This window comes from Idiotropiscis lumnitzeri, chromosome 7, assembly GCF_059441095.1.
Source record: "Idiotropiscis lumnitzeri isolate Australia: NSW breed Sydney's pygmy pipehorse chromosome 7, RoL_Ilum_1.0, whole genome shotgun sequence".
NCBI lineage: Eukaryota > Metazoa > Chordata > Actinopteri > Syngnathiformes > Syngnathidae > Idiotropiscis > Idiotropiscis lumnitzeri.
Window position 1 is genome coordinate 23888254 of NC_142397.1, and position 143852 is coordinate 24032105.

Sequence of the window (143852 nt, forward strand, 5' to 3'; positions counted from 1 at the left end):
CGGCCCCCGCAGCCATAGACTTTTTATGTGACTCGGGGGTCATCGCCTAGAGGCCCACACACACTTTATGGAACCCAAAACATTTCCAAACGACAGATGTCAAATTTATTTTCAGATCAAGCGCAATCCGAACAACTTCAACTAACGTTACTATATCTTCTCTCAATTTTTCTTAACACAATGGGTTTTTGTAGTATCCCTTAACCCTGCTGTCCTTTAACTTTCCTGTACACTCGTTTCTTTCACTTTTTCTTTAAGCAATTCGATTTGCCCAAATTTCTGTTCACTCATTTCTTTCACTTTTTCTTTATGTAATATGTTATGCCGATATATCTGTACGCTCATTTCTTTCACTTTTTCTTTATGCAATATGTTTTGCCAAAATTTCTGTATACTAATTTCTCTAACCTTTTGTTTCTGCAATGCCTTTTGAAAATATATTTTTAAACTAATTTCGTTGAGTTTTTCTTTATACAATGAATTTTGGTGGTATCTCTTTATACTATTGTTCAGGATGTTTCTATCAAAACAAGCCTGAACAAATGAATCAACCAGCCAAGATTGTCTGTCATTTACGCGCGGGGCAGCCCTCGAACTCCGAGGCGAAGCCAGCGTGTTCGACTGCACACATGGTTTTTATTTGCATCAGCATAAGCAATTTGAATATGCAATACAGAATGGGAAACTTGACATTTGACTCCATCACACTCTTCCAGCCTATTCTAATGGTTTCAGATTACAAGACATCTTTTGGTGTATGGTGTATTTTCACAAGGCCTGACACATACAAGTTATCTTTCTGGCCATGACGATATTGTTGCTCCAGAGATACCAAGCCTTGTGCCGAACCTCCCCAATTCATAAGTTACGGCCTTAGAAGCGAGTGAGTCTCACTTTATCTGCTAAGGGTCAGCCATTTGAACAGGGGTCATCAACGCCCCAAGGGAGGCGCTCACAGAAAAGGGTTCTGGCGTTGGGGAGTCACATTTGCGAGGAGGCCGTACCTGGCACCCGTAGCTGTCCAATTTGAGGCCAGAAAGACACGAATGCATGTGCAACAAAGGGGGCCTGTAAGATTAGTGATAGTTTGAAACTTGACAAGATGACAAACTAAACAACAAAACTAACAGATGAACATACAAACTTAAATTTCTTTAACAACTATTTTAACTGTTTCCATATACAACGGACTTTGGCGATACCTCATCAGATTAACTTCTCTAACTTTTTGTCTGTACAACGATTTTTGGCGATATCTCTTTAAATTATCTTCTCTAAATTTTTCCCAGCACAATGGATTTTTGTAGTATCCCTTGACCCTGTTGTTCTTAACTTCGTCCCGGTGCAACATGTTACCCTGATATTTCATTTTATGTTTATCTGTATTTCTCAATCAAGCACTTGGAATAATGATTATTGCTATTTGAATAAGTTTGTTGAGCTGTAACATTATCCTTAATTTACACTATTTCTTCATTGTCAATTCCTATTGTTGTACCTGTATTCACATTGGCAGTACAGGTTGCAGGTGAAAGACTTTTACATGAAATTTGAATTGTTTTTTGTCTTCGAAAATTGTATGACGTGGAGTTGGACAGATTGACTTTACAGAGACCATAACAGCTCTGCAGTTGAGGCTGATGTACACAAATAACTGTTTGATAATTATTATCTTTGCAATTTTCCAGATAAATACCGTTTTGATTTTGGGTAGACTGCAACCTGAATGCGGCGCCTTAGAGCGCTCTTCCATCCTGACTACTGGTAGTGCTCTCTTGAATTTGTTTGCTTGGTTTTTGTCTGGTACTTTCAATGGGATTTTTCAGAATTGGGATTTTTACCCACCTCTCCTTGGGAGATTGCGACCTGAACGCAGCGCCTTTTGACCGCTCTGCAATCCTGACAACTGGTAATGCCCTCTTGACTGTGTTTGCTTGGTTCTTGGTTAGTACTTTCAATGGGATGTTTCAGAAGTGAGATTTGAACAAACGCATCTTGTGGAGGCTGCGACCTGAATGCAGCGCCTTTGACCCATCTGCAATCCTGACAACTGGTAATGCCCTCCTGACTGTTTTTGCTTGGTTCTTGTTTGGTGTTACAATCGGCTCTGCTAGGGAAGAAGGGAAGTAACATAGACCAAGCTGTTAAATGGTGTGGAGAGAGGTTACAATTTATTTTTAGTAAAGAAAAGGGGTAGGTTTTAAACAAATGATCTTAACCAAAAGGTATTAACCCAAGTTCACAAATGTGTATGAATAACAAAAGCAAGTGTCTCCAAAATTTCCAAAAGTCCAAACAAGAGACACAACGAGCGCAAGCGAGGCGAACTGACTCTAAAGTCCCAGCCGCCCCGAGCAGCAGAACCGAGGTACTTTTATTGGTCTCAGCTGCACAGGTGGAGCTCGTTGATCGGGCGGTCCATTACTAACGAGCAGGAATCCAGTCCACCAATGAAGAACGAGCGTGAAAGCAGTCCACCAACGACGATCGAGCAGGAAAGCAGGCCAACGATGAGGCACAAGTCCATTGACTTGACAACGAAAGAGTGGAAGAGTTAACTGCATTACACAAAGGGCGTGGCCTTGTAGGTGGGCCCTAGCCAAGGGCCGTCACAGTTGGTACTTCCAATGGGAATTTTCAGGAGTGGGATTCGAACCCACGCCTCCTGGGGAGACTGCGACCTGAACGCAGCGCCTTCGACCGCTCTGACATCGTGGCAGCTGGTAATGCTCTCTTGACTGTGTTTGGTTTGTTATTGCTTGGTACTTTCGATGGGCACTGTCTGAGGCGGGATTCGAACCCACGCCTCCTGGGGTTACTGCGACCTGAACGCAACGCCTTAGACCACTCTGCCATCCTGGCACCTGGTAATGGCCTCTTTACTGTGTTTCCTTTGTTCTTGCTTGGTACTTTCGATGGGCTCTGTCTGAGGCGGGATTCGAACCCACGTCTCCTGGGGAGACTGCGACCTGAACGCAACGCCTTAGACCGCTCTGCCATCCTGGCACCTGGTAATGCTCTCTTGACTGTGTTTGCTTTGTTCTTGCTTGGTACTTTCGATGGGCTCTGTCTGAGGCGGGATTCGAACCCACGCCTCCTGGGGAGACTGCGACCTGAACGCAACGCCTTAGACCGCTCTGCCATCCTGGCAACTGGTAATGCTCTCTTGACTTTGTTTGCTATGTTCTTGCTTAGTACATTCGATGGGCTTTGTCTGAGGCGGGATTCGAACCCACGCCTCCTGGGGAGACTGCGACCTGAACGAATGGGCTCTGTCTGAGGCGGGATTCGAACCCACGCCTCCTGGGGAGACTGCGACCTGAACGCAACGCCTTTGACCGCTCTGCCATCCTGGCAACTGGTAATGCTCTCGTGACTGTGTTTGCTTTGTTATTGCTTGGTACTTTCAATGGGCTCTTTCCGAGGCGGGATTCGAACCCACGCCTCCTGGGGAGACGGCGACCTGAAAGCAACGCCTTAGACCGCTCTGCAATCCTGGTAACTGGTAATGCTCTCTTGACTGTGTTTGCTTTGTTCTTGCTCGGTACTTTCAATTGGCTCTGTCTGAGGCGGAATTCGAACCCACGCCTCCTGGGGTGACTGCGACCTGAATGCAACGCCTTTGACCGCTCTGCCATCCTGGCAACTGGTAATGCTCTCTTGACTGTGTTTGCTTTGTTATTGCTTGGTACTTTCAATGGGCTCTGTCTGAGGTGGGATTCGAACCCACGCCTCCTGGGGTGACTGCGACCTGAACGCAACGCCTTAGAACGCTCTGCCATCCTGGTAACTGGTAATGCTCTCTTGACTGTGTTTGCTTTGTTATTGCTTGGTACTTTCAATAGGCTCTGCCTGAGGTGGGATTCGAACCCACGCCTCCTGGGGAGACTGCGACCTGAACGCAGCGCCTTTGACCACTTTGCCATCCTGGCACCTGGTAATGCTCTCTTGAATGTGTTTGCTTTGTTCTTGCTTGGTACTTTCAATGGGCTCGGTCTGAGGTGGGATTCGAACCCACGCCTCCTGGGGAGACTGCGACCTGAACACAACGCCTTAGACCGCTCTGCCATCCTGGCACCTCGTAATGCTCTCATGACTGTGTTTGCTTTGTTCTTGCTTGGTACTTTCAATGGGCTCTGTCTGAGGTGGGATTCGCACCCACGCATCCTGGGGTTACTGCGAGCTGAACGCAACGCCTTAGACCGCTCTGCCATCCTGGCAACTGGTAATCCTCTCATGACTGTGTTTGCTTTGTTCTTGCTTGGTACTTTCAATGGGCTCTGTCTGAGGTGGGATTCGCACCCACGCCTCCTGGGGTTACTGCGACCTGAACGCAACGCTTTAGACCGCTCTGCCATCCTGGCAACTGGTAATGCTCTCTTTACTGTGTTTGCTTTGTTCTTGCTTGGTACTTTCAATGGGCTCTGTCTGAGGCCTGATTCGAACCCACGCCTCCTGGGGAGACTGCGACCTGAACGCAACGCCTTAGACCGCTCTGCCATCCTGGCACCTGGTAATGCTCTCTTGACTGTGTTTATTTTGTTCTTGCTTGGTACTTTCAATGGGCTCTGTCTGAGGGGGGATTCGAACCCACGCCTGCTGGGGTGACTGCGACCTGAACGCAACGCCTTAGACCGCTCTGCCATCCTGGCAACTGGTAATGCTCTCTTGACTGTGTTTGCTTTGTTCTTGCTTGGTACTTTCAATTGGCTCTGTCTGAGGCGGGATTCGAACCCACGCCTCCTGGGGAGACTGCGACCTGAACGCAACGCCTTAGACCGCTCTGCCATCCTGGCAGCTGGTAATGCTCTCTTGACTGTGTTTGCTTTGTTTTTGCTTGGTACTTTCAATGGGCTCTGTCTGAGGCGGGATTCGAACCCACGCCTGCTGGGGAGACTGCGACCTGAACGCAGCGCCTTTGACCGCTCTGCCATCCTGGCACCTGGTAATGCTCTCTTGAATGTGTTTGCTTTGTTCTTGCTTGGTACGTTCAATGGGCTCTGTCTGAGGCGGGATTCGAACCCACGCCTGCTGGGGTGACTGCGACCTGAACGCAACGCCTTAGACCGCTCTGCCATCCTGGCAGCTGGTAATGCTCTCTTGACTGTGTTTGCTTTGTTCTTGCTTGGTACTTTCGATGGGCTCTGTCTGAGGCGGGATTCGAACCCACGCCTCCTGGGGAGACTGCGACCTGAACGCAACGCCTTAGACCGCTCTGCCATCCTGGCAGCTGGTAATGCTCTCTTGACTGTGTTTGCTTTGTTCTTGCTTGGTACTTTCGATGGGCTCTGTCTGAGGCGGGATTCGAACCCACGCCTCCTGGGGAGACTGCGACCTGAACGCAACGCCTTAGACCGCTCTGCCATCCTAGCAACTGGTAATGCTCTCTTGACTTTGTTTGCTATGTTCTTGCTTAGTACATTCGATGGGCTTTGTCTGAGGCGGGATTCGAACCCACGCCTCCTGGGGAGACTGCGACCTGAACGAATGGGCTCTGTCTGAGGCGGGATTCGAACCCACGCCTCCTGGGGAGACTGCGACCTGAACGCAACGCCTTTGACCGCTCTGCCATCCTGGCAACTGGTAATGCTCTCGTGACTGTGTTTGCTTTGTTATTGCTTGGTACTTTCAATGGGCTCTTTCTGAGGCGGGATTCGAACCCACGCCTCCTGGGGAGACGGCGACCTGAAAGCAACGCCTTTGACCGCTCTGCCATCCTGGCAACTGGTAATGCTCTATTGACTGTGTTTGCTTTGTTATTGCTTGGTACTTTCAATGGGCTCTCTCTGAGGCGGGATTCGAACCCACGCCTCCTTGGGTGACTGCGACCTGAATGCAACGCCTTTGACCGCTCTGCCATCCTGGTAACTGGTAATGCTCTCTTGACTGTGTTTGCTTTGTTATTGCTTGGTACTTTCAATGGGCTCTGTCTGAGGTGGGATTCGAACCCACGCCTCCTGGGGAGACTGCGACCTGAACGCAGCGCCTTTGACCACTTTGCCATCCTGGCACCTGGTAATGCTCTCTTGAATGTGTTTGCTTTGTTCTTGCTTGGTACTTTCAATGGGCTCGGTCTGAGGTGGGATTCGAACCCACGCCTCCTGGGGAGACTGCGACCTGAACGCAACGCCTTAGACCGCTCTGCCATCCTGGCAACTGGTAATCTTCTCATGACTGTGTTTGCTTTGTTCTTGCTTGGTACTTTCAATGGGCTCTGTCTGAGGTGGGATTCGCACCCACGCCTCCTGGGGTTACTGCGACCTGAACGCAACGCTTTAGACCGCTCTGCCATCCTGGCAACTGGTAATCCTCTCATGACTGTGTTTGCTTTGTTCTTGCTTGGTACTTTCAATGGGCTCTGTCTGAGGGGGGATTCGAACCCACGCCTCCTGGGGAGACTGCGACCTGAACGCAACGCCTTAGACCGCTCTTCCATCCTGGCAGCTGGTTATGCTCTCTTGACTGTGTTTGCTTTGTTTTTGCTTGGTACTTTCAATGGGCTCTGTCTGAGGCGGGATTCGAACCCACGCCTGCTGGGGAGACTGCGACCTGAACGCAGCGCCTTTGACCGCTCTGCCATCCTGGCACCTGGTAATGCTCTCTTGAATGTGTTTGCTTTGTTCTTGCTTGGTACTTTCAATGGGCTCGGTCTGAGGTGGGATTCGAACCCACGCCTCCTGGGGAGACTGCGACCTGAACGCAACGCCTTAGACCGCTCTGCCATCCTGGCAACTGGTAATCTTCTCATGACTGTGTTTGCTTTGTTCTTGCTTGGTACTTTCAATGGGCTCTGTCTGAGGTGGGATTCGCACCCACGCCTCCTGGGGTTACTGCGACCTGAACGCAACGCTTTAGACCGCTCTGCCATCCTGGCAACTGGTAATCCTCTCATGACTGTGTTTGCTTTGTTCTTGCTTGGTACTTTCAATGGGCTCTGTCTGAGGGGGGATTCGAACCCACGCCTCCTGGGGAGACTGCGACCTGAACGCAACGCCTTAGACCGCTCTTCCATCCTGGCAGCTGGTTATGCTCTCTTGACTGTGTTTGCTTTGTTTTTGCTTGGTACTTTCAATGGGCTCTGTCTGAGGCGGGATTCGAACCCACGCCTGCTGGGGAGACTGCGACCTGAACGCAGCGCCTTTGACCGCTCTGCCATCCTGGCACCTGGTAATGCTCTCTTGAATGTGTTTGCTTTGTTATTGCTTGGTACTTTCAATGGGCTCTGTCTGAGGTGGGATTCGAACCCACGCCTCCTGGGGAGACTGTGACCTGAACGCAACGCTTTAGACAGCTCTGCCATCCTGGCAACTGGTATTGCTCTCTTGAATGTGTTTGCTTTGTTCTTGCTTGGTACTTTCAATTGGCTCTGTCTGAGGCGGAATTCGAACCCACGCCTCCTGGGGTGACTGCGACCTGAATGCAACGCCTTTGACCGCTCTGCCATCCTGGCAACTGGTAATGCTCTCTTGACTGTGTTTGCTTTGTTCTTGCTTGGTACTTTCAATGGGCTCGGTCTGAAGTGGGATTCGAACCCACGCCTCCTGGGGAGACTGCGACCTGAAAGCAACGCTTTAGACCGCTCTGCCATCCTGGCAGCTGGTAATGCTCTCTTGACTGTGTTTGCTTTGTTTTTGCTTGGTACTTTCAATGGGCTCTGTCTGAGGCGGGATTCGAACCCACGCCTGCTGGGGAGACTGCGACCTGAACGCAGCGCCTTTGACCGCTCTGCCATCCTGGCACCTGGTAATGCTCTCTTGAATGTGTTTGCTTTGTTCTTGCTTGGTACGTTCAATGGGCTCTGTCTGAGGCGGGATTCGAACCCACGCCTGCTGGGGTGACTGCGACCTGAACGCAACGCCTTAGACCGCTCTGCCATCCTGGCAGCTGGTAATGCTCTCTTGACTGTGTTTGCTTTGTTCTTGCTTGGTACTTTCGATGGGCTCTGTCTGAGGCGGGATTCGAACCCACGCCTCCTGGGGAGACTGCGACCTGAACGCAACGCCTTAGACCGCTCTGCCATCCTGGCAGCTGGTAATGCTCTCTTGACTGTGTTTGCTTTGTTCTTGCTTGGTACTTTCGATGGGCTCTGTCTGAGGCGGGATTCGAACCCACGCCTCCTGGGGAGACTGCGACCTGAACGCAACGCCTTAGACCGCTCTGCCATCCTAGCAACTGGTAATGCTCTCTTGACTTTGTTTGCTATGTTCTTGCTTAGTACATTCGATGGGCTTTGTCTGAGGCGGGATTCGAACCCACGCCTCCTGGGGAGACTGCGACCTGAACGAATGGGCTCTGTCTGAGGCGGGATTCGAACCCACGCCTCCTGGGGAGACTGCGACCTGAACGCAACGCCTTTGACCGCTCTGCCATCCTGGCAACTGGTAATGCTCTCGTGACTGTGTTTGCTTTGTTATTGCTTGGTACTTTCAATGGGCTCTTTCTGAGGCGGGATTCGAACCCACGCCTCCTGGGGAGACGGCGACCTGAAAGCAACGCCTTTGACCGCTCTGCCATCCTGGCAACTGGTAATGCTCTATTGACTGTGTTTGCTTTGTTATTGCTTGGTACTTTCAATGGGCTCTCTCTGAGGCGGGATTCGAACCCACGCCTCCTTGGGTGACTGCGACCTGAATGCAACGCCTTTGACCGCTCTGCCATCCTGGTAACTGGTAATGCTCTCTTGACTGTGTTTGCTTTGTTATTGCTTTGTACTTTCAATGGGCTCTGTCTGAGGTGGGATTCGAACCCACGCCTCCTGGGGAGACTGCGACCTGAACGCAGCGCCTTTGACCACTTTGCCATCCTGGCACCTGGTAATGCTCTCTTGAATGTGTTTGCTTTGTTCTTGCTTGGTACTTTCAATGGGCTCGGTCTGAGGTGGGATTCGAACCCACGCCTCCTGGGGAGACTGCGACCTGAACGCAACGCCTTAGACCGCTCTGCCATCCTGGCAACTGGTAATCTTCTCATGACTGTGTTTGCTTTGTTCTTGCTTGGTACTTTCAATGGGCTCTGTCTGAGGTGGGATTCGCACCCACGCCTCCTGGGGTTACTGCGACCTGAACGCAACGCTTTAGACCGCTCTGCCATCCTGGCAACTGGTAATCCTCTCATGACTGTGTTTGCTTTGTTCTTGCTTGGTACTTTCAATGGGCTCTGTCTGAGGGGGGATTCGAACCCACGCCTCCTGGGGAGACTGCGACCTGAACGCAACGCCTTAGACCGCTCTTCCATCCTGGCAGCTGGTTATGCTCTCTTGACTGTGTTTGCTTTGTTTTTGCTTGGTACTTTCAATGGGCTCTGTCTGAGGCGGGATTCGAACCCACGCCTGCTGGGGAGACTGCGACCTGAACGCAGCGCCTTTGACCGCTCTGCCATCCTGGCACCTGGTAATGCTCTCTTGAATGTGTTTGCTTTGTTATTGCTTGGTACTTTCAATGGGCTCTGTCTGAGGTGGGATTCGAACCCACGCCTCCTGGGGAGACTGTGACCTGAACGCAACGCTTTAGACAGCTCTGCCATCCTGGCAACTGGTATTGCTCTCTTGAATGTGTTTGCTTTGTTCTTGCTTGGTACTTTCAATTGGCTCTGTCTGAGGCGGAATTCGAACCCACGCCTCCTGGGGTGACTGCGACCTGAATGCAACGCCTTTGACCGCTCTGCCATCCTGGCAACTGGTAATGCTCTCTTGACTGTGTTTGCTTTGTTCTTGCTTGGTACTTTCAATGGGCTCTGTCTGAGGTGGGATTCGAACCCACGCCTCCTGGGGTGACTGCGACCTGAACGCAACGCCTTAGACCGCTCTGCCATCCTGGTAACTGGTATTGCTCTCTTGACTGTGTTTGCTTTGTTATTGCTTGGTACTTTCAATAGGCTCTGTCTGAGGTGGGATTCGAACCCACGCCTCCTGGGGAGACTGCGACCTGAACGCAGCGCCTTTGACCACTTTGCCATCCTGGCACCTGGTAATGCTCTCTTGAATGTGTTTGCTTTGTTCTTGCTTAGTACTTTCAATGTGCTCGGTCTGAGGTGGGATTCGAACCCACGCCTCCTGGGGAGACTGCGACCTGAACGAATGGGCTCTGTCTGAGGCGGGATTCGAACCCACGCCTCCTGGGGTTACTGCCACCTGAACGCAACGCCTTAGACCGCTCTGCCATCCTGGCACCTGGTAATGGCCTCTTTACTGTGTTTGCTTTGTTCTTGCTTGGTACTTTCGATGGGCTCTGTCTGAGGCGGGATTCGAACCCACGTCTCCTGGGGAGACTGCGACCTGAACGCAACGCCTTAGACCGCTCTGCCATCCTGGCAACTGGTAATGCTCTCTTGACTGTGTTTGCTTTGTTCTTGCTTGGTACTTTCGATGGGCTCTGTCTGAGGCGGGATTCGAACCCACGCCTGCTGGGGTGACTGCGACCTGAACGCAACGCCTTAGACCGCTCTGCCATCCTGGCAGCTGGTAATGCTCTCTTGACTGTGTTTGCTTTGTTCTTGCTTGGTACTTTCGATGGGCTCTGTCTGAGGCGGGATTCGAACCCACGCCTCCTGGGGAGACCGCGACCTGAACGCAACGCCTTAGACCGCTCTGCCATCCTGGCAGCTGGTAATGCTCTCTTGACTGTGTTTGCTTTGTTCTTGCTTGGTACTTTCGATGGGCTCTGTCTGAGGCGGGATTCGAACCCACGCCTCCTGGGGAGACTGCGACCTGAACGCAACGCCTTAGACCGCTCTGCCATCCTGGCAACTGGTAATGCTCTCTTGACTTTGTTTGCTATGTTCTTGCTTAGTACATTCGATGGGCTTTGTCTGAGGCGGGATTTGAACCCACGCCTCCTGGGGAGACTGCGACCTGAACGAATGGGCTCTGTCTGAGGCGGGATTCGAACCCACGCCTCCTGGGGAGACTGTGACCTGAACGCAACGCCTTAGACCGCTCTGCCATCCTGGCAACTGGTAATGCTCTCGTGACTGTGTTTGCTTTGTTATTGCTTGGTACTTTCAATGGGCTCTTTCTGAGGCGGGATTCGAACCCACGCCTCCTGGGGAGACTGCGACCTGAACGCAACGCCTTAGACCGCTCTGCCATCCTGGTAACTGGTAATGCTCTCTTGACTGTGTTTGCTTTGTTATTGCTTGGTACTTTCAATGGGCTCTGTCTGAGGTGGGATTCGAACCCACGCCTCCTGGGGAGACTGCGACCTGAACGCAACGCCTTAGACCGCTCTGCCATCCTGGCAACTGGTAATGCTCTCTTGACTTTGTTTGCTATGTTCTTGCTTAGTACATTCGATGGGCTTTGTCTGAGGCGGGATTTGAACCCACGCCTCCTGGGGAGACTGCGACCTGAACGAATGGGCTCTGTCTGAGGCGGGATTCGAACCCACGCCTCCTGGGGAGACTGTGACCTGAAAGCAACGCCTTTGACCGCTCTGCCATCCTGGCAACTGGTAATGCTCTATTGACTGTGTTTGCTTTGTTATTGCTTGATACTTTCAATGGGCTCTGTCTGAGGCGGGATTCGAACCCACGCCTCCTGGGGTGACTGCGACCTGAACGCAACGCCTTAGACCGCTCTGCCATCCTGGCAACTGGTAATGCTCTCTTGACTGTGTTTGCTTTGTTATTGCTTGGTACTTTCAATGGGCTCTGTCTGAGGTGGGATTCGAACCCACGCCTCCTGGGGAGACTGCGACCTGAACGCAGCGCCTTTGACCACTTTGCCATCCTGGCACCTGGTAATGCTCTCTTGAATGTGTTTGCTTTGTTCTTGCTTGGTACTTTCAATGGGCTCGGTCAGAGGTGGGATTCGAACCCACGCCTCCTGGGGAGACTGCGACCTGAACGCAACGCCTTAGACCGCTCTGCCATCCTGGCAACTGGTAATCTTCTCATGACTGTGTTTGCTTTGTTCTTTCTTGGTACTTTCAATGGGCTCTGTCTGAGGTGGGATTCACACCCACGCCTCCTGGGGTTACTGCGACCTGAACGCAACGCTTTAGACCGCTCTGCCATCCTGGCAACTGGTAATCCTCATGACTGTGTTTGCTTTGTTCTTGCTTGGTACTTTCAATGGGCTCTGTCTGAGGCCTGATTCGAACCCACGCCTCCTGGGGAGACTGCGACCTGAACGCAACGCCTTAGACCGCTCTGCCATCCTGGCACCGGGTAATGCACTCTTGACTGTGTTTATTTTGTTCTTACTTGGTACTTTCAATTGGCTCTGTCTGAGGCGGAATTCGAATCCACGCCTCCTGGGGTGACTGCGACCTGAATGCAACGCCTTTGACCGCTCTGCCATCCTGGTAACTGGTAATGCTCTCTTGACTGTGTTTGCTTTGTTATTGCTTGGTACTTTCAATAGGCTCCGTCTGAGGTGGGATTCGAACCCACGCCTCCTGGGGAGAGTGCGACCTGAACGCAGCGCCTTTGACCACTTTGCCATCCTGGCACCTGGTAATGCTCTCTTGAATGTGTTTGCTTTGTTCTTGCTTGGTACTTTCAATGGGCTCTGTCTGAGGCGGGATTCGAACCCACGCCTCCTGGGGTTACTGCGACCTGAACGCAACGCCTTAGACCGCTCTGCCATCCTGGCACCTGGTAATGGCCTCTTGACTGTGTTTGCTTTGTTCTTGCTTGGTACTTTCGATGGGCTCTGTCTGAGGCGGGATTCGAACCCACGCCTCCTGGGGAGACTGCGACCTGAACGCAACGCCTTAGACCGCTCTGCCATCCTGGCAACTGGTAATGCTCTCTTGACTTTGTTTGCTATGTTCTTGCTTAGTACATTCGATGGGCTTTGTCTGAGGCGGGATTCGAACCCACGCCTCCTGGGGAGACTGCGACCTGAACGAATGGGCTCTGTCTGAGGCGGGATTCGAACCCACGCCTCCTGGGGAGACTGCGACCTGAACGCAGCGCCTTTGACCACTTTGCCATCCTGGCACCTGGTAATGCTCTCTTGAATGTGTTTGCTTTGTTCTTGCTTGGTACTTTCAATGGGCTCGGTCTGAGGTGGGATTCGAACCCACGCCTCCTGGGGAGACTGCGACCTGAACGCAACGCCTTAGACCGCTCTGCCATCCTGGCAACTGGTAATCTTCTCATGACTGTGTTTGCTTTGTTCTTGCTTGGTACTTTCAATGGGCTCTGTCTGAGGCGGGATTCGAACCCACGCCTCCTGGGGAGACTGCGACCTGAACGCAACGCCTTAGACCGCTCTGCCATCCTGGCAACTGGTAATCTTCTCATGACTGTGTTTGCTTTGTTCTTGCTTGGTACTTTCAATGGGCTCTGTCTGAGGCGGGATTCGAACCCACGCCTCCTGGGGAGACTGCGACCTGAACGCAGCGCCTTTGACCACTTTGCCATCCTGGCACCTGGTAATGCTCTCTTGAATGTGTTTGCTTTGTTCTTGCTTGGTACTTTCAATGGGCTCGGTCTGAGGTGGGATTCGAACCCACGCCTCCTGGGGAGACTGCGACCTGAACGCAACGCCTTAGACCGCTCTGCCATCCTGGCAACTGGTAATCTTCTCATGACTGTGTTTGCTTTGTTCTTGCTTGGTACTTTCAATGGGCTCTGTCTGAGGCGGGATTCGAACCCACGCCTCCTGGGGAGACTGCGACCTGAACGCAACGCCTTAGACCGCTCTGCCATCCTGGCAACTGGTAATCTTCTCATGACTGTGTTTGCTTTGTTCTTGCTTGGTACTTTCAATGGGCTCTGTCTGAGGCGGGATTCGAACCCACGCCTCCTGGGGAGACTGCGACCTGAACGCAGCGCCTTTGACCACTTTGCCATCCTGGCACCTGGTAATGCTCTCTTGAATGTGTTTGCTTTGTTCTTGCTTGGTACTTTCAATGGGCTCTGTCTGAGGTGGGATTCGCACCCACGCCTCCTGGGGTTACTGCGACCTGAACGCAACGCTTTAGACCGCTCTGCCATCCTGGCAACTGGTAATCCTCTCATGACTGTGTTTGCTTTGTTCTTGCTTGGTACTTTCAATGGGCTCTGTCTGAGGCCTGATTCGAACCCACGCCTCCTGGGGAGACTGCGACCTGAACGCAACGCCTTAGACCGCTCTGCCATCCTGGCACCTGGTAATGCACTCTTGACTGTGTTTATTTTGTTCTTGCTTGGTACTTTCAATGGGCTCTGTCTGAGGCCTGATTCGAACCCACGCCTCCTGGGGAGACTGCGACCTGAACGCAACGCCTTAGACCGCTCTGCCATCCTGGCTCCTGGTAATGCTCTCTTGACTGTGTTTATTTTGTTCTTGCTTGGTACTTTCAATGGGCTCTGTCTGAGGGGGGATTCGAACCCACGCCTCCTGGGGAGACTGCGACCTGAACGCAACGCCTTAGACCGCTCTTCCATCCTGGCAGCTGGTTATGCTCTCTTGACTGTGTTTGCTTTGTTTTTGCTTGGTACTTTCAATGGGCTCTGTCTGAGGCGGGATTCGAACCCACGCCTGCTGGGGAGACTGCGACCTGAACGCAGCGCCTTTGACCGCTCTGCCATCCTGGCACCTGGTAATGCTCTCTTGAATGTGTTTGCTTTGTTCTTGCTTGGTACTTTCAATGGGCTCGGTCTGAGGTGGGATTCGAACCCACGCCTCCTGGGGAGACTGCGACCTGAACGCAACGCCTTAGACCGCTCTGCCATCCTGGCAACTGGTAATCTTCTCATGACTGTGTTTGCTTTGTTCTTGCTTGGTACTTTCAATGGGCTCTGTCTGAGGTGGGATTCGCACCCACGCCTCCTGGGGTTACTGCGACCTGAACGCAACGCTTTAGACCGCTCTGCCATCCTGGCAACTGGTAATCCTCTCATGACTGTGTTTGCTTTGTTCTTGCTTGGTACTTTCAATGGGCTCTGTCTGAGGGGGGATTCGAACCCACGCCTCCTGGGGAGACTGCGACCTGAACGCAACGCCTTAGACCGCTCTTCCATCCTGGCAGCTGGTTATGCTCTCTTGACTGTGTTTGCTTTGTTTTTGCTTGGTACTTTCAATGGGCTCTGTCTGAGGCGGGATTCGAACCCACGCCTGCTGGGGAGACTGCGACCTGAACGCAGCGCCTTTGACCGCTCTGCCATCCTGGCACCTGGTAATGCTCTCTTGAATGTGTTTGCTTTGTTCTTGCTTGGTACTTTCAATGGGCTCGGTCTGAGGTGGGATTCGAACCCACGCCTCCTGGGGAGACTGCGACCTGAACGCAACGCCTTAGACCGCTCTGCCATCCTGGCAACTGGTAATCTTCTCATGACTGTGTTTGCTTTGTTCTTGCTTGGTACTTTCAATGGGCTCTGTCTGAGGCGGGATTCGAACCCACGCCTCCTGGGGAGACTGCGACCTGAACGCAACGCCTTAGACCGCTCTGCCATCCTGGCAACTGGTAATCTTCTCATGACTGTGTTTGCTTTGTTCTTGCTTGGTACTTTCAATGGGCTCTGTCTGAGGCGGGATTCGAACCCACGCCTCCTGGGGAGACTGCGACCTGAACGCAGCGCCTTTGACCACTTTGCCATCCTGGCACCTGGTAATGCTCTCTTGAATGTGTTTGCTTTGTTCTTGCTTGGTACTTTCAATGGGCTCGGTCTGAGGTGGGATTCGAACCCACGCCTCCTGGGGAGACTGCGACCTGAACGCAACGCCTTTGACCGCTCTGCCATCCTGGCAACTGGTAATGCTCTCGTGACTGTGTTTGCTTTGTTATTGCTTGGTACTTTCAATGGGCTCTTTCTGAGGCGGGATTCGAACCCACGCCTCCTGGGGAGACGGCGACCTGAAAGCAACGCCTTTGACCGCTCTGCCATCCTGGCAACTGGTAATGCTCTATTGACTGTGTTTGCTTTGTTATTGCTTGGTACTTTCAATGGGCTCTCTCTGAGGCGGGATTCGAACCCACGCCTCCTTGGGTGACTGCGACCTGAATGCAACGCCTTTGACCGCTCTGCCATCCTGGTAACTGGTAATGCTCTCTTGACTGTGTTTGCTTTGTTATTGCTTGGTACTTTCAATGGGCTCTGTCTGAGGTGGGATTCGAACCCACGCCTCCTGGGGAGACTGCGACCTGAACGCAGCGCCTTTGACCACTTTGCCATCCTGGCACCTGGTAATGCTCTCTTGAATGTGTTTGCTTTGTTCTTGCTTGGTACTTTCAATGGGCTCGGTCTGAGGTGGGATTCGAACCCACGCCTCCTGGGGAGACTGCGACCTGAACGCAACGCCTTAGACCGCTCTGCCATCCTGGCAACTGGTAATCTTCTCATGACTGTGTTTGCTTTGTTCTTGCTTGGTACTTTCAATGGGCTCTGTCTGAGGTGGGATTCGCACCCACGCCTCCTGGGGTTACTGCGACCTGAACGCAACGCTTTAGACCGCTCTGCCATCCTGGCAACTGGTAATCCTCTCATGACTGTGTTTGCTTTGTTCTTGCTTGGTACTTTCAATGGGCTCTGTCTGAGGGGGGATTCGAACCCACGCCTCCTGGGGAGACTGCGACCTGAACGCAACGCCTTAGACCGCTCTTCCATCCTGGCAGCTGGTTATGCTCTCTTGACTGTGTTTGCTTTGTTTTTGCTTGGTACTTTCAATGGGCTCTGTCTGAGGCGGGATTCGAACCCACGCCTGCTGGGGAGACTGCGACCTGAACGCAGCGCCTTTGACCGCTCTGCCATCCTGGCACCTGGTAATGCTCTCTTGAATGTGTTTGCTTTGTTATTGCTTGGTACTTTCAATGGGCTCTGTCTGAGGTGGGATTCGAACCCACGCCTCCTGGGGAGACTGTGACCTGAACGCAACGCTTTAGACAGCTCTGCCATCCTGGCAACTGGTATTGCTCTCTTGAATGTGTTTGCTTTGTTCTTGCTTGGTACTTTCAATTGGCTCTGTCTGAGGCGGAATTCGAACCCACGCCTCCTGGGGTGACTGCGACCTGAATGCAACGCCTTTGACCGCTCTGCCATCCTGGCAACTGGTAATGCTCTCTTGACTGTGTTTGCTTTGTTCTTGCTTGGTACTTTCAATGGGCTCTGTCTGAGGTGGGATTCGAACCCACGCCTCCTGGGGTGACTGCGACCTGAACGCAACGCCTTAGACCGCTCTGCCATCCTGGTAACTGGTATTGCTCTCTTGACTGTGTTTGCTTTGTTATTGCTTGGTACTTTCAATAGGCTCTGTCTGAGGTGGGATTCGAACCCACGCCTCCTGGGGAGACTGCGACCTGAACGCAGCGCCTTTGACCACTTTGCCATCCTGGCACCTGGTAATGCTCTCTTGAATGTGTTTGCTTTGTTCTTGCTTAGTACTTTCAATGTGCTCGGTCTGAGGTGGGATTCGAACCCACGCCTCCTGGGGAGACTGCGACCTGAACGAATGGGCTCTGTCTGAGGCGGGATTCGAACCCACGCCTCCTGGGGTTACTGCCACCTGAACGCAACGCCTTAGACCGCTCTGCCATCCTGGCACCTGGTAATGGCCTCTTTACTGTGTTTGCTTTGTTCTTGCTTGGTACTTTCGATGGGCTCTGTCTGAGGCGGGATTCGAACCCACGTCTCCTGGGGAGACTGCGACCTGAACGCAACGCCTTAGACCGCTCTGCCATCCTGGCAACTGGTAATGCTCTCTTGACTGTGTTTGCTTTGTTCTTGCTTGGTACTTTCGATGGGCTCTGTCTGAGGCGGGATTCGAACCCACGCCTGCTGGGGTGACTGCGACCTGAACGCAACGCCTTAGACCGCTCTGCCATCCTGGCAGCTGGTAATGCTCTCTTGACTGTGTTTGCTTTGTTCTTGCTTGGTACTTTCGATGGGCTCTGTCTGAGGCGGGATTCGAACCCACGCCTCCTGGGGAGACCGCGACCTGAACGCAACGCCTTAGACCGCTCTGCCATCCTGGCAGCTGGTAATGCTCTCTTGACTGTGTTTGCTTTGTTCTTGCTTGGTACTTTCGATGGGCTCTGTCTGAGGCGGGATTCGAACCCACGCCTCCTGGGGAGACTGCGACCTGAACGCAACGCCTTAGACCGCTCTGCCATCCTGGCAACTGGTAATGCTCTCTTGACTTTGTTTGCTATGTTCTTGCTTAGTACATTCGATGGGCTTTGTCTGAGGCGGGATTTGAACCCACGCCTCCTGGGGAGACTGCGACCTGAACGAATGGGCTCTGTCTGAGGCGGGATTCGAACCCACGCCTCCTGGGGAGACTGTGACCTGAACGCAACGCCTTAGACCGCTCTGCCATCCTGGCAACTGGTAATGCTCTCGTGACTGTGTTTGCTTTGTTATTGCTTGGTACTTTCAATGGGCTCTTTCTGAGGCGGGATTCGAACCCACGCCTCCTGGGGAGACTGCGACCTGAACGCAACGCCTTAGACCGCTCTGCCATCCTGGTAACTGGTAATGCTCTCTTGACTGTGTTTGCTTTGTTATTGCTTGGTACTTTCAATGGGCTCTGTCTGAGGTGGGATTCGAACCCACGCCTCCTGGGGAGACTGCGACCTGAACGCAACGCCTTAGACCGCTCTGCCATCCTGGCAACTGGTAATGCTCTCTTGACTTTGTTTGCTATGTTCTTGCTTAGTACATTCGATGGGCTTTGTCTGAGGCGGGATTTGAACCCACGCCTCCTGGGGAGACTGCGACCTGAACGAATGGGCTCTGTCTGAGGCGGGATTCGAACCCACGCCTCCTGGGGAGACTGTGACCTGAAAGCAACGCCTTTGACCGCTCTGCCATCCTGGCAACTGGTAATGCTCTATTGACTGTGTTTGCTTTGTTATTGCTTGATACTTTCAATGGGCTCTGTCTGAGGCGGGATTCGAACCCACGCCTCCTGGGGTGACTGCGACCTGAACGCAACGCCTTAGACCGCTCTGCCATCCTGGCAACTGGTAATGCTCTCTTGACTGTGTTTGCTTTGTTATTGCTTGGTACTTTCAATGGGCTCTGTCTGAGGTGGGATTCGAACCCACGCCTCCTGGGGAGACTGCGACCTGAACGCAGCGCCTTTGACCACTTTGCCATCCTGGCACCTGGTAATGCTCTCTTGAATGTGTTTGCTTTGTTCTTGCTTGGTACTTTCAATGGGCTCGGTCAGAGGTGGGATTCGAACCCACGCCTCCTGGGGAGACTGCGACCTGAACGCAACGCCTTAGACCGCTCTGCCATCCTGGCAACTGGTAATCTTCTCATGACTGTGTTTGCTTTGTTCTTTCTTGGTACTTTCAATGGGCTCTGTCTGAGGTGGGATTCACACCCACGCCTCCTGGGGTTACTGCGACCTGAACGCAACGCTTTAGACCGCTCTGCCATCCTGGCAACTGGTAATCCTCATGACTGTGTTTGCTTTGTTCTTGCTTGGTACTTTCAATGGGCTCTGTCTGAGGCCTGATTCGAACCCACGCCTCCTGGGGAGACTGCGACCTGAACGCAACGCCTTAGACCGCTCTGCCATCCTGGCACCGGGTAATGCACTCTTGACTGTGTTTATTTTGTTCTTACTTGGTACTTTCAATTGGCTCTGTCTGAGGCGGAATTCGAATCCACGCCTCCTGGGGTGACTGCGACCTGAATGCAACGCCTTTGACCGCTCTGCCATCATGGTAACTGGTAATGCTCTCTTGACTGTGTTTGCTTTGTTATTGCTTGGTACTTTCAATAGGCTCCGTCTGAGGTGGGATTCGAACCCACGCCTCCTGGGGAGAGTGCGACCTGAACGCAGCGCCTTTGACCACTTTGCCATCCTGGCACCTGGTAATGCTCTCTTGAATGTGTTTGCTTTGTTCTTGCTTGGTACTTTCAATGGGCTCGGTCTGAGGTGGGATTCGAACCCACGCCTCCTGGGGAGACTGCGACCTGAACGCAACGCCTTTGACCGCTCTGCCATCCTGGCAACTGGTAATGCTCTCGTGACTGTGTTTGCTTTGTTCTTGCTTGGTACTTTCAATGGGCTCTGTCTGAGGCCTGATTCGAACCCACGCCTCCTGGGGAGACTGCGACCTGAACGCAACGCCTTAGACCGCTCTGCCATCCTGGCACCGGGTAATGCACTCTTGACTGTGTTTATTTTGTTCTTACTTGGTACTTTCAATTGGCTCTGTCTGAGGCGGAATTCGAATCCACGCCTCCTGGGGTGACTGCGACCTGAATGCAACGCCTTTGACCGCTCTGCCATCCTGGTAACTGGTAATGCTCTCTTGACTGTGTTTGCTTTGTTATTGCTTGGTACTTTCAATAGGCTCCGTCTGAGGTGGGATTCGAACCCACGCCTCCTGGGGAGAGTGCGACCTGAACGCAGCGCCTTTGACCACTTTGCCATCCTGGCACCTGGTAATGCTCTCTTGAATGTGTTTGCTTTGTTCTTGCTTGGTACTTTCAATGGGCTCTGTCTGAGGCGGGATTCGAACCCACGCCTCCTGGGGTTACTGCGACCTGAACGCAACGCCTTAGACCGCTCTGCCATCCTGGCACCTGGTAATGGCCTCTTGACTGTGTTTGCTTTGTTCTTGCTTGGTACTTTCGATGGGCTCTGTCTGAGGCGGGATTCGAACCCACGCCTCCTGGGGAGACTGCGACCTGAACGCAACGCCTTAGACCGCTCTGCCATCCTGGCAACTGGTAATGCTCTCTTGACTTTGTTTGCTATGTTCTTGCTTAGTACATTCGATGGGCTTTGTCTGAGGCGGGATTCGAACCCACGCCTCCTGGGGAGACTGCGACCTGAACGAATGGGCTCTGTCTGAGGCGGGATTCGAACCCACGCCTCCTGGGGAGACTGCGACCTGAACGCAGCGCCTTTGACCACTTTGCCATCCTGGCACCTGGTAATGCTCTCTTGAATGTGTTTGCTTTGTTCTTGCTTGGTACTTTCAATGGGCTCGGTCTGAGGTGGGATTCGAACCCACGCCTCCTGGGGAGACTGCGACCTGAACGCAACGCCTTAGACCGCTCTGCCATCCTGGCAACTGGTAATCTTCTCATGACTGTGTTTGCTTTGTTCTTGCTTGGTACTTTCAATGGGCTCTGTCTGAGGCGGGATTCGAACCCACGCCTCCTGGGGAGACTGCGACCTGAACGCAACGCCTTAGACCGCTCTGCCATCCTGGCAACTGGTAATCTTCTCATGACTGTGTTTGCTTTGTTCTTGCTTGGTACTTTCAATGGGCTCTGTCTGAGGCGGGATTCGAACCCACGCCTCCTGGGGAGACTGCGACCTGAACGCAGCGCCTTTGACCACTTTGCCATCCTGGCACCTGGTAATGCTCTCTTGAATGTGTTTGCTTTGTTCTTGCTTGGTACTTTCAATGGGCTCGGTCTGAGGTGGGATTCGAACCCACGCCTCCTGGGGAGACTGCGACCTGAACGCAACGCCTTTGACCGCTCTGCCATCCTGGCAACTGGTAATGCTCTCGTGACTGTGTTTGCTTTGTTATTGCTTGGTACTTTCAATGGGCTCTTTCTGAGGCGGGATTCGAACCCACGCCTCCTGGGGAGACGGCGACCTGAAAGCAACGCCTTTGACCGCTCTGCCATCCTGGCAACTGGTAATGCTCTATTGACTGTGTTTGCTTTGTTATTGCTTGGTACTTTCAATGGGCTCTCTCTGAGGCGGGATTCGAACCCACGCCTCCTTGGGTGACTGCGACCTGAATGCAACGCCTTTGACCGCTCTGCCATCCTGGTAACTGGTAATGCTCTCTTGACTGTGTTTGCTTTGTTATTGCTTGGTACTTTCAATGGGCTCTGTCTGAGGTGGGATTCGAACCCACGCCTCCTGGGGAGACTGCGACCTGAACGCAGCGCCTTTGACCACTTTGCCATCCTGGCACCTGGTAATGCTCTCTTGAATGTGTTTGCTTTGTTCTTGCTTGGTACTTTCAATGGGCTCGGTCTGAGGTGGGATTCGAACCCACGCCTCCTGGGGAGACTGCGACCTGAACGCAACGCCTTAGACCGCTCTGCCATCCTGGCAACTGGTAATCTTCTCATGACTGTGTTTGCTTTGTTCTTGCTTGGTACTTTCAATGGGCTCTGTCTGAGGTGGGATTCGCACCCACGCCTCCTGGGGTTACTGCGACCTGAACGCAACGCTTTAGACCGCTCTGCCATCCTGGCAACTGGTAATCCTCTCATGACTGTGTTTGCTTTGTTCTTGCTTGGTACTTTCAATGGGCTCTGTCTGAGGGGGGATTCGAACCCACGCCTCCTGGGGAGACTGCGACCTGAACGCAACGCCTTAGACCGCTCTTCCATCCTGGCAGCTGGTTATGCTCTCTTGACTGTGTTTGCTTTGTTTTTGCTTGGTACTTTCAATGGGCTCTGTCTGAGGCGGGATTCGAACCCACGCCTGCTGGGGAGACTGCGACCTGAACGCAGCGCCTTTGACCGCTCTGCCATCCTGGCACCTGGTAATGCTCTCTTGAATGTGTTTGCTTTGTTATTGCTTGGTACTTTCAATGGGCTCTGTCTGAGGTGGGATTCGAACCCACGCCTCCTGGGGAGACTGTGACCTGAACGCAACGCTTTAGACAGCTCTGCCATCCTGGCAACTGGTATTGCTCTCTTGAATGTGTTTGCTTTGTTCTTGCTTGGTACTTTCAATTGGCTCTGTCTGAGGCGGAATTCGAACCCACGCCTCCTGGGGTGACTGCGACCTGAATGCAACGCCTTTGACCGCTCTGCCATCCTGGCAACTGGTAATGCTCTCTTGACTGTGTTTGCTTTGTTCTTGCTTGGTACTTTCAATGGGCTCTGTCTGAGGTGGGATTCGAACCCACGCCTCCTGGGGTGACTGCGACCTGAACGCAACGCCTTAGACCGCTCTGCCATCCTGGTAACTGGTATTGCTCTCTTGACTGTGTTTGCTTTGTTATTGCTTGGTACTTTCAATAGGCTCTGTCTGAGGTGGGATTCGAACCCACGCCTCCTGGGGAGACTGCGACCTGAACGCAGCGCCTTTGACCACTTTGCCATCCTGGCACCTGGTAATGCTCTCTTGAATGTGTTTGCTTTGTTCTTGCTTTGTACTTTCAATGTGCTCGGTCTGAGGTGGGATTCGAACCCACGCCTCCTGGGGAGACTGCGACCTGAACGAATGGGCTCTGTCTGAGGCGGGATTCGAACCCACGCCTCCTGGGGTTACTGCCACCTGAACGCAACGCCTTAGACCGCTCTGCCATCCTGGCACCTGGTAATGGCCTCTTTACTGTGTTTGCTTTGTTCTTGCTTGGTACTTTCGATGGGCTCTGTCTGAGGCGGGATTCGAACCCACGTCTCCTGGGGAGACTGCGACCTGAACGCAACGCCTTAGACCGCTCTGCCATCCTGGCAACTGGTAATGCTCTCTTGACTGTGTTTGCTTTGTTCTTGCTTGGTACTTTCGATGGGCTCTGTCTGAGGCGGGATTCGAACCCACGCCTGCTGGGGTGACTGCGACCTGAACGCAACGCCTTAGACCGCTCTGCCATCCTGGCAGCTGGTAATGCTCTCTTGACTGTGTTTGCTTTGTTCTTGCTTGGTACTTTCGATGGGCTCTGTCTGAGGCGGGATTCGAACCCACGCCTCCTGGGGAGACCGCGACCTGAACGCAACGCCTTAGACCGCTCTGCCATCCTGGCAGCTGGTAATGCTCTCTTGACTGTGTTTGCTTTGTTCTTGCTTGGTACTTTCGATGGGCTCTGTCTGAGGCGGGATTCGAACCCACGCCTCCTGGGGAGACTGCGACCTGAACGCAACGCCTTAGACCGCTCTGCCATCCTGGCAACTGGTAATGCTCTCTTGACTTTGTTTGCTATGTTCTTGCTTAGTACATTCGATGGGCTTTGTCTGAGGCGGGATTTGAACCCACGCCTCCTGGGGAGACTGCGACCTGAACGAATGGGCTCTGTCTGAGGCGGGATTCGAACCCACGCCTCCTGGGGAGACTGTGACCTGAACGCAACGCCTTAGACCGCTCTGCCATCCTGGCAACTGGTAATGCTCTCGTGACTGTGTTTGCTTTGTTATTGCTTGGTACTTTCAATGGGCTCTTTCTGAGGCGGGATTCGAACCCACGCCTCCTGGGGAGACTGCGACCTGAACGCAACGCCTTAGACCGCTCTGCCATCCTGGTAACTGGTAATGCTCTCTTGACTGTGTTTGCTTTGTTATTGCTTGGTACTTTCAATGGGCTCTGTCTGAGGTGGGATTCGAACCCACGCCTCCTGGGGAGACTGCGACCTGAACGCAACGCCTTAGACCGCTCTGCCATCCTGGCAACTGGTAATGCTCTCTTGACTTTGTTTGCTATGTTCTTGCTTAGTACATTCGATGGGCTTTGTCTGAGGCGGGATTTGAACCCACGCCTCCTGGGGAGACTGCGACCTGAACGAATGGGCTCTGTCTGAGGCGGGATTCGAACCCACGCCTCCTGGGGAGACTGTGACCTGAAAGCAACGCCTTTGACCGCTCTGCCATCCTGGCAACTGGTAATGCTCTATTGACTGTGTTTGCTTTGTTATTGCTTGATACTTTCAATGGGCTCTGTCTGAGGCGGGATTCGAACCCACGCCTCCTGGGGTGACTGCGACCTGAACGCAACGCCTTAGACCGCTCTGCCATCCTGGCAACTGGTAATGCTCTCTTGACTGTGTTTGCTTTGTTATTGCTTGGTACTTTCAATGGGCTCTGTCTGAGGTGGGATTCGAACCCACGCCTCCTGGGGAGACTGCGACCTGAACGCAGCGCCTTTGACCACTTTGCCATCCTGGCACCTGGTAATGCTCTCTTGAATGTGTTTGCTTTGTTCTTGCTTGGTACTTTCAATGGGCTCGGTCAGAGGTGGGATTCGAACCCACGCCTCCTGGGGAGACTGCGACCTGAACGCAACGCCTTAGACCGCTCTGCCATCCTGGCAACTGGTAATCTTCTCATGACTGTGTTTGCTTTGTTCTTTCTTGGTACTTTCAATGGGCTCTGTCTGAGGTGGGATTCACACCCACGCCTCCTGGGGTTACTGCGACCTGAACGCAACGCTTTAGACCGCTCTGCCATCCTGGCAACTGGTAATCCTCATGACTGTGTTTGCTTTGTTCTTGCTTGGTACTTTCAATGGGCTCTGTCTGAGGCCTGATTCGAACCCACGCCTCCTGGGGAGACTGCGACCTGAACGCAACGCCTTAGACCGCTCTGCCATCCTGGCACCGGGTAATGCACTCTTGACTGTGTTTATTTTGTTCTTACTTGGTACTTTCAATTGGCTCTGTCTGAGGCGGAATTCGAATCCACGCCTCCTGGGGTGACTGCGACCTGAATGCAACGCCTTTGACCGCTCTGCCATCCTGGTAACTGGTAATGCTCTCTTGACTGTGTTTGCTTTGTTATTGCTTGGTACTTTCAATAGGCTCCGTCTGAGGTGGGATTCGAACCCACGCCTCCTGGGGAGAGTGCGACCTGAACGCAGCGCCTTTGACCACTTTGCCATCCTGGCACCTGGTAATGCTCTCTTGAATGTGTTTGCTTTGTTCTTGCTTGGTACTTTCAATGGGCTCGGTCTGAGGTGGGATTCGAACCCACGCCTCCTGGGGAGACTGCGACCTGAACGCAACGCCTTTGACCGCTCTGCCATCCTGGCAACTGGTAATGCTCTCGTGACTGTGTTTGCTTTGTTATTGCTTGGTACTTTCAATGGGCTCTTTCTGAGGCGGGATTCGAACCCACGCCTCCTGGGGAGACGGCGACCTGAAAGCAACGCCTTTGACCGCTCTGCCATCCTGGCAACTGGTAATGCTCTATTGACTGTGTTTGCTTTGTTATTGCTTGGTACTTTCAATGGGCTCTCTCTGAGGCGGGATTCGAACCCACGCCTCCTTGGGTGACTGCGACCTGAATGCAACGCCTTTGACCGCTCTGCCATCCTGGTAACTGGTAATGCTCTCTTGACTGTGTTTGCTTTGTTATTGCTTGGTACTTTCAATGGGCTCTGTCTGAGGTGGGATTCGAACCCACGCCTCCTGGGGAGACTGCGACCTGAACGCAGCGCCTTTGACCACTTTGCCATCCTGGCACCTGGTAATGCTCTCTTGAATGTGTTTGCTTTGTTCTTGCTTGGTACTTTCAATGGGCTCGGTCTGAGGTGGGATTCGAACCCACGCCTCCTGGGGAGACTGCGACCTGAACGCAACGCCTTAGACCGCTCTGCCATCCTGGCAACTGGTAATCTTCTCATGACTGTGTTTGCTTTGTTCTTGCTTGGTACTTTCAATGGGCTCTGTCTGAGGTGGGATTCGCACCCACGCCTCCTGGGGTTACTGCGACCTGAACGCAACGCTTTAGACCGCTCTGCCATCCTGGCAACTGGTAATCCTCTCATGACTGTGTTTGCTTTGTTCTTGCTTGGTACTTTCAATGGGCTCTGTCTGAGGGGGGATTCGAACCCACGCCTCCTGGGGAGACTGCGACCTGAACGCAACGCCTTAGACCGCTCTTCCATCCTGGCAGCTGGTTATGCTCTCTTGACTGTGTTTGCTTTGTTTTTGCTTGGTACTTTCAATGGGCTCTGTCTGAGGCGGGATTCGAACCCACGCCTGCTGGGGAGACTGCGACCTGAACGCAGCGCCTTTGACCGCTCTGCCATCCTGGCACCTGGTAATGCTCTCTTGAATGTGTTTGCTTTGTTATTGCTTGGTACTTTCAATGGGCTCTGTCTGAGGTGGGATTCGAACCCACGCCTCCTGGGGAGACTGTGACCTGAACGCAACGCTTTAGACAGCTCTGCCATCCTGGCAACTGGTATTGCTCTCTTGAATGTGTTTGCTTTGTTCTTGCTTGGTACTTTCAATTGGCTCTGTCTGAGGCGGAATTCGAACCCACGCCTCCTGGGGTGACTGCGACCTGAATGCAACGCCTTTGACCGCTCTGCCATCCTGGCAACTGGTAATGCTCTCTTGACTGTGTTTGCTTTGTTCTTGCTTGGTACTTTCAATGGGCTCTGTCTGAGGTGGGATTCGAACCCACGCCTCCTGGGGTGACTGCGACCTGAACGCAACGCCTTAGACCGCTCTGCCATCCTGGTAACTGGTATTGCTCTCTTGACTGTGTTTGCTTTGTTATTGCTTGGTACTTTCAATAGGCTCTGTCTGAGGTGGGATTCGAACCCACGCCTCCTGGGGAGACTGCGACCTGAACGCAGCGCCTTTGACCACTTTGCCATCCTGGCACCTGGTAATGCTCTCTTGAATGTGTTTGCTTTGTTCTTGCTTAGTACTTTCAATGTGCTCGGTCTGAGGTGGGATTCGAACCCACGCCTCCTGGGGAGACTGCGACCTGAACGAATGGGCTCTGTCTGAGGCGGGATTCGAACCCACGCCTCCTGGGGTTACTGCCACCTGAACGCAACGCCTTAGACCGCTCTGCCATCCTGGCACCTGGTAATGGCCTCTTTACTGTGTTTGCTTTGTTCTTGCTTGGTACTTTCGATGGGCTCTGTCTGAGGCGGGATTCGAACCCACGTCTCCTGGGGAGACTGCGACCTGAACGCAACGCCTTAGACCGCTCTGCCATCCTGGCAACTGGTAATGCTCTCTTGACTGTGTTTGCTTTGTTCTTGCTTGGTACTTTCGATGGGCTCTGTCTGAGGCGGGATTCGAACCCACGCCTGCTGGGGTGACTGCGACCTGAACGCAACGCCTTAGACCGCTCTGCCATCCTGGCAGCTGGTAATGCTCTCTTGACTGTGTTTGCTTTGTTCTTGCTTGGTACTTTCGATGGGCTCTGTCTGAGGCGGGATTCGAACCCACGCCTCCTGGGGAGACCGCGACCTGAACGCAACGCCTTAGACCGCTCTGCCATCCTGGCAGCTGGTAATGCTCTCTTGACTGTGTTTGCTTTGTTCTTGCTTGGTACTTTCGATGGGCTCTGTCTGAGGCGGGATTCGAACCCACGCCTCCTGGGGAGACTGCGACCTGAACGCAACGCCTTAGACCGCTCTGCCATCCTGGCAACTGGTAATGCTCTCTTGACTTTGTTTGCTATGTTCTTGCTTAGTACATTCGATGGGCTTTGTCTGAGGCGGGATTTGAACCCACGCCTCCTGGGGAGACTGCGACCTGAACGAATGGGCTCTGTCTGAGGCGGGATTCGAACCCACGCCTCCTGGGGAGACTGTGACCTGAACGCAACGCCTTAGACCGCTCTGCCATCCTGGCAACTGGTAATGCTCTCGTGACTGTGTTTGCTTTGTTATTGCTTGGTACTTTCAATGGGCTCTTTCTGAGGCGGGATTCGAACCCACGCCTCCTGGGGAGACTGCGACCTGAACGCAACGCCTTAGACCGCTCTGCCATCCTGGTAACTGGTAATGCTCTCTTGACTGTGTTTGCTTTGTTATTGCTTGGTACTTTCAATGGGCTCTGTCTGAGGTGGGATTCGAACCCACGCCTCCTGGGGAGACTGCGACCTGAACGCAACGCCTTAGACCGCTCTGCCATCCTGGCAACTGGTAATGCTCTCTTGACTTTGTTTGCTATGTTCTTGCTTAGTACATTCGATGGGCTTTGTCTGAGGCGGGATTTGAACCCACGCCTCCTGGGGAGACTGCGACCTGAACGAATGGGCTCTGTCTGAGGCGGGATTCGAACCCACGCCTCCTGGGGAGACTGTGACCTGAAAGCAACGCCTTTGACCGCTCTGCCATCCTGGCAACTGGTAATGCTCTATTGACTGTGTTTGCTTTGTTATTGCTTGATACTTTCAATGGGCTCTGTCTGAGGCGGGATTCGAACCCACGCCTCCTGGGGTGACTGCGACCTGAACGCAACGCCTTAGACCGCTCTGCCATCCTGGCAACTGGTAATGCTCTCTTGACTGTGTTTGCTTTGTTATTGCTTGGTACTTTCAATGGGCTCTGTCTGAGGTGGGATTCGAACCCACGCCTCCTGGGGAGACTGCGACCTGAACGCAGCGCCTTTGACCACTTTGCCATCCTGGCACCTGGTAATGCTCTCTTGAATGTGTTTGCTTTGTTCTTGCTTGGTACTTTCAATGGGCTCGGTCAGAGGTGGGATTCGAACCCACGCCTCCTGGGGAGACTGCGACCTGAACGCAACGCCTTAGACCGCTCTGCCATCCTGGCAACTGGTAATCTTCTCATGACTGTGTTTGCTTTGTTCTTTCTTGGTACTTTCAATGGGCTCTGTCTGAGGTGGGATTCACACCCACGCCTCCTGGGGTTACTGCGACCTGAACGCAACGCTTTAGACCGCTCTGCCATCCTGGCAACTGGTAATCCTCATGACTGTGTTTGCTTTGTTCTTGCTTGGTACTTTCAATGGGCTCTGTCTGAGGCCTGATTCGAACCCACGCCTCCTGGGGAGACTGCGACCTGAACGCAACGCCTTAGACCGCTCTGCCATCCTGGCACCGGGTAATGCACTCTTGACTGTGTTTATTTTGTTCTTACTTGGTACTTTCAATTGGCTCTGTCTGAGGCGGAATTCGAATCCACGCCTCCTGGGGTGACTGCGACCTGAATGCAACGCCTTTGACCGCTCTGCCATCCTGGTAACTGGTAATGCTCTCTTGACTCTGTTTGCTTTGTTATTGCTTGGTACTTTCAATAGGCTCCGTCTGAGGTGGGATTCGAACCCACGCCTCCTGGGGAGAGTGCGACCTGAACGCAGCGCCTTTGACCACTTTGCCATCCTGGCACCTGGTAATGCTCTCTTGAATGTGTTTGCTTTGTTCTTGCTTGGTACTTTCAATGGGCTCTGTCTGAGGCGGGATTCGAACCCACGCCTCCTGGGGTTACTGCGACCTGAACGCAACGCCTTAGACCGCTCTGCCATCCTGGCACCTGGTAATGGCCTCTTGACTGTGTTTGCTTTGTTCTTGCTTGGTACTTTCGATGGGCTCTGTCTGAGGCGGGATTCGAACCCACGCCTCCTGGGGAGACTGCGACCTGAACGCAACGCCTTAGACCGCTCTGCCATCCTGGCAACTGGTAATGCTCTCTTGACTTTGTTTGCTATGTTCTTGCTTAGTACATTCGATGGGCTTTGTCTGAGGCGGGATTCGAACCCACGCCTCCTGGGGAGACTGCGACCTGAACGAATGGGCTCTGTCTGAGGCGGGATTCGAACCCACGCCTCCTGGGGAGACTGCGACCTGAACGCAGCGCCTTTGACCACTTTGCCATCCTGGCACCTGGTAATGCTCTCTTGAATGTGTTTGCTTTGTTCTTGCTTGGTACTTTCAATGGGCTCGGTCTGAGGTGGGATTCGAACCCACGCCTCCTGGGGAGACTGCGACCTGAACGCAACGCCTTAGACCGCTCTGCCATCCTGGCAACTGGTAATCTTCTCATGACTGTGTTTGCTTTGTTCTTGCTTGGTACTTTCAATGGGCTCTGTCTGAGGTGGGATTCGCACCCACGCCTCCTGGGGTTACTGCGACCTGAACGCAACGCTTTAGACCGCTCTGCCATCCTGGCAACTGGTAATCCTCTCATGACTGTGTTTGCTTTGTTCTTGCTTGGTACTTTCAATGGGCTCTGTCTGAGGCCTGATTCGAACCCACGCCTCCTGGGGAGACTGCGACCTGAACGCAACGCCTTAGACCGCTCTGCCATCCTGGCACCTGGTAATGCACTCTTGACTGTGTTTATTTTGTTCTTGCTTGGTACTTTCAATGGGCTCTGTCTGAGGCCTGATTCGAACCCACGCCTCCTGGGGAGACTGCGACCTGAACGCAACGCCTTAGACCGCTCTGCCATCCTGGCTCCTGGTAATGCTCTCTTGACTGTGTTTATTTTGTTCTTGCTTGGTACTTTCAATGGGCTCTGTCTGAGGGGGGATTCGAACCCACGCCTGCTGGGGTGACTGCGACCTGAACGCAACGCCTTAGACCGCTCTGCCATCCTGGCAGCTGGTAATGCTCTCTTGACTGTGTTTGCTTTGTTCTTGTTGGTACTTTCAATGGGCTCTGTCTGAGGCGGGATTCGAACCCACGCCTCCTGGGGAGACTGCGACCTGAACGCAACGCCTTAGACCGCTCTTCCATCCTGGCAGCTGGTAATGCTCTCTTGACTGTGTTTGCTTTGTTTTTGCTTGGTACTTTCAATGGGCTCTGTCTGAGGCGGGATTCGAACCCACGCCTGCTGGGGAGACTGCGACCTGAACGCAGCGCCTTTGACCGCTCTGCCATCCTGGCACCTGGTAATGCTCTCTTGAATGTGTTTGCTTTGTTATTGCTTGGTACTTTCAATGGGCTCTGTCTGAGGTGGGATTCGAACCCACGCCTCCTGGGGAGACTGCGACCTTAACGCAACGCTTTAGACAGCTCTGCCATCCTGGCAACTGGTAATGCTCTCTTGAATGTGTTTGCTTTGTTCTTGCTTGGTACTTTCAATTGGCTCTGTCTGAGGCGGAATTCGAACCCACGCCTCCTGGGGTGACTGCGACCTGAATGCAACGCCTTTGACCGCTCTGCCATCCTGGCAACTGGTAATGCTCTCTTGACTGTGTTTGCTTTGTTATTGCTTGGTACTTTCAATGGGCTATTTCTGAGGTGGGATTCGAACCCACGCCTCCTGGGGTGACTGCGACCTGAACGCAACGCCTTAGACCGCTCTGCCATCCTGGTAACTGGTAATGCTCTCTTGACTGTGTTTGCTTTGTTATTGCTTGGTACTTTCAATAGGCTCTGTCTGAGGTGGGATTCGAACCCACGCCTCCTGGGGAGACTGCGACCTGAACGCAGCGCCTTTGACCACTTTGCCATCCTGGCACCTGGTAATGCTCTCTTGAATGTGTTTGCTTTGTTCTTGCTTGGTACTTTCAATGGGCTCGGTCTGAGGTGGGATTCGAACCCACGCCTCCTGGGGAGACTGCGACCTGAACGAATGGGCTCTGTCTGAGGCGGGATTCGAACCCACGCCTCCTGGGGTTACTGCGACCTGAACGCAACGCCTTAGACCGCTCTGCCATCCTGGCACCTGGTAATGGCCTCTTTACTGTGTTTGCTTTGTTCTTGCTTGGTACTTTCGATGGGCTCTGTCTGAGGCGGGATTCAAACCCACGTCTCCTGGGGAGACTGCGACCTGAACGCAACGCCTTAGACCGCTCTGCCATCCTGGCACCTGGTAATGCTCTCTTGACTGTGTTTGCTTTGTTCTTGCTTGGTTCTTTCGATGGGCTCTGTCTGAGGCGGGATTCGAACCCACGCCTCCTGGGGAGACTGCGACCTGAACGCAATGCCTTAGACCGCTCTGCCATCCTGGCAACTGGTAATGCTCTCTTGACTTTGTTTGCTATGTTCTTGCTTAATACATTGGATGGGCTTTGTCTGAGGCGGGATTCGAACCCACGCCTCCTGGGGAGACTGCGACCTGAACGAATGGGCTCTGTCTGAGGCGGGATTCGAAATCCACGCCTCCTGGGGAGACTGTGACCTGAACGCAACGCCTTTGACCGCTCTGCCATCCTGGCAACTGGTAATGCTCTCGTGACTGTGTTTGCTTTGTTATTGCTTGGTACTTTCAATGGGCTCATTCTGAGGCAGGATTCGAACCCACGCCTCCTGGGGAGACGGCGACCTGAAAGCAACGCCTTAGACCGCTCTGCCAAACTGGCAGCTGGTAATGCTCTCTTGACTGTGTTTGCTTTGTTATTGCTTGGTACTTTCAATGGGCTCTGTCTGAGGTGGGATTCGAACCCACGCCTCCTGGGGAGACTGCGACCTGAACGCAACGCTTTAGACAGCTCTGCCATCCTGGCAACTGGTAATGCTCTCTTGACTGTGTTTGCTTTGTTCTTGCTTGGTACTTTCAATTGGCTCTGTCTGAGGCGGGATTCGAAACCACGCCTCCTGGGGAGACTGCGACCTGAACGCAACGCCTTAGACCGCTCTTCCATCCTGGCAGCTGGTAATGCTCTCTTGACTGTGTTTGCTTTGTTTTTGCTTGGTACTTTCAATGGGCTCTGTCTGAGGCGGGATTCGAACCCACGCCTGCTGGGGAGACTGCGACCTGAACGCAGCGCCTTTGACCGCTCTGCCATCCTGGCACCTGGTAATGCTCTCTTGAATGTGTTTGCTTTGTTATTGCTTGGTACTTTCAATGGGCTCTGTCTGAGGTGGGATTCGAACCCACGCCTCCTGGGGAGACTGCGACCTTAACGCAACGCTTTAGACAGCTCTGCCATCCTGGCAACTGGTAATGCTCTCTTGAATGTGTTTGCTTTGTTCTTGCTTGGTACTTTCAATTGGCTCTGTCTGAGGCGGAATTCGAACCCACGCCTCCTGGGGTGACTGCGACCTGAATGCAACGCCTTTGACCGCTCTGCCATCCTGGCAACTGGTAATGCTCTCTTGACTGTGTTTGCTTTGTTATTGCTTGGTACTTTCAATGGGCTATTTCTGAGGTGGGATTCGAACCCACGCCTCCTGGGGTGACTGCGACCTGAACGCAACGCCTTAGACCGCTCTGCCATCCTGGTAACTGGTAATGCTCTCTTGACTGTGTTTGCTTTGTTATTGCTTGGTACTTTCAATAGGCTCTGTCTGAGGTGGGATTCGAACCCACGCCTCCTGGGGAGACTGCGACCTGAACGCAGCGCCTTTGACCACTTTGCCATCCTGGCACCTGGTAATGCTCTCTTGAATGTGTTTGCTTTGTTCTTGCTTTGTACTTTCAATGGGCTCGGTCTGAGGTGGGATTCGAACCCACGCCTCCTGGGGAGACTGCGACCTGAACGAATGGGCTCTGTCTGAGGCGGGATTCGAACCCACGCCTCCTGGGGTTACTGCGACCTGAACGCAACGCCTTAGACCGCTCTGCCATCCTGGCACCTGGTAATGGCCTCTTTACTGTGTTTGCTTTGTTCTTGCTTGGTACTTTCGATGGGCTCTGTCTGAGGCGGGATTCAAACCCACGTCTCCTGGGGAGACTGCGACCTGAACGCAACGCCTTAGACCGCTCTGCCATCCTGGCACCTGGTAATGCTCTCTTGACTGTGTTTGCTTTGTTCTTGCTTGGTTCTTTCGATGGGCTCTGTCTGAGGCGGGATTCGAACCCACGCCTCCTGGGGAGACTGCGACCTGAACGCAATGCCTTAGACCGCTCTGCCATCCTGGCAACTGGTAATGCTCTCTTGACTTTGTTTGCTATGTTCTTGCTTAATACATTGGATGGGCTTTGTCTGAGGCGGGATTCGAACCCACGCCTCCTGGGGAGACTGCGACCTGAACGAATGGGCTCTGTCTGAGGCGGGATTCGAAATCCACGCCTCCTGGGGAGACTGTGACCTGAACGCAACGCCTTTGACCGCTCTGCCATCCTGGCAACTGGTAATGCTCTCGTGACTGTGTTTGCTTTGTTATTGCTTGGTACTTTCAATGGGCTCATTCTGAGGCAGGATTCGAACCCACGCCTCCTGGGGAGACGGCGACCTGAAAGCAACGCCTTAGACCGCTCTGCCAAACTGGCAGCTGGTAATGCTCTCTTGACTGTGTTTGCTTTGTTATTGCTTGGTACTTTCAATGGGCTCTGTCTGAGGTGGGATTCGAACCCACGCCTCCTGGGGAGACTGCGACCTGAACGCAACGCTTTAGACAGCTCTGCCATCCTGGCAACTGGTAATGCTCTCTTGACTGTGTTTGCTTTGTTCTTGCTTGGTACTTTCAATTGGCTCTGTCTGAGGCGGGATTCGAAACCACGCCTCCTGGGGAGACTGCGACCTGAACGCAACGCCTTAGACCGCTCTTCCATCCTGGCAGCTGGTAATGCTCTCTTGACTGTGTTTGCTTTGTTTTTGCTTGGTACTTTCAATGGGCTCTGTCTGAGGCGGGATTCGAACCCACGCCTGCTGGGGAGACTGCGACCTGAACGCAGCGCCTTTGACCGCTCTGCCATCCTGGCACCTGGTAATGCTCTCTTGAATGTGTTTGCTTTGTTATTGCTTGGTACTTTCAATGGGCTCTGTCTGAGGTGGGATTCGAACCCACGCCTCCTGGGGAGACTGCGACCTTAACGCAACGCTTTAGACAGCTCTGCCATCCTGGCAACTGGTAATGCTCTCTTGAATGTGTTTGCTTTGTTCTTGCTTGGTACTTTCAATTGGCTCTGTCTGAGGCGGAATTCGAACCCACGCCTCCTGGGGTGACTGCGACCTGAATGCAACGCCTTTGACCGCTCTGCCATCCTGGCAACTGGTAATGCTCTCTTGACTGTGTTTGCTTTGTTATTGCTTGGTACTTTCAATGGGCTATTTCTGAGGTGGGATTCGAACCCACGCCTCCTGGGGTGACTGCGACCTGAACGCAACGCCTTAGACCGCTCTGCCATCCTGGTAACTGGTAATGCTCTCTTGACTGTGTTTGCTTTGTTATTGCTTGGTACTTTCAATAGGCTCTGTCTGAGGTGGGATTCGAACCCACGCCTCCTGGGGAGACTGCGACCTGAACGCAGCGCCTTTGACCACTTTGCCATCCTGGCACCTGGTAATGCTCTCTTGAATGTGTTTGCTTTGTTCTTGCTTTGTACTTTCAATGGGCTCGGTCTGAGGTGGGATTCGAACCCACGCCTCCTGGGGAGACTGCGACCTGAACGAATGGGCTCTGTCTGAGGCGGGATTCGAACCCACGCCTCCTGGGGTTACTGCGACCTGAACGCAACGCCTTAGACCGCTCTGCCATCCTGGCACCTGGTAATGGCCTCTTTACTGTGTTTGCTTTGTTCTTGCTTGGTACTTTCGATGGGCTCTGTCTGAGGCGGGATTCAAACCCACGTCTCCTGGGGAGACTGCGACCTGAACGCAACGCCTTAGACCGCTCTGCCATCCTGGCACCTGGTAATGCTCTCTTGACTGTGTTTGCTTTGTTCTTGCTTGGTTCTTTCGATGGGCTCTGTCTGAGGCGGGATTCGAACCCACGCCTCCTGGGGAGACTGCGACCTGAACGCAATGCCTTAGACCGCTCTGCCATCCTGGCAACTGGTAATGCTCTCTTGACTTTGTTTGCTATGTTCTTGCTTAGTACATTGGATGGGCTTTGTCTGAGGCGGGATTCGAACCCACGCCTCCTGGGGAGACTGCGACCTGAACGAATGGGCTCTGTCTGAGGCGGGATTCGAAATCCACGCCTCCTGGGGAGACTGTGACCTGAACGCAACGCCTTTGACCGCTCTGCCATCCTGGCAACTGGTAATGCTCTCGTGACTGTGTTTGCTTTGTTATTGCTTGGTACTTTCAATGGGCTCATTCTGAGGCAGGATTCAAACCCACGCCTCCTGGGGAGACGGCGACCTGAAAGCAACGCCTTAGACCGCTCTGCCAAACTGGCAGCTGGTAATGCTCTCTTGACTGTGTTTGCTTTGTTATTGCTTGGTACTTTCAATGGGCTCTGTCTGAGGTGGGATTCGAACCCACGCCTCCTGGGGAGACTGCGACCTGAACGCAACGCTTTAGACAGCTCTGCCATCCTGGCAACTGGTAATGCTCTCTTGAATGTGTTTGCTTTGTTCTTGCTTGGTACTTTCAATTGGCTCTGTCTGAGGCGGAATTCGAACCCACGCCTCCTGGGGTGACTGCGACCTGAATGCAACGCCTTTGACCGCTCTGCCATCCTGGCAACTGGTAATGCTCTCTTGACTGTGTTTGCTTTGTTATTGCTTGGTACTTTCAATGGGCTATTTCTGAGGTGGGATTCGAACCCACGCCTCCTGGGGTGACTGCGACCTGAACGCAACGCCTGAGACCGCTCTGCCATCCTGGTAACTGGTAATGCTCTCTTGACTGTGTTTGCTTTGTTATTGCTTGGTACTTTCAATAGGCTCTGTCTGAGGTGGGATTCGAACCCACGCCTCCTGGGGAGACTGCGACCTGAACGCAGCGCCTTTGACCACTTTGCCATCCTGGCTCCTGGTAATGCTCTCTTGAATGTGTTTGCTTTGTTCTTGCTTGGTACTTTCAATGGGCTCGGTCTGAGGTGGGATTCGAACCCACGCCTCCTGGGGAGACTGCGACCTGAACGAATGGGCTCTGTCTGAGGCGGGATTCGAACCCACGCCTCCTGGGGTTACTGCGACCTGAACGCAACGCCTTAGACCGCTCTGCCATCCTGGCACCTGGTAATGGCCTCTTTACTGTGTTTGCTTTGTTCTTGCTTGGTACTTTCGATGGGCTCTGTCTGAGGCGGGATTCAAACCCACGTCTCCTGGGGAGACTGCGACCTGAACGCAACGCCTTAGACCGCTCTGCCATCCTGGCACCTGGTAATGCTCTCTTGACTGTGTTTGCTTTGTTCTTGCTTGGTTCTTTCGATGGGCTCTGTCTGAGGCGGGATTCGAACCCACGCCTCCTGGGGAGACTGCGACCTGAACGAATGGGCTCTGTCTGAGGCGGGATTCGAACCCACGCCTCCTGGGGTTACTGCGACCTGAACGCAATGCCTTCGACCGCTCTGCCATCCTGGCAACTGGTAATGCTCTCTTGACTTTGTTTGCTATGTTCTTGCCTAGTACATTCGATGGGCTTTGTCTGAGGCGGGATTCGAACCCACGCCTCCTGGGGAGACTGCGACCTGAACGAATGGGCTCTGTCTGAGGCGGGATTCGAACCCACGCCTCCTGGGGAGACTGCGACCTGAACGCAACGCCTTTGACCGCTCTGCCATCCTGGCAACTGGTAATGCTCTCGTGACTGTGTTTGCTTTGTTATTGCTTGGTACTTTCAATGGGCTCATTCTGAGGCAGGATTCGAACCCACGCCTCCTGGGGAGACGGCGACCTGAAAGCAACGCCTTTGACCGCTCTGCCATCCTGGCAACTGGTAATGCTCTATTGACTGTGTTTGCTTTGTTATTGCTTGATACTTTCAATGGGCTCTGTCTGAGGCGGGATTCGAACCCACGCCTCCTGGGGTGACTGCGACCTGAACGCAACGCCTTAGACCGCTCTGCAATCCTGGTAACTGGTAATGCTCTCTTGACTGTGTTTGCTTTGTTATTGCTTGGTACTTTCAATTGGCTCTGTCTGAGGCGGAATTCGAACCCACGCCTCCTGGGGAGACTGCGACCTGAATGCAACGCCTTTGACCGCTCTGCCATCCTGGCAACTGGTAATGCTCTATTGACTGTGTTTGCTTTGTTATTGCTTGGTACTTTCAATGGGCTCTCTCTGAGGCGGGATTCGAACCCACGCCTCCTTGGGTGACTGCGACCTGAATGCAACGCCTTTGACTGCTCTGCCATCCTGGCAACTGGTAATGCTCTCTTGACTGTGTTTGCTTTGTTATTGCTTGGTACTTTCAATGGGCTCTGTCTGAGGTGGGATTCGAACCCACACCTCCTGGGGTGACTGCGACCTGAACGCAACGCCTTAGACCGCTCTGCCATCCTGGTAACTGGTAATGCTCTCTTGACTGTGTTTGCTTTGTTATTGCTTGGTACTTTCAATGGGCTCTGTCTGAGGTGGGATTCGAACCCACGCCTCCTGGGGAGACTGCGACCTGAACGCAACGCCTTTGACCACTTTGCCATCCTGGCACCTGGTAATGCTCTCTTGAATGTGTTTGCTTTGTTCTTGCTTGGTACTTTCAATGGGCTCGGTCTGAGGTGGGATTCGAACCCACGCCTCCTGGGGAGACTGCGACCTGAACGAATGGGCTCTGTCTGAGGCGGGATTCGAACCCACGCCTCCTGGGGTTACTGCGACCTGAACGCAACGCCTTAGACCGCTCTGCCATCCTGGCACCTGGTAATGGCCTCTTTACTGTGTTTGCTTTGTTCTTGCTTGGTACTTTCGATGGGCTCTGTCTGAGGCGGGATTCGAACCCACGTCTCCTGGGGAGACTGCGACCTGAACGCAACGCCTTAGACCGCTCTGCCATCCTGGCACCTGGTAATGCTCTCTTGACTGTGTTTGCTTTGTTCTTGCTTGGTACTTTCGATGGGCTCTGTCTGAGGCGGGATTCGAACCCACGCCTCCTGGGGAGACTGCGACCTGAACGCAACGCCTTAGACCGCTCTGCCATCCTGGCAACTGGTAATGCTCTCTTGACTTTGTTTGCTATGTTCTTGCTTAGTACATTCGATGGGCTTTGTCTGAGTCGGGATTCGAACCCACGCCTCCTGGGGAGACTGCGACCTGAACGAATGGGCTCTGTCTGAGGCGGGATTCGAACCCACGCCTCCTGGGGAGACTGCGACCTGAACGCAGCGCCTTTGACCACTTTGCCATCCTGGCACCTGGTAATGCTCTCTTGAATGTGTTTGCTTTGTTCTTGCTTGGTACTTTCAATGGGCTCGGTCTGAGGTGGGATTCGAACCCACGCCTCCTGGGGAGACTGCGACCTGAACGCAACGCCTTAGACCGCTCTGCCATCCTGGCAACTGGTAATCTTCTCATGACTGTGTTTGCTTTGTTCTTGCTTGGTACTTTCAATGGGCTCTGTCTGAGGTGGGATTCGCACCCACGCCTCCTGGGGTTACTGCGACCTGAACGAAACGCTTTAGACCGCTCTGCCATCCTGGCAACTGGTAATCCTCTCATGACTGTGTTTGCTTTGTTCTTGCTTGGTACTTTCAATGGGCTCTGTCTGAGGCCTGATTCGAACCCACGCCTCCTGGGGAGACTGCGACCTGAACGCAACGCCTTAGACCGCTCTGCCATCCTGGCACCTGGTAATGCACTCTTGACTGTGTTTATTTTGTTCTTGCTTGGTACTTTCAATGGGCTCTGTCTGAGGCCTGATTCGAACCCACGCCTCCTGGGGAGACTGCGACCTGAACGCAACGCCTTAGACCGCTCTGCCATCCTGGCTCCTGGTAATGCTCTCTTGACTGTGTTTATTTTGTTCTTGCTTGGTACTTTCAATGGGCTCTGTCTGAGGGGGGATTCGAACCCACGCCTGCTGGGGTGACTGCGACCTGAACGCAACGCCTTAGACCGCTCTGCCATCCTGGCAGCTGGTAATGCTCTCTTGACTGTGTTTGCTTTGTTCTTGCTTGGTACTTTCAATTGGCTCTGTCTGAGGCGGGATTCGAACCCACGCCTCCTGGGGAGACTGCGACCTGAACGCAACGCCTTAGACCGCTCTTCCATCCTGGCACCTGGTAATGCTCTCTTGAATGTGTTTGCTTTGTTATTGCTTGGTACTTTCAATGGGCTCTGTCTGAGGTGGGATTCGAACCCACGCCTCCTGGGGAGACTGCGACCTGAACGCAACGCTTTAGACAGCTCTGCCATCCTGGCAACTGGTAATGCTCTCTTGAATGTGTTTGCTTTGTTCTTGCTTGGTACTTTCAATTGGCTCTGTCTGAGGCGGAATTCGAACCCACGCCTCCTGGGGTGACTGCGACCTGAATGCAACGCCTTTGACCGCTCTGCCATCCTGGCAACTGGTAATGCTCTCTTGACTGTGTTTGCTTTGTTATTGCTTGGTACTTTCAATGGGCTCTGTCTGAGGTGGGATTCGAACCCACGCCTCCTGGGGTGACTGCGACCTGAACGCAACGCCTTAGACCGCTCTGCCATCCTGGTAACTGGTAATGCTCTCTTGACTGTGTTTGCTTTGTTATTGCTTGGTACTTTCAATAGGCTCTGTCTGAGGTGGGATTCGAACCCACGCCTCCTGGGGAGACTGCGACCTGAACGCAGCGCCTTTGACCACTTTGCCATCCTGGCACCTGGTAATGCTCTCTTGAATGTGTTTGCTTTGTTCTTGCTTGGTACTTTCAATGGGCTCGGTCTGAGGTGGGATTCGAACCCACGCCTCCTGGGGAGACTGCGACCTGAACGAATGGGCTCTGTCTGAGGCGGGATTCGAACCCACGCCTCCTGGGGTTACTGCGACCTGAACGCAACGCCTTAGACCGCTCTGCCATCCTGGCACCTGGTAATGGCCTCTTTACTGTGTTTGCTTTGTTCTTGCTTGGTACTTTCGATGGGCTCTGTCTGAGGCGGGATTCGAACCCACGTCTCCTGGGGAGACTGCGACCTGAACGCAACGCCTTAGACCGCTCTGCCATCCTGGCACCTGGTAATGCTCTCTTGACTGTGTTTGCTTTGTTCTTGCTTGGTTCTTTCGATGGGCTCTGTCTGAGGCGGGATTCGAACCCACGCCTCCTGGGGAGACTGCGACCTGAACGCAACGCCTTAGACCGCTCTGCCATCCTGGCAACTGGTAATGCTCTCTTGACTTTGTTTGCTATGTTCTTGCTTAGTACATTCGATGGGCTTTGTCTGAGGCGGGATTCGAACCCACGCCTCCTAGGGAGACTGCGACCTGAACGAATGGGCTCTGTCTGAGGCGGGATTCGAACCCACGCCTCCTGGGGAGACTGCGACCTGAACGCAACGCCTTTGACCGCTCTGCCATCCTGGCAACTGGTAATGCTCTTGTGACTGTGTTTGCTTTGTTATTGCTTGGTACTTTCAATGGGCTCATTCTGAGGCAGGATTCGAACCCACGCCTCCTGGGGAGACGGCGACCTGAAAGCAACGCCTTTGACCGCTCTGCCATCCTGGACACTGGTAATGCTCTATTGACTGTGTTTGCTTTGTTATTGCTTGATACTTTCAATGGGCTCTGTCTGAGGCGGGATTCGAACCCACGCCTCCTGGGGAGACTGCGACCTGAACGCAGCGCCTTTGACCACTTTGCCATCCTGGCACCTGGTAATGCTCTCTTGAATGTGTTTGCTTTGTTCTTGCTTGGTACTTTCAATGGGCTCGGTCTGAGGTGGGATTCGAACCCACGCCTCCTGGGGAGACTGCGACCTGAACGAATGGGCTCTGTCTGAGGCGGGATTCGAACCCACGCCTCCTGGGGTTACTGCGACCTGAACGCAACGCCTTAGACCGCTCTGCCATCCTGGCACCTGGTAATGGCCTCTTTACTGTGTTTGCTTTGTTCTTGCTTGGTACTTTCGATGGGCTCTGTCTGAGGCGGGATTCGAACCCACGTCTCCTGGGGAGACTGCGACCTGAACGCAACGCCTTAGACCGCTCTGCCATCCTGGCACCTGGTAATGCTCTCTTGACTGTGTTTGCTTTGTTCTTGCTTGGTACTTTCGATGGGCTCTGTCTGAGGCGGGATTCGAACCCACGCCTCCTGGGGAGACTGCGACCTGAACGCAACGCCTTAGACCGCTCTGCCATCCTGGCAACTGGTAATGCTCTCTTGACTTTGTTTGCTATGTTCTTGCTTAGTACATTCGATGGGCTTTGTCTGAGGCGGGATTCGAACCCACGCCTCCTGGGGAGACTGCGACCTGAACGAATGGGCTCTGTCTGAGGCGGGATTCGAACCCACGCCTCCTGGGGAGACTGCGACCTGAACGCAGCGCCTTTGACCACTTTGCCATCCTGGCACCTGGTAATGCTCTCTTGAATGTGTTTGCTTTGTTCTTGCTTGGTACTTTCAATGGGCTCGGTCTGAGGTGGGATTCGAACCCACGCCTCCTGGGGAGACTGCGACCTGAACGCAACGCCTTAGACCGCTCTGCCATCCTGGCAACTGGTAATCTTCTCATGACTGTGTTTGCTTTGTTCTTGCTTGGTACTTTCAATGGGCTCTGTCTGAGGTGGGATTCGCACCCACGCCTCCTGGGGTTACTGCGACCTGAACGAAACGCTTTAGACCGCTCTGCCATCCTGGCAACTGGTAATCCTCTCATGACTGTGTTTGCTTTGTTATTGCTTGGTACTTTCAATGGGCTCTGTCTGAGGTGGGATTCGAACCCACGCCTCCTGGGGTGACTGCGACCTGAACGCAACGCCTTAGACCGCTCTGCCATCCTGGTAACTGGTAATGCTCTCTTGACTGTGTTTGCTTTGTTATTGCTTGGTACTTTCAATAGGCTCTGTCTGAGGTGGGATTCGAACCCACGCCTCCTGGGGAGACTGCGACCTGAACGCAGCGCCTTTGACCACTTTGCCATCCTGGCACCTGGTAATGCTCTCTTGAATGTGTTTGCTTTGTTCTTGCTTGGTACTTTCAATGGGCTCGGTCTGAGGTGGGATTCGAACCCACGCCTCCTGGGGAGACTGCGACCTGAACGAATGGGCTCTGTCTGAGGCGGGATTCGAACCCACGCCTCCTGGGGTTACTGCGACCTGAACGCAACGCCTTAGACCGCTCTGCCATCCTGGCACCTGGTAATGGCCTCTTTACTGTGTTTGCTTTGTTCTTGCTTGGTACTTTCGATGGGCTCTGTCTGAGGCGGGATTCGAACCCACGTCTCCTGGGGAGACTGCGACCTGAACGCAACGCCTTAGACCGCTCTGCCATCCTGGCACCTGGTAATGCTCTCTTGACTGTGTTTGCTTTGTTCTTGCTTGGTTCTTTCGATGGGCTCTGTCTGAGGCGGGATTCGAACCCACGCCTCCTGGGGAGACTGCGACCTGAACGCAACGCCTTAGACCGCTCTGCCATCCTGGCAACTGGTAATGCTCTCTTGACTTTGTTTGCTATGTTCTTGCTTAGTACATTCGATGGGCTTTGTCTGAGGCGGGATTCGAACCCACGCCTCCTGGGGAGACTGCGACCTGAACGAATGGGCTCTGTCTGAGGCGGGATTCGAACCCACGCCTCCTGGGGAGACTGCGACCTGAACGCAACGCCTTTGACCGCTCTGCCATCCTGGCAACTGGTAATGCTCTCGTGACTGTGTTTGCTTTGTTATTGCTTGGTACTTTCAATGGGCTCATTCTGAGGCAGGATTCGAACCCACGCCTCCTGGGGAGACGGCAACCTGAAAGCAACGCCTTTGACCGCTCTGCCATCCTGGACACTGGTAATGCTCTATTGACTGTGTTTGCTTTGTTATTGCTTGATACTTTCAATGGGCTCTGTCTGAGGCGGGATTCGAACCCACGCCTCCTGGGGTGACTGTGACCTGAACGCAACGCCTTAGACCGCTCTGCAATCCTGGTAACTGGTAATGCTCTCTTGACTGTGTTTGCTTTGTTATTGCTTGGTACTTTCAATTGGCTCTGTCTGAGGCGGAATTCGAACCCACGCCTCCTGGGGAGACTGCGACCTGAACGAATGGGCTCTGTCTGAGGCGGGATTCGAACCCACGCCTCCTGGGGTGACTGCGACCTGAACGCAACGCCTTAGACCGCTCTGCAATCCTGGTAACTGGTAATGCTCTCTTGACTGTGTTTACTTTGTTCTTGCTTGGTTCTTTCGATGGGCTCTGTCTGAGGCGGGATTCGAACCCACGCCTCCTGGGGAGACTGCGACCTGAACGCAACGCCTTAGACCGCTCTGCCATCCTGGCAACTGGTAATGCTCTCTTGACTTTGTTTGCTATGTTCTTGCTTAGTACATTCGATGGGCTTTGTCTGAGGCGGGATTCGAACCCACGCCTCCTGGGGAGACTGCGACCTGAACGAATGGGCTCTGTCTGAGGCGGGATTCGAACCCACGCCTCCTGGGGAGACTGCGACCTGAACGCAACGCCTTTGACCGCTCTGCCATCCTGGCAACTGGTAATGCTCTCGTGACTGTGTTTGCTTTGTTATTGCTTGGTACTTTCAATGGGCTCATTCTGAGGCAGGATTCGAACCCACGCCTCCTGGGGAGACGGCGACCTGAAAGCAACGCCTTTGACCGCTCTGCCATCCTGGACACTGGTAATGCTCTATTGACTGTGTTTGCTTTGTTATTGCTTGATACTTTCAATGGGCTCTGTCTGAGGCGGGATTCGAACCCACGCCTCCTGGGGTGACTGTGACCTGAACGCAACGCCTTAGACCGCTCTGCAATCCTGGTAACTGGTAATGCTCTCTTGACTGTGTTTGCTTTGTTATTGCTTGGTACTTTCAATTGGCTCTGTCTGAGGCGGAATTCGAACCCACGCCTCCTGGGGAGACTGCGACCTGAACGAATGGGCTCTGTCTGAGGCGGGATTCGAACCCACGCCTCCTGGGGTGACTGCGACCTGAACGCAACGCCTTAGACCGCTCTGCAATCCTGGTAACTGGTAATGCTCTCTTGACTTTGTTTGCTATGTTCTTGCTTAGTACATTCGATGGGCTTTGTCTGAGGAGGGATTCGAACCCACGCCTCCTGGGGAGACTGCGACCTGAACGAATGGGCTCTGTCTGAGGCGGGATTCGAACCCACGCCTCCTTGGGTGACTGCGACCTGAATGCAACGCCTTAGACCGCTCTGCCATCCTGGCAGCTGGTAATGGCCTCTTTACTGTGTTTGCTTTTTTCTTGCTTGGTACTTTCGATGGGCTCTGTCTGAGGCGGGATTCGAACCCACGTCTCCTGGGGAGACTGCGACCTGAACGCAACGCCTTAGACCGCTCTGCCATCCTGGCACCTGGTAATGCTCTCTTGACTGTGTTTGCTTTGTTCTTGCTCGGTACTTTCAATGGGCTCGGTCTGAGGTGGGATTCGAACCCACGCCTCCTGGGGTTACAGCGACCTGAACGCAACGCCTTAGACCGCTCTGCCATCCTGGCACCTGGTAATGGCCTCTTTAATGTGTTTGCTTTGTTATTGCTTGGTACTTTCAATGGCCTCTGTCTGAGGTGGGATTCGAACCCACGCCTCCTGGGGTGACTGCGATCTGAACGCAACGCCTTAGACCGCTCTGCCATCCTGGTAACTGGTAATGCTCTCTTGACTGTGTTTGCTTTGTTATTGCTTGGTACTTTCAATAGGCTCTGTCTGAGGTGGGATTCGAACCCACGCCTCCTGGGGAGACTGCGACCTGAACGCAGCGCCTTTGACCACATTGCCATCCTGGCACCTGGTAATGCTCTCTTGAATGTGTTTGCTTTGTTCTTGCTTGGTACTTTCGATGGGCTGTGTCTGAGGCGGGATTCGAACCCACGTCTCCTGGGGAGACTGCGACCTGAACGCAACGCCTTAGACCGCTCTGCCATCCTGGCACCTGGTAATGCTCTCTTGACTGTGTTTGCTATGTTCTTGCTTAGTACATTCGATGGGCTTTGTCTGAGGCGGGATTCGAACCCACGCCTCCTGGGGAGACTGCGACCTGAACGAATGGGCTCTGTCTGAGGCGGGATTCGAACCCACGCCTCCTGGGGAGACTGCGACCTGAACGCAACGCCTTTGACCGCTCTGCCATCCTGGCAACTGGTAATGCTCTCTTGACTGTGTTTGCTTTGTTATTGCTTGGTACTTTCAATTGGCTCTGTCTGAGGCGGAATTCGAACCCACGCCTCCTGGGGAGACTGCGACCTGAATGCAACGCCTTTGACCGCTCTGCCATCCTGGCAACTGGTAATGCTCTATTGACTGTGTTTGCTTTGTTATTGTTTGGTACTTTCAATGGGCTCTGTCTGAGGCGGGATTCGAACCCACGCCTCCTTGGGTGACTGCGACCTGAATGCAACGCCTTTGACCGCTCTGCCATCCTGGCAACTGGTAATGCTCTCTTGACTGTGTTTGCTTTGTTATTGCTTGGTACTTTCAATGGGCTCTGTCTGAGGTGGGATTCAAACCCACGCCTCCTGGGGTGACTGCGACCTGAACGCAACGCCTTAGACCGCTCTGCCATCCTGGTAACTGGTAATGCTCTCTTGACTGTGTTTGCTTTGTTATTGCTTGGTACTTTCAATGGGCTCTGTCTGAGGTGGGATTCGAACCCACGCCTCCTGGGGAGACTGCGACCGGAACGCAGCGCCTTTGACCACTTTGCCATCCTGGCACCTGGTAATGCTCTCTTGAATGTGTTTGCTTTGTTCTTGCTTGGTACTTTCAATGGGCTCTGTCTGAGGTGGGATTCGCACCCACGCCTCCTGGGGTTACTGCGATCTGAACGCAACGCTTTAGACCGCTCTGCCATTCTGGCAACTGGTAATCCTCTCATGACTGTGTTTGCTTTGTTCTTGCTTGGTACTTTCAATGGGCTCTGTCTGAGGCCTGATTCGAACCCACTCCTCCTGGGGAGACTGCGACCAGAACGCAACGCCATAGACCGCTCTGCCATCCTGGCACCTGGTAATGCACTCTTGACTGTGTTTATTTTGTTCTTGCTTGGTACTTTCAATGGGCTCTGTCTGAGGTGGGATTCAAACCCACGCCTCCTGGGGTGACTGCGACCTGAACGCAACGCCTTAGACCGCTCTGCAATCCTGGTAACTGGTAATGCTCTCTTGACTGTGTTTGCTTTGTTATTGCTTGGTACTTTCAATTGGCTCTGTCTGAGGCGGAATTCGAACCCACGCCTCCTGGGGAGACTGCGACCTGAACGAATGGGCTCTGTCTGAGGCGGGATTCGAACCCACGCCTCCTGGGGTGACTGCGACCTGAACGCAACGCCTTAGACCGCTCTGCAATCCTGGTAACTGGTAATGCTCTCTTGACTTTGTTTGCTATGTTCTTGCTTAGTACATTCGATGGGCTTTGTCTGAGGCGGGATTCGAACCCACGCCTCCTGGGGAGACTGCGACCTGAACGAATGGGCTCTGTCTGAGGCGGGATTCGAACCCACGCCTCCTGGGGAGACTGCGACCTGAACGCAACGCCTTTGACCGCTCTGCCATCCTGGCAACTGGTAATGCTCTCGTGACTGTGTTTGCTTTGTTATTGCTTGGTACTTTCAATGGGCTCTCTCTGAGGCGGGATTCGAACCCACGCCTCCTTGGGTGACTGCGACCTGAATGCAACGCCTTAGACCGCTCTGCCATCCTGGCAGCTGGTAATGGCCTCTTTACTGTGTTTGCTTTTTTCTTGCTTGGTACTTTCGATGGGCTCTGTCTGAGGCGGGATTCGAACCCACGTCTCCTGGGGAGACTGCGACCTGAACGCAACGCCTTAGACCGCTCTGCCATCCTGGCACCTGGTAATGCTCTCTTGACTGTGTTTGCTTTGTTCTTGCTCGGTACTTTCAATGGGCTCGGTCTGAGGTGGGATTCGAACCCACGCCTCCTGGGGTTACAGCGACCTGAACGCAACGCCTTAGACCGCTCTGCCATCCTGGCACCTGGTAATGGCCTCTTTAATGTGTTTGCTTTGTTATTGCTTGGTACTTTCAATGGCCTCTGTCTGAGGTGGGATTCGAACCCACGCCTCCTGGGGTGACTGCGATCTGAACGCAACGCCTTAGACCGCTCTGCCATCCTGGTAACTGGTAATGCTCTCTTGACTGTGTTTGCTTTGTTATTGCTTGGTACTTTCAATAGGCTCTGTCTGAGGTGGGATTCGAACTCACGCCTCCTGGGGAGACTGCGACCTGAACGCAGCGCCTTTGACCACATTGCCATCCTGGCAACTGGTAATGCTCTCTTGAATGTGTTTGCTTTGTTCTTGCTTGGTACTTTCGATGGGCACTGTCTGAGGCGGGATTCGAACCCACGTCTCCTGGGGTTACAGCGACCTGAACGCAACGCCTTAGACCGCTCTGCCATCCTGGCACCTGGTAATGGCCTCTTTAATGTGTTTGCTTTTTTCTTGCTTGGTACTTTCGATGGGCTGTGTCTGAGGCGGGATTCGAACCCACGTCTCCTGGGGAGACTGCGACCTGAACGCAACGCCTTAGACCGCTCTGCCATCCTGGCACCTGGTAATGCTCTCTTGACTGTGTTTGCTATGTTCTTGCTTAGTACATTCGATGGGCTTTGTCTGAGGCGGGATTCGAACCCACACCTCCTGGGGAGACTGCGACCTGAACGAATGGGCTCTGTCTGAGGCGGGATTCGAACCCACGCCTCCTGGGGAGACTGCGACCTGAACGCAACGCCTTTGACCGCTCTGCCATCCTGGCAACTGGTAATGCTCTCTTGACTGTGTTTGCTTTGTTATTGCTTGGTACTTTCAATTGGCTCTGTCTGAGGCGGAATTCGAACCCACGCCTCCTGGGGAGACTGCGACCTGAATGCAACGCCTTTGACCGCTCTGCCATCCTGGCAACTGGTAATGCTCTATTGACTGTGTTTGCTTTGTTATTGCTTGGTACTTTCAATGGGCTCTGTCTGAGGCGGGATTCGAACCCACGCCTGCTTGGGTGACTGCGACCTGAATGCAACGCCTTTGACCGCTCTGCCATCCTGGCAACTGGTAATGCTCTCTTGACTGTGTTTGCTTTGTTATTGCTTGGTACTTTCAATGGGCTCTGTCTGAGGTGGGATTCAAACCCACGCCTCCTGGGGTGACTGCGACCTGAACGCAACGCCTTAGACCGCTCTGCCATCCTGGTAACTGGTAATGCTCTCTTGACTGTGTTTGCTTTGTTATTGCTTGGTACTTTCAATGGGCTCTGTCTGAGGTGGGATTCGAACCCACGCCTCCTGGGGAGACTGCGACCGGAACGCAGCGCCTTTGACCACTTTGCCATCCTGGCACCTGGTAATGCTCTCTTGAATGTGTTTGCTTTGTTCTTGCTTGGTACTTTATATGGGCTCGGTCTGAGGTAGGATTCGAACCCACGCCTCCTGGGGAGACTGCGACCTGAACGCAACGCCTTAGACCGCTCTGCCATCCTGGCACCTGGTAATGGCCTCTTTACTGTGTTTGCTTTGTTCTTGCTTGGTACTTTCGATGGGCTCTGTCTGAGGCGGGATTCGAACCCACGCCTCCTGGGGAGACTGCGACCTGAACGCAACGCCTTAGACCGCTCTGCCATCCTGGCAACTGGTAATGCTCTCTTGACTTTGTTTGCTATGTTCTTGCTTAGTACATTCGATGGGCTTTGTCTGAGGCGGGATTCGAACCCACGCCTCCTGGGGAGACTGCGACCTGAACGAATGGGCTCTGTCTGAGGCGGGATTCGAACCCACGCCTCCTGGGGAGACTGCGACCTGAACGCAACGCCTTTGACCGCTCTGCCATCCTGGCAACTGGTAATGCTCTCGTGACTGTGTTTGCTTTGTTATTGCTTGGTACTTTCAATGGGCTCATTCTGAGGCAGGATTCGAACCCACGCCTCCTGGGGAGACGGCGACCTGAAAGCAACGCCTTTGACCGCTCTGCCATCCTGGCAACTGGTAATGCTCTATTGACTGTGTTTGCTTTGTTATTGCTTGATACTTTCAATGGGCTCTGTCTGAGGCGGGATTCGAACCCACAGCTCCTGGGGTGACTGTGACCTGAACGCAACGCCTTAGACCGCTCTGCAATCCTGGTAACTGGTAATGCTCTCTTGACTGTGTTTGCTTTGTTATTGCTTGGTACTTTCAATTGGCTCTGTCTGAGGCGGAATTCGAACCCACGCCTCCTGGGGAGACTGCGACCTGAACGAATGGGCTCTGTCTGAGGCGGGATTCGAACCCACGCCTCCTGGGGTGACTGCGACCTGAACGCAACACCTTAAACCGCTCTGCAATCCTGGTAACTGGTAATGCTCTCTTGACTTTGTTTGCTATGTTCTTGCTTAGTACATTCGATGGGCTTTGTCTGAGGCGGGATTCGAACCCACGCCTCCTGGGGAGACTGCGACCTGAACGAATGGGCTCTGTCTGAGGCGGGATTCGAACCCACGCCTCCTGGGGAGACTGCGACCTGAACGCAACGCCTTTGACCGCTCTGCCATCCTGGCAACTGGTAATGCTCTCGTGACTGTGTTTGCTTTGTTATTGCTTGGTACTTTCAATGGGCTCTCTCTGAGGCGGGTTTCGAACCCACGCCTCCTTGGGTGACTGCGACCTGAATGCAACGCCTTAGACCGCTCTGCCATCCTGGCACCTGGTAATGGCCTCTTTACTGTGTTTGCTTTTTTCTTGCTTGGTACTTTCGATGGGCTCTGTCTGAGGCGGGATTCGAACCCACGTCTCCTGGGGAGACTGCGACCTGAACGCAACGCCTTAGACCGCTCTGCCATCCTGGCACCTGGTAATGCTCTCTTGACTGTGTTTGCTTTGTTCTTGCTTGGTACTTTCAATGGGCTCGGTCTGAGGTGGGATTCGAACCCACGCCTCCTGGGGTTACAGCGACCTGAACGCAACGCCTTAGACCGCTCTGCCATCCTGGCACCTGGTAATGGCCTCTTTAATGTGTTTGCTTTGTTATTGCTTGGTACTTTCAATGGCCTCTGTCTGAGGTGGGAGTCGAACCCACGCCTCCTGGGGTGACTGCGATCTGAACGCAACGCCTTAGACCGCTCTGCCATCCTGGTAACTGGTAATGCTCTCTTGACTGTGTTTGCTTTGTTATTGCTTGGTACTTTCAATAGGCTCTGTCTGAGGTGGGATTCGAACCCACGCCTCCTGGGGAGACTGCGACCTGAACGCAGCGCCTTTGACCACATTGCCATCCTGGCACCTGGTAATGCTCTCTTGAATGTGTTTGCTTTGTTCTTGCTTGGTACTTTCGATGGGCTGTGTCTGAGGCGGGATTCGAACCCACGTCTCCTGGGGAGACTGCGACCTGAACGCAACGCCTTAGACCGCTCTGCCATCCTGGCACCTGGTAATGCTCTCTTGACTGTGTTTGCTATGTTCTTGCTTAGTACATTCGATGGGCTTTGTCTGAGGCGGGATTCGAACCCACGCCTCCTGGGGAGACTGCGACCTGAACGAATGGGCTCTGTCTGAGGCGGGATTCGAACCCACGCCTCCTGGGGAGACTGCGACCTGAACGCAACGCCTTTGACCGCTCTGCCATCCTGGCAACAGGTAATGCTCTCTTGACTGTGTTTGCTTTGTTATTGCTTGGTACTTTCAATTGGCTCTGTCTGAGGCGGAATTCGAACCCACGCCTCCTGGGGAGACTGCGACCTGAATGCAACGCCTTTGACCGCTCTGCCATCCTGGCAACTGGTAATGCTCTATTGACTGTGTTTGCTTTGTTATTGCTTGGTACTTTCAATGGGCTCTGTCTGAGGCGGGATTCGAACCCACGCCTCCTTGGGTGACTGCGACCTGAATGCAACGCCTTTGACCGCTCTGCCATCCTGGCAACTGGTAATGCTCTCTTGACTGTGTTTGCTTTGTTATTGCTTGGTACTTTCAATGGGCTCTGTCTGAGGTGGGATTCAAACCCACGCCTCCTGGGGTGACTGCGACCTGAACGCAACGCCTTAGACCGCTCTGCCATCCTGGTAACTGGTAATGCTCTCTTGACTGTGTTTGCTTTGTTATTGCTTGGTACTTTCAATGGGCTCTGTCTGAGGTGGGATTCGAACCCACGCCTCCTGGGGAGACTGCGACCGGAACGCAGCGCCTTTGACCACTTTGCCATCCTGGCACCTGGTAATGCTCTCTTGAATGTGTTTGCTTTGTTCTTGCTTGGTACTTTCAATGGGCTCTGTCTGAGGTGGGATTCGCACCCACGCCTCCTGGGGTTACTGCGATCTGAACGCAACGCTTTAGACCGCTCTGCCATTCTGGCAACTGGTAATCCTCTCATGACTGTGTTTGCTTTGTTCTTGCTTGGTACTTTCAATGGGCTCTGTCTGAGGCCTGATTCGAACCCACTCCTCCTGGGGAGACTGCGACCAGAACGCAACGCCATAGACCGCTCTGCCATCCTGGCACCTGGTAATGCACTCTTGACTGTGTTTATTTTGTTCTTGCTTGGTACTTTCAATGGGCTCTGTCTGAGGCCTGATTCGAACCCACGCCTCCTGGGGAGACTGCGACCTGAACGCAACGCCTTAGACCGCTCTGCCATCCTGGCAGCTGGTAATGCTCTCTTGACTGTGTTTGCTTTGTTCTTGCTTGGTACTTTCAATTGGCTCTGTCTGAGGCGGGATTCGAACCCACACCTCCTGGGGAGACTGCGACCTGAACGCAACGCCTTAGACCGCTCTTCCATCCTGGCAGCTGGTAATGCTCTCTTGACTGTGTTTGCTTTGTTTTTGCTTGGTACTTTCAATGGGCTCTGTCTGAGGCGGGATTCGAACCCACGCCTGCTGGGGAGACTGCGACCTGAACGCAGCGCCTTTGACCGCTCTGCCATCCTGGCACCTGATAATGCTCTCTTGAATGTGTTTGCTTTGTTATTGCTTGGTACTTTCAATGGGCTCTGTCTGAGGTGGGATTCGAACCCACGCCTCCTGGGGAGACTGCGACCTGAACGCAACGCTTTAAAAAGCTCTGCCATCCTGGCAACTGGTAATGCTCTCTTGAATGTGTTTGCTTTGTTCTTGCTTGGTACTTTCAATTGGTTCTGTCTGAGGCGGAATTCGAACCCACGCCTCCTGGGGTGACTGCGACCTGAATGCAACGCCTTTGACCGCTCTGCCATCCTGGCAAATGGTAATGCTCTCTTGACTGTGTTTGCTTTGTTATTGCTTGGTACTTTCAATGGGCTCTGTCTGAGGTGGGATTCGAACCCACGCCTCCTGGGGTGACTGCGACCTGAACGCAACGCCTTAGACCGCTCTGCCATCCTGGTAACTGGTAATGCTCTCTTGACTGTGTTTGCTTTGTTATTGCTTGGTACTTTCAATAGGCTCTGTCTGAGGTGGGATTCGAACCCACGCCTCCTGGGGAGACTGCGACCTGAACGCAGCGCCTTTGACCACTTTGCCATCCTGGCACCTGGTAATGCTCTCTTGAATGTGTTTGCTTTGTTCTTGCTTGGTACGTTCAATGGGCTCTGTCTGAGGCGGGATTCTAACCCACGCCTGCTGGGGTGACTGCGACCTGAACGCAACGCCTTAGACCGCTCTGCCATCGTGGCAACTGGTAATGCTCTCTTGACTGTGTTTGCTTTGTTCTTGCTTGGTACTTTCAATTGGCTATGTCTGGGGCGGGATTCGAACCCACGCCTCCTGGGGAGACTGCGACCTGAACGCAACGCCATAGACCGCTCTGCCATCCTGGCAGCTGGTAATGCTCTCTTGACTGTGTTTGCTTTGTTTTTGCTTGGTACTTTCAATGGGCTCTGTCTGAGGCGGGATTCGAACCCACGCCTGCTGGGCAGACTGCGACCTGAACGCAGCGCCTTTGACCGCTCTGCCATCCTGGCACCTGGTAATGCTCTCTTGAATGTGTTTGCTTTGTTCTTGCTTGGTACGTTCAATGGGCTCTGTATGAGGCGGGATTCGAACCCACGCCTCCTGGGGAGACTGCGACCTGAACGCAACGCCTTAGACCGCTCTGCCATCCTGGCACCTCGTAATGCTCTCATGACTGTGTTTGCTTTGTTCTTGCTTGGTACTTTCAATGGGCTCTGTCTGAGGTGGGATTCGCACCCACGCCTCCTGGGGTTACTGCGACCTGAACGCAACGCCTTAGACCGCTCTGCCATCCTGGAAACTGGTAATCCTCTCATGACTGTGTTTGCTTTGTTCTTGCTTGGTACTTTCAATGGGCGCTGTCTGAGGTGGGATTCGCACCCACGCCTCCTGGGGTTACTGCGACCTGAACGCAACGCTTTAGACCGCTCTGCCATCCTGGCAACTGGTAATGCTCTCTTTACTGTGTTTGCTTTGTTCTTGCTTCGTACTTTCAATGGGCTCTGTCTGAGGCGTGATTCGAACCCACGCCTCCTGGGGAGACTGCGACCTGAACGCAACGCCTTAGACCGCTCTGCCATCCTGGCACCTGGTAATGCTCTCTTGACTGTGTTTGCTTTGTTCTTGCTTGGTACTTTCAATTGGCTCTGTCTGAGGCGGGATTCGAACCCACGCCTCCTCGGGTTACTGCGACCTGAACGCAGCGCCTTCGACCGCTCTGCCATCGTGGCACCTGGTAATGCTCTATTGACTGTGTTTGCTTTGTTCTTGCTTGGTACTTTCGATGGGCTCTGTCTGAGGCGGGATTCGAACCCACGCCTCCTGGGGAGACTGCGACCTGAACGCAGCGCCTTTGACCGCTCTGCCATCCTGGCACCTGGTAATGCTCTCTTGAATGTGTTTGCTTTTTTCTTGCTTGGTACTTTCAATGGGCTCGGTCTGAGGCGGGATTCGAACCCACGCCTCCTGGGGAGACTGCGACCTGAACGCAGCGCCTTTGACTGCTCTGCCATCCTGGCACCTGGTAATGCTCTCTTGAATGTGTTTGCTTTGTTCTTGCTTGGTACTTTCAATGGGCTCTGTCTGAGGCGGGATTCGAACCCACGCCTCCTGGGGAGACTGCGACCTGAACGCAACGCCTTAGACCGCTCTGCCATCCTGGCAACTGGTAATGCTCTCTTGACTGTGTTTGCTTTGTTCTTGCTTGGTACTTTCAATGGGCTCTGTCTGAGGCGGGATTCGAACCCACGCCTGCTGGGGTGACTGCGACCTGAACGCAACGCCTTAGACCGCTCTGCCATCCTGGCAGCTGGTAATGCTCTCTTGACTGTGTTTGCTTTGTTCTTGCTTGGTACTTTCGATGGGCACTGTCTGAGGCGGGATTCGAACCCACGCCTCCTGGGGTTACTGCGACCTGAACGCAACGCCTTAGACCGCTCTGCCATCCTGGCACCTGGTAATGGCCTCTTTACTGTGTTTGCTTTGTTCTTGCTTGGTACTTTCGATGGGCTCTGTCTGAGGCGGGATTCGAACCCACGTCTCCTGGGGAGACTGCGACCTGAACGCAACGCCTTAGACCGCTCTGCCATCCTGGCAACTGGTAATGCTCTCTTGACTTTGTTTGCTATGTTCTTGCTTAGTACATTCGATGGGCTTTGTCTGAGGCGGGATTCGAACCCACGCCTCCTGGGGAGACTGCGACCTGAACGAATGGGCTCTGTCTGAGGCGGGATTCGAACCCACGCCTCCTGGGGAGACTGCGACCTGAACGCAGCGCCTTTGACCGCTCTGCCATCCTGGCACCTGGTAATGCTCTCTTGACTGTGTTTGCTTTGTTATTGCTTGATACTTTCAATGGGCTCTGTCTGAGGCGGGATTCGAACCCACGCCTCCTGGGGTGACTGCGACCTGAACGCAACGCCTTAGACCGCTCTGCAATCCTGGTAACTGGTAATGCTCTCTTGACTGTGTTTGCTTTGTTATTGCTTGGTACTTTCAATGGGCTCTGTCTGAGGTGGGATTCGAACCCACGCCTCCTGGGGAGACTGCGACCTGAACGAAACGCTTTAGACAGCTCTGCCATCCTGGTAACTGGTAATGCTCTCTTGAATGTGTTTGCTTTGTTCTTGCTTGGTACTTTCAATTGGCTCTGTCTGAGGCGGAATTCGAACCCACGCCTCCTGGGGAGACTGCGACCTGAATGCAACGCCTTTGACCACTCTGCCATCCTGGCAACTGGTAATGCTCTCTTGACTGTGTTTGCTTTGTTATTGCTTGGTACTTTCAATGGGCTCTGTCTGAGGCGGGATTCGATCCCACGCCTCCTGGGGTGACTGCGACCTGAACGCAACGCCTTAGACCGCTCTGCCATCCTGGTAACTGGTAATGCTCTCTTGACTGTGTTTGCTTTGTTATTGCTTGGTACTTTCAATGGGCTCTGTCTGAGGCGGGATTCGAACCCACGCCTCCTGGGGTGACCGCGACCTGAACGCAACGCCTTAGACCGCTCTGCCATCCTGGCAGCTGGTAATGCTCTCTTGACTGTGTTTGCTTTGTTATTGCTTGGTACTTTCAATGGGCTCGGTCTGAGGTGGGATTCGATCCCACGCCTCCTGGGGTGACTGCGACCTGAACGCAACGCCTTAGACCGCTCTGCCATCCTGGTAACTGGTAATGCTCTCTTGACTGTGTTTGCTTTGTTATTGCTTGGTACTTTCAATGGGCTCTGTCTGAGGTGGGATTCGAACCCACGCCTCCTGGGGAGACTGCGACCGGAACGCAGCGCCTTTGACCACTTTGCCATCCTGGCACCTGGTAATGCTCTCTTGAATGTGTTTGCTTTGTTTTTGCTTGGTACTTTCAATGGGCTCTGTCTGAGGTGGGATTCGCACCCACGCCTCCTGGGGTTACTGCGATCTGAACGCAACGCTTTAGACCGCTCTGCCATTCTGGCAACTGGTAATCCTCTCATGACTGTGTTTGCTTTGTTCTTGCTTGGTACTTTCAATGGGCTCTGTCTGAGGCCTGATTCGAACCCACTCCTCCTGGGGAGACTGCGACCAGAACGCAACGCCATAGACCGCTCTGCCATCCTGGCACCTGGTAATGCACTCTTGACTGTGTTTATTTTGTTCTTGTTTGGTACTTTCAATGGGCTCTGTCTGAGGCCTGATTCGAACCCACGCCTCCTGGGGAGACTGCGACCTGAACGCAACGCCTTAGACCGCTCTGCCATCCTGGCAGCTGGTAATGCTCTCTTGACTGTGTTTGCTTTGTTCTTGCTTGGTACTTTCAATTGGCTCTGTCTGAGGCGGGATTCGAACCCACACCTCCTGGGGAGACTGCGACCTGAACGCAACGCCTTAGACCGCTCTTCCATCCTGGCAGCTGGTAATGCTCTCTTGACTGTGTTTGCTTTGTTTTTGCTTGGTACTTTCAATGGGCTCTGTCTGAGGCGGGATTCGAACCCACGCCTGCTGGGGAGACTGCGACCTGAACGCAGCGCCTTTGACCGCTCTGCCATCCTGGCACCTGATAATGCTCTCTTGAATGTGTTTGCTTTGTTATTGCTTGGTACTTTCAATGGGCTCTGTCTGAGGTGGGATTCGAACCCACGCCTCCTGGGGAGACTGCGACCTGAACGCAACGCTTTAAAAAGCTCTGCCATCCTGGCAACTGGTAATGCTCTCTTGAATGTGTTTGCTTTGTTCTTGCTTGGTACTTTCAATTGGTTCTGTCTGAGGCGGAATTCGAACCCACGCCTCCTGGGGTGACTGCGACCTGAATGCAACGCCTTTGACCGCTCTGCCATCCTGGCAAATGGTAATGCTCTCTTGACTGTGTTTGCTTTGTTATTGCTTGGTACTTTCAATGGGCTCTGTCTGAGGTGGGATTCGAACCCACGCCTCCTGGGGTGACTGCGACCTGAACGCAACGCCTTAGACCGCTCTGCCATCCTGGTAACTGGTAATGCTCTCTTGACTGTGTTTGCTTTGTTATTGCTTGGTACTTTCAATAGGCTCTGTCTGAGGTGGGATTCGAACCCACGCCTCCTGGGGAGACTGCGACCTGAACGCAGCGCCTTTGACCACTTTGCCATACTGGCACCTGGTAATGCTCTCTTGAATGTGTTTGCTTTGTTCTTGCTTGGTACGTTCAATGGGCTCTGTCTGAGGCGGAATTCTAACCCACGCCTGCTGGGGTGACTGCGACCTGAACGCAACGCCTTAGACCGCTCTGCCATCGTGGCAACTGGTAATGCTCTCTTGACTGTGTTTGCTTTGTTCTTGCTTGGTACTTTCAATTGGCTATGTCTGGGGCGGGATTCGAACCCACGCCTCCTGGGGAGACTGCGACCTGAACGCAACGCCTTAGACCGCTCTGCCATCCTGGCACCTCGTAATGCTCTCATGACTGTGTTTGCTTTGTTCTTGCTTGGTACTTTCAATGGGCTCTGTCTGAGGTGGGATTCGAACCCACGCCTGCTGGGCAGACTGCGACCTGAACGCAGCGCCTTTGACCGCTCTGCCATCCTGGCACCTGGTAATGCTCTCTTGAATGTGTTTGCTTTGTTCTTGCTTGGTACGTTCAATGGGCTCTGTATGAGGCGGGATTCGAACCCACGCCTCCTGGGGAGACTGCGACCTGAACGCAACGCCTTAGACCGCTCTGCCATCCTGGCAACTGGTAATGCTCTCTTGACTTTGTTTGCTATGTTCTTGCTTAGTACATTCGATGGGCTTTGTCTGAGGCGGGATTCGAACCCACGCCTCCTGGGGAGACTGCGACCTGAACGAATGGGCTCTGTCTGAGGTGGGATTCAAACCCACGCCTGCTGGGGTGACTGCGACCTGAACGCAACGCCTTAGACCGCTCTGCCATCCTGGCAGCTGGTAATGCTCTCTTGACTGTGTTTGCTTTGTTCTTGCTTGGTACTTTCGATGGGCACTGTCTGAGGCGGGATTCGAACCCACGCCTCCTGGGGTTACTGCGACCTGAACGCAACGCCTTAGACCGCTCTGCCATCCTGGCACCTGGTAATGGCCTCTTTACTGTGTTTGCTTTGTTCTTGCTTGGTACTTTCGATGGGCTCTGTCTGAGGCGGGATTCGAACCCACGTCTCCTGGGGAGACTGCGACCTGAACGCAACGCCTTAGACCGCTCTGCCATCCTGGCAACTGGTAATGCTCTCTTGACTTTGTTTGCTATGTTCTTGCTTAGTACATTCGATGGGCTTTGTCTGAGGCGGGATTCGAACCCACGCCTCCTGGGGAGACTGCGACCTGAACGAATGGGCTCTGTCTGAGGTGGGATTCAAACCCACGCCTCCTGGGGTGACTGCGACCTGAACGCAACGCCTTAGACCGCTCTGCCATCCTGGTAACTGGTAATGCTCTCTTGACTGTGTTTGCTTTGTTATTGCTTGGTACTTTCAATGGGCTCTTTCTGAGGCGGGATTCCAACCCACGCCTCCTGGGGAGACGGCGACCTGAAAGCAACGCCTTTGACCGCTCTGCCATCCTGGCAACTGGTAATGCTCTCTTGACTGTGTTTGCTTTGTTATTGCTTGATACTTTCAATGGGCTCTGTCTGAGGCGGGATTCGAACCCACGCCTCCTGGGGTGACTGCGACCTGAACGCAACGCCTTAGACCGCTCTGCAATCCTGGTAACTGGTAATGCTCTCTTGACTGTGTTTGCTTTGTTATTGCTTGGTACTTTCAATGGGCTCTGTCTGAGGTGGGATTCGAACCCACGCCTCCTGGGGAGACTGCGACCTGAACGAAACGCTTTAGACAGCTCTGCCATCCTGGTAACTGGTAATGCTCTCTTCAATGTGTTTGCTTTGTTCTTGCTTGGTACTTTCAATTGGCTCTGTCTGAGGCGGAATTCGAACCCACGCCTCCTGGGGAGACTGCGACCTGAATGCAACGCCTTTGACCACTCTGCCATCCTGGCAACTGGTAATGCTCTCTTGACTGTGTTTGCTTTGTTATTGCTTGGTACTTTCAATGGGCTCTGTCTGAGGCGGGATTCGATCCCACGCCTCCTGGGGTGACTGCGACCTGAACGCAACGCCTTAGACCGCTCTGCCATCCTGGTAACTGGTAATGCTCTCTTGACTGTGTTTGCTTTGTTATTGCTTGGTACTTTCAATGGGCTCTGTCTGAGGTGGGATTCGAACCCACGCCTCCTGGGGAGACTGCGACCTGAACGCAGCGCCTTTGACCACTTTGCCATCCTGGCACCTGGTAATGCTCTCTTGAATGTGTTTGCTTTGTTCTTGCTTGGTACTTTCAATGGGCTCTGTCTGAGGCGGGATTCGATCCCACGCCTCCTGGGGTGACTGCGACCTGAACGCAACGCCTTAGACCGCTCTGCCATCCTGGCAACTGGTAATCCTCTCATGACTGTGTTTGCTTTGTTCTTGCTTGGTACTTTCAATGGGCTCTGTCTGAGGTGGGATTCGCACCCACGCCTCCTGGGGTTACTGCGACCTGAAAGCAACGCTTTAGACCGCTCTGCCATCCTGGCAACTGGTAATCCTCTCATGACTGTGTTTGCTTTTTTCTTGCTTGGTACTTTCAATGGGCTCTGTCTGAGGCCTGATTCGAACCCACGCCTCCTGGGGAGACTGCGACCTGAACGCAACGCCTTAGACCGCTCTGCCATCCTGGCACCTGGTAATGCACTCTTGACTGTGTTTATTTTGTTCTTGCTTGGTACTTTCAATGGGCTCTGTCTGAGGCCTGATTCGAACCCACGCCTCCTGGGGAGACTGCGACCTGAACGCAACGCCTTAGACCGCTCTGCCATCCTGGCAGCTGGTAATGCTCTCTTGACTGTGTTTATTTTGTTCTTGCTTGGTACTTTCAATTGGCTCTGTCTGAGGCGGGATTCGAACCCACGCCTCCTGGGGAGACTGCGACCTGAACGCAACGCCTTAGACCGCTCTTCCATCCTGGCAGCTGGTAATGCTCTCTTGACTGTGTTTGCTTTGTTTTTGCTTGGTACTTTCAATGGGCTCTGTCTGAGGCGGGATTCGAACCCACGCCTGCTGGGGAGACTGCGACCTGAACGCAACGCCTTAGACCGCTCTGCCATCCTGGTAACTGGTAATGCTCTCTTGACTGTGTTTGCTTTGTTATTGCTTGGTACTTTCAATGGGCTCTGTCTGAGGTGGGATTCGAACCCACGCCTCCTGGGGAGACTGCGACCTGAACGCAACGCCTTAGACCGCTCTGCCATCCTGGTAACTGGTAATGCTCTCTTGACTGTGTTTGCTTTGTTATTGCTTGGTACTTTCAATAGGCTCTGTCTGAGGTGGGATTCGAACCCACGCCTCCTGGGGAGACTGCGACCTGAACGCAGCGCCTTTGACCACTTTCCCATCCTGGCACCTGGTAATGCTCTCTTTAATGTGTTTGCTTTGTTCTTGCTTGGTACGTTCAATGGGCTCTGTCTGATGCGGGATTCTAACCCACGCCTCCTGGGGAGACTGCGACCTGAACGCAACGCCTTAGACCGCTCTGCCATCCTGGCACCTGGTAATGCTCTCTTGACTGTGTTTGCTTTGTTCTTGCTTGGTACTTTCAATTTGCTCTGTTTGAGGCGGGATTCGAACCCACGCCTCCTGGGGTTACTGCGACCTGAACGCAACGCTTTAGACCGCTCTGCCATCCTGGTAACTGGTAATGCTCTCTTGACTGTGTTTGCTTTGTTATTGCTTGGTACTTTCAATAGGCTCTGTCTGAGGTGGGATTCGAACCCACGCCTCCTGGGGAGACTGCGACCTGAACGCAGCGCCTTTGACCACTTTGCCATCCTGGCACCTGGTAATGCTCTCTTGAATGTGTTTGCTTTGTTCTTGCTTGGTACGTTCAATGGGCTCTGTCTGAGGCGGGATTCGATCCCACGCCTCCTGGGGTGACTGCGACCTGAACGCAACGCCTTAGACCGCTCTGCCATCCTGGTAACTGGTAATGCTCTCTTGACTGTGTTTGCTTTGTTATTGCTTGGTACTTTCAATGGGCTCTGTCTGAGGTGGGATTCGAACCCACGCCTCCTGGGGAGACTGCGACCTGAACGCAGCGCCTTTGACCACTTTGCCATCCTGGCACCTGGTAATGCTCTCTTGAATGTGTTTGCTTTGTTCTTGCTTGGTACTTTCAATGGGCTCTGTCTGAGGCGGGATTCGATCCCACGCCTCCTGGGGTGACTGCGACCTGAACGCAACGCCTTAGACTGCTCTGCCATCCTGGCAACTGGTAATCCTCTCATGACTGTGTTTGCTTTGTTCTTGCTTGGTACTTTCAATGGGCTCTGTCTGAGGTGGGATTCGCACCCACGCCTCCTGGGGTTACTGCGACCTGAACGCAACGCTTTAGACCGCTCTGCCATCCTGGCAACTGGTAATCCTCTCATGACTGTGTTTGCTTTTTTCTTGCTTGGTACTTTCAATGGGCTCTGTCTGAGGCCTGATTCGAACCCACGCCTCCTGGGGAGACTGCGACCTGAACGCAACGCCTTAGACCGCTCTGCCATCCTGGCACCTGGTAATGCACTCTTGACTGTGTTTATTTTGTTCTTGCTTGGTACTTTCAATGGGCTCTGTCTGAGGCCTGATTCGAACCCACGCCTCCTGGGGAGACTGCGACCTGAACGCAACGCCTTAGACCGCTCTGCCATCCTGGCAGCTGGTAATGCTCTCTTGACTGTGTTTGCTTTGTTCTTGCTTGGTACTTTCAATTGGCTCTGTCTGAGGCGGGATTCGAACCCACGCCTCCTGGGGAGACTGCGACCTGAACGCAACGCCTTAGACCGCTCTTCCATCCTGGCAGCTGGTAATGCTCTCTTGACTGTGTTTGCTTTGTTTTTGCTTGGTACTTTCAATGGGCTCTGTCTGAGGCGGGATTCGAACCCACGCCTGCTGGGGAGACTGCGACCTGAACGCAACGCCTTAGACCGCTCTGCCATCCTGGTAACTGGTAATGCTCTCTTGACTGTGTTTGCTTTGTTATTGCTTGGTACTTTCAATGGGCTCTGTCTGAGGTGGGATTCGAACCCACGCCTCCTGGGGAGACTGCGACCTGAACGCAACGCCTTAGACCGCTCTGCCATCCTGGTAACTGGTAATGCTCTCTTGACTGTGTTTGCTTTGTTATTGCTTGGTACTTTCAATAGGCTCTGTCTGAGGTGGGATTCGAACCCACGCCTCCTGGGGAGACTGCGACCTGAACGCAGCGCCTTTGACCACTTTCCCATCCTGGCACCTGGTAATGCTCTCTTTAATGTGTTTGCTTTGTTCTTGCTTGGTACGTTCAATGGGCTCTGTCTGATGCGGGATTCTAACCCACGCCTCCTGGGGAGACTGCGACCTGAACGCAACGCCTTAGACCGCTCTGCCATCCTGGCACCTGGTAATGCTCTCTTGACTGTGTTTGCTTTGTTCTTGCTTGGTACTTTCAATTTGCTCTGTTTGAGGCGGGATTCGAACCCACGCCTCCTGGGGTTACTGCGACCTGAACGCAACGCTTTAGACCGCTCTGCCATCCTGGTAACTGGTAATGCTCTCTTGACTGTGTTTGCTTTGTTATTGCTTGGTACTTTCAATAGGCTCTGTCTGAGGTGGGATTCGAACCCACGCCTCCTGGGGAGACTGCGACCTGAACGCAGCGCCTTTGACCACTTTGCCATCCTGGCACCTGGTAATGCTCTCTTGAATGTGTTTGCTTTGTTCTTGCTTGGTACGTTCAATGGGCTCTGTCTGAGGCGGGATTCTAACCCACGCCTCCTGGGGAGACTGCGACCTGAACGCAACGCCTTAGACCGCTCTGCCATCCTGGCACCTGGTAATGCTCTCTTGACTGTGTTTGCTTTGTTCTTGCTTGGTACTTTCAATTGGCTCTGTCTGAGGCGGGATTCGAACCCACGCCTCCTGGGGTTACTGCGACCTGAACGCAGCGCCTTCGACCGCTCTGCCATCGTGGCACCTGGTAATGCTCTATTGACTGTGTTTGCTTTGTTCTTGCTTGGTACTTTCGATGGGCTCTGTCTGAGGCGGGATTCGAACCCACGCCTCCTGGGGAGACTGCGACCTGAACGCAGCGCCTTTGACCGCTCTGCCATCCTGGCACCTGGTAATGCTCTCTTGAATGTGCTTGCTTTTTTCTTGCTTGGTACTTTCAATGGGCTCGGTCTGAGGCGGGATTCGAACCCACGCCTCCTGGGGAGACTGCGACCTGAACGCAGCGCCTTTGACTGCTCTGCCATCCTGGCACCTGGTAATGCTCTCTTGAATGTGTTTGCTTTGTTCTTGCTTGGTACTTTCAATGGGCTCTGTCTGAGGCGGGATTCGAACCCACGCCTCCTGGGGAGACTGCGACCTGAACGCAACGCCTTAGACCGCTCTGCCATCCTGGCAACTGGTAATGCTCTCTTGACTGTGTTTGCTTTGTTCTTGCTTGGTACTTTCAATGGGCTCTGTCTGAGGCGGGATTCGAACCCACGCCTGCTGGGGTGACTGCGACCTGAACGCAACGCCTTAGACCGCTCTGCCATCCTGGCAGCTGGTAATGCTCTCTTGACTGTGTTTGCTTTATTCTTGCTTGGTACTTTCGATGGGCACTGTCTGAGGCGGGATTCGAACCCACGCCTCCTGGGGTTACTGCGACCTGAACGCAACGCCTTAGACCGCTCTGCCATCCTGGTAACTGGTAATGCTCTCTTGACTGTGTTTGCTTTGTTATTGCTTGGTACTTTCAATAGGCTCTGTCTGAGGTGGGATTCGAACCCACGCCTCCTGGGGAGACTGCGACCTGAACGCAGCGCCTTTGACCACTTTCCCATCCTGGCACCTGGTAATGCTCTCTTTAATGTGTTTGCTTTGTTCTTGCTTGGTACGTTCAATGGGCTCTGTCTGATGCGGGATTCTAACCCACGCCTCCTGGGGAGACTGCGACCTGAACGCAACGCCTTAGACCGCTCTGCCATCCTGGCACCTGGTAATGCTCTCTTGACTGTGTTTGCTTTGTTCTTGCTTGGTACTTTCAATTTGCTCTGTTTGAGGCGGGATTCGAACCCACGCCTCCTGGGGTTACTGCGACCTGAACGCAACGCTTTAGACCGCTCTGCCATCCTGGTAACTGGTAATGCTCTCTTGACTGTGTTTGCTTTGTTATTGCTTGGTACTTTCAATAGGCTCTGTCTGAGGTGGGATTCGAACCCACGCCTCCTGGGGAGACTGCGACCTGAACGCAGCGCCTTTGACCACTTTGCCATCCTGGCACCTGGTAATGCTCTCTTGAATGTGTTTGCTTTGTTCTTGCTTGGTACGTTCAATGGGCTCTGTCTGAGGCGGGATTCTAACCCACGCCTCCTGGGGAGACTGCGACCTGAACGCAACGCCTTAGACCGCTCTGCCATCCTGGCACCTGGTAATGCTCTCTTGACTGTGTTTGCTTTGTTCTTGCTTGGTACTTTCAATTGGCTCTGTCTGAGGCGGGATTCGAACCCACGCCTCCTGGGGTTACTGCGACCTGAACGCAGCGCCTTCGACCGCTCTGCCATCGTGGCACCTGGTAATGCTCTATTGACTGTGTTTGCTTTGTTCTTGCTTGGTACTTTCGATGGGCTCTGTCTGAGGCGGGATTCGAACCCACGCCTCCTGGGGAGACTGCGACCTGAACGCAGCGCCTTTGACCGCTCTGCCATCCTGGCACCTGGTAATGCTCTCTTGAATGTGCTTGCTTTTTTCTTGCTTGGTACTTTCAATGGGCTCGGTCTGAGGCGGGATTCGAACCCACGCCTCCTGGGGAGACTGCGACCTGAACGCAGCGCCTTTGACTGCTCTGCCATCCTGGCACCTGGTAATGCTCTCTTGAATGTGTTTGCTTTGTTCTTGCTTGGTACTTTCAATGGGCTCTGTCTGAGGCGGGATTCGAACCCACGCCTCCTGGGGAGACTGCGACCTGAACGCAACGCCTTAGACCGCTCTGCCATCCTGGCAACTGGTAATGCTCTCTTGACTGTGTTTGCTTTGTTCTTGCTTGGTACTTTCAATGGGCTCTGTCTGAGGCGGGATTCGAACCCACGCCTGCTGGGGTGACTGCGACCTGAACGCAACGCCTTAGACCGCTCTGCCATCCTGGCAGCTGGTAATGCTCTCTTGACTGTGTTTGCTTTGTTCTTGCTTGGTACTTTCGATGGGCACTGTCTGAGGCGGGATTCGAACCCACGCCTCCTGGGGTTACTGCGACCTGAACGCAACGCCTTAGACCGCTCTGCCATCCTGGCACCTGGTAATGGCCTCTTTACTGTGTTTGCTTTGTTCTTGCTTGGTACTTTCGATGGGCTCTGTCTGAGGCGGGATTCGAACCCACGTCTCCTGGGGAGACTGCGACCTGAACGCAACGCCTTAGACCGCTCTGCCATCCTGGCAACTGGTAATGCTCTCTTGACTTTGTTTGCTATGTTCTTGCTTAGTACATTCGATGGGCTTTGTCTGAGGCGGGATTCGAACCCACGCCTCCTGGGGAGACTGCGACCTGAACGAATGGGCTCTGTCTGAGGTGGGATTCAAACCCACGCCTCCTGGGGTGACTGCGACCTGAACGCAACGCCTTAGACCGCTCTGCCATCCTGGTAACTGGTAATGCTCTCTTGACTGTGTTTGCTTTGTTATTGCTTGGTACTTTCAATGGGCTCTTTCTGAGGCGGGATTCCAACCCACGCCTCCTGGGGAGACGGCGACCTGAAAGCAACGCCTTTGACCGCTCTGCCATCCTGGCAACTGGTAATGCTCTCTTGACTGTGTTTGCTTTGTTATTGCTTGATACTTTCAATGGGCTCTGTCTGAGGCGGGATTCGAACCCACGCCTCCTGGGGTGACTGCGACCAGAACGCAACGCCTTAGACCGCTCTGCAATCCTGGTAACTGGTAATGCTCTCTTGACTGTGTTTGCTTTGTTATTGCTTGGTACTTTCAATGGGCTCTGTCTGAGGTGGGATTCGAACCCACGCCTCCTGGGGAGACTGCGACCTGAACGAAACGCTTTAGACAGCTCTGCCATCCTGGTAACTGGTAATGCTCTCTTCAATGTGTTTGCTTTGTTCTTGCTTGGTACTTTCAATTGGCTCTGTCTGAGGCGGAATTCGAACCCACGCCTCCTGGGGAGACTGCGACCTGAATGCAACGCCTTTGACCACTCTGCCATCCTGGCAACTGGTAATGCTCTCTTGACTGTGTTTGCTTTGTTATTGCTTGGTACTTTCAATGGGCTCTGTCTGAGGCGGGATTCGATCCCACGCCTCCTGGGGTGACTGCGACCTGAACGCAACGCCTTAGACCGCTCTGCCATCCTGGTAACTGGTAATGCTCTCTTGACTGTGTTTGCTTTGTTATTGCTTGGTACTTTCAATGGGCTCTGTCTGAGGTGGGATTCGAACCCACGCCTCCTGGGGAGACTGCGACCTGAACGCAGCGCCTTTGACCACTTTGCCATCCTGGCACCTGGTAATGCTCTCTTGAATGTGTTTGCTTTGTTCTTGCTTGGTACTTTCAATGGGCTCTGTCTGAGGCGGGATTCGATCCCACGCCTCCTGGGGTGACTGCGACCTGAACGCAACGCCTTAGACCGCTCTGCCATCCTGGCAACTGGTAATCCTCTCATGACTGTGTTTGCTTTGTTCTTGCTTGGTACTTTCAATGGGCTCTGTCTGAGGTGGGATTCGCACCCACGCCTCCTGGGGTTACTGCGACCTGAACGCAACGCTTTAGACCGCTCTGCCATCCTGGCAACTGGTAATCCTCTCATGACTGTGTTTGCTTTTTTCTTGCTTGGTACTTTCAATGGGCTCTGTCTGAGGCCTGATTCGAACCCACGCCTCCTGGGGAGACTGCGACCTGAACGCAACGCCTTAGACCGCTCTGCCATCCTGGCACCTGGTAATGCACTCTTGACTGTGTTTATTTTGTTCTTGCTTGGTACTTTCAATGGGCTCTGTCTGAGGCCTGATTCGAACCCACGCCTCCTGGGGAGACTGCGACCTGAACGCAACGCCTTAGACCGCTCTGCCATCCTGGCAGCTGGTAATGCTCTCTTGACTGTGTTTATTTTGTTCTTGCTTGGTACTTTCAATTGGCTCTGTCTGAGGCGGGATTCGAACCCACGCCTCCTGGGGAGACTGCGACCTGAACGCAACGCCTTAGACCGCTCTTCCATCCTGGCAGCTGGTAATGCTCTCTTGACTGTGTTTGCTTTGTTTTTGCTTGGTACTTTCAATGGGCTCTGTCTGAGGCGGGATTCGAACCCACGCCTGCTGGGGAGACTGCGACCTGAACGCAACGCCTTAGACCGCTCTGCCATCCTGGTAACTGGTAATGCTCTCTTGACTGTGTTTGCTTTGTTATTGCTTGGTACTTTCAATGGGCTCTGTCTGAGGTGGGATTCGAACCCACGCCTCCTGGGGAGACTGCGACCTGAACGCAACGCCTTAGACCGCTCTGCCATCCTGGTAACTGGTAATGCTCTCTTGACTGTGTTTGCTTTGTTATTGCTTGGTACTTTCAATAGGCTCTGTCTGAGGTGGGATTCGAACCCACGCCTCCTGGGGAGACTGCGACCTGAACGCAGCGCCTTTGACCACTTTCCCATCCTGGCACCTGGTAATGCTCTCTTTAATGTGTTTGCTTTGTTCTTGCTTGGTACGTTCAATGGGCTCTGTCTGAGGCGGGATTCTAACCCACGCCTCCTGGGGAGACTGCGACCTGAACGCAACGCCTTAGACCGCTCTGCCATCCTGGCACCTGGTAATGCTCTCTTGACTGTGTTTGCTTTGTTCTTGCTTGGTACTTTCAATTTGCTCTGTTTGAGGCGGGATTCGAACCCACGCCTCCTGGGGTTACTGCGACCTGAACGCAACGCTTTAGACCGCTCTGCCATCCTGGTAACTGGTAATGCTCTCTTGACTGTGTTTGCTTTGTTATTGCTTGGTACTTTCAATAGGCTCTGTCTGAGGTGGGATTCGAACCCACGCCTCCTGGGGAGACTGCGACCTGAACGCAGCGCCTTTGACCACTTTGCCATCCTGGCACCTGGTAATGCTCTCTTGAATGTGTTTGCTTTGTTCTTGCTTGGTACGTTCAATGGGCTCTGTCTGAGGCGGGATTCTAACCCACGCCTCCTGGGGAGACTGCGACCTGAACCCAACGCCTTAGACCGCTCTGCCATCCTGGCACCTGGTAATGCTCTCTTGACTGTGTTTGCTTTGTTCTTGCTTGGTACTTTCAATTTGCTCTGTTTGAGGCGGGATTCGAACCCACGCCTCCTGGGGTTACTGCGACCTGAACGCAACGCTTTAGACCGCTCTGCCATCCTGGCAACTGTTAATGCTCTCTTGAATGTGTTTTCTTTGTTCTTGCTTGGTACTTTCAATTGGCTCTGTCTGAGGCGGGATTCGAACCCACGCCTCCTGGGGTTACTGCGACCTGAACGCAACGCTTTAGACCGCTCTGCCATCATGGCAACTGGTAATGCTCTCTTTACTATGTTTGCTTTGTTCTTGCTTCGTACTTTCAATGGGCTCTGTCTGAGGCGTGATTCGAACCCACGCCTCCTGGGGAGACTGCGACCTGAACGTAACGCTTTAGACCGCTCTGCCATCCTGGTAACTGGTAATGCTCCCTTGACTGTGTTTGCTTTGTTATTGCTTGGTACTTTCAATGGGCTCTGTCTGAGGTGGGATTCGAACCCACGCCTCCTGGGGAGACTGCGACCTGAACGCAGCGCCTTTGACCACTTTGCCATCCTGGCACCTGGTAATGCTCTCTTGACTGTGTTTGCTTTGTTCTTGCTTGGTACTTTCAATGGGCTCTGTCTGAGGTGGGATTCGAACCCACGCCTCCTGGGGTGACCGCGACCTGAACGCAACACCTTAGACCGCTCTGCCATCCTGGCATCTGGTAATGGTCTCTTGACTGTGTTCGCTTTGTTCTTGCTTGGTACTTTCAATGGGCACTGTCTGAGGTGGGATTCGAACCCACGCCTCCTGGGGAGACTGCGACTTGAACGCAACGCCTTAGACCGCTCTGCCATCCTGGCAGCTGGTAATGCTCTCTTGACTGTGTTTGCTTTGTTCTTGCTTGGTACTTTCAATGGGCACTGTCCGAGGTGGGATTCGAACCCACGCCTCCTGGGGAGACTGCGACCTGAACGCAACGCCTTAGACCGCTCCGCCATCCTGGCACCTGGTAATGCTCTCTTGAATGTGTTTGCTTTGTTCTTGCTTGGTACGTTCAATGGGCTCTGTCTGAGGCGTGATTCGAACCCACGCCTCCTGGGGAGACTGCGACCTGAACGTAACGCTTTAGACCGCTCTGCCATCCTGGTAACTGGTAATGCTCCCTTGACTGTGTTTGCTTTGTTATTGCTTGGTACTTTCAATGGGCTCTGTCTGAGGTGGGATTCGAACCCACGCCTCCTGGGGAGACTGCGACCTGAACGCAGCGCCTTTGACCACTTTGCCATCCTGGCACCTGGTAATGCTCTCTTGACTGTGTTTGCTTTGTTCTTGCTTGGTACTTTCAATGGGCTCTGTCTGAGGTGGGATTCGAACCCACGCCTCCTGGGGTGACCGCGACCTGAACGCAACACCTTAGACCGCTCTGCCATCCTGGCATCTGGTAATGGTCTCTTGACTGTGTTCGCTTTGTTCTTGCTTGGTACTTTCAATGGGCACTGTCTGAGGTGGGATTCGAACCCACGCCTCCTGGGGAGACTGCGACTTGAACGCAACGCCTTAGACCGCTCTGCCATCCTGGCAGCTGGTAATGCTCTCTTGACTGTGTTTGCTTTGTTCTTGCTTGGTACTTTCAATGGGCACTGTCCGAGGTGGGATTCGAACCCACGCCTCCTGGGGAGACTGCGACCTGAACGCAACGCCTTAGACCGCTCTGCCATCCTGGCACCTGGTAATGCTCTCTTGACTGTGTTTGCTTTGTTCTTGCTTGGTACTTTCAATTTGCTCTGTTTGAGGCGGGATTTGAACCCACGCCTCCTGGGGTTACTGCGACCTGAACGCAACGCTTTAGACCGCTCTGCCATCCTGGCAACTGTTAATGCTCTCTTGAATGTGTTTTCTTTGTTCTTGCTTGGTACTTTCAATTGGCTCTGTCTGAGGCGGGATTCGAACCCACGCCTCCTGGGGTTACTGCGACCTGAACGCAACGCTTTAGACCGCTCTGCCATCATGGCAACTGGTAATGCTCTCTTTACTGTGTTTGCTTTGTTCTTGCTTCGTACTTTCAATGGGCTCTGTCTGAGGCGTGATTCGAACCCACGCCTCCTGGGGAGACTGCGACCTGAACGCAACGCTTTAGACCGCTCTGCCATCCTGGTAACTGGTAATGCTCTCTTGACTGTGTTTGCTTTGTTCTTGCTTGGTACTTTCAATGGGCTCGGTCTGAGGCGGGATTCGAACCCACGCCTCCTGGGGAGACTGCGACCTGAACGCAGCGCCTTTGACTGCTCTGCCATCCTGGCACCTGGTAATGCTCTCTTGAATGTGTTTGCTTTGTTCTTGCTTGGTACTTTCAATGGGCTCTGTCTGAGGCGGGATTCGAACCCACGCCTCCTGGGGAGACTGCGACCTGAACGCAACGCCTTAGACCGCTCTGCCATCCTGGCAACTGGTAATGCTCTCTTGACTGTGTTTGCTTTGTTCTTGCTTGGTACTTTCAATGGGCTCTGTCTGAGGCGGGATTCGAACCCACGCCTGCTGGGGTGACTGCGACCTGAACGCAACGCCTTAGACCGCTCTGCCATCCTGGCAGCTGGTAATGCTCTCTTGACTGTGTTTGCTTTGTTCTTGCTTGGTACTTTCGATGGGCACTGTCTGAGGCGGGATTCGAACCCACGCCTCCTGGGGTTACTGCGACCTGAACGCAACGCCTTAGACCGCTCTGCCATCCTGGCACCTGGTAATGGCCTCTTTACTGTGTTTGCTTTGTTCTTGCTTGGTACTTTCGATGGGCTCTGTCTGAGGCGGGATTCAAACCCACGTCTCCTGGGGAGACTGCGACCTGAACGCAACGCCTTAGACCGCTCTGCCATCCTGGCAACTGGTAATGCTCTCTTGACTTTGTTTGCTATGTTCTTGCTTAGTACATTCGATGGGCTTTGTCTGAGGCGGGATTCGAACCCACGCCTCCTGGGGAGACTGCGACCTGAACGAATGGGCTCTGTCTGAGGTGGGATTCAAACCCACGCCTCCTGGGGTGACTGCGACCTGAACGCAACGCCTTAGACCGCTCTGCCATCCTGGTAACTGGTAATGCTCTCTTGACTGTGTTTGCTTTGTTATTGCTTGGTACTTTCAATGGGCTCTTTCTGAGGCGGGATTCCAACCCACGCCTCCTGGGGTTACTGCGACCTGAACGCAACGCCTTAGACCGCTCTGCCATCCTGGCACCTGGTAATGGCCTCTTTACTGTGTTTGCTTTGTTCTTGCTTGGTACTTTCGATGGGCTCTGTCTGAGGCGGGATTCGAACCCACGTCTCCTGGGGAGACTGCGACCTGAACGCAACGCCTTAGACCGCTCTGCCATCCTGGCAACTGGTAATGCTCTCTTGACTTTGTTTGCTATGTTCTTGCTTAGTACATTCGATGGGCTTTGTCTGAGGCGGGATTCAAACCAACGCCTCCTGGGGAGACTGCGACCTGAACGAATGGGCTCTGTCTGAGGTGGGATTCAAACCCACGCCTCCTGGGGTGACTGCGACCTGAACGCAACGCCTTAGACCGCTCTGCCATCCTGGTAACTGGTAATGCTCTCTTGACTGTGTTTGCTTTGTTATTGCTTGGTACTTTCAATGGGCTCTTTCTGAGGCGGGATTCCAACCCACGCCTCCTGGGGAGACGGCGACCTGAAAGCAACGCCTTTGACCGCTCTGCCATCCTGGCAACTGGTAATGCTCTCTTGACTGTGTTTGCTTTGTTATTGCTTGATACTTTCAATGGGCTCTGTCTGAGGCGGGATTCGAACCCACGCCTCCTGGGGTGACTGCGACCTGAACGCAACGCCTTAGACCGCTCTGCAATCCTGGTAACTGGTAATGCTCTCTTGACTGTGTTTGCTTTGTTATTGCTTGGTACTTTCAATGGGCTCTGTCTGAGGTGGGATTCGAACCCACGCCTCCTGGGGAGACTGCGACCTGAACGAAACGCTTTAGACAGCTCTGCCATCCTGGTAACTGGTAATGCTCTCTTCAATGTGTTTGCTTTGTTCTTGCTTGGTACTTTCAATTGGCTCTGTCTGAGGCGGAATTCGAACCCACGCCTCCTGGGGAGACTGCGACCTGAATGCAACGCCTTTGACCACTCTGCCATCCTGGCAACTGGTAATGCTCTCTTGACTGTGTTTGCTTTGTTATTGCTTGGTACTTTCAATGGGCTCTGTCTGAGGCGGGATTCGATCCCACGCCTCCTGGGGTGACTGCGACCTGAACGCAACGCCTTAGACCGCTCTGCCATCCTGGTAACTGGTAATGCTCTCTTGACTGTGTTTGCTTTGTTATTGCTTGGTACTTTCAATGGGCTCTGTCTGAGGTGGGATTCGAACCCACGCCTCCTGGGGAGACTGCGACCTGAACGCAGCGCCTTTGACCACTTTGCCATCCTGGCACCTGGTAATGCTCTCTTGAATGTGTTTGCTTTGTTCTTGCTTGGTACTTTCAATGGGCTCGGTCTGAGGTGGGATTCGAACCCACGCCTCCTGGGGAGACTGCGACCTGAACGAATGGGCTCTGTCTGAGGTGGGATTCAAACCCACGCCTCCTGGGGTGACTGCGACCTGAACGCAACGCCTTAGACCGCTCTGCCATCCTGGTAACTGGTAATGCTCTCTTGACTGTGTTTGCTTTGTTATTGCTTGGTACTTTCAATGGGCTCTTTCTGAGGCGGGATTCCAACCCACGCCTCCTGGGGAGACGGCGACCTGAAAGCAACGCCTTTGACCGCTCTGCCATCCTGGCAACTGGTAATGCTCTCTTGACTGTGTTTGCTTTGTTATTGCTTGATACTTTCAATGGGCTCTGTCTGAGGCGGGATTCGAACCCACGCCTCCTGGGGTGACTGCGACCTGAACGCAACGCCTTAGACCGCTCTGCAATCCTGGTAACTGGTAATGCTCTCTTGACTGTGTTTGCTTTGTTATTGCTTGGTACTTTCAATGGGCTCTGTCTGAGGTGGGATTCGAACCCACGCCTCCTGGGGAGACTGCGACCTGAACGAAACGCTTTAGACAGCTCTGCCATCCTGGTAACTGGTAATGCTCTCTTCAATGTGTTTGCTTTGTTCTTGCTTGGTACTTTCAATTGGCTCTGTCTGAGGCGGAATTCGAACCCACGCCTCCTGGGGAGACTGCGACCTGAATGCAACGCCTTTGACCACTCTGCCATCCTGGCAACTGGTAATGCTCTCTTGACTGTGTTTGCTTTGTTATTGCTTGGTACTTTCAATGGGCTCTGTCTGAGGCGGGATTCGATCCCACGCCTCCTGGGGTGACTGCGACCTGAACGCAACGCCTTAGACCGCTCTGCCATCCTGGTAACTGGTAATGCTCTCTTGACTGTGTTTGCTTTGTTATTGCTTGGTACTTTCAATGGGCTCTGTCTGAGGTGGGATTCGAACCCACGCCTCCTGGGGAGACTGCGACCTGAACGCAGCGCCTTTGACCACTTTGCCATCCTGGCACCTGGTAATGCTCTCTTGAATGTGTTTGCTTTGTTCTTGCTTGGTACTTTCAATGGGCTCGGTCTGAGGTGGGATTCGAACCCACGCCTCCTGGGGAGACTGCGACCTGAACGCAACGCCTTAGACCGCTCTGCCATCCTGGCAACTGGTAATCCTCTCATGACTGTGTTTGCTTTGTTCTTGCTTGGTACTTTCAATGGGCTCTGTCTGAGGTGGGATTCGCACCCACGCCTCCTGGGGTTACTGCGACCTGAACGCAACGCTTTAGACCGCTCTGCCATCCTGGCAACTGGTAATCCTCTCATGACTGTGTTTGCTTTTTTCTTGCTTGGTACTTTCAATGGGCTCTGTCTGAGGCCTGATTCGAACCCACGCCTCCTGGGGAGACTGCGACCTGAACGCAACGCCTTAGACCGCTCTGCCATCCTGGCACCTGGTAATGCACTCTTGACTGTGTTTATTTTGTTCTTGCTTGGTACTTTCAATGGGCTCTGTCTGAGGCCTGATTCGAACCCACGCCTCCTGGGGAGACTGCGACCTGAACGCAACGCCTTAGACCGCTCTGCGATCCTGGCAGCTGGTAATGCTCTCTTGACTGTGTTTATTTTGTTCTTGCTTGGTACTTTCAATTGGCTCTGTCTGAGGCGGGATTCGAACCCACGCCTCCTGGGGTTACTGCGACCTGAACGCAACGCCTTAGACCGCTCTGCCATCCTGGCACCTGGTAATGGCCTCTTTACTGTGTTTGCTTTGTTCTTGCTTGGTACTTTCGATGGGCTCTGTCTGAGGCGGGATTCGAACCCACGTCTCCTGGGGAGACTGCGACCTGAACGCAACGCCTTAGACCGCTCTGCCATCCTGGCAACTGGTAATGCTCTCTTGACTTTGTTTGCTATGTTCTTGCTTAGTACATTCGATGGGCTTTGTCTGAGGCGGGATTCAAACCAACGCCTCCTGGGGAGACTGCGACCTGAACGAATGGGCTCTGTCTGAGGTGGGATTCAAACCCACGCCTCCTGGGGTGACTGCGACCTGAACGCAACGCCTTAGACCGCTCTGCCATCCTGGTAACTGGTAATGCTCTCTTGACTGTGTTTGCTTTGTTATTGCTTGGTACTTTCAATGGGCTCTTTCTGAGGCGGGATTCCAACCCACGCCTCCTGGGGAGACGGCGACCTGAAAGCAACGCCTTTGACCGCTCTGCCATCCTGGCAACTGGTAATGCTCTCTTGACTGTGTTTGCTTTGTTATTGCTTGATACTTTCAATGGGCTCTGTCTGAGGCGGGATTCGAACCCACGCCTCCTGGGGTGACTGCGACCTGAACGCAACGCCTTAGACCGCTCTGCCATCCTGGTAACTGGTAATGCTCTCTTGACTGTGTTTGCTTTGTTATTGCTTGGTACTTTCAATGGGCTCTTTCTGAGGCGGGATTCCAACCCACGCCTCCTGGGGTTACTGCGACCTGAACGCAACGCCTTAGACCGCTCTGCCATCCTGGCACCTGGTAATGGCCTCTTTACTGTGTTTGCTTTGTTCTTGCTTGGTACTTTCGATGGGCTCTGTCTGAGGCGGGATTCGAACCCACGTCTCCTGGGGAGACTGCGACCTGAACGCAACGCCTTAGACCGCTCTGCCATCCTGGCAACTGGTAATGCTCTCTTGACTTTGTTTGCTATGTTCTTGCTTAGTACATTCGATGGGCTTTGTCTGAGGCGGGATTCAAACCAACGCCTCCTGGGGAGACTGCGACCTGAACGAATGGGCTCTGTCTGAGGTGGGATTCAAACCCACGCCTCCTGGGGTGACTGCGACCTGAACGCAACGCCTTAGACCGCTCTGCCATCCTGGTAACTGGTAATGCTCTCTTGACTGTGTTTGCTTTGTTATTGCTTGGTACTTTCAATGGGCTCTTTCTGAGGCGGGATTCCAACCCACGCCTCCTGGGGAGACGGCGACCTGAAAGCAACGCCTTTGACCGCTCTGCCATCCTGGCAACTGGTAATGCTCTCTTGACTGTGTTTGCTTTGTTATTGCTTGATACTTTCAATGGGCTCTGTCTGAGGCGGGATTCGAACCCACGCCTCCTGGGGTGACTGCGACCTGAACGCAACGCCTTAGACCGCTCTGCAATCCTGGTAACTGGTAATGCTCTCTTGACTGTGTTTGCTTTGTTATTGCTTGGTACTTTCAATGGGCTCTGTCTGAGGTGGGATTCGAACCCACGCCTCCTGGGGAGACTGCGACCTGAACGAAACGCTTTAGACAGCTCTGCCATCCTGGTAACTGGTAATGCTCTCTTCAATGTGTTTGCTTTGTTCTTGCTTGGTACTTTCAATTGGCTCTGTCTGAGGCGGAATTCGAACCCACGCCTCCTGGGGAGACTGCGACCTGAATGCAACGCCTTTGACCACTCTGCCATCCTGGCAACTGGTAATGCTCTCTTGACTGTGTTTGCTTTGTTATTGCTTGGTACTTTCAATGGGCTCTGTCTGAGGCGGGATTCGATCCCACGCCTCCTGGGGTGACTGCGACCTGAACGCAACGCCTTAGACCGCTCTGCCATCCTGGTAACTGGTAATGCTCTCTTGACTGTGTTTGCTTTGTTATTGCTTGGTACTTTCAATGGGCTCTGTCTGAGGTGGGATTCGAACCCACGCCTCCTGGGGAGACTGCGACCTGAACGCAGCGCCTTTGACCACTTTGCCATCCTGGCACCTGGTAATGCTCTCTTGAATGTGTTTGCTTTGTTCTTGCTTGGTACTTTCAATGGGCTCGGTCTGAGGTGGGATTCGAACCCACGCCTCCTGGGGAGACTGCGACCTGAACGCAACGCCTTAGACCGCTCTGCCATCCTGGCAACTGGTAATCCTCTCATGACTGTGTTTGCTTTGTTCTTGCTTGGTACTTTCAATGGGCTCTGTCTGAGGTGGGATTCGCACCCACGCCTCCTGGGGTTACTGCGACCTGAACGCAACGCTTTAGACCGCTCTGCCATCCTGGCAACTGGTAATCCTCTCATGACTGTGTTTGCTTTTTTCTTGCTTGGTACTTTCAATGGGCTCTGTCTGAGGCCTGATTCGAACCCACGCCTCCTGGGGAGACTGCGACCTGAACGCAACGCCTTAGACCGCTCTGCCATCCTGGCACCTGGTAATGCACTCTTGACTGTGTTTATTTTGTTCTTGCTTGGTACTTTCAATGGGCTCTGTCTGAGGCCTGATTCGAACCCACGCCTCCTGGGGAGACTGCGACCTGAACGCAACGCCTTAGACCGCTCTGCGATCCTGGCAGCTGGTAATGCTCTCTTGACTGTGTTTATTTTGTTCTTGCTTGGTACTTTCAATTGGCTCTGTCTGAGGCGGGATTCGAACCCACGCCTCCTGGGGTGACTGCGACCTGAACGCAACGCCTTAGACCGCTCTGCAATCCTGGTAACTGGTAATGCTCTCTTGACTGTGTTTGCTTTGTTATTGCTTGGTACTTTCAATGGGCTCTGTCTGAGGTGGGATTCGAACCCACGCCTCCTGGGGAGACTGCGACCTGAACGAAACGCTTTAGACAGCTCTGCCATCCTGGTAACTGGTAATGCTCTCTTCAATGTGTTTGCTTTGTTCTTGCTTGGTACTTTCAATTGGCTCTGTCTGAGGCGGAATTCGAACCCACGCCTCCTGGGGAGACTGCGACCTGAACGCAACGCCTTAGACCGCTCTGCCATCCTGGCACCTGGTAATGCTCTCTTGACTGTGTTTGCTTTGTTCTTGCTTGGTACTTTCAATTTGCTCTGTTTGAGGCGGGATTCGAACCCACGCCTCCTGGGGTTACTGCGACCTGAACGCAACGCTTTAGACCGCTCTGCCATCCTGGCAACTGGTAATGCTCTCTTGACTGTGTTTGCTTTGTTATTGCTTGATACTTTCAATGGGCTCTGTCTGAGGCGGGATTCAAACCCACGCCTCCTGGGGTGACTGCGACCTGAACGCAACGCCTTAGACCGCTCTGCCATCCTGGTAACTGGTAATGCTCTCTTGACTGTGTTTGCTTTGTTATTGCTTGGTACTTTCAATGGGCTCTTTCTGAGGCGGGATTCCAACCCACGCCTCCTGGGGAGACGGCGACCTGAAAGCAACGCCTTTGACCGCTCTGCCATCCTGGCAACTGGTAATGCTCTCTTGACTGTGTTTGCTTTGTTATTGCTTGATACTTTCAATGGGCTCTGTCTGAGGCGGGATTCGAACCCACGCCTCCTGGGGTGACTGCGACCTGAACGCAACGCCTTAGACCGCTCTGCAATCCTGGTAACTGGTAATGCTCTCTTGACTGTGTTTGCTTTGTTATTGCTTGGTACTTTCAATGGGCTCTGTCTGAGGTGGGATTCGAACCCACGCCTCCTGGGGAGACTGCGACCTGAACGAAACGCTTTAGACAGCTCTGCCATCCTGGTAACTGGTAATGCTCTCTTCAATGTGTTTGCTTTGTTCTTGCTTGGTACTTTCAATTGGCTCTGTCTGAGGCGGAATTCGAACCCACGCCTCCTGGGGAGACTGCGACCTGAATGCAACGCCTTTGACCACTCTGCCATCCTGGCAACTGGTAATGCTCTCTTGACTGTGTTTGCTTTGTTATTGCTTGGTACTTTCAATGGGCTCTGTCTGAGGCGGGATTCGATCCCACGCCTCCTGGGGTGACTGCGACCTGAACGCAACGCCTTAGACCGCTCTGCCATCCTGGTAACTGGTAATGCTCTCTTGACTGTGTTTGCTTTGTTATTGCTTGGTACTTTCAATGGGCTCTGTCTGAGGTGGGATTCGAACCCACGCCTCCTGGGGAGACTGCGACCTGAACGCAGCGCCTTTGACCACTTTGCCATCCTGGCACCTGGTAATGCTCTCTTGAATGTGTTTGCTTTGTTCTTGCTTGGTACTTTCAATGGGCTCGGTCTGAGGTGGGATTCGAACCCACGCCTCCTGGGGAGACTGCGACCTGAACGAATGGGCTCTGTCTGAGGTGGGATTCAAACCCACGCCTCCTGGGGTGACTGCGACCTGAACGCAACGCCTTAGACCGCTCTGCCATCCTGGTAACTGGTAATGCTCTCTTGACTGTGTTTGCTTTGTTATTGCTTGGTACTTTCAATGGGCTCTTTCTGAGGCGGGATTCCAACCCACGCCTCCTGGGGTTACTGCGACCTGAACGCAACGCCTTAGACCGCTCTGCCATCCTGGCACCTGGTAATGGCCTCTTTACTGTGTTTGCTTTGTTCTTGCTTGGTACTTTCGATGGGCTCTGTCTGAGGCGGGATTCGAACCCACGTCTCCTGGGGAGACTGCGACCTGAACGCAACGCCTTAGACCGCTCTGCCATCCTGGCAACTGGTAATGCTCTCTTGACTTTGTTTGCTATGTTCTTGCTTAGTACATTCGATGGGCTTTGTCTGAGGCGGGATTCAAACCAACGCCTCCTGGGGAGACTGCGACCTGAACGAATGGGCTCTGTCTGAGGTGGGATTCAAACCCACGCCTCCTGGGGTGACTGCGACCTGAACGCAACGCCTTAGACCGCTCTGCCATCCTGGTAACTGGTAATGCTCTCTTGACTGTGTTTGCTTTGTTATTGCTTGGTACTTTCAATGGGCTCTTTCTGAGGCGGGATTCCAACCCACGCCTCCTGGGGAGACGGCGACCTGAAAGCAACGCCTTTGACCGCTCTGCCATCCTGGCAACTGGTAATGCTCTCTTGACTGTGTTTGCTTTGTTATTGCTTGATACTTTCAATGGGCTCTGTCTGAGGCGGGATTCGAACCCACGCCTCCTGGGGTGACTGCGACCTGAACGCAACGCCTTAGACCGCTCTGCAATCCTGGTAACTGGTAATGCTCTCTTGACTGTGTTTGCTTTGTTATTGCTTGGTACTTTCAATGGGCTCTGTCTGAGGTGGGATTCGAACCCACGCCTCCTGGGGAGACTGCGACCTGAACGAAACGCTTTAGACAGCTCTGCCATCCTGGTAACTGGTAATGCTCTCTTCAATGTGTTTGCTTTGTTCTTGCTTGGTACTTTCAATTGGCTCTGTCTGAGGCGGAATTCGAACCCACGCCTCCTGGGGAGACTGCGACCTGAATGCAACGCCTTTGACCACTCTGCCATCCTGGCAACTGGTAATGCTCTCTTGACTGTGTTTGCTTTGTTATTGCTTGGTACTTTCAATGGGCTCTGTCTGAGGCGGGATTCGATCCCACGCCTCCTGGGGTGACTGCGACCTGAACGCAACGCCTTAGACCGCTCTGCCATCCTGGTAACTGGTAATGCTCTCTTGACTGTGTTTGCTTTGTTATTGCTTGGTACTTTCAATGGGCTCTGTCTGAGGTGGGATTCGAACCCACGCCTCCTGGGGAGACTGCGACCTGAACGCAGCGCCTTTGACCACTTTGCCATCCTGGCACCTGGTAATGCTCTCTTGAATGTGTTTGCTTTGTTCTTGCTTGGTACTTTCAATGGGCTCGGTCTGAGGTGGGATTCGAACCCACGCCTCCTGGGGAGACTGCGACCTGAACGCAACGCCTTAGACCGCTCTGCCATCCTGGCAACTGGTAATCCTCTCATGACTGTGTTTGCTTTGTTCTTGCTTGGTACTTTCAATGGGCTCTGTCTGAGGTGGGATTCGCACCCACGCCTCCTGGGGTTACTGCGACCTGAACGCAACGCTTTAGACCGCTCTGCCATCCTGGCAACTGGTAATCCTCTCATGACTGTGTTTGCTTTTTTCTTGCTTGGTACTTTCAATGGGCTCTGTCTGAGGCCTGATTCGAACCCACGCCTCCTGGGGAGACTGCGACCTGAACGCAACGCCTTAGACCGCTCTGCCATCCTGGCACCTGGTAATGCACTCTTGACTGTGTTTATTTTGTTCTTGCTTGGTACTTTCAATGGGCTCTGTCTGAGGCCTGATTCGAACCCACGCCTCCTGGGGAGACTGCGACCTGAACGCAACGCCTTAGACCGCTCTGCGATCCTGGCAGCTGGTAATGCTCTCTTGACTGTGTTTATTTTGTTCTTGCTTGGTACTTTCAATTGGCTCTGTCTGAGGCGGGATTCGAACCCACGCCTCCTGGGGTGACTGCGACCTGAACGCAACGCCTTAGACCGCTCTGCAATCCTGGTAACTGGTAATGCTCTCTTGACTGTGTTTGCTTTGTTATTGCTTGGTACTTTCAATGGGCTCTGTCTGAGGTGGGATTCGAACCCACGCCTCCTGGGGAGACTGCGACCTGAACGAAACGCTTTAGACAGCTCTGCCATCCTGGTAACTGGTAATGCTCTCTTCAATGTGTTTGCTTTGTTCTTGCTTGGTACTTTCAATTGGCTCTGTCTGAGGCGGAATTCGAACCCACGCCTCCTGGGGAGACTGCGACCTGAACGCAACGCCTTAGACCGCTCTGCCATCCTGGCACCTGGTAATGCTCTCTTGACTGTGTTTGCTTTGTTCTTGCTTGGTACTTTCAATTTGCTCTGTTTGAGGCGGGATTCGAACCCACGCCTCCTGGGGTTACTGCGACCTGAACGCAACGCTTTAGACCGCTCTGCCATCCTGGTAACTGGTAATGCTCTCTTGACTGTGTTTGCTTTGTTATTGCTTGGTACTTTCAATAGGCTCTGTCTGAGGTGGGATTCGAACCCACGCCTCCTGGGGAGACTGCGACCTGAACGCAGCGCCTTTGACCACTTTGCCATCCTGGCACCTGGTAATGCTCTCTTGAATGTGTTTGCTTTGTTCTTGCTTGGTACGTTCAATGGGCTCTGTCTGAGGCGGGATTCTAACCCACGCCTCCTGGGGAGACTGCGACCTGAACCCAACGCCTTAGACCGCTCTGCCATCCTGGCACCTGGTAATGCTCTCTTGACTGTGTTTGCTTTGTTCTTGCTTGGTACTTTCAATTTGCTCTGTTTGAGGCGGGATTCGAACCCACGCCTCCTGGGGTTACTGCGACCTGAACGCAACGCTTTAGACCGCTCTGCCATCCTGGCAACTGTTAATGCTCTCTTGAATGTGTTTTCTTTGTTCTTGCTTGGTACTTTCAATTGGCTCTGTCTGAGGCGGGATTCGAACCCACGCCTCCTGGGGTTACTGCGACCTGAACGCAACGCTTTAGACCGCTCTGCCATCATGGCAACTGGTAATGCTCTCTTTACTATGTTTGCTTTGTTCTTGCTTCGTACTTTCAATGGGCTCTGTCTGAGGCGTGATTCGAACCCACGCCTCCTGGGGAGACTGCGACCTGAACGTAACGCTTTAGACCGCTCTGCCATCCTGGTAACTGGTAATGCTCCCTTGACTGTGTTTGCTTTGTTATTGCTTGGTACTTTCAATGGGCTCTGTCTGAGGTGGGATTCGAACCCACGCCTCCTGGGGAGACTGCGACCTGAACGCAGCGCCTTTGACCACTTTGCCATCCTGGCACCTGGTAATGCTCTCTTGACTGTGTTTGCTTTGTTCTTGCTTGGTACTTTCAATGGGCTCTGTCTGAGGTGGGATTCGAACCCACGCCTCCTGGGGTGACCGCGACCTGAACGCAACACCTTAGACCGCTCTGCCATCCTGGCATCTGGTAATGGTCTCTTGACTGTGTTCGCTTTGTTCTTGCTTGGTACTTTCAATGGGCACTGTCTGAGGTGGGATTCGAACCCACGCCTCCTGGGGAGACTGCGACTTGAACGCAACGCCTTAGACCGCTCTGCCATCCTGGCAGCTGGTAATGCTCTCTTGACTGTGTTTGCTTTGTTCTTGCTTGGTACTTTCAATGGGCACTGTCCGAGGTGGGATTCGAACCCACGCCTCCTGGGGAGACTGCGACCTGAACGCAACGCCTTAGACCGCTCCGCCATCCTGGCACCTGGTAATGCTCTCTTGAATGTGTTTGCTTTGTTCTTGCTTGGTACGTTCAATGGGCTCTGTCTGAGGCGGGATTCTAACCCACGCCTCCTGGGGAGACTGCGACCTGAACGCAACGCCTTAGACCGCTCTGCCATCCTGGCACCTGGTAATGCTCTCTTGACTGTGTTTGCTTTGTTCTTGCTTGGTACTTTCAATTTGCTCTGTTTGAGGCGGGATTCGAACCCACGCCTCCTGGGGTTACTGCGACCTGAACGCAACGCTTTAGACCGCTCTGCCATCCTGGCAACTGTTAATGCTCTCTTGAATGTGTTTTCTTTGTTCTTGCTTGGTACTTTCAATTGGCTCTGTCTGAGGCGGGATTCGAACCCACGCCTCCTGGGGTTACTGCGACCTGAACGCAACGCTTTAGACCGCTCTGCCATCATGGCAACTGGTAATGCTCTCTTTACTGTGTTTGCTTTGTTCTTGCTTCGTACTTTCAATGGGCTCTGTCTGAGGCGTGATTCGAACCCACGCCTCCTGGGGAGACTGCGACCTGAACGCAACGCTTTAGACCGCTCTGCCATCCTGGTAACTGGTAATGCTCTCTTGACTGTGTTTGCTTTGTTCTTGCTTGGTACTTTCAATGGGCTCGGTCTGAGGCGGGATTCGAACCCACGCCTCCTGGGGAGACTGCGACCTGAACGCAGCGCCTTTGACTGCTCTGCCATCCTGGCACCTGGTAATGCTCTCTTGAATGTGTTTGCTTTGTTCTTGCTTGGTACTTTCAATGGGCTCTGTCTGAGGCGGGATTCGAACCCACGCCTCCTGGGGAGACTGCGACCTGAACGCAACGCCTTAGACCGCTCTGCCATCCTGGCAACTGGTAATGCTCTCTTGACTGTGTTTGCTTTGTTCTTGCTTGGTACTTTCAATGGGCTCTGTCTGAGGCGGGATTCGAACCCACGCCTGCTGGGGTGACTGCGACCTGAACGCAACGCCTTAGACCGCTCTGCCATCCTGGCAGCTGGTAATGCTCTCTTGACTGTGTTTGCTTTGTTCTTGCTTGGTACTTTCGATGGGCACTGTCTGAGGCGGGATTCGAACCCACGCCTCCTGGGGTTACTGCGACCTGAACGCAACGCCTTAGACCGCTCTGCCATCCTGGCACCTGGTAATGGCCTCTTTACTGTGTTTGCTTTGTTCTTGCTTGGTACTTTCGATGGGCTCTGTCTGAGGCGGGATTCAAACCCACGTCTCCTGGGGAGACTGCGACCTGAACGCAACGCCTTAGACCGCTCTGCCATCCTGGCAACTGGTAATGCTCTCTTGACTTTGTTTGCTATGTTCTTGCTTAGTACATTCGATGGGCTTTGTCTGAGGCGGGATTCGAACCCACGCCTCCTGGGGAGACTGCGACCTGAACGAATGGGCTCTGTCTGAGGTGGGATTCAAACCCACGCCTCCTGGGGTGACTGCGACCTGAACGCAACGCCTTAGACCGCTCTGCCATCCTGGTAACTGGTAATGCTCTCTTGACTGTGTTTGCTTTGTTATTGCTTGGTACTTTCAATGGGCTCTTTCTGAGGCGGGATTCCAACCCACGCCTCCTGGGGTTACTGCGACCTGAACGCAACGCCTTAGACCGCTCTGCCATCCTGGCACCTGGTAATGGCCTCTTTACTGTGTTTGCTTTGTTCTTGCTTGGTACTTTCGATGGGCTCTGTCTGAGGCGGGATTCGAACCCACGTCTCCTGGGGAGACTGCGACCTGAACGCAACGCCTTAGACCGCTCTGCCATCCTGGCAACTGGTAATGCTCTCTTGACTTTGTTTGCTATGTTCTTGCTTAGTACATTCGATGGGCTTTGTCTGAGGCGGGATTCAAACCAACGCCTCCTGGGGAGACTGCGACCTGAACGAATGGGCTCTGTCTGAGGTGGGATTCAAACCCACGCCTCCTGGGGTGACTGCGACCTGAACGCAACGCCTTAGACCGCTCTGCCATCCTGGTAACTGGTAATGCTCTCTTGACTGTGTTTGCTTTGTTATTGCTTGGTACTTTCAATGGGCTCTTTCTGAGGCGGGATTCCAACCCACGCCTCCTGGGGAGACGGCGACCTGAAAGCAACGCCTTTGACCGCTCTGCCATCCTGGCAACTGGTAATGCTCTCTTGACTGTGTTTGCTTTGTTATTGCTTGATACTTTCAATGGGCTCTGTCTGAGGCGGGATTCGAACCCACGCCTCCTGGGGTGACTGCGACCTGAACGCAACGCCTTAGACCGCTCTGCAATCCTGGTAACTGGTAATGCTCTCTTGACTGTGTTTGCTTTGTTATTGCTTGGTACTTTCAATGGGCTCTGTCTGAGGTGGGATTCGAACCCACGCCTCCTGGGGAGACTGCGACCTGAACGAAACGCTTTAGACAGCTCTGCCATCCTGGTAACTGGTAATGCTCTCTTCAATGTGTTTGCTTTGTTCTTGCTTGGTACTTTCAATTGGCTCTGTCTGAGGCGGAATTCGAACCCACGCCTCCTGGGGAGACTGCGACCTGAATGCAACGCCTTTGACCACTCTGCCATCCTGGCAACTGGTAATGCTCTCTTGACTGTGTTTGCTTTGTTATTGCTTGGTACTTTCAATGGGCTCTGTCTGAGGCGGGATTCGATCCCACGCCTCCTGGGGTGACTGCGACCTGAACGCAACGCCTTAGACCGCTCTGCCATCCTGGTAACTGGTAATGCTCTCTTGACTGTGTTTGCTTTGTTATTGCTTGGTACTTTCAATGGGCTCTGTCTGAGGTGGGATTCGAACCCACGCCTCCTGGGGAGACTGCGACCTGAACGCAGCGCCTTTGACCACTTTGCCATCCTGGCACCTGGTAATGCTCTCTTGAATGTGTTTGCTTTGTTCTTGCTTGGTACTTTCAATGGGCTCGGTCTGAGGTGGGATTCGAACCCACGCCTCCTGGGGAGACTGCGACCTGAACGAATGGGCTCTGTCTGAGGTGGGATTCAAACCCACGCCTCCTGGGGTGACTGCGACCTGAACGCAACGCCTTAGACCGCTCTGCCATCCTGGTAACTGGTAATGCTCTCTTGACTGTGTTTGCTTTGTTATTGCTTGGTACTTTCAATGGGCTCTTTCTGAGGCGGGATTCCAACCCACGCCTCCTGGGGTTACTGCGACCTGAACGCAACGCCTTAGACCGCTCTGCCATCCTGGCACCTGGTAATGGCCTCTTTACTGTGTTTGCTTTGTTCTTGCTTGGTACTTTCGATGGGCTCTGTCTGAGGCGGGATTCGAACCCACGTCTCCTGGGGAGACTGCGACCTGAACGCAACGCCTTAGACCGCTCTGCCATCCTGGCAACTGGTAATGCTCTCTTGACTTTGTTTGCTATGTTCTTGCTTAGTACATTCGATGGGCTTTGTCTGAGGCGGGATTCAAACCAACGCCTCCTGGGGAGACTGCGACCTGAACGAATGGGCTCTGTCTGAGGTGGGATTCAAACCCACGCCTCCTGGGGTGACTGCGACCTGAACGCAACGCCTTAGACCGCTCTGCCATCCTGGTAACTGGTAATGCTCTCTTGACTGTGTTTGCTTTGTTATTGCTTGGTACTTTCAATGGGCTCTTTCTGAGGCGGGATTCCAACCCACGCCTCCTGGGGAGACGGCGACCTGAAAGCAACGCCTTTGACCGCTCTGCCATCCTGGCAACTGGTAATGCTCTCTTGACTGTGTTTGCTTTGTTATTGCTTGATACTTTCAATGGGCTCTGTCTGAGGCGGGATTCGAACCCACGCCTCCTGGGGTGACTGCGACCTGAACGCAACGCCTTAGACCGCTCTGCAATCCTGGTAACTGGTAATGCTCTCTTGACTGTGTTTGCTTTGTTATTGCTTGGTACTTTCAATGGGCTCTGTCTGAGGTGGGATTCGAACCCACGCCTCCTGGGGAGACTGCGACCTGAACGAAACGCTTTAGACAGCTCTGCCATCCTGGTAACTGGTAATGCTCTCTTCAATGTGTTTGCTTTGTTCTTGCTTGGTACTTTCAATTGGCTCTGTCTGAGGCGGAATTCGAACCCACGCCTCCTGGGGAGACTGCGACCTGAATGCAACGCCTTTGACCACTCTGCCATCCTGGCAACTGGTAATGCTCTCTTGACTGTGTTTGCTTTGTTATTGCTTGGTACTTTCAATGGGCTCTGTCTGAGGCGGGATTCGATCCCACGCCTCCTGGGGTGACTGCGACCTGAACGCAACGCCTTAGACCGCTCTGCCATCCTGGTAACTGGTAATGCTCTCTTGACTGTGTTTGCTTTGTTATTGCTTGGTACTTTCAATGGGCTCTGTCTGAGGTGGGATTCGAACCCACGCCTCCTGGGGAGACTGCGACCTGAACGCAGCGCCTTTGACCACTTTGCCATCCTGGCACCTGGTAATGCTCTCTTGAATGTGTTTGCTTTGTTCTTGCTTGGTACTTTCAATGGGCTCGGTCTGAGGTGGGATTCGAACCCACGCCTCCTGGGGAGACTGCGACCTGAACGCAACGCCTTAGACCGCTCTGCCATCCTGGCAACTGGTAATCCTCTCATGACTGTGTTTGCTTTGTTCTTGCTTGGTACTTTCAATGGGCTCTGTCTGAGGTGGGATTCGCACCCACGCCTCCTGGGGTTACTGCGACCTGAACGCAACGCTTTAGACCGCTCTGCCATCCTGGCAACTGGTAATCCTCTCATGACTGTGTTTGCTTTTTTCTTGCTTGGTACTTTCAATGGGCTCTGTCTGAGGCCTGATTCGAACCCACGCCTCCTGGGGAGACTGCGACCTGAACGCAACGCCTTAGACCGCTCTGCCATCCTGGCACCTGGTAATGCACTCTTGACTGTGTTTATTTTGTTCTTGCTTGGTACTTTCAATGGGCTCTGTCTGAGGCCTGATTCGAACCCACGCCTCCTGGGGAGACTGCGACCTGAACGCAACGCCTTAGACCGCTCTGCGATCCTGGCAGCTGGTAATGCTCTCTTGACTGTGTTTATTTTGTTCTTGCTTGGTACTTTCAATTGGCTCTGTCTGAGGCGGGATTCGAACCCACGCCTCCTGGGGTGACTGCGACCTGAACGCAACGCCTTAGACCGCTCTGCAATCCTGGTAACTGGTAATGCTCTCTTGACTGTGTTTGCTTTGTTATTGCTTGGTACTTTCAATGGGCTCTGTCTGAGGTGGGATTCGAACCCACGCCTCCTGGGGAGACTGCGACCTGAACGAAACGCTTTAGACAGCTCTGCCATCCTGGTAACTGGTAATGCTCTCTTCAATGTGTTTGCTTTGTTCTTGCTTGGTACTTTCAATTGGCTCTGTCTGAGGCGGAATTCGAACCCACGCCTCCTGGGGAGACTGCGACCTGAACGCAACGCCTTAGACCGCTCTGCCATCCTGGCACCTGGTAATGCTCTCTTGACTGTGTTTGCTTTGTTCTTGCTTGGTACTTTCAATTTGCTCTGTTTGAGGCGGGATTCGAACCCACGCCTCCTGGGGTTACTGCGACCTGAACGCAACGCTTTAGACCGCTCTGCCATCCTGGTAACTGGTAATGCTCTCTTGACTGTGTTTGCTTTGTTATTGCTTGGTACTTTCAATAGGCTCTGTCTGAGGTGGGATTCGAACCCACGCCTCCTGGGGAGACTGCGACCTGAACGCAGCGCCTTTGACCACTTTGCCATCCTGGCACCTGGTAATGCTCTCTTGAATGTGTTTGCTTTGTTCTTGCTTGGTACGTTCAATGGGCTCTGTCTGAGGCGGGATTCTAACCCACGCCTCCTGGGGAGACTGCGACCTGAACGCAACGCCTTAGACCGCTCTGCCATCCTGGCACCTGGTAATGCTCTCTTGACTGTGTTTGCTTTGTTCTTGCTTGGTACTTTCAATTGGCTCTGTCTGAGGCGGGATTCGAACCCACGCCTCCTGGGGTTACTGCGACCTGAACGCAGCGCCTTCGACCGCTCTGCCATCGTGGCACCTGGTAATGCTCTATTGACTGTGTTTGCTTTGTTCTTGCTTGGTACTTTCGATGGGCTCTGTCTGAGGCGGGATTCGAACCCACGCCTCCTGGGGAGACTGCGACCTGAACGCAGCGCCTTTGACCGCTCTGCCATCCTGGCACCTGGTAATGCTCTCTTGAATGTGCTTGCTTTTTTCTTGCTTGGTACTTTCAATGGGCTCGGTCTGAGGCGGGATTCGAACCCACGCCTCCTGGGGAGACTGCGACCTGAACGCAGCGCCTTTGACTGCTCTGCCATCCTGGCACCTGGTAATGCTCTCTTGAATGTGTTTGCTTTGTTCTTGCTTGGTACTTTCAATGGGCTCTGTCTGAGGCGGGATTCGAACCCACGCCTCCTGGGGAGACTGCGACCTGAACGCAACGCCTTAGACCGCTCTGCCATCCTGGCAACTGGTAATGCTCTCTTGACTGTGTTTGCTTTGTTCTTGCTTGGTACTTTCAATGGGCTCTGTCTGAGGCGGGATTCGAACCCACGCCTGCTGGGGTGACTGCGACCTGAACGCAACGCCTTAGACCGCTCTGCCATCCTGGCAGCTGGTAATGCTCTCTTGACTGTGTTTGCTTTGTTCTTGCTTGGTACTTTCGATGGGCACTGTCTGAGGCGGGATTCGAACCCACGCCTCCTGGGGTTACTGCGACCTGAACGCAACGCCTTAGACCGCTCTGCCATCCTGGTAACTGGTAATGCTCTCTTGACTGTGTTTGCTTTGTTATTGCTTGGTACTTTCAATAGGCTCTGTCTGAGGTGGGATTCGAACCCACGCCTCCTGGGGAGACTGCGACCTGAACGCAGCGCCTTTGACCACTTTCCCATCCTGGCACCTGGTAATGCTCTCTTTAATGTGTTTGCTTTGTTCTTGCTTGGTACGTTCAATGGGCTCTGTCTGATGCGGGATTCTAACCCACGCCTCCTGGGGAGACTGCGACCTGAACGCAACGCCTTAGACCGCTCTGCCATCCTGGCACCTGGTAATGCTCTCTTGACTGTGTTTGCTTTGTTCTTGCTTGGTACTTTCAATTTGCTCTGTTTGAGGCGGGATTCGAACCCACGCCTCCTGGGGTTACTGCGACCTGAACGCAACGCTTTAGACCGCTCTGCCATCCTGGTAACTGGTAATGCTCTCTTGACTGTGTTTGCTTTGTTATTGCTTGGTACTTTCAATAGGCTCTGTCTGAGGTGGGATTCGAACCCACGCCTCCTGGGGAGACTGCGACCTGAACGCAGCGCCTTTGACCACTTTGCCATCCTGGCACCTGGTAATGCTCTCTTGAATGTGTTTGCTTTGTTCTTGCTTGGTACGTTCAATGGGCTCTGTCTGAGGCGGGATTCTAACCCACGCCTCCTGGGGAGACTGCGACCTGAACGCAACGCCTTAGACCGCTCTGCCATCCTGGCACCTGGTAATGCTCTCTTGACTGTGTTTGCTTTGTTCTTGCTTGGTACTTTCAATTGGCTCTGTCTGAGGCGGGATTCGAACCCACGCCTCCTGGGGTTACTGCGACCTGAACGCAGCGCCTTCGACCGCTCTGCCATCGTGGCACCTGGTAATGCTCTATTGACTGTGTTTGCTTTGTTCTTGCTTGGTACTTTCGATGGGCTCTGTCTGAGGCGGGATTCGAACCCACGCCTCCTGGGGAGACTGCGACCTGAACGCAGCGCCTTTGACCGCTCTGCCATCCTGGCACCTGGTAATGCTCTCTTGAATGTGCTTGCTTTTTTCTTGCTTGGTACTTTCAATGGGCTCGGTCTGAGGCGGGATTCGAACCCACGCCTCCTGGGGAGACTGCGACCTGAACGCAGCGCCTTTGACTGCTCTGCCATCCTGGCACCTGGTAATGCTCTCTTGAATGTGTTTGCTTTGTTCTTGCTTGGTACTTTCAATGGGCTCTGTCTGAGGCGGGATTCGAACCCACGCCTCCTGGGGAGACTGCGACCTGAACGCAACGCCTTAGACCGCTCTGCCATCCTGGCAACTGGTAATGCTCTCTTGACTGTGTTTGCTTTGTTCTTGCTTGGTACTTTCAATGGGCTCTGTCTGAGGCGGGATTCGAACCCACGCCTGCTGGGGTGACTGCGACCTGAACGCAACGCCTTAGACCGCTCTGCCATCCTGGCAGCTGGTAATGCTCTCTTGACTGTGTTTGCTTTGTTCTTGCTTGGTACTTTCGATGGGCACTGTCTGAGGCGGGATTCGAACCCACGCCTCCTGGGGTTACTGCGACCTGAACGCAACGCCTTAGACCGCTCTGCCATCCTGGCACCTGGTAATGGCCTCTTTACTGTGTTTGCTTTGTTCTTGCTTGGTACTTTCGATGGGCTCTGTCTGAGGCGGGATTCGAACCCACGTCTCCTGGGGAGACTGCGACCTGAACGCAACGCCTTAGACCGCTCTGCCATCCTGGCAACTGGTAATGCTCTCTTGACTTTGTTTGCTATGTTCTTGCTTAGTACATTCGATGGGCTTTGTCTGAGGCGGGATTCGAACCCACGCCTCCTGGGGAGACTGCGACCTGAACGAATGGGCTCTGTCTGAGGTGGGATTCAAACCCACGCCTCCTGGGGTGACTGCGACCTGAACGCAACGCCTTAGACCGCTCTGCCATCCTGGTAACTGGTAATGCTCTCTTGACTGTGTTTGCTTTGTTATTGCTTGGTACTTTCAATGGGCTCTTTCTGAGGCGGGATTCCAACCCACGCCTCCTGGGGAGACGGCGACCTGAAAGCAACGCCTTTGACCGCTCTGCCATCCTGGCAACTGGTAATGCTCTCTTGACTGTGTTTGCTTTGTTATTGCTTGATACTTTCAATGGGCTCTGTCTGAGGCGGGATTCGAACCCACGCCTCCTGGGGTGACTGCGACCAGAACGCAACGCCTTAGACCGCTCTGCAATCCTGGTAACTGGTAATGCTCTCTTGACTGTGTTTGCTTTGTTATTGCTTGGTACTTTCAATGGGCTCTGTCTGAGGTGGGATTCGAACCCACGCCTCCTGGGGAGACTGCGACCTGAACGAAACGCTTTAGACAGCTCTGCCATCCTGGTAACTGGTAATGCTCTCTTCAATGTGTTTGCTTTGTTCTTGCTTGGTACTTTCAATTGGCTCTGTCTGAGGCGGAATTCGAACCCACGCCTCCTGGGGAGACTGCGACCTGAATGCAACGCCTTTGACCACTCTGCCATCCTGGCAACTGGTAATGCTCTCTTGACTGTGTTTGCTTTGTTATTGCTTGGTACTTTCAATGGGCTCTGTCTGAGGCGGGATTCGATCCCACGCCTCCTGGGGTGACTGCGACCTGAACGCAACGCCTTAGACCGCTCTGCCATCCTGGTAACTGGTAATGCTCTCTTGACTGTGTTTGCTTTGTTATTGCTTGGTACTTTCAATGGGCTCTGTCTGAGGTGGGATTCGAACCCACGCCTCCTGGGGAGACTGCGACCTGAACGCAGCGCCTTTGACCACTTTGCCATCCTGGCACCTGGTAATGCTCTCTTGAATGTGTTTGCTTTGTTCTTGCTTGGTACTTTCAATGGGCTCTGTCTGAGGCGGGATTCGATCCCACGCCTCCTGGGGTGACTGCGACCTGAACGCAACGCCTTAGACCGCTCTGCCATCCTGGCAACTGGTAATCCTCTCATGACTGTGTTTGCTTTGTTCTTGCTTGGTACTTTCAATGGGCTCTGTCTGAGGTGGGATTCGCACCCACGCCTCCTGGGGTTACTGCGACCTGAACGCAACGCTTTAGACCGCTCTGCCATCCTGGCAACTGGTAATCCTCTCATGACTGTGTTTGCTTTTTTCTTGCTTGGTACTTTCAATGGGCTCTGTCTGAGGCCTGATTCGAACCCACGCCTCCTGGGGAGACTGCGACCTGAACGCAACGCCTTAGACCGCTCTGCCATCCTGGCACCTGGTAATGCACTCTTGACTGTGTTTATTTTGTTCTTGCTTGGTACTTTCAATGGGCTCTGTCTGAGGCCTGATTCGAACCCACGCCTCCTGGGGAGACTGCGACCTGAACGCAACGCCTTAGACCGCTCTGCCATCCTGGCAGCTGGTAATGCTCTCTTGACTGTGTTTATTTTGTTCTTGCTTGGTACTTTCAATTGGCTCTGTCTGAGGCGGGATTCGAACCCACGCCTCCTGGGGAGACTGCGACCTGAACGCAACGCCTTAGACCGCTCTTCCATCCTGGCAGCTGGTAATGCTCTCTTGACTGTGTTTGCTTTGTTTTTGCTTGGTACTTTCAATGGGCTCTGTCTGAGGCGGGATTCGAACCCACGCCTGCTGGGGAGACTGCGACCTGAACGCAACGCCTTAGACCGCTCTGCCATCCTGGTAACTGGTAATGCTCTCTTGACTGTGTTTGCTTTGTTATTGCTTGGTACTTTCAATGGGCTCTGTCTGAGGTGGGATTCGAACCCACGCCTCCTGGGGAGACTGCGACCTGAACGCAACGCCTTAGACCGCTCTGCCATCCTGGTAACTGGTAATGCTCTCTTGACTGTGTTTGCTTTGTTATTGCTTGGTACTTTCAATAGGCTCTGTCTGAGGTGGGATTCGAACCCACGCCTCCTGGGGAGACTGCGACCTGAACGCAGCGCCTTTGACCACTTTCCCATCCTGGCACCTGGTAATGCTCTCTTTAATGTGTTTGCTTTGTTCTTGCTTGGTACGTTCAATGGGCTCTGTCTGAGGCGGGATTCTAACCCACGCCTCCTGGGGAGACTGCGACCTGAACGCAACGCCTTAGACCGCTCTGCCATCCTGGCACCTGGTAATGCTCTCTTGACTGTGTTTGCTTTGTTCTTGCTTGGTACTTTCAATTTGCTCTGTTTGAGGCGGGATTCGAACCCACGCCTCCTGGGGTTACTGCGACCTGAACGCAACGCTTTAGACCGCTCTGCCATCCTGGTAACTGGTAATGCTCTCTTGACTGTGTTTGCTTTGTTATTGCTTGGTACTTTCAATAGGCTCTGTCTGAGGTGGGATTCGAACCCACGCCTCCTGGGGAGACTGCGACCTGAACGCAGCGCCTTTGACCACTTTGCCATCCTGGCACCTGGTAATGCTCTCTTGAATGTGTTTGCTTTGTTCTTGCTTGGTACGTTCAATGGGCTCTGTCTGAGGCGGGATTCTAACCCACGCCTCCTGGGGAGACTGCGACCTGAACCCAACGCCTTAGACCGCTCTGCCATCCTGGCACCTGGTAATGCTCTCTTGACTGTGTTTGCTTTGTTCTTGCTTGGTACTTTCAATTTGCTCTGTTTGAGGCGGGATTCGAACCCACGCCTCCTGGGGTTACTGCGACCTGAACGCAACGCTTTAGACCGCTCTGCCATCCTGGCAACTGTTAATGCTCTCTTGAATGTGTTTTCTTTGTTCTTGCTTGGTACTTTCAATTGGCTCTGTCTGAGGCGGGATTCGAACCCACGCCTCCTGGGGTTACTGCGACCTGAACGCAACGCTTTAGACCGCTCTGCCATCATGGCAACTGGTAATGCTCTCTTTACTATGTTTGCTTTGTTCTTGCTTCGTACTTTCAATGGGCTCTGTCTGAGGCGTGATTCGAACCCACGCCTCCTGGGGAGACTGCGACCTGAACGTAACGCTTTAGACCGCTCTGCCATCCTGGTAACTGGTAATGCTCCCTTGACTGTGTTTGCTTTGTTATTGCTTGGTACTTTCAATGGGCTCTGTCTGAGGTGGGATTCGAACCCACGCCTCCTGGGGAGACTGCGACCTGAACGCAGCGCCTTTGACCACTTTGCCATCCTGGCACCTGGTAATGCTCTCTTGACTGTGTTTGCTTTGTTCTTGCTTGGTACTTTCAATGGGCTCTGTCTGAGGTGGGATTCGAACCCACGCCTCCTGGGGTGACCGCGACCTGAACGCAACACCTTAGACCGCTCTGCCATCCTGGCATCTGGTAATGGTCTCTTGACTGTGTTCGCTTTGTTCTTGCTTGGTACTTTCAATGGGCACTGTCTGAGGTGGGATTCGAACCCACGCCTCCTGGGGAGACTGCGACTTGAACGCAACGCCTTAGACCGCTCTGCCATCCTGGCAGCTGGTAATGCTCTCTTGACTGTGTTTGCTTTGTTCTTGCTTGGTACTTTCAATGGGCACTGTCCGAGGTGGGATTCGAACCCACGCCTCCTGGGGAGACTGCGACCTGAACGCAACGCCTTAGACCGCTCCGCCATCCTGGCACCTGGTAATGCTCTCTTGAATGTGTTTGCTTTGTTCTTGCTTGGTACGTTCAATGGGCTCTGTCTGAGGCGGGATTCTAACCCACGCCTCCTGGGGAGACTGCGACCTGAACGCAACGCCTTAGACCGCTCTGCCATCCTGGCACCTGGTAATGCTCTCTTGACTGTGTTTGCTTTGTTCTTGCTTGGTACTTTCAATTTGCTCTGTTTGAGGCGGGATTCGAACCCACGCCTCCTGGGGTTACTGCGACCTGAACGCAACGCTTTAGACCGCTCTGCCATCCTGGCAACTGTTAATGCTCTCTTGAATGTGTTTTCTTTGTTCTTGCTTGGTACTTTCAATTGGCTCTGTCTGAGGCGGGATTCGAACCCACGCCTCCTGGGGTTACTGCGACCTGAACGCAACGCTTTAGACCGCTCTGCCATCATGGCAACTGGTAATGCTCTCTTTACTGTGTTTGCTTTGTTCTTGCTTCGTACTTTCAATGGGCTCTGTCTGAGGCGTGATTCGAACCCACGCCTCCTGGGGAGACTGCGACCTGAACGCAACGCTTTAGACCGCTCTGCCATCCTGGTAACTGGTAATGCTCTCTTGACTGTGTTTGCTTTGTTCTTGCTTGGTACTTTCAATGGGCTCGGTCTGAGGCGGGATTCGAACCCACGCCTCCTGGGGAGACTGCGACCTGAACGCAACGCCTTAGACCGCTCTGCCATCCTGGCAACTGGTAATGCTCTCTTGACTGTGTTTGCTTTGTTCTTGCTTGGTACTTTCAATGGGCTCTGTCTGAGGCGGGATTCGAACCCACGCCTGCTGGGGTGACTGCGACCTGAACGCAACGCCTTAGACCGCTCTGCCATCCTGGCAGCTGGTAATGCTCTCTTGACTGTGTTTGCTTTGTTCTTGCTTGGTACTTTCGATGGGCACTGTCTGAGGCGGGATTCGAACCCACGCCTCCTGGGGTTACTGCGACCTGAACGCAACGCCTTAGACCGCTCTGCCATCCTGGCACCTGGTAATGGCCTCTTTACTGTGTTTGCTTTGTTCTTGCTTGGTACTTTCGATGGGCTCTGTCTGAGGCGGGATTCAAACCCACGTCTCCTGGGGAGACTGCGACCTGAACGCAACGCCTTAGACCGCTCTGCCATCCTGGCAACTGGTAATGCTCTCTTGACTTTGTTTGCTATGTTCTTGCTTAGTACATTCGATGGGCTTTGTCTGAGGCGGGATTCGAACCCCCGCCTCCTGGGGAGACTGCGACCTGAACGAATGGGCTCTGTCTGAGGTGGGATTCAAACCCACGCCTCCTGGGGTGACTGCGACCTGAACGCAACGCCTTAGACCGCTCTGCCATCCTGGTAACTGGTAATGCTCTCTTGACTGTGTTTGCTTTGTTATTGCTTGGTACTTTCAATGGGCTCTTTCTGAGGCGGGATTCCAACCCACGCCTCCTGGGGTTACTGCGACCTGAACGCAACGCCTTAGACCGCTCTGCCATCCTGGCACCTGGTAATGGCCTCTTTACTGTGTTTGCTTTGTTCTTGCTTGGTACTTTCGATGGGCTCTGTCTGAGGCGGGATTCGAACCCACGTCTCCTGGGGAGACTGCGACCTGAACGCAACGCCTTAGACCGCTCTGCCATCCTGGCAACTGGTAATGCTCTCTTGACTTTGTTTGCTATGTTCTTGCTTAGTACATTCGATGGGCTTTGTCTGAGGCGGGATTCAAACCAACGCCTCCTGGGGAGACTGCGACCTGAACGAATGGGCTCTGTCTGAGGTGGGATTCAAACCCACGCCTCCTGGGGTGACTGCGACCTGAACGCAACGCCTTAGACCGCTCTGCCATCCTGGTAACTGGTAATGCTCTCTTGACTGTGTTTGCTTTGTTATTGCTTGGTACTTTCAATGGGCTCTTTCTGAGGCGGGATTCCAACCCACGCCTCCTGGGGAGACGGCGACCTGAAAGCAACGCCTTTGACCGCTCTGCCATCCTGGCAACTGGTAATGCTCTCTTGACTGTGTTTGCTTTGTTATTGCTTGATACTTTCAATGGGCTCTGTCTGAGGCGGGATTCGAACCCACGCCTCCTGGGGTGACTGCGACCTGAACGCAACGCCTTAGACCGCTCTGCAATCCTGGTAACTGGTAATGCTCTCTTGACTGTGTTTGCTTTGTTATTGCTTGGTACTTTCAATGGGCTCTGTCTGAGGTGGGATTCGAACCCACGCCTCCTGGGGAGACTGCGACCTGAACGAAACGCTTTAGACAGCTCTGCCATCCTGGTAACTGGTAATGCTCTCTTCAATGTGTTTGCTTTGTTCTTGCTTGGTACTTTCAATTGGCTCTGTCTGAGGCGGAATTCGAACCCACGCCTCCTGGGGAGACTGCGACCTGAATGCAACGCCTTTGACCACTCTGCCATCCTGGCAACTGGTAATGCTCTCTTGACTGTGTTTGCTTTGTTATTGCTTGGTACTTTCAATGGGCTCTGTCTGAGGCGGGATTCGATCCCACGCCTCCTGGGGTGACTGCGACCTGAACGCAACGCCTTAGACCGCTCTGCCATCCTGGTAACTGGTAATGCTCTCTTGACTGTGTTTGCTTTGTTATTGCTTGGTACTTTCAATGGGCTCTGTCTGAGGTGGGATTCGAACCCACGCCTCCTGGGGAGACTGCGACCTGAACGCAGCGCCTTTGACCACTTTGCCATCCTGGCACCTGGTAATGCTCTCTTGAATGTGTTTGCTTTGTTCTTGCTTGGTACTTTCAATGGGCTCGGTCTGAGGTGGGATTCGAACCCACGCCTCCTGGGGAGACTGCGACCTGAACGCAACGCCTTAGACCGCTCTGCCATCCTGGCAACTGGTAATCCTCTCATGACTGTGTTTGCTTTGTTCTTGCTTGGTACTTTCAATGGGCTCTGTCTGAGGTGGGATTCGCACCCACGCCTCCTGGGGTTACTGCGACCTGAACGCAACGCTTTAGACCGCTCTGCCATCCTGGCAACTGGTAATCCTCTCATGACTGTGTTTGCTTTTTTCTTGCTTGGTACTTTCAATGGGCTCTGTCTGAGGCCTGATTCGAACCCACGCCTCCTGGGGAGACTGCGACCTGAACGCAACGCCTTAGACCGCTCTGCCATCCTGGCACCTGGTAATGCACTCTTGACTGTGTTTATTTTTTTCTTGCTTGGTACTTTCAATGGGCTCTGTCTGAGGCCTGATTCGAACCCACGCCTCCTGGGGAGACTGCGACCTGAACGCAACGCCTTAGACCGCTCTGCGATCCTGGCAGCTGGTAATGCTCTCTTGACTGTGTTTATTTTGTTCTTGCTTGGTACTTTCAATTGGCTCTGTCTGAGGCGGGATTCGAACCCACGCCTCCTGGGGTGACTGCGACCTGAACGCAACGCCTTAGACCGCTCTGCAATCCTGGTAACTGGTAATGCTCTCTTGACTGTGTTTGCTTTGTTATTGCTTGGTACTTTCAATGGGCTCTGTCTGAGGTGGGATTCGAACCCACGCCTCCTGGGGAGACTGCGACCTGAACGAAACGCTTTAGACAGCTCTGCCATCCTGGTAACTGGTAATGCTCTCTTCAATGTGTTTGCTTTGTTCTTGCTTGGTACTTTCAATTGGCTCTGTCTGAGGCGGAATTCGAACCCACGCCTCCTGGGGAGACTGCGACCTGAATGCAACGCCTTTGACCACTCTGCCATCCTGGCAACTGGTAATGCTCTCTTGACTGTGTTTGCTTTGTTATTGCTTGGTACTTTCAATGGGCTCTGTCTGAGGCGGGATTCGATCCCACGCCTCCTGGGGTGACTGCGACCTGAACGCAACGCCTTAGACCGCTCTGCCATCCTGGTAACTGGTAATGCTCTCTTGACTGTGTTTGCTTTGTTATTGCTTGGTACTTTCAATGGGCTCTGTCTGAGGTGGGATTCGAACCCACGCCTCCTGGGGAGACTGCGACCTGAACGCAGCGCCTTTGACCACTTTGCCATCCTGGCACCTGGTAATGCTCTCTTGAATGTGTTTGCTTTGTTCTTGCTTGGTACTTTCAATGGGCTCGGTCTGAGGTGGGATTCGAACCCACGCCTCCTGGGGAGACTGCGACCTGAACGCAACGCCTTAGACCGCTCTGCCATCCTGGCAACTGGTAATCCTCTCATGACTGTGTTTGCTTTGTTCTTGCTTGGTACTTTCAATGGGCTCTGTCTGAGGTGGGATTCGCACCCACGCCTCCTGGGGTTACTGCGACCTGAACGCAACGCTTTAGACCGCTCTGCCATCCTGGCAACTGGTAATCCTCTCATGACTGTGTTTGCTTTTTTCTTGCTTGGTACTTTCAATGGGCTCTGTCTGAGGCCTGATTCGAACCCACGCCTCCTGGGGAGACTGCGACCTGAACGCAACGCCTTAGACCGCTCTGCCATCCTGGCACCTGGTAATGCACTCTTGACTGTGTTTATTTTGTTCTTGCTTGGTACTTTCAATGGGCTCTGTCTGAGGCCTGATTCGAACCCACGCCTCCTGGGGAGACTGCGACCTGAACGCAACGCCTTAGACCGCTCTGCCATCCTGGCACCTGGTAATGCTCTCTTGACTGTGTTTGCTTTGTTCTTGCTTGGTACTTTCAATTTGCTCTGTTTGAGGCGGGATTCGAACCCACGCCTCCTGGGGTTACTGCGACCTGAACGCAACGCTTTAGACCGCTCTGCCATCCTGGCAACTGTTAATGCTCTCTTGAATGTGTTTTCTTTGTTCTTGCTTGGTACTTTCAATTGGCTCTGTCTGAGGCGGGATTCGAACCCACGCCTCCTGGGGTTACTGCGACCTGAACGCAACGCTTTAGACCGCTCTGCCATCATGGCAACTGGTAATGCTCTCTTTACTGTGTTTGCTTTGTTCTTGCTTCGTACTTTCAATGGGCTCTGTCTGAGGCGTGATTCGAACCCACGCCTCCTGGGGAGACTGCGACCTGAACGCAACGCTTTAGACCGCTCTGCCATCCTGGTAACTGGTAATGCTCTCTTGACTGTGTTTGCTTTGTTATTGCTTGGTACTTTCAATGGGCTCTGTCTGAGGTGGGATTCGAACCCACGCCTCCTGGGGAGACTGCGACCTGAACGCAGCGCCTTTGACCACTTTGCCATCCTGGCACCTGGTAATGCTCTCTTGACTGTGTTTGCTTTGTTCTTGCTTGGTACTTTCAATGGGCTCTGTCTGAGGTGGGATTCGAACCCACGCCTCCTGGGGTGACCGCGACCTGAACGCAACGCCTTAGACCGCTCTGCCATCCTGGCATCTGGTAATGGTCTCTTGACTGTGTTTGCTTTGTTCTTGCTTGGTACTTTCAATGGGCACTGTCTGAGGTGGGATTCGAACCCACGCCTCCTGGGGAGACTGCGACTTGAACGCAACGCCTTAGACCGCTCTGCCATCCTGGCAGCTGGTAATGCTCTCTTGAATGTGCTTGCTTTGTTCTTGCTTGGTACTTTCAATGGGCTCGGTCTGAGGCGGGATTCGAACCCACGCCTCCTGGGGAGACTGCGACCTGAACGCAGCGCCTTTGACTGCTCTGCCATCCTGGCACCTGGTAATGCTCTCTTGAATGTGTTTGCTTTGTTCTTGCTTGGTACTTTCAATGGGCTCTGTCTGAGGCGGGATTCCAACCCACGCCTCCTGGGGAGACTGCGACCTGAACGCAACGCCTTAGACCGCTCTGCCATCCTGGCAACTGGTAATGCTCTCTTGACTGTGTTTGCTTTGTTCTTGCTTGGTACTTTCAATGGGCTCTGTCTGAGGCGGGATTCGAACCCACGCCTGCTGGGGTGACTGCGACCTGAACGCAACGCCTTAGACCGCTCTGCCATCCTGGCAGCTGGTAATGCTCTCTTGACTGTGTTTGCTTTGTTCTTGCTTGGTACTTTCGATGGGCACTGTCTGAGGCGGGATTCGAACCCACGCCTCCTGGGGTTACTGCGACCTGAACGCAACGCCTTAGACCGCTCTGCCATCCTGGCACCTGGTAATGGCCTCTTTACTGTGTTTGCTTTGTTCTTGCTTGGTACTTTCGATGGGCTCTGTCTGAGGCGGGATTCAAACCCACGTCTCCTGGGGAGACTGCGACCTGAACGCAACGCCTTAGACCGCTCTGCCATCCTGGCAACTGGTAATGCTCTCTTGACTTTGTTTGCTATGTTCTTGCTTAGTACATTCGATGGGCTTTGTCTGAGGCGGGATTCGAACCCACGCCTCCTGGGGAGACTGCGACCTGAACGAATGGGCTCTGTCTGAGGTGGGATTCAAACCCACGCCTCCTGGGGTGACTGCGACCTGAACGCAACGCCTTAGACCGCTCTGCCATCCTGGTAACTGGTAATGCTCTCTTGACTGTGTTTGCTTTGTTATTGCTTGGTACTTTCAATGGGCTCTTTCTGAGGCGGGATTCCAACCCACGCCTCCTGGGGTTACTGCGACCTGAACGCAACGCCTTAGACCGCTCTGCCATCCTGGCACCTGGTAATGGCCTCTTTACTGTGTTTGCTTTGTTCTTGCTTGGTACTTTCGATGGGCTCTGTCTGAGGCGGGATTCGAACCCACGTCTCCTGGGGAGACTGCGACCTGAACGCAACGCCTTAGACCGCTCTGCCATCCTGGCAACTGGTAATGCTCTCTTGACTTTGTTTGCTATGTTCTTGCTTAGTACATTCGATGGGCTTTGTCTGAGGCGGGATTCGAACCCACGCCTCCTGGGGAGACTGCGACCTGAACGAATGGGCTCTGTCTGAGGTGGGATTCAAACCCACGCCTCCTGGGGTGACTGCGACCTGAACGCAACGCCTTAGACCGCTCTGCCATCCTGGTAACTGGTAATGCTCTCTTGACTGTGTTTGCTTTGTTATTGCTTGGTACTTTCAATGGGCTCTTTCTGAGGCGGGATTCCAACCCACGCCTCCTGGGGAGACGGCGACCTGAAAGCAACGCCTTTGACCGCTCTGCCATCCTGGCAACTGGTAATGCTCTCTTGACTGTGTTTGCTTTGTTATTGCTTGATACTTTCAATGGGCTCTGTCTGAGGCGGGATTCGAACCCACGCCTCCTGGGGTGACTGCGACCTGAACGCAACGCCTTAGACCGCTCTGCAATCCTGGTAACTGGTAATGCTCTCTTGACTGTGTTTGCTTTGTTATTGCTTGGTACTTTCAATGGGCTCTGTCTGAGGTGGGATTCGAACCCACGCCTCCTGGGGAGACTGCGACCTGAACGAAACGCTTTAGACAGCTCTGCCATCCTGGTAACTGGTAATGCTCTCTTCAATGTGTTTGCTTTGTTCTTGCTTGGTACTTTCAATTGGCTCTGTCTGAGGCGGAATTCGAACCCACGCCTCCTGGGGAGACTGCGACCTGAATGCAACGCCTTTGACCACTCTGCCATCCTGGCAACTGGTAATGCTCTCTTGACTGTGTTTGCTTTGTTATTGCTTGGTACTTTCAATGGGCTCTGTCTGAGGCGGGATTCGATCCCACGCCTCCTGGGGTGACTGCGACCTGAACGCAACGCCTTAGACCGCTCTGCCATCCTGGTAACTGGTAATGCTCTCTTGACTGTGTTTGCTTTGTTATTGCTTGGTACTTTCAATGGGCTCTGTCTGAGGTGGGATTCGAACCCACGCCTCCTGGGGAGACTGCGACCTGAACGCAGCGCCTTTGACCACTTTGCCATCCTGGCACCTGGTAATGCTCTCTTGAATGTGTTTGCTTTGTTCTTGCTTGGTACTTTCAATGGGCTCGGTCTGAGGTGGGATTCGAACCCACGCCTCCTGGGGAGACTGCGACCTGAACGCAACGCCTTAGACCGCTCTGCCATCCTGGCAACTGGTAATCCTCTCATGACTGTGTTTGCTTTGTTCTTGCTTGGTACTTTCAATGGGCTCTGTCTGAGGTGGGATTCGCACCCACGCCTCCTGGGGTTACTGCGACCTGAACGCAACGCTTTAGACCGCTCTGCCATCCTGGCAACTGGTAATCCTCTCATGACTGTGTTTGCTTTTTTCTTGCTTGGTACTTTCAATGGGCTCTGTCTGAGGCCTGATTCGAACCCACGCCTCCTGGGGAGACTGCGACCTGAACGCAACGCCTTAGACCGCTCTGCCATCCTGGCACCTGGTAATGCACTCTTGACTGTGTTTATTTTGTTCTTGCTTGGTACTTTCAATGGGCTCTGTCTGAGGCCTGATTCGAACCCACGCCTCCTGGGGAGACTGCAACCTGAACGCAACGCCTTAGACCGCTCTGCGATCCTGGCAGCTGGTAATGCTCTCTTGACTGTGTTTATTTTGTTCTTGCTTGGTACTTTCAATTGGCTCTGTCTGAGGCGGGATTCGAACCCACGCCTCCTGGGGTGACTGCGACCTGAACGCAACGCCTTAGACCGCTCTGCAATCCTGGTAACTGGTAATGCTCTCTTGACTGTGTTTGCTTTGTTATTGCTTGGTACTTTCAATGGGCTCTGTCTGAGGTGGGATTCGAACCCACGCCTCCTGGGGAGACTGCGACCTGAACGAAACGCTTTAGACAGCTCTGCCATCCTGGTAACTGGTAATGCTCTCTTCAATGTGTTTGCTTTGTTCTTGCTTGGTACTTTCAATTGGCTCTGTCTGAGGCGGAATTCGAACCCACGCCTCCTGGGGAGACTGCGACCTGAATGCAACGCCTTTGACCACTCTGCCATCCTGGCAACTGGTAATGCTCTCTTGACTGTGTTTGCTTTGTTATTGCTTGGTACTTTCAATGGGCTCTGTCTGAGGCGGGATTCGATCCCACGCCTCCTGGGGTGACTGCGACCTGAACGCAACGCCTTAGACCGCTCTGCCATCCTGGTAACTGGTAATGCTCTCTTGACTGTGTTTGCTTTGTTATTGCTTGGTACTTTCAATGGGCTCTGTCTGAGGTGGGATTCGAACCCACGCCTCCTGGGGAGACTGCGACCTGAACGCAGCGCCTTTGACCACTTTGCCATCCTGGCACCTGGTAATGCTCTCTTGAATGTGTTTGCTTTGTTCTTGCTTGGTACTTTCAATGGGCTCGGTCTGAGGTGGGATTCGAACCCACGCCTCCTGGGGAGACTGCGACCTGAACGCAACGCCTTAGACCGCTCTGCCATCCTGGCAACTGGTAATCCTCTCATGACTGTGTTTGCTTTGTTCTTGCTTGGTACTTTCAATGGGCTCTGTCTGAGGTGGGATTCGCACCCACGCCTCCTGGGGTTACTGCGACCTGAACGCAACGCTTTAGACCGCTCTGCCATCCTGGCAACTGGTAATCCTCTCATGACTGTGTTTGCTTTTTTCTTGCTTGGTACTTTCAATGGGCTCTGTCTGAGGCCTGATTCGAACCCACGCCTCCTGGGGAGACTGCGACCTGAACGCAACGCCTTAGACCGCTCTGCCATCCTGGCACCTGGTAATGCACTCTTGACTGTGTTTATTTTGTTCTTGCTTGGTACTTTCAATGGGCTCTGTCTGAGGCCTGATTCGAACCCACGCCTCCTGGGGAGACTGCGACCTGAACGCAACGCCTTAGACCGCTCTGCGATCCTGGCAGCTGGTAATGCTCTCTTGACTGTGTTTATTTTGTTCTTGCTTGGTACTTTCAATTGGCTCTGTCTGAGGCGGGATTCGAACCCACGCCTCCTGGGGAGACTGCGACCTGAACGCAACGCCTTAGACCGCTCTTCCATCCTGGCAGCTGGTAATGCTCTCTTGACTGTGTTTGCTTTGTTTTTGCTTGGTACTTTCAATGGGCTCTGTCTGAGGCGGGATTCGAACCCACGCCTGCTGGGGAGACTGCGACCTGAACGCAACGCCTTAGACCGCTCTGCCATCCTGGTAACTGGTAATGCTCTCTTGACTGTGTTTGCTTTGTTATTGCTTGGTACTTTCAATGGGCTCTGTCTGAGGTGGGATTCGAACCCACGCCTCCTGGGGAGACTGCGACCTGAACGCAACGCCTTAGACCGCTCTGCCATCCTGGTAACTGGTAATGCTCTCTTGACTGTGTTTGCTTTGTTATTGCTTGGTACTTTCAATAGGCTCTTTCTGAGGTGGGATTCGAACCCACGCCTCCTGGGGAGACTGCGACCTGAACGCAGCGCCTTTGACCACTTTCCCATCCTGGCACCTGGTAATGCTCTCTTTAATGTGTTTGCTTTGTTCTTGCTTGGTACGTTCAATGGGCTCTGTCTGAGGCGGGATTCTAACCCACGCCTCCTGGGGAGACTGCGACCTGAACGCAACGCCTTAGACCGCTCTGCCATCCTGGCACCTGGTAATGCTCTCTTGACTGTGTTTGCTTTGTTCTTGCTTGGTACTTTCAATTTGCTCTGTTTGAGGCGGGATTCGAACCCACGCCTCCTGGGGTTACTGCGACCTGAACGCAACGCTTTAGACCGCTCTGCCATCCTGGTAACTGGTAATGCTCTCTTGACTGTGTTTGCTTTGTTATTGCTTGGTACTTTCAATAGGCTCTGTCTGAGGTGGGATTCGAACCCACGCCTCCTGGGGAGACTGCGACCTGAACGCAGCGCCTTTGACCACTTTCCCATCCTGGCACCTGGTAATGCTCTCTTTAATGTGTTTGCTTTGTTCTTGCTTGGTACGTTCAATGGGCTCTGTCTGAGGCGGGATTCTAACCCACGCCTCCTGGGGAGACTGCGACCTGAACGCAACGCCTTAGACCGCTCTGCCATCCTGGCACCTGGTAATGCTCTCTTGACTGTGTTTGCTTTGTTCTTGCTTGGTACTTTCAATTTGCTCTGTTTGAGGCGGGATTCGAACCCACGCCTCCTGGGGTTACTGCGACCTGAACGCAACGCTTTAGACCGCTCTGCCATCCTGGTAACTGGTAATGCTCTCTTGACTGTGTTTGCTTTGTTATTGCTTGGTACTTTCAATAGGCTCTGTCTGAGGTGGGATTCGAACCCACGCCTCCTGGGGAGACTGCGACCTGAACGCAGCGCCTTTGACCACTTTGCCATCCTGGCACCTGGTAATGCTCTCTTGAATGTGTTTGCTTTGTTCTTGCTTGGTACGTTCAATGGGCTCTGTCTGAGGCGGGATTCTAACCCACGCCTCCTGGGGAGACTGCGACCTGAACGCAACGCCTTAGACCGCTCTGCCATCCTGGCACCTGGTAATGCTCTCTTGACTGTGTTTGCTTTGTTCTTGCTTGGTACTTTCAATTTGCTCTGTTTGAGGCGGGATTCGAACCCACGCCTCCTGGGGTTACTGCGACCTGAACGCAACGCTTTAGACCGCTCTGGCATCCTGGCAACTGTTAATGCTCTCTTGAATGTGTTTTCTTTGTTCTTGCTTGGTACTTTCAATTGGCTCTGTCTGAGGCGGGATTCGAACCCACGCCTCCTGGGGTTACTGCGACCTGAACGCAACGCTTTAGACCGCTCTGCCATCATGGCAACTGGTAATGCTCTCTTTACTGTGTTTGCTTTGTTCTTGCTTCGTACTTTCAATGGGCTCTGTCTGAGGCGTGATTCGAACCCACGCCTCCTGGGGAGACTGCGACCTGAACGTAACGCTTTAGACCGCTCTGCCATCCTGGTAACTGGTAATGCTCTCTTGACTGTGTTTGCTTTGTTATTGCTTGGTACTTTCAATGGGCTCTGTCTGAGGTGGGATTCGAACCCACGCCTCCTGGGGAGACTGCGACCTGAACGCAGCGCCTTTGACCACTTTGCCATCCTGGCACCTGGTAATGCTCTCTTGACTGTGTTTGCTTTGTTCTTGCTTGGTACTTTCAATGGGCTCTGTCTGAGGTGGGATTCGAACCCACGCCTCCTGGGGTGACCGCGACCTGAACGCAACGCCTTAGACCGCTCTGCCATCCTGGCATCTGGTAATGGTCTCTTGACTGTGTTTGCTTTGTTCTTGCTTGGTACTTTCAATGGGCACTGTCTGAGGTGGGATTCGAACCCACGCCTCCTGGGGAGACTGCGACTTGAACGCAACGCCTTAGACCGCTCTGCCATCCTGGCAGCTGGTAATGCTCTCTTGACTGTGTTTGCTTTGTTCTTGCTTGGTACTTTCAATGGGCACTGTCCGAGGTGGGATTCGAACCCACGCCTCCTGGGGAGACTGCGACCTGAACGCAACGCCTTAGACCGCTCCGCCATCCTGGCACCTGGTAATGCTCTCTTGAATGTGTTTGCTTTGTTCTTGCTTGGTACGTTCAATGGGCTCTGTCTGAGGCGGGATTCTAACCCACGCCTCCTGGGGAGACTGCGACCTGAACGCAACGCCTTAGACCGCTCTGCCATCCTGGCACCTGGTAATGCTCTCTTGACTGTGTTTGCTTTGTTCTTGCTTGGTACTTTCAATTTGCTCTGTTTGAGGCGGGATTCGAACCCACGCCTCCTGGGGTTACTGCGACCTGAACGCAACGCTTTAGACCGCTCTGCCATCCTGGCAACTGTTAATGCTCTCTTGAATGTGTTTTCTTTGTTCTTGCTTGGTACTTTCAATTGGCTCTGTCTGAGGCGGGATTCGAACCCACGCCTCCTGGGGTTACTGCGACCTGAACGCAACGCTTTAGACCGCTCTGCCATCATGGCAACTGGTAATGCTCTCTTTACTGTGTTTGCTTTGTTCTTGCTTCGTACTTTCAATGTGCTCTGTCTGAGGCGTGATTCGAACCCACGCCTCCTGGGGAGACTGCGACCTGAACGCAACGCTTTAGACCGCTCTGCCATCCTGGTAACTGGTAATGCTCTCTTGACTGTGTTTGCTTTGTTATTGCTTGGTACTTTCAATGGGCTCTGTCTGAGGTGGGATTCGAACCCACGCCTCCTGGGGAGACTGCGACCTGAACGCAGCGCCTTTGACCACTTTGCCATCCTGGCACCTGGTAATGCTCTCTTGACTGTGTTTGCTTTGTTCTTGCTTGGTACTTTCAATGGGCTCTGTCTGAGGTGGGATTCGAACCCACGCCTCCTGGGGTGACCGCGACCTGAACGCAACGCCTTAGACCGCTCTGCCATCCTGGCATCTGGTAATGGTCTCTTGACTGTGTTTGCTTTGTTCTTGCTTGGTACTTTCAATGGGCACTGTCTGAGGTGGGATTCGAACCCACGCCTCCTGGGGAGACTGCGACTTGAACGCAACGCCTTAGACCGCTCTGCCATCCTGGCAGCTGGTAATGCTCTCTTGACTGTGTTTGCTTTGTTCTTGCTTGGTACTTTCAATGGGCACTGTCCGAGGTGGGATTCGAACCCACGCCTCCTGGGGAGACTGCGACCTGAACGCAACGCCTTAGACCGCTCCGCCATCCTGGCACCTGGTAATGCTCTCTTGAATGTGTTTGCTTTGTTCTTGCTTGGTACTTTCAATGGGCACTGTCCGAGGTGGGATTCGAACCCACGCCTCCTGGGGAGACTGCGACCTGAACGCAACGCCTTAGACCGCTCCGCCATCCTGGCAGCTGGTAATGCTCTCTTGACTGTGTTTGCTTTGTTCTTGCTTGGTACTTTCAATGGGCTCTGTCTGAGGTGGGATTCGCACCCACGCCTCCTGGGGTTACTGCGACCTGCACGCAAAGCTTTAGACCGCTCCGCCATCCTGGCAACTGGTTATGCTCTCTTTACTGTGTTTGCTTTGTTCTTGCTTGGTACTTTCAATGGGCTCTGTCTGAGGTGGGATTCGCACCCACGCCTCCTGGGGTTACTGCGACCTGCACGCAACGCTTTAGACCGCTCTGCCATCCTGGCAACTGGTTATGCTCTCTCTACTGTGTTTGCTTTATTCTTGCTTGGTACTTTCAATGGGCTCTGTCTGAGGCGTGATTCGAACCCACGCCTCCTGGGGAGACTGCGACCTGAACGCAACGCCTTAGACCGCTCTGCCATCCTGGCACCTGGTAATGCTCTCTTGACTGTGTTTATTTTGTTCTTGCTTGGTACTTTCAATGGGCTCTGTCTGAGGTGGGATTCGAACCCACGCCTGCTGGCGTGACCGCGACCCGAACGCAACGCCTTAGACCGCTCTGCCATCCTGGCAGCTGGTAATGCTCTTAACTGTGTTTGCTTTGTTCTTGCTTGGTACTTTCAATGGGCTCTATCTGAGGTGGGATTCGAACCCACGCCTCCTGGGGTGACCGCGACCCGAACGCAACGCCTTAGACCGCTCTGCCATCCTGGCAGCTGGTAATGCTCTCTTAACTGTGTTTGCTTTGTTCTTGCTTGGTACGTTCAATGGGCTCTGTCTGAGGCGGGATTCGAACCCACGCCTCCTGGGGAGACTGCGACCTGAACGCAACGCCTTAGACCGCTCTGCCATCCTGGCACCTCGTAATGCTCTCTTGACTGTGTTTGCTTTGTTCTTGCTTGGTACTTTCAATGGGCTCTGTCTGAGGTGGGATTCGCACCCACGCATCCTGGGGTTACTGCGACCTGAACGCAACGCCTTAGACCGCTCTGCCATCCTGGCAACTGGTAATCCTCTCATGACTGTGTTTGCTTTGTTCTTGCTTGGTACTTTCAATGGGCTCTGTCTGAGGTGGGATTCGCACCCACGCCTCCTGGGGTTACTGCGACCTGAACGCAACGCTTTAGACCGCTCTGCCATCCTGGCAACTGGTAATGCTCTCTTTACTGTGTTTGCTTTGTTCTTGCTTGGTACTTTCAATGGGCTCTGTCTGAGGCCTGATTCGAACCCACGCCTCCTGGGGAGAATGCGACCTGAACGCAACGCCTTAGATCGCTCTGCCATCCTGGCACCTGGTAATGCTCTCTTGACTGTGTTTATTTTGTTCTTGCTTGGTATTTTCAATGGGCTCTGTCTGAGGGGGGATTCGAACCCACGCCTGCTGGGGTGACTGCGACCTGAACGCAACGCCTTAGACCGCTCTGCCATCGTGGCAACTGGTAATGCTCTCTTGACTGTGTTTGCTTTGTTCTTGCTTGGTACTTTCAATTGGCTCTGTCTGAGGCGGGATTCGAACCCACGCCTCCTGGGGAGACTGCGACCTGAACGCAACGCCATAGACCGCTCTGCCATCCTGGCAGCTGGTAATGCTCTCTTGACTGTGTTTGCTTTGTTTTTGCTTGGTACTTTCAATGGGCTCTGTCTGAGGCGGGATTCGAACCCACGCCTGCTGGGGAGACTGCGACCTGAACGCAGCGCCTTTGACCGCTCTGCCATCCTGGCACCTGGTAATGCTCTCTTGAATGCGTTTGCTTTGTTCTTGCTTGGTACGTTCAATGGGCTCTGTCTGAGGCGGGATTCGAACCCACGCCTCCTGGGGAGACTGCGACCTGAACGCAACGCCTTAGACCGCTCTGCCATCCTGGCACCTCGTAATGCTCTCATGACTGTGTTTGCTTTGTTCTTGCTTGGTACTTTCAATGGGCTCTGTCTGAGGTGGGATTCGCACCCACGCCTCCTGGGGAGACTGCGACCTGAACGTAACGCTTTAGACCGCTCTGCCATCCTGGTAACTGGTAATGCTCTCTTGACTGTGTTTGCTTTGTTATTGCTTGGTACTTTCAATGGGCTCTGTCTGAGGTGGGATTCGAACCCACGCCTCCTGGGAAGACTGCGACCTGAACGCAGCGCCTTTGACCACTTTGCCATCCTGGCACCTGGTAATGCTCTCTTGACTGTGTTTGCTTTGTTCTTGCTTGGTACTTTCAATGGGCTCTGTCTGAGGTGGGATTCGAACCCACGCCTCCTGGGGTGACCGCGACCTGAACGCAACGCCTTAGACCGCTCTGCCATCCTGGCATCTGGTAATGGTCTCTTGACTGTGTTTGCTTTGTTCTTGCTTGGTACTTTCAATGGGCACTGTCTGAGGTGGGATTCGAACCCACGCCTCCTGGGGAGACTGCGACTTGAACGCAACGCCTTAGACCGCTCTGCCATCCTGGCAGCTGGTAATGCTCTCTTGACTGTGTTTGCTTTGTTCTTGCTTGGTACTTTCAATGGGCACTGTCCGAGGTGGGATTCGAACCCACGCCTCCTGGGGAGACTGCGACCTGAACGCAACGCCTTAGACCGCTCCGCCATCCTGGCACCTGGTAATGCTCTCTTGAATGTGTTTGCTTTGTTCTTGCTTGGTACGTTCAATGGGCTCTGTCTGAGGCGGGATTCTAACCCACGCCTCCTGGGGAGACTGCGACCTGAACGCAACGCCTTAGACCGCTCTGCCATCCTGGCACCTGGTAATGCTCTCTTGACTGTGTTTGCTTTGTTCTTGCTTGGTACTTTCAATTTGCTCTGTTTGAGGCGGGATTCGAACCCACGCCTCCTGGGGTTACTGCGACCTGAACGCAACGCTTTAGACCGCTCTGCCATCCTGGCAACTGTTAATGCTCTCTTGAATGTGTTTTCTTTGTTCTTGCTTGGTACTTTCAATTGGCTCTGTCTGAGGCGGGATTCGAACCCACGCCTCCTGGGGTTACTGCGACCTGAACGCAACGCTTTAGACCGCTCTGCCATCATGGCAACTGGTAATGCTCTCTTTACTGTGTTTGCTTTGTTCTTGCTTCGTACTTTCAATGTGCTCTGTCTGAGGCGTGATTCGAACCCACGCCTCCTGGGGAGACTGCGACCTGAACGCAACGCTTTAGACCGCTCTGCCATCCTGGTAACTGGTAATGCTCTCTTGACTGTGTTTGCTTTGTTATTGCTTGGTACTTTCAATGGGCTCTGTCTGAGGTGGGATTCGAACCCACGCCTCCTGGGGAGACTGCGACCTGAACGCAGCGCCTTTGACCACTTTGCCATCCTGGCACCTGGTAATGCTCTCTTGACTGTGTTTGCTTTGTTCTTGCTTGGTACTTTCAATGGGCTCTGTCTGAGGTGGGATTCGAACCCACGCCTCCTGGGGTGACCGCGACCTGAACGCAACGCCTTAGACCGCTCTGCCATCCTGGCATCTGGTAATGGTCTCTTGACTGTGTTTGCTTTGTTCTTGCTTGGTACTTTCAATGGGCACTGTCTGAGGTGGGATTCGAACCCACGCCTCCTGGGGAGACTGCGACTTGAACGCAACGCCTTAGACCGCTCTGCCATCCTGGCAGCTGGTAATGCTCTCTTGACTGTGTTTGCTTTGTTCTTGCTTGGTACTTTCAATGGGCACTGTCCGAGGTGGGATTCGAACCCACGCCTCCTGGGGAGACTGCGACCTGAACGCAACGCCTTAGACCGCTCCGCCATCCTGGCACCTGGTAATGCTCTCTTGAATGTGTTTGCTTTGTTCTTGCTTGGTACTTTCAATGGGCACTGTCCGAGGTGGGATTCGAACCCACGCCTCCTGGGGAGACTGCGACCTGAACGCAACGCCTTAGACCGCTCCGCCATCCTGGCAGCTGGTAATGCTCTCTTGACTGTGTTTGCTTTGTTCTTGCTTGGTACTTTCAATGGGCTCTGTCTGAGGTGGGATTCGCACCCACGCCTCCTGGGGTTACTGCGACCTGCACGCAAAGCTTTAGACCGCTCCGCCATCCTGGCAACTGGTTATGCTCTCTTTACTGTGTTTGCTTTGTTCTTGCTTGGTACTTTCAATGGGCTCTGTCTGAGGTGGGATTCGCACCCACGCCTCCTGGGGTTACTGCGACCTGCACGCAACGCTTTAGACCGCTCTGCCATCCTGGCAACTGGTTATGCTCTCTTTACTGTGTTTGCTTTATTCTTGCTTGGTACTTTCAATGGGCTCTCTCTGAGGCGTGATTCGAACCCACGCCTCCTGGGGAGACTGCGACCTGAACGCAACGCCTTAGACCGCTCTGCCATCCTGGCACCTGGTAATGCTCTCTTGACTGTGTTTATTTTGTTCTTGCTTGGTACTTTCAATGGGCTCTGTCTGAGGTGGGATTCGAACCCACGCCTGCTGGCGTGACCGCGACCCGAACGCAACGCCTTAGACCGCTCTGCCATCCTGGCAGCTGGTAATGCTCTTAACTGTGTTTGCTTTGTTCTTGCTTGGTACTTTCAATGGGCTCTATCTGAGGTGGGATTCGAACCCACGCCTCCTGGGGTGACCGCGACCCGAACGCAACGCCTTAGACCGCTCTGCCATCCTGGCAGCTGGTAATGCTCTCTTAACTGTGTTTGCTTTGTTCTTGCTTGGTACGTTCAATGGGCTCTGTCTGAGGCGGGATTCGAACCCACGCCTCCTGGGGAGACTGCGACCTGAACGCAACGCCTTAGACCGCTCTGCCATCCTGGCACCTCGTAATGCTCTCTTGACTGTGTTTGCTTTGTTCTTGCTTGGTACTTTCAATGGGCTCTGTCTGAGGTGGGATTCGCACCCACGCATCCTGGGGTTACTGCGACCTGAACGCAACGCCTTAGACCGCTCTGCCATCCTGGCAACTGGTAATCCTCTCATGACTGTGTTTGCTTTGTTCTTGCTTGGTACTTTCAATGGGCTCTGTCTGAGGTGGGATTCGCACCCACGCCTCCTGGGGTTACTGCGACCTGAACGCAACGCTTTAGACCGCTCTGCCATCCTGGCAACTGGTAATGCTCTCTTTACTGTGTTTGCTTTGTTCTTGCTTGGTACTTTCAATGGGCTCTGTCTGAGGCCTGATTCGAACCCACGCCTCCTGGGGAGAATGCGACCTGAACGCAACGCCTTAGATCGCTCTGCCATCCTGGCACCTGGTAATGCTCTCTTGACTGTGTTTATTTTGTTCTTGCTTGGTATTTTCAATGGGCTCTGTCTGAGGGGGGATTCGAACCCACGCCTGCTGGGGTGACTGCGACCTGAACGCAACGCCTTAGACCGCTCTGCCATCGTGGCAACTGGTAATGCTCTCTTGACTGTGTTTGCTTTGTTCTTGCTTGGTACTTTCAATTGGCTCTGTCTGAGGCGGGATTCGAACCCACGCCTCCTGGGGAGACTGCGACCTGAACGCAACGCCATAGACCGCTCTGCCATCCTGGCAGCTGGTAATGCTCTCTTGACTGTGTTTGCTTTGTTTTTGCTTGGTACTTTCAATGGGCTCTGTCTGAGGCGGGATTCGAACCCACGCCTGCTGGGGAGACTGCGACCTGAACGCAGCTCCTTTGACCGCTCTGCCATCCTGGCACCTGGTAATGCTCTCTTGAATGTGTTTGCTTTGTTCTTGCTTGGTACGTTCAATGGGCTCTGTCTGAGGCGGGATTCGAACCCACGCCTCCTGGGGAGACTGCGACCTGAACGCAACGCCTTAGACCGCTCTGCCATCCTGGCACCTCGTAATGCTCTCATGACTGTGTTTGCCTTGTTCTTGCTTGGTACTTTCAATGGGCTCTGTCTGAGGTGGGATTCGCACCCACGCCTCCTGGGGTTACTGCGACCTGAACGCAACGCCTTAGACCGCTCTGCCATCCTGGAAACTGGTAATCCTCTCATGACTGTGTTTGCTTTGTTCTTGCTTGGTACTTTCAATGGGCGCCGTCTGAGGTGGGATTCGCACCCACGCCTCCTGGGGTTACTGCGACCTGAACGCAACGCTTTAGACCGCTCTGCCATCCTGGCAACTGGTAATGCTCTCTTTACTGTGTTTGCTTTGTTCTTGCTTCGTACTTTCAATGGGCTCTGTCTGAGGCGTGATTCGAACCCACGCCTCCTGGGGAGACTGCGACCTGAACGCAACGCCTTAGACCGCTCTGCCATCCTGGCACCTGGTAATGCTCTCTTGACTGTGTTTGCTTTGTTCTTGCTTGGTACTTTCAATTGGCTCTGTCTGAGGCGGGATTCGAACCCACGCCTCCTGGGGTTACTGCGACCTGAACGCAGCGCCTTCGACCGCTCTGCCATCGTGGCACCTGGTAATTCTCTATTGACTGTGTTTGCTTTGTTCTTGCTTGGTACTTTCGATGGGCTCTGTCTGAGGCGGGATTCGAACCCACGCCTCCTGGGGAGACTGCGACCTGAACGCAGCGCCTTTGACCGCTCTGCCATCCTGGCACCTGGTAATGCTCTCTTGAATGTGTTTGCTTTTTTCTTGCTTGGTACTTTCAATGGGCTCGGTCTGAGGCGGGATTCGAACCCACGCCTCCTGGGGAGACTGCGACCTGAACGCAGCGCCTTTGACTGCTCTGCCATCCTGGTAACTGGTAATGCTCTCTTGACTGTGTTTGCTTTGTTATTGCTTGGTACTTTCAATGGGCTCTGTCTGAGGTGGGATTCGAACCCACGCCTCCTGGGGAGACTGCGACCTGAACGCAGCGCCTTTGACCACTTTGACATCCTGGCACCTGGTAATGCTCTCTTGAATGTGTTTGCTTTGTTCTTGCTTGGTACTTTCAATGGGCTCGGTCTGAAGTGGGATTCGAACCCACGCCTCCTGGGGAGACTGCGACCTGAAAGCAACGCTTTAGACCGCTCTGCCATCCTGGCAACTGGTAATCCTCTCATGACTGTGTTTGCTTTTTTCTTGCTTGGTACTTTCAATGGGCTCTGTCTGAGGCCTGATTCGAACCCACGCCTCCTGGGGAGACTGCGACCTGAACGCAACGCCTTAGACCGCTCTGCCATCCTGGCACCTGGTAATGCACTCTTGACTGTGTTTATTTTGTTCTTGCTTGGTACTTTCAATGGGCTCTGTCTGAGGCCTGATTCGAACCCACGCCTCCTGGGGTTACTGCGACCTGAACGCAACGCCTTAGACCGCTCTGCCATCCTGGCAACTGGTAATGCTCTCTTAACTGTGTTTGCTTTGTTCTTGCTTGGTACGTTCAATGGGCTCTGTCTGAGGCGGGATTCGAACCCACGCCTCCTGGGGAGACTGCGACCTGAACGCAACGCCTTAGACCGCTCTGCCATCCTGGCATCTCGTAATGCTCTCTTGACTGTGTTTGCTTTGTTCTTGCTTGGTACTTTCAATGGGCTCTGTCTGAGGTGGGATTCGCACCCACGCATCCTGGGGTTACTGCGACCTGAACGCAACGCCTTAGACCGCTCTGCCATCCTGGCAACTGGTAATCCTCTCATGACTGTGTTTGCTTTGTTCTTGCTTGGTACTTTCAATGGGCTCTGTCTGAGGTGGGATTCGCACCCACGCCTCCTGGGGTTACTGCGACCTGAACGCAACGCTTTAGACCGCTCTGCCATCCTGGCAACTGGTAATGCTCTCTTTACTGTGTTTGCTTTGTTCTTGCTTGGTACTTTCAATGGGCTCTGTCTGAGGCCTGATTCGAACCCACGCCTCCTGGGGAGAATGCGACCTGAACGCAACGCCTTAGATCGCTCTGCCATCCTGGCACCTGGTAATGCTCTCTTGACTGTGTTTATTTTGTTCTTGCTTGGTATTTTCAATGGGCTCTGTCTGAGGGGGGATTCGAACCCACGCCTGCTGGGGTGACTGCGACCTGAACGCAACGCCTTAGACCGCTCTGCCATCGTGGCAACTGGTAATGCTCTCTTGACTGTGTTTGCTTTGTTCTTGCTTGGTACTTTCAATTGGCTCTGTCTGAGGCGGGATTCGAACCCACGCCTCCTGGGGAGACTGCGACCTGAACGCAACGCCATAGACCGCTCTGCCATCCTGGCAGCTGGTAATGCTCTCTTGACTGTGTTTGCTTTGTTTTTGCTTGGTACTTTCAATGGGCTCTGTCTGAGGCGGGATTCGAACCCACGCCTGCTGGGGAGACTGCGACCTGAACGCAGCGCCTTTGACCGCTCTGCCATCCTGGCACCTGGTAATGCTCTCTTGAATGTGTTTGCTTTGTTCTTGCTTGGTACGTTCAATGGGCTCTGTCTGAGGCGGGATTCGAACCCACGCCTCCTGGGGAGACTGCGACCTGAACGCAACGCCTTAGACCGCTCTGCCATCCTGGCACCTCGTAATGCTCTCATGACTGTGTTTGCTTTGTTCTTGCTTGGTACTTTCAATGGGCTCTGTCTGAGGTGGGATTCGCACCCACGCCTCCTGGGGTTACTGCGACCTGAACGCAACGCCTTAGACCGCTCTGCCATCCTGGAAACTGGTAATCCTCTCATGACTGTGTTTGCTTTGTTCTTGCTTGGTACTTTCAATGGGCGCCGTCTGAGGTGGGATTCGCACCCACGCCTCCTGGGGTTACTGCGACCTGAACGCAACGCTTTAGACCGCTCTGCCATCCTGGCAACTGGTAATGCTCTCTTTACTGTGTTTGCTTTGTTCTTGCTTCGTACTTTCAATGGGCTCTGTCTGAGGCGTGATTCGAACCCACGCCTCCTGGGGAGACTGCGACCTGAACGCAACGCCTTAGACCGCTCTGCCATCCTGGCACCTGGTAATGCTCTCTTGACTGTGTTTGCTTTGTTCTTGCTTGGTACTTTCAATTGGCTCTGTCTGAGGCGGGATTCGAACCCACGCCTCCTGGGGTTACTGCGACCTGAACGCAGCGCCTTCGACCGCTCTGCCATCGTGGCACCTGGTAATTCTCTATTGACTGTGTTTGCTTTGTTCTTGCTTGGTACTTTCGATCGGCTCTGTCTGAGGCGGGATTCGAACCCACGCCTCCTGGGGAGACTGCGACCTGAACGCAGCGCCTTTGACCGCTCTGCCATCCTGGCACCTGGTAATGCTCTCTTGAATGTGTTTGCTTTTTTCTTGCTTGGTACTTTCAATGGGCTCGGTCTGAGGCGGGATTCGAACCCACGCCTCCTGGGGAGACTGCGACCTGAACGCAGCGCCTTTGACTGCTCTGCCATCCTGGTAACTGGTAATGCTCTCTTGACTGTGTTTGCTTTGTTATTGCTTGGTACTTTCAATGGGCTCTGTCTGAGGTGGGATTCGAACCCACGCCTCCTGGGGAGACTGCGACCTGAACGCAGCGCCTTTGACCACTTTGCCATCCTGGCACCTGGTAATGCTCTCTTGAATGTGTTTGCTTTGTTCTTGCTTGGTACTTTCAATGGGCTCGGTCTGAAGTGGGATTCGAACCCACGCCTCCTGGGGAGACTGCGACCTGAAAGCAACGCTTTAGACCGCTCTGCCATCCTGGCAACTGGTAATCCTCTCATGACTGTGTTTGCTTTTTTCTTGCTTGGTACTTTCAATGGGCTCTGTCTGAGGCCTGATTCGAACCCACGCCTCCTGGGGAGACTGCGACCTGAACGCAACGCCTTAGACCGCTCTGCCATCCTGGCACCTGGTAATGCACTCTTGACTGTGTTTATTTTGTTCTTGCTTGGTACTTTCAATGGGCTCTGTCTGAGGCCTGATTCGAACCCACGCCTCCTGGGGAGACTGCGACCTGAACGCAACGCCTTAGACCGCTCTGCCATCCTGGCAGCTGGTAATGCTCTCTTGACTGTGTTTATTCTGTTCTTGCTTGGTACTTTCAATTGGCTCTGTCTGAGGCGGGATTCGAACCCACGCCTCCTGGGGAGACTGCGACCTGAACGCAACGCCTTAGACCGCTCTTCCATCCTGGCAGCTAGTAATGCTCTCTTGACTGTGTTTGCTTTGTTTTTGCTTGGTACTTTCAATGGGCTCTGTCTGAGGCGGGATTCGAACCCACGCCTGCTGGGGGGACTGCGACCTGAACGCAACGCCTTAGACCGCTCTGCCATCCTGGTAACTGGTAATGCTCTCTTGACTGTGTTTGCTTTGTTATTGCTTGGTACTTTCAATGGGCTCAGTCTGAGGTGGGATTCGAACCCACGCCTCCTGGGGTGACTGCAACCTGAACGGAACGCCTTAGACCGCTCTGCCATCCTGGTAACTGGTAATGCTCTCTTGACTGTGTTTGCTTTGTTATTGCTTGGTACTTTCAATAGGCTCTGTCTGAGGTGGGATTCGAACCCACGCCTCCTGGGGAGACTGCGACCTGAACGCAGCGCCTTTGACCACTTTGCCATCCTGGCACCTGGTAATGCTCTCTTGAATGTGTTTGCTTTGTTCTTGCTTGGTACGTTCAATGGGCTCTGTCTGAGGCGGGATTCTAACCCACGCCTCCTGGGGAGACTGCGACCTGAACGCAACGCCTTAGACCGCTCTGCCATCCTGGCACCTGGTAATGCTCTCTTGACTGTGTTTGCTTTGTTCTTGCTTGGTACTTTCAATTGGCTCTGTTTGAGGCGGGATTCGAACCCACGCCTCCTGGGGTTACTGCGACCTGAACGCAACGCTTTAGACCGCTCTGCCATCCTGGCAACTGTTAATGCTCTCTTGAATGTGTTTTCTTTGTTCTTGCTTGGTACTTTCAATTGGCTCTGTCTGAGGCGGGATTCGAACCCACGCCTCCTGGGGTTACTGCGACCTGAACGCAACGCTTTAGACCGCTCTGCCATCCTGGCAACTGGTAATGCTCTCTTTACTGTGTTTGCTTTGTTCTTGCTTCGTACTTTCAATGGGCTCTGTCTGAGGCGTGATTCGAACCCACGCCTCCTGGGGAGACTGCGACCTGAACGCAACGCTTTAGACCGCTCTGCCATCCTGGCATCTGGTAATGGTCTCTTGACTGTGTTTGCTTTGTTCTTGCTTGGTACTTTCAATGGGCACTGTCTGAGGCCTGATTCGAACCCACGCCTCCTGGGGTTACTGCGACCTGAACGCAACGCCTTAGACCGCTCTGCCATCCTGGCAACTGGTAATGCTCTCTTAACTGTGTTTGCTTTGTTCTTGCTTGGTACGTTCAATGGGCTCTGTCTGAGGCGGGATTCGAACCCACGCCTCCTGGGGAGACTGCGACCTGAACGCAACGCCTTAGACCGCTCTGCCATCCTGGCATCTCGTAATGCTCTCTTGACTGTGTTTGCTTTGTTCTTGCTTGGTACTTTCAATGGGCTCTGTCTGAGGTGGGATTCGCACCCACGCATCCTGGGGTTACTGCGACCTGAACGCAACGCCTTAGACCGCTCTGCCATCCTGGCAACTGGTAATCCTCTCATGACTGTGTTTGCTTTGTTCTTGCTTGGTACTTTCAATGGGCTCTGTCTGAGGTGGGATTCGCACCCACGCCTCCTGGGGTTACTGCGACCTGAACGCAACGCTTTAGACCGCTCTGCCATCCTGGCAACTGGTAATGCTCTCTTTACTGTGTTTGCTTTGTTCTTGCTTGGTACTTTCAATGGGCTCTGTCTGAGGCCTGATTCGAACCCACGCCTCCTGGGGAGAATGCGACCTGAACGCAACGCCTTAGATCGCTCTGCCATCCTGGCACCTGGTAATGCTCTCTTGACTGTGTTTATTTTGTTCTTGCTTGGTATTTTCAATGGGCTCTGTCTGAGGGGGGATTCGAACCCACGCCTGCTGGGGTGACTGCGACCTGAACGCAACGCCTTAGACCGCTCTGCCATCGTGGCAACTGGTAATGCTCTCTTGACTGTGTTTGCTTTGTTCTTGCTTGGTACTTTCAATTGGCTCTGTCTGAGGCGGGATTCGAACCCACGCCTCCTGGGGAGACTGCGACCTGAACGCAACGCCATAGACCGCTCTGCCATCCTGGCAGCTGGTAATGCTCTCTTGACTGTGTTTGCTTTGTTTTTGCTTGGTACTTTCAATGGGCTCTGTCTGAGGCGGGATTCGAACCCACGCCTGCTGGGGAGACTGCGACCTGAACGCAGCGCCTTTGACCGCTCTGCCATCCTGGCACCTGGTAATGCTCTCTTGAATGTGTTTGCTTTGTTCTTGCTTGGTACGTTCAATGGGCTCTGTCTGAGGCGGGATTCGAACCCACGCCTCCTGGGGAGACTGCGACCTGAACGCAACGCCTTAGACCGCTCTGCCATCCTGGCACCTCGTAATGCTCTCATGACTGTGTTTGCTTTGTTCTTGCTTGGTACTTTCAATGGGCTCTGTCTGAGGTGGGATTCGCACCCACGCCTCCTGGGGTTACTGCGACCTGAACGCAACGCCTTAGACCGCTCTGCCATCCTGGAAACTGGTAATCCTCTCATGACTGTGTTTGCTTTGTTCTTGCTTGGTACTTTCAATGGGCGCCGTCTGAGGTGGGATTCGCACCCACGCCTCCTGGGGTTACTGCGACCTGAACGCAACGCTTTAGACCGCTCTGCCATCCTGGCAACTGGTAATGCTCTCTTTACTGTGTTTGCTTTGTTCTTGCTTCGTACTTTCAATGGGCTCTGTCTGAGGCGTGATTCGAACCCACGCCTCCTGGGGAGACTGCGACCTGAACGCAACGCCTTAGACCGCTCTGCCATCCTGGCACCTGGTAATGCTCTCTTGACTGTGTTTGCTTTGTTCTTGCTTGGTACTTTCAATTGGCTCTGTCTGAGGCGGGATTCGAACCCACGCCTCCTGGGGTTACTGCGACCTGAACGCAGCGCCTTCGACCGCTCTGCCATCGTGGCACCTGGTAATTCTCTATTGACTGTGTTTGCTTTGTTCTTGCTTGGTACTTTCGATCGGCTCTGTCTGAGGCGGGATTCGAACCCACGCCTCCTGGGGAGACTGCGACCTGAACGCAGCGCCTTTGACCGCTCTGCCATCCTGGCACCTGGTAATGCTCTCTTGAATGTGTTTGCTTTTTTCTTGCTTGGTACTTTCAATGGGCTCGGTCTGAGGCGGGATTCGAACCCACGCCTCCTGGGGAGACTGCGACCTGAACGCAGCGCCTTTGACTGCTCTGCCATCCTGGTAACTGGTAATGCTCTCTTGACTGTGTTTGCTTTGTTATTGCTTGGTACTTTCAATGGGCTCTGTCTGAGGTGGGATTCGAACCCACGCCTCCTGGGGAGACTGCGACCTGAACGCAGCGCCTTTGACCACTTTGCCATCCTGGCACCTGGTAATGCTCTCTTGAATGTGTTTGCTTTGTTCTTGCTTGGTACTTTCAATGGGCTCGGTCTGAAGTGGGATTCGAACCCACGCCTCCTGGGGAGACTGCGACCTGAAAGCAACGCTTTAGACCGCTCTGCCATCCTGGCAACTGGTAATCCTCTCATGACTGTGTTTGCTTTTTTCTTGCTTGGTACTTTCAATGGGCTCTGTCTGAGGCCTGATTCGAACCCACGCCTCCTGGGGAGACTGCGACCTGAACGCAACGCCTTAGACCGCTCTGCCATCCTGGCACCTGGTAATGCACTCTTGACTGTGTTTATTTTGTTCTTGCTTGGTACTTTCAATGGGCTCTGTCTGAGGCCTGATTCGAACCCACGCCTCCTGGGGAGACTGCGACCTGAACGCAACGCCTTAGACCGCTCTGCCATCCTGGCAGCTGGTAATGCTCTCTTGACTGTGTTTATTCTGTTCTTGCTTGGTACTTTCAATTGGCTCTGTCTGAGGCGGGATTCGAACCCACGCCTCCTGGGGAGACTGCGACCTGAACGCAACGCCTTAGACCGCTCTTCCATCCTGGCAGCTAGTAATGCTCTCTTGACTGTGTTTGCTTTGTTTTTGCTTGGTACTTTCAATGGGCTCTGTCTGAGGCGGGATTCGAACCCACGCCTGCTGGGGGGACTGCGACCTGAACGCAACGCCTTAGACCGCTCTGCCATCCTGGTAACTGGTAATGCTCTCTTGACTGTGTTTGCTTTGTTATTGCTTGGTACTTTCAATGGGCTCAGTCTGAGGTGGGATTCGAACCCACGCCTCCTGGGGTGACTGCAACCTGAACGGAACGCCTTAGACCGCTCTGCCATCCTGGTAACTGGTAATGCTCTCTTGACTGTGTTTGCTTTGTTATTGCTTGGTACTTTCAATAGGCTCTGTCTGAGGTGGGATTCGAACCCACGCCTCCTGGGGAGACTGCGACCTGAACGCAGCGCCTTTGACCACTTTGCCATCCTGGCACCTGGTAATGCTCTCTTGAATGTGTTTGCTTTGTTCTTGCTTGGTACGTTCAATGGGCTCTGTCTGAGGCGGGATTCTAACCCACGCCTCCTGGGGAGACTGCGACCTGAACGCAACGCCTTAGACCGCTCTGCCATCCTGGCACCTGGTAATGCTCTCTTGACTGTGTTTGCTTTGTTCTTGCTTGGTTCTTTCAATTGGCTCTGTTTGAGGCGGGATTCGAACCCACGCCTCCTGGGGTTACTGCGACCTGAACGCAACGCTTTAGACCGCTCTGCCATCCTGGCAACTGTTAATGCTCTCTTGAATGTGTTTTCTTTGTTCTTGCTTGGTACTTTCAATTGGCTCTGTCTGAGGCGGGATTCGAACCCACGCCTCCTGGGGTTACTGCGACCTGAACGCAACGCTTTAGACCGCTCTGCCATCCTGGCAACTGGTAATGCTCTCTTTACTGTGTTTGCTTTGTTCTTGCTTCGTACTTTCAATGGGCTCTGTCTGAGGCGTGATTCGAACCCACGCCTCCTGGGGAGACTGCGACCTGAACGCAACGCTTTAGACCGCTCTGCCATCCTGGCATCTGGTAATGGTCTCTTGACTGTGTTTGCTTTGTTCTTGCTTGGTACTTTCAATGGGCACTGTCTGAGGTGGGATTCGAACCCACGCCTCCTGGGGAGACTGCGACTTGAACGCAACGCCTTAGACCGCTCTGCCATCCTGGCAGCTGGTAATGCTCACTTGACTGTGTTTGCTTTGTTCTTGCTTGGTACTTTCAATGGGCACTGTCCGAGGTGGGATTCGAACCCACGCCTCCTGGGGAGACTGCGACCTGAACGCAACGCCTTAGACCGCTCCGCCATCCTGGCACCTGGTAATGCTCTCTTGAATGTGTTTGCTTTGTTCTTGCTTGGTACTTTCAATGGGCACTGTCCGAGGTGGGATTCGAACCCACGCCTCCTGGGGAGACTGCGACCTGAACGCAACGCCTTAGACCGCTCCGCCATCCTGGCAGCTGGTAATGCTCTCTTGACTGTGTTTGCTTTGTTCTTGCTTGGTACTTTCAATGGGCTCTGTCTGAGGTGGGATTCGAACCCACGCCTCCTGGGGAGACTGCGACCTGAACGCAACGCCTTAGACCGCTCCGCCATCCTGGCAGCTGGTAATGCTCTCTTGACTGTGTTTGCTTTGTTCTTGCTTGGTACTTTCAATGGGCTCTGTCTGAGGTGGGATTCGCACCCACGCCTCCTGGGGTTACTGCGACCTGCACGCAAAGCTTTAGACCGCTCCGCCATCCTGGCAACTGGTTATGCTCTCTTTACTGTGTTTGCTTTGTTCTTGCTTGGTACTTTCAATGGGCTCTGTCTGAGGTGGGATTCGCACCCACGCCTCCTGGGGTTACTGCGACCTGCACGCAACGCTTTAGACCGCTCTGCCATCCTGGCAACTGGTTATGCTCTCTTTACTGTGTTTGCTTTATTCTTGCTTGGTACTTTCAATGGGCTCTGTCTGAGGCGTGATTCGAACCCACGCCTCCTGGGGAGACTGCGACCTGAACGCAACGCCTTAGACCGCTCTGCCATCCTGGCACCTGGTAATGCTCTCTTGACTGTGTTTATTTTGTTCTTGCTTGGTACTTTCAATGGGCTCTGTCTGAGGTGGGATTCGAACCCACGCCTGCTGGCGTGACCGCGACCCGAACGCAACGCCTTAGACCGCTCTGCCATCCTGGCAGCTGGTAATGCTCTTAACTGTGTTTGCTTTGTTCTTGCTTGGTACTTTCAATGGGCTCTATCTGAGGTGGGATTCGAACCCACGCCTCCTGGGGTGACCGCGACCCGAACGCAACGCCTTAGACCGCTCTGCCATCCTGGCAGCTGGTAATGCTCTCTTAACTGTGTTTGCTTTGTTCTTGCTTGGTACGTTCAATGGGCTCTGTCTGAGGCGGGATTCGAACCCACGCCTCCTGGGGAGACTGCGACCTGAACGCAACGCCTTAGACCGCTCTGCCATCCTGGCACCTCGTAATGCTCTCTTCACTGTGTTTGCTTTGTTCTTGCTTGGTACTTTCAATGGGCTCTGTCTGAGGTGGGATTCGCACCCACGCATCCTGGGGTTACTGCGACCTGAACGCAACGCCTTAGACCGCTCTGCCATCCTGGCAACTGGTAATCCTCTCATGACTGTGTTTGCTTTGTTCTTGCTTGGTACTTTCAATGGGCTCTGTCTGAGGTGGGATTCGCACCCACGCCTCCTGGGGTTACTGCGACCTGAACGCAACGCTTTAGACCGCTCTGCCATCCTGGCAACTGGTAATGCTCTCTTTACTGTGTTTGCTTTGTTCTTGCTTGGTACTTTCAATGGGCTCTGTCTGAGGCCTGATTCGAACCCACGCCTCCTGGGGAGAATGCGACCTGAACGCAATGCCTTAGATCGCTCTGCCATCCTGGCACCTGGTAATGCTCTCTTGACTGTGTTTATTTTGTTCTTGCTTGGTATTTTCAATGGGCTCTGTCTGAGGGGGGATTCGAACCCACGCCTGCTGGGGTGACTGCGACCTGAACGCAACGCCTTAGACCGCTCTGCCATCGTGGCACCTGGTAATTCTCTATTGACTGTGTTTGCTTTGTTCTTGCTTGGTACTTTCGATGGGCTCTGTCTGAGGCGGGATTCGAACCCACGCCTCCTGGGGAGACTGCGACCTGAACGCAGCGCCTTTGACCGCTCTGCCATCCTGGCACCTGGTAATGCTCTCTTGAATGTGTTTGCTTTTTTCTTGCTTGGTACTTTCAATGGGCTCGGTCTGAGGCGGGATTCGAACCCACGCCTCCTGGGGAGACTGCGACCTGAACGCAGCGCCTTTGACTGCTCTGCCATCCTGGTAACTGGTAATGCTCTCTTGACTGTGTTTGCTTTGTTATTGCTTGGTACTTTCAATGGGCTCTGTCTGAGGTGGGATTCGAACCCACGCCTCCTGGGGAGACTGCGACCTGAACGCAGCGCCTTTGACCACTTTGACATCCTGGCACCTGGTAATGCTCTCTTGAATGTGTTTGCTTTGTTCTTGCTTGGTACTTTCAATGGGCTCGGTCTGAAGTGGGATTCGAACCCACGCCTCCTGGGGAGACTGCGACCTGAAAGCAACGCTTTAGACCGCTCTGCCATCCTGGCAACTGGTAATCCTCTCATGACTGTGTTTGCTTTTTTCTTGCTTGGTACTTTCAATGGGCTCTGTCTGAGGCCTGATTCGAACCCACGCCTCCTGGGGAGACTGCGACCTGAACGCAACGCCTTAGACCGCTCTGCCATCCTGGCACCTGGTAATGCACTCTTGACTGTGTTTATTTTGTTCTTGCTTGGTACTTTCAATGGGCTCTGTCTGAGGCCTGATTCGAACCCACGCCTCCTGGGGTTACTGCGACCTGAACGCAACGCCTTAGACCGCTCTGCCATCCTGGCAACTGGTAATGCTCTCTTAACTGTGTTTGCTTTGTTCTTGCTTGGTACGTTCAATGGGCTCTGTCTGAGGCGGGATTCGAACCCACGCCTCCTGGGGAGACTGCGACCTGAACGCAACGCCTTAGACCGCTCTGCCATCCTGGCATCTCGTAATGCTCTCTTGACTGTGTTTGCTTTGTTCTTGCTTGGTACTTTCAATGGGCTCTGTCTGAGGTGGGATTCGCACCCACGCATCCTGGGGTTACTGCGACCTGAACGCAACGCCTTAGACCGCTCTGCCATCCTGGCAACTGGTAATCCTCTCATGACTGTGTTTGCTTTGTTCTTGCTTGGTACTTTCAATGGGCTCTGTCTGAGGTGGGATTCGCACCCACGCCTCCTGGGGTTACTGCGACCTGAACGCAACGCTTTAGACCGCTCTGCCATCCTGGCAACTGGTAATGCTCTCTTTACTGTGTTTGCTTTGTTCTTGCTTGGTACTTTCAATGGGCTCTGTCTGAGGCCTGATTCGAACCCACGCCTCCTGGGGAGAATGCGACCTGAACGCAACGCCTTAGATCGCTCTGCCATCCTGGCACCTGGTAATGCTCTCTTGACTGTGTTTATTTTGTTCTTGCTTGGTATTTTCAATGGGCTCTGTCTGAGGGGGGATTCGAACCCACGCCTGCTGGGGTGACTGCGACCTGAACGCAACGACTTAGACCGCTCTGCCATCGTGGCAACTGGTAATGCTCTCTTGACTGTGTTTGCTTTGTTCTTGCTTGGTACTTTCAATTGGCTCTGTCTGAGGCGGGATTCGAACCCACGCCTCCTGGGGAGACTGCGACCTGAACGCAACGCCATAGACCGCTCTGCCATCCTGGCAGCTGGTAATGCTCTCTTGACTGTGTTTGCTTTGTTTTTGCTTGGTACTTTCAATGGGCTCTGTCTGAGGCGGGATTCGAACCCACGCCTGCTGGGGAGACTGCGACCTGAACGCAGCGCCTTTGACCGCTCTGCCATCCTGGCACCTGGTAATGCTCTCTTGAATGTGTTTGCTTTGTTCTTGCTTGGTACGTTCAATGGGCTCTGTCTGAGGCGGGATTCGAACCCACGCCTCCTGGGGAGACTGCGACCTGAACGCAACGCCTTAGACCGCTCTGCCATCCTGGCACCTCGTAATGCTCTCATGACTGTGTTTGCTTTGTTCTTGCTTGGTACTTTCAATGGGCTCTGTCTGAGGTGGGATTCGCACCCACGCCTCCTGGGGTTACTGCGACCTGAACGCAACGCCTTAGACCGCTCTGCCATCCTGGAAACTGGTAATCCTCTCATGACTGTGTTTGCTTTGTTCTTGCTTGGTACTTTCAATGGGCGCCGTCTGAGGTGGGATTCGCACCCACGCCTCCTGGGGTTACTGCGACCTGAACGCAACGCTTTAGACCGCTCTGCCATCCTGGCAACTGGTAATGCTCTCTTTACTGTGTTTGCTTTGTTCTTGCTTCGTACTTTCAATGGGCTCTGTCTGAGGCGTGATTCGAACCCACGCCTCCTGGGGAGACTGCGACCTGAACGCAACGCCTTAGACCGCTCTGCCATCCTGGCACCTGGTAATGCTCTCTTGACTGTGTTTGCTTTGTTCTTGCTTGGTACTTTCAATTGGCTCTGTCTGAGGCGGGATTCGAACCCACGCCTCCTGGGGTTACTGCGACCTGAACGCAGCGCCTTCGACCGCTCTGCCATCGTGGCACCTGGTAATTCTCTATTGACTGTGTTTGCTTTGTTCTTGCTTGGTACTTTCGATCGGCTCTGTCTGAGGCGGGATTCGAACCCACGCCTCCTGGGGAGACTGCGACCTGAACGCAGCGCCTTTGACCGCTCTGCCATCCTGGCACCTGGTAATGCTCTCTTGAATGTGTTTGCTTTTTTCTTGCTTGGTACTTTCAATGGGCTCGGTCTGAGGCGGGATTCGAACCCACGCCTCCTGGGGAGACTGCGACCTGAACGCAGCGCCTTTGACTGCTCTGCCATCCTGGTAACTGGTAATGCTCTCTTGACTGTGTTTGCTTTGTTATTGCTTGGTACTTTCAATGGGCTCTGTCTGAGGTGGGATTCGAACCCACGCCTCCTGGGGAGACTGCGACCTGAACGCAGCGCCTTTGACCACTTTGCCATCCTGGCACCTGGTAATGCTCTCTTGAATGTGTTTGCTTTGTTCTTGCTTGGTACTTTCAATGGGCTCGGTCTGAAGTGGGATTCGAACCCACGCCTCCTGGGGAGACTGCGACCTGAAAGCAACGCTTTAGACCGCTCTGCCATCCTGGCAACTGGTAATCCTCTCATGACTGTGTTTGCTTTTTTCTTGCTTGGTACTTTCAATGGGCTCTGTCTGAGGCCTGATTCGAACCCACGCCTCCTGGGGAGACTGCGACCTGAACGCAACGCCTTAGACCGCTCTGCCATCCTGGCACCTGGTAATGCACTCTTGACTGTGTTTATTTTGTTCTTGCTTGGTACTTTCAATGGGCTCTGTCTGAGGCCTGATTCGAACCCACGCCTCCTGGGGAGACTGCGACCTGAACGCAACGCCTTAGACCGCTCTGCCATCCTGGCAGCTGGTAATGCTCTCTTGACTGTGTTTATTTTGTTCTTGCTTGGTACTTTCAATTGGCTCTGTCTGAGGCGGGATTCGAACCCACGCCTCCTGGGGAGACTGCGACCTGAACGCAACGCCTTAGACCGCTCTTCCATCCTGGCAGCTAGTAATGCTCTCTTGACTGTGTTTGCTTTGTTTTTGCTTGGTACTTTCAATGGGCTCTGTCTGAGGCGGGATTCGAACCCACGCCTGCTGGGGGGACTGCGACCTGAACGCAACGCCTTAGACCGCTCTGCCATCCTGGTAACTGGTAATGCTCTCTTGACTGTGTTTGCTTTGTTATTGCTTGGTACTTTCAATGGGCTCAGTCTGAGGTGGGATTCGAACCCACGCCTCCTGGGGTGACTGCAACCTGAACGGAACGCCTTAGACCGCTCTGCCATCCTGGTAACTGGTAATGCTCTCTTGACTGTGTTTGCTTTGTTATTGCTTGGTACTTTCAATAGGCTCTGTCTGAGGTGGGATTCGAACCCACGCCTCCTGGGGAGACTGCGACCTGAACGCAGCGCCTTTGACCACTTTGCCATCCTGGCACCTGGTAATGCTCTCTTGAATGTGTTTGCTTTGTTCTTGCTTGGTACGTTCAATGGGCTCTGTCTGAGGCGGGATTCTAACCCACGCCTCCTGGGGAGACTGCGACCTGAACGCAACGCCTTAGACCGCTCTGCCATCCTGGCACCTGGTAATGCTCTCTTGACTGTGTTTGCTTTGTTCTTGCTTGGTACTTTCAATTGGCTCTGTTTGAGGCGGGATTCGAACCCACGCCTCCTGGGGTTACTGCGACCTGAACGCAACGCTTTAGACCGCTCTGCCATCCTGGCAACTGTTAATGCTCTCTTGAATGTGTTTTCTTTGTTCTTGCTTGGTACTTTCAATTGGCTCTGTCTGAGGCGGGATTCGAACCCACGCCTCCTGGGGTTACTGCGACCTGAACGCAACGCTTTAGACCGCTCTGCCATCCTGGCAACTGGTAATGCTCTCTTTACTGTGTTTGCTTTGTTCTTGCTTCGTACTTTCAATGGGCTCTGTCTGAGGCGTGATTCGAACCCACGCCTCCTGGGGAGACTGCGACCTGAACGCAACGCTTTAGACCGCTCTGCCATCCTGGCATCTGGTAATGGTCTCTTGACTGTGTTTGCTTTGTTCTTGCTTGGTACTTTCAATGGGCACTGTCTGAGGTGGGATTCGAACCCACGCCTCCTGGGGAGACTGCGACTTGAACGCAACGCCTTAGACCGCTCTGCCATCCTGGCAGCTGGTAATGCTCACTTGACTGTGTTTGCTTTGTTCTTGCTTGGTACTTTCAATGGGCACTGTCCGAGGTGGGATTCGAACCCACGCCTCCTGGGGAGACTGCGACCTGAACGCAACGCCTTAGACCGCTCCGCCATCCTGGCACCTGGTAATGCTCTCTTGAATGTGTTTGCTTTGTTCTTGCTTGGTACTTTCAATGGGCACTGTCCGAGGTGGGATTCGAACCCACGCCTCCTGGGGAGACTGCGACCTGAACGCAACGCCTTAGACCGCTCCGCCATCCTGGCAGCTGGTAATGCTCTCTTGACTGTGTTTGCTTTGTTCTTGCTTGGTACTTTCAATGGGCTCTGTCTGAGGTGGGATTCGCACCCACGCCTCCTGGGGTTACTGCGACCTGCACGCAACGCTTTAGACCGCTCCGCCATCCTGGCAACTGGTTATGCTCTCTTTACTGTGTTTGCTTTGTTCTTGCTTGGTACTTTCAATGGGCTCTGTCTGAGGTGGGATTCGCACCCACGCCTCCTGGGGTTACTGCGACCTGCACGCAACGCTTTAGACCGCTCTGCCATCCTGGCAACTGGTTATGCTCTCTTTACTGTGTTTGCTTTGTTCTTGCTTGGTACTTTCAATGGGCTCTGTCTGAGGCGTGATTCGAACCCACGCCTCCTGGGGAGACTGCGACCTGAACGCAACGCGTTAGACCGCTCTGCCATCCTGGCACCTGGTAATGCTCTCTTGACTGTGTTTATTTTGTTCTTGCTTGGTACTTTCAATGGGCTCTGTCTGAGGTGGGATTCGAACCCACGCCTGCTGGCGTGACCGCGACCCGAACGCAACGCCTTAGACCGCTCTGCCATCCTGGCAGCTGGTAATGCTCTCTTAACTGTGTTTGCTTTGTTCTTGCTTGGTACTTTCAATGGGCTCTGTCTGAGGCGGGATTCTAACCCACGCCTCCTGGGGAGACTGCGACCTGAACGCAACGCCTTAGACCGCTCTGCCATCCTGGCACCTGGTAATGCTCTCTTGACTGTGTTTGCTTTGTTCTTGCTTGGTACTTTCAATTGGCTCTGTTTGAGGCGGGATTCGAACCCACGCCTCCTGGGGTTACTGCGACCTGAACGCAACGCTTTAGACCGCTCTGCCATCCTGGCAACTGTTAATGCTCTCTTGAATGTGTTTTCTTTGTTCTTGCTTGGTACTTTCAATTGGCTCTGTCTGAGGCGGGATTCGAACCCACGCCTCCTGGGGTTACTGCGACCTGAACGCAACGCTTTAGACCGCTCTGCCATCCTGGCAACTGGTAATGCTCTCTTTACTGTGTTTGCTTTGTTCTTGCTTCGTACTTTCAATGGGCTCTGTCTGAGGCGTGATTCGAACCCACGCCTCCTGGGGAGACTGCGACCTGAACGCAACGCTTTAGACCGCTCTGCCATCCTGGCATCTGGTAATGGTCTCTTGACTGTGTTTGCTTTGTTCTTGCTTGGTACTTTCAATGGGCACTGTCTGAGGTGGGATTCGAACCCACGCCTCCTGGGGAGACTGCGACTTGAACGCAACGCCTTAGACCGCTCTGCCATCCTGGCAGCTGGTAATGCTCACTTGACTGTGTTTGCTTTGTTCTTGCTTGGTACTTTCAATGGGCACTGTCCGAGGTGGGATTCGAACCCACGCCTCCTGGGGAGACTGCGACCTGAACGCAACGCCTTAGACCGCTCCGCCATCCTGGCACCTGGTAATGCTCTCTTGAATGTGTTTGCTTTGTTCTTGCTTGGTACTTTCAATGGGCACTGTCCGAGGTGGGATTCGAACCCACGCCTCCTGGGGAGACTGCGACCTGAACGCAACGCCTTAGACCGCTCCGCCATCCTGGCAGCTGGTAATGCTCTCTTGACTGTGTTTGCTTTGTTCTTGCTTGGTACTTTCAATGGGCTCTGTCTGAGGTGGGATTCGCACCCACGCCTCCTGGGGTTACTGCGACCTGCACGCAACGCTTTAGACCGCTCCGCCATCCTGGCAACTGGTTATGCTCTCTTTACTGTGTTTGCTTTGTTCTTGCTTGGTACTTTCAATGGGCTCTGTCTGAGGTGGGATTCGCACCCACGCCTCCTGGGGTTACTGCGACCTGCACGCAACGCTTTAGACCGCTCTGCCATCCTGGCAACTGGTTATGCTCTCTTTACTGTGTTTGCTTTGTTCTTGCTTGGTACTTTCAATGGGCTCTGTCTGAGGCGTGATTCGAACCCACGCCTCCTGGGGAGACTGCGACCTGAACGCAACGCGTTAGACCGCTCTGCCATCCTGGCACCTGGTAATGCTCTCTTGACTGTGTTTATTTTGTTCTTGCTTGGTACTTTCAATGGGCTCTGTCTGAGGTGGGATTCGAACCCACGCCTGCTGGCGTGACCGCGACCCGAACGCAACGCCTTAGACCGCTCTGCCATCCTGGCAGCTGGTAATGCTCTCTTAACTGTGTTTGCTTTGTTCTTGCTTGGTACTGTCAATGGGCTCTATCTGAGGTGGGATTCGAACCCACGCCTCCTGGGGTGACCGCGACCCGAACGCAACGCCTTAGACCGCTCTGCCATCCTGGCAGCTGGTAACGCTCTCTTAACTGTGTTTGCTTTGTTCTTGCTTGGGACGTTCAATGGGCTCTGTCTGAGGCGGGATTCGAACCCACGCCTCCTGGGGAGACTGCGACCTGAACGCAACGCCTTAGACCGCTCTGCCATCCTGGCACCTCGTAATGCTCTCTTGACTGTGTTTGCTTTGTTCTTGCTTGGTACTTTCAATGGGCTCTGTCTGAGGTGGGATTCGCACCCACGCATCCTGGGGTTACTGCGACCTGAACGCAACGCCTTAGACCGCTCTGCCATCCTGGCAACTGGTAATCCTCTCATGACTGTGTTTGCTTTGTTCTTGCTTGGTACTTTCAATGGGCTCTGTCTGAGGTGGGATTCGCACCCACGCCTCCTGGGGTTACTGCGACCTGAACGCAACGCTTTAGACCGCTCTGCCATCCTGGCAACTGGTAATGCTCTCTTTACTGTGTTTGCTTTGTTCTTGCTTGGTACTTTCAATGGGCTCTGACTGAGGCCTGATTCGAACCCACGCCTCCTGGGGAGAATGCGACCTGAACGCAACGCCTTAGATCGCTCTGCCATCCTGGCACCTGGTAATGCTCTCTTGACTGTGTTTATTTTGTTCTTGCTTGGTATTTTCAATGGGCTCTGTCTGAGGGGGGATTCGAACCCACGCCTGCTGGGGTGACTGCGACCTGAACGCAACGCCTTAGACCGCTCTGCCATCGTGGCAACTGGTAATGCTCTCTTGACTGTGTTTGCTTTGTTCTTGCTTGGTACTTTCAATTGGCTCTGTCTGAGGCGGGATTCGAACCCACGCCTCCTGGGGAGACTGCGACCTGAACGCAACGCCATAGACCGCTCTGCCATCCTGGCAGCTGGTAATGCTCTCTTGACTGTGTTTGCTTTGTTTTTGCTTGGTACTTTCAATGGGCTCTGTCTGAGGCGGGATTCGAACCCACGCCTGCTGGGGAGACTGCGACCTGAACGCAGCGCCTTTGACCGCTCTGCCATCCTGGCACCTGGTAATGCTCTCTTGAATGTGTTTGCTTTGTTCTTGCTTGGTACGTTCAATGGGCTCTGTCTGAGGCGGGATTCGAACCCACGCCTCCTGGGGAGACTGCGACCTGAACGCAACGCCTTAGACCGCTCTGCCATCCTGGCACCTCGTAATGCTCTCATGACTGTGTTTGCTTTGTTCTTGCTTGGTACTTTCAATGGGCTCTGTCTGAGGTGGGATTCGCACCCACGCCTCCTGGGGTTACTGCGACCTGAACGCAACGCCTTAGACCGCTCTGCCATCCTGGAAACTGGTAATCCTCTCATGACTGTGTTTGCTTTGTTCTTGCTTGGTACTTTCGATGGGCTCTGTCTGAGGCGGGATTCGAACCCACGCCTCCTGGGGAGACTGCGACCTGAACGCAGCGCCTTTGACCGCTCTGCCATCCTGGCACCTGGTAATGCTCTCTTGAATGTGTTTGCTTTTTTCTTGCTTGGTACTTTCAATGGGCTCGGTCTGAGGCGGGATTCGAACCCACGCCTCCTGGGGAGACTGCGACCTGAACGCAGCGCCTTTGACTGCTCTGCCATCCTGGTAACTGGTAATGCTCTCTTGACTGTGTTTGCTTTGTTATTGCTTGGTACTTTCAATGGGCTCTGTCTGAGGTGGGATTCGAACCCACGCCTCCTGGGGAGACTGCGACCTGAACGCAGCGCCTTTGACCACTTTGCCATCCTGGCACCTGGTAATGCTCTCTTGAATGTGTTTGCTTTGTTCTTGCTTGGTACGTTCAATGGGCTCTGTCTGAGGCGGGATTCGAACCCACGCCTCCTGGGGAGACTGCGACCTGAACGCAACGCCTTAGACCGCTCTGCCATCCTGGCACCTGGTAATGCTCTCTTGACTGTGTTTGCTTTGTTCTTGCTTGGTACTTTCAATTGGCTCTGTTTGAGGCGGGATTCGAACCCACGCCTCCTGGGGTTACTGCGACCTGAACGCAACGCTTTAGACCGCTCTGCCATCCTGGCAACTGTTAATGCTCTCTTGAATGTGTTTTCTTTGTTCTTGCTTGGTACTTTCAATTGGCTCTGTCTGAGGCGGGATTCGAACCCACGCCTCCTGGGGTTACTGCGACCTGAACGCAACGCTTTAGACCGCTCTGCCATCCTGGCAACTGGTAATGCTCTCTTTACTGTGTTTGCTTTGTTCTTGCTTCGTACTTTCAATGGGCTCTGTCTGAGGCGTGATTCGAACCCACGCCTCCTGGGGAGACTGCGACCTGAACGCAACGCTTTAGACCGCTCTGCCATCCTGGCATCTGGTAATGGTCTCTTGACTGTGTTTGCTTTGTTCTTGCTTGGTACTTTCAATGGGCACTGTCTGAGGTGGGATTCGAACCCACGCCTCCTGGGGAGACTGCGACTTGAACGCAACGCCTTAGACCGCTCTGCCATCCTGGCAGCTGGTAATGCTCACTTGACTGTGTTTGCTTTGTTCTTGCTTGGTACTTTCAATGGGCACTGTCCGAGGTGGGATTCGAACCCACGCCTCCTGGGGAGACTGCGACCTGAACGCAACGCCTTAGACCGCTCCGCCATCCTGGCACCTGGTAATGCTCTCTTGAATGTGTTTGCTTTGTTCTTGCTTGGTACTTTCAATGGGCACTGTCCGAGGTGGGATTCGAACCCACGCCTCCTGGGGAGACTGCGACCTGAACGCAACGCCTTAGACCGCTCCGCCATCCTGGCAGCTGGTAATGCTCTCTTGACTGTGTTTGCTTTGTTCTTGCTTGGTACTTTCAATGGGCTCTGTCTGAGGTGGGATTCGCACCCACGCCTCCTGGGGTTACTGCGACCTGCACGCAACGCTTTAGACCGCTCCGCCATCCTGGCAACTGGTTATGCTCTCTTTACTGTGTTTGCTTTGTTCTTGCTTGGTACTTTCAATGGGCTCTGTCTGAGGTGGGATTCGCACCCACGCCTCCTGGGGTTACTGCGACCTGCACGCAACGCTTTAGACCGCTCTGCCATCCTGGCAACTGGTTATGCTCTCTTTACTGTGTTTGCTTTGTTCTTGCTTGGTACTTTCAATGGGCTCTGTCTGAGGCGTGATTCGAACCCACGCCTCCTGGGGAGACTGCGACCTGAACGCAACGCGTTAGACCGCTCTGCCATCCTGGCACCTGGTAATGCTCTCTTGACTGTGTTTATTTTGTTCTTGCTTGGTACTTTCAATGGGCTCTGTCTGAGGTGGGATTCGAACCCACGCCTGCTGGCGTGACCGCGACCCGAACGCAACGCCTTAGACCGCTCTGCCATCCTGGCAGCTGGTAATGCTCTCTTAACTGTGTTTGCTTTGTTCTTGCTTGGTACTTTCAATGGGCTCTATCTGAGGTGGGATTCGAACCCACGCCTCCTGGGGTGACCGCGACCCGAACGCAACGCCTTAGACCGCTCTGCCATCCTGGCAGCTGGTAACGCTCTCTTAACTGTGTTTGCTTTGTTCTTGCTTGGGACGTTCAATGGGCTCTGTCTGAGGCGGGATTCGAACCCACGCCTCCTGGGGAGACTGCGACCTGAACGCAACGCCTTAGACCGCTCTGCCATCCTGGCACCTCGTAATGCTCTCTTGACTGTGTTTGCTTTGTTCTTGCTTGGTACTTTCAATGGGCTCTGTCTGAGGTGGGATTCGCACCCACGCATCCTGGGGTTACTGCGACCTGAACGCAACGCCTTAGACCGCTCTGCCATCCTGGCAACTGGTAATCCTCTCATGACTGTGTTTGCTTTGTTCTTGCTTGGTACTTTCAATGGGCTCTGTCTGAGGTGGGATTCGCACCCACGCCTCCTGGGGTTACTGCGACCTGAACGCAACGCTTTAGACCGCTCTGCCATCCTGGCAACTGGTAATGCTCTCTTTACTGTGTTTGCTTTGTTCTTGCTTGGTACTTTCAATGGGCTCTGACTGAGGCCTGATTCGAACCCACGCCTCCTGGGGAGAATGCGACCTGAACGCAACGCCTTAGATCGCTCTGCCATCCTGGCACCTGGTAATGCTCTCTTGACTGTGTTTATTTTGTTCTTGCTTGGTTTTTTCAATGGGCTCTGTCTGAGGGGGGATTCGAACCCACGCCTGCTGGGGTGACTGCGACCTGAACGCAACGCCTTAGACCGCTCTGCCATCGTGGCAACTGGTAATGCTCTCTTGACTGTGTTTGCTTTGTTCTTGCTTGGTACTTTCAATTGGCTCTGTCTGAGGCGGGATTCGAACCCACGCCTCCTGGGGAGACTGCGACCTGAACGCAACGCCATAGACCGCTCTGCCATCCTGGCAGCTGGTAATGCTCTCTTGACTGTGTTTGCTTTGTTTTTGCTTGGTACTTTCAATGGGCTCTGTCTGAGGCGGGATTCGAACCCACGCCTGCTGGGGAGACTGCGACCTGAACGCAGCGCCTTTGACCGCTCTGCCATCCTGGCACCTGGTAATGCTCTCTTGAATGTGTTTGCTTTGTTCTTGCTTGGTACGTTCAATGGGCTCTGTCTGAGGCGGGATTCGAACCCACGCCTCCTGGGGAGACTGCGACCTGAACGCAACGCCTTAGACCGCTCTGCCATCCTGGCACCTCGTAATGCTCTCATGACTGTGTTTGCTTTGTTCTTGCTTGGTACTTTCAATGGGCTCTGTCTGAGGTGGGATTCGCACCCACGCCTCCTGGGGTTACTGCGACCTGAACGCAACGCCTTAGACCGCTCTGCCATCCTGGAAACTGGTAATCCTCTCATGACTGTGTTTGCTTTGTTCTTGCTTGGTACTTTCGATGGGCTCTGTCTGAGGCGGGATTCGAACCCACGCCTCCTGGGGAGACTGCGACCTGAACGCAGCGCCTTTGACCGCTCTGCCATCCTGGCACCTGGTAATGCTCTCTTGAATGTGTTTGCTTTTTTCTTGCTTGGTACTTTCAATGGGCTCGGTCTGAGGCGGGATTCGAACCCACGCCTCCTGGGGAGACTGCGACCTGAACGCAGCGCCTTTGACTGCTCTGCCATCCTGGTAACTGGTAATGCTCTCTTGACTGTGTTTGCTTTGTTATTGCTTGGTACTTTCAATGGGCTCTGTCTGAGGTGGGATTCGAACCCACGCCTCCTGGGGAGACTGCGACCTGAACGCAGCGCCTTTGACCACTTTGCCATCCTGGCACCTGGTAATGCTCTCTTGAATGTGTTTGCTTTGTTCTTGCTTGGTACTTTCAATGGGCTCGGTCTGAAGTGGGATTCGAACCCACGCCTCCTGGGGAGACTGCGACCTGAAAGCAACGCTTTAGACCGCTCTGCCATCCTGGCAACTGGTAATCCTCTCATGACTGTGTTTGCTTTTTTCTTGCTTGGTACTTTCAATGGGCTCTGTCTGAGGCCTGATTCGAACCCACGCCTCCTGGGGAGACTGCGACCTGAACGCAACGCCTTAGACCGCTCTGCCATCCTGGCACCTGGTAATGCACTCTTGACTGTGTTTATTTTGTTCTTGCTTGGTACTTTCAATGGGCTCTGTCTGAGGCCTGATTCGAACCCACGCCTCCTGGGGAGACTGCGACCTGAACGCAACGCCTTAGACCGCTCTGCCATCCTGGCAGCTGGTAATGCTCTCTTGACTGTGTTTATTTTGTTCTTGCTTGGTACTTTCAATTGGCTCTGTCTGAGGCGGGATTCGAACCCACGCCTCCTGGGGAGACTGCGACCTGAACGCAACGCCTTAGACCGCTCTTCCATCCTGGCAGCTAGTAATGCTCTCTTGACTGTGTTTGCTTTGTTTTTGCTTGGTACTTTCAATGGGCTCTGTCTGAGGCGGGATTCGAACCCACGCCTGCTGGGGAGACTGCGACCTGAACGCAACGCCTTAGACCGCTCTGCCATCCTGGTAACTGGTAATGCTCACTTGACTGTGTTTGCTTTGTTATTGCTTGGTACTTTCAATGGGCTCAGTCTGAGGTGGGATTCGAACCCACGCCTCCTGGGGTGACTGCGACCTGAACGCAACGCCTTAGACCGCTCTGCCATCCTGGTAACTGGTAATGCTCTCTTGACTGTGTTTGCTTTGTTATTGCTTGGTACTTTCAATAGGCTCTGTCTGAGGTGGGATTCGAACCCACGCCTCCTGGGGAGACTGCGACCTGAACGCAGCGCCTTTGACCACTTTGCCATCCTGGCACCTGGTAATGCTCTCTTGAATGTGTTTGCTTTGTTCTTGCTTGGTACGTTCAATGGGCTCTGTCTGAGGCGGGATTCTAACCCACGCCTCCTGGGGAGACTGCGACCTGAACGCAACGCCTTAGACCGCTCTGCCATCCTGACACCTGGTAATGCTCTCTTGACTGTGTTTGCTTTGTTCTTGCTTGGTACTTTCAATTGGCTCTGTTTGAGGCGGGATTCGAACCCACGCCTCCTGGGGTTACTGCGACCTGAACGCAACGCTTTAGACCGCTCTGCCATCCTGGCAACTGTTAATGCTCTCTTGAATGTGTTTTCTTTGTTCTTGCTTGGTACTTTCAATTGGCTCTGTCTGAGGCGGGATTCGAACCCACGCCTCCTGGGGTTACTGCGACCTGAACGCAACGCTTTAGACCGCTCTGCCATCCTGGCAACTGGTAATGCTCTCTTTACTGTGTTTGCTTTGTTCTTGCTTCGTACTTTCAATGGGCTCTGTCTGAGGCGTGATTCGAACCCACGCCTCCTGGGGAGACTGCGACCTGAACGCAACGCTTTAGACCGCTCTGCCATCCTGGCATCTGGTAATGGTCTCTTGACTGTGTTTGCTTTGTTCTTGCTTGGTACTTTCAATGGGCACTGTCTGAGGTGGGATTCGAACCCACGCCTCCTGGGGAGACTGCGACTTGAACGCAACGCCTTAGACCGCTCTGCCATCCTGGCAGCTGGTAATGCTCTCTTGACTGTGTTTGCTTTGTTCTTGCTTGGTACTTTCAATGGGCACTGTCCGAGGTGGGATTCGAACCCACGCCTCCTGGGGAGACTGCGACCTGAACGCAACGCCTTAGACCGCTCCGCCATCCTGGCACCTGGTAATGCTCTCTTGAATGTGTTTGCTTTGTTCTTGCTTGGTACTTTCAATGGGCACTGTCCGAGGTGGGATTCGAACCCACGCCTCCTGGGGAGACTGCGACCTGAACGCAACGCCTTAGACCGCTCCGCCATCCTGGCAGCTGGTAATGCTCTCTTGACTGTGTTTGCTTTGTTCTTGCTTGGTACTTTCAATGGGCTCTGTCTGAGGTGGGATTCGCACCCACGCCTCCTGGGGTTACTGCGACCTGCACGCAACGCTTTAGACCGCTCCGCCATCCTGGCAACTGGTTATGCTCTCTTTACTGTGTTTGCTTTGTTCTTGCTTGGTACTTTCAATGGGCTCTGTCTGAGGTGGGATTCGCACCCACGCCTCCTGGGGTTACTGCGACCTGCACGCAACGCTTTAGACCGCTCTGCCATCCTGGCAACTGGTTATGCTCTCTTTACTGTGTTTGCTTTGTTCTTGCTTGGTACTTTCAATGGGCTCTGTCTGAGGCGTGATTCGAACCCACGCCTCCTGGGGAGACTGCGACCTGAACGCAACGCGTTAGACCGCTCTGCCATCCTGGCACCTGGTAATGCTCTCTTGACTGTGTTTATTTTGTTCTTGCTTGGTACTTTCAATGGGCTCTGTCTGAGGTGGGATTCGAACCCACGCCTGCTGGCGTGACCGCGACCCGAACGCAACGCCTTAGACCGCTCTGCCATCCTGGCAGCTGGTAATGCTCTCTTAACTGTGTTTGCTTTGTTCTTGCTTGGTACTTTCAATGGGCTCTATCTGAGGTGGGATTCGAACCCACGCCTCCTGGGGTGACCGCGACCCGAACGCAACGCCTTAGACCGCTCTGCCATCCTGGCAGCTGGTAACGCTCTCTTAACTGTGTTTGCTTTGTTCTTGCTTGGTACGTTCAATGGGCTCTGTCTGAGGCGGGATTCGAACCCACGCCTCCTGGGGAGACTGCGACCTGAACGCAACGCCTTAGACCGCTCTGCCATCCTGGCACCTCGTAATGCTCTCTTGACTGTGTTTGCTTTGTTCTTGCTTGGTACTTTCAATGGGCTCTGTCTGAGGTGGGATTCGCACCCACGCATCCTGGGGTTACTGCGACCTGAACGCAACGCCTTAGACCGCTCTGCCATCCTGGCAACTGGTAATCCTCTCATGACTGTGTTTGCTTTGTTCTTGCTTGGTACTTTCAATGGGCTCTGTCTGAGGTGGGATTCGCATCCACGCCTCCTGGGGTTACTGCGACCTGAACGCAACGCTTTAGTCCGCTCTGCCATCCTGGCAACTGGTAATGCTCTCTTTACTGTGTTTGCTTTGTTCTTGCTTGGTACTTTCAATGGGCTCTGTCTGAGGCCTGATTCGAACCCACGCCTCCTGGGGAGACTGCGACCTGAACGCAACGCCTTAGACCGCTCTGCCATCCTGGCACCTGGTAATGCTCTCTTGACTGTGTTTATTTTGTTCTTCCTTGGTACTTTCAATGGGCTCTGTCTGAGGGGGGATTCGAACCCACGCCTGCTGGGGTGACTGCGACCTGAACGCAACGCCTTAGACCGCTCTGCCATCCTGGCAACTGGTAATGCTCTCTTTACTGTGTTTGCTTTGTTCTTGCTTCGTACTTTCAATGGGCTCTGTCTGAGGCGTGATTCGAACCCACGCCTCCTGGGGAGACTGCGACCTGAACGCAACGCCTTAGACCGCTCTGCCATCCTGGCACCTGGTAATGCTCTCTTGACTGTGTTTGCTTTGTTCTTGCTTGGTACTTTCAATTGGCTCTGTCTGAGGCGGGATTCGAACCCACGCCTCTGGGGTTACTGCGACCTGAACGCAGCGCCTTCGACCGCTCTGCCATCGTGGCACCTGGTAATTCTCTATTGACTGTGTTTGCTTTGTTCTTGCTTGGTACTTTCGATGGGCTCTGTCTGAGGCGGGATTCGAACCCACGCCTCCTGGGGAGACTGCGACCTGAACGCAGCGCCTTTGACCGCTCTGCCATCCTGGCACCTGGTAATGCTCTCTTGAATGTGTTTGCTTTTTTCTTGCTTGGTACTTTCAATGGGCTCGGTCTGAGGCGGGATTCGAACCCACGCCTCCTGGGGAGACTGCGACCTGAACGCAGCGCCTTTGACTGCTCTGCCATCCTGGTAACTGGTAATGCTCTCTTGACTGTGTTTGCTTTGTTATTGCTTGGTACTTTCAATGGGCTCTGTCTGAGGTGGGATTCGCATCCACGCCTCCTGGGGTTACTGCGACCTGAACGCAACGCTTTAGTCCGCTCTGCCATCCTGGCAACTGGTAATGCTCTCTTTACTGTGTTTGCTTTGTTCTTGCTTGGTACTTTCAATGGGCTCTGTCTGAGGCCTGATTCGAACCCACGCCTCCTGGGGAGACTGCGACCTGAACGCAACGCCTTAGACCGCTCTGCCATCCTGGCACCTGGTAATGCTCTCTTGACTGTGTTTATTTTGTTCTTCCTTGGTACTTTCAATGGGCTCTGTCTGAGGGGGGATTCGAACCCACGCCTGCTGGGGTGACTGCGACCTGAACGCAACGCCTTAGACCGCTCTGCCATCCTGGCAACTGGTAATGCTCTCTTTACTGTGTTTGCTTTGTTCTTGCTTCGTACTTTCAATGGGCTCTGTCTGAGGCGTGATTCGAACCCACGCCTCCTGGGGAGACTGCGACCTGAACGCAACGCCTTAGACCGCTCTGCCATCCTGGCACCTGGTAATGCTCTCTTGACTGTGTTTGCTTTGTTCTTGCTTGGTACTTTCAATTGGCTCTGTCTGAGGCGGGATTCGAACCCACGCCTCTGGGGTTACTGCGACCTGAACGCAGCGCCTTCGACCGCTCTGCCATCGTGGCACCTGGTAATTCTCTATTGACTGTGTTTGCTTTGTTCTTGCTTGGTACTTTCGATGGGCTCTGTCTGAGGCGGGATTCGAACCCACGCCTCCTGGGGAGACTGCGACCTGAACGCAGCGCCTTTGACCGCTCTGCCATCCTGGCACCTGGTAATGCTCTCTTGAATGTGTTTGCTTTTTTCTTGCTTGGTACTTTCAATGGGCTCGGTCTGAGGCGGGATTCGAACCCACGCCTCCTGGGGAGACTGCGACCTGAACGCAGCGCCTTTGACTGCTCTGCCATCCTGGTAACTGGTAATGCTCTCTTGACTGTGTTTGCTTTGTTATTGCTTGGTACTTTCAATGGGCTCTGTCTGAGGTGGGATTCGAACCCACGCCTCCTGGGGAGACTGCGACCTGAACGCAGCGCCTTTGACCACTTTGCCATCCTGGCACCTGGTAATGCTCTCTTGAATGTGTTTGCTTTGTTCTTGCTTGGTACTT